Here is a 142,903-nt window from a genome sequence, read left to right as displayed (position 1 = left end):
AACTGCTACATGTGTCCCGGCTGATAGCATTACAATTCAAACGCTCCCTCTGCAGCCCGCAGCCTCATCACCTGAGGTCCCAGGAACGGTCTGTCTCCCATGCTCCAGCAACACTAACTTGCCAGGCTCTTGCTTCATATGGATATTGATTCGCCGTCTAATGCAGACCAACTGGCAAGACTCGAGAGAAAGCCATACACAAGGAAAGGAAAAGAAGACGATAGAGGAAAATAACATAAGAAAGAAGTCCGTGGTGGCAAACGTAGGATGTGGGTGTATGCGCAGATGTGGGCGTTGTTGTGACAAACGAAAAGTCAGGCCACTGGAAGATAAATACCATTGAAAACCTGCCTGGTCAGCCTTCCACCAAGAAGGACAGGATGGGGAAGGAGAGTAAGAAAAGAAACCTTTACAGAAGAGAAAGATGACCAACACGTTTCAGCCAGATCAAGGTTGACATCAACAGGGTTAAGTCATGTTGGAAATATATAACCAGAGTCTCTCTGTGCCACCCAGACTGGAATGCAGTGGAGTGATCTCAGCTCACTGCAACCTTCACCTCCCAGGTTCAAGCAGTTCTCCTGCCTCAGCCTCCTGAGTAGCTGGGATTACGCGCGCACCACCACACCTGGCAAATTTTTTTTTTTGTATTTTTATTTTTTTGAGTTGGAGTCTCTTTCTATTGCCCAGGCTGGAGTGCAGTGACACTATCTTGGCTCACTGCAACCTCCTCCTCCCGAGTTGAAGCGATTATCCTGCTTCAGTCTCCTGAGTAGCTGGGACTACAGGTACGTACAGCCAGCCACCACACCTGGCTAATTTTTGTATTTTTAGTAGAGATGGGGTTTCACCATGTTGTCCAGGCTGGTCTCCAACTCCTGGCCTCATGTGATCTGCCAGCCTCCCAAAGTGCCAAAATTACAGGCATGAGCCCCAGTGTCCAGCCTTTTTTTTTTTTTTTTTTTTTGAGACAATGTCTTGCTCTCTTGCCCAGGCTGGGGGTGCAGTGGAGTGGTGTGATCATGGCTTACTGCAGCCTCAACCTTCTGGGCTCAAACAATTCTTCCACCTCAGCCTCCCAAGTAGCTGGGAGTCTCACTCTGTCTCCTGGGCTGGAGTGCAGTGGTGCGCTCTTGGCACTGGGACAACAAGCGTGTGCCTCCATATCCAGCTATTTTTTTTATGTCTTTGTAGGGACAAGGTCATGTTGCCTGGACAGTTCTCAAACTCCTGGGTTCAAGTGATCCTCCTGCCTCAGCCTCCCAAAGTGCTGGAATTACAGGCATAAGCCAACGCACCTGGCCCTCAATTTATTTTCATTGCAATCTGTAACTAGGTGGTCCCTGACTCCAGTGGCCCCTCAACACTTAACCCCTCACCTCTCGTGCATCAATTTCCCCCACCGTCTGAAAACATGTGCCAGGCTTAACCATCTTGAAAAACGATGATTCCCGCCAGGTGCGGTAGCTCAGCCTGTAATCTCAGCACTTTGGGAGGCTAAGGTGAGTGGCTTGCCTGACTCTGCTCCCCTGTTCCCCGCGTTCTCCAGCCTTTGCCTACGCAAATGTGTCCGTCCCTTGACACATCTCCTACTCCAACTGCACGATCTCAGCTCACTGCAACCTCCGCCTCCTGGGTTCAAGCCATTCTCCTGCCTCAGCCTCCCAAGTAGCTGGGATTACAGGCACCCACCACCACGCCCAGCTAATTTTTGTATTTTTAGTAGAGACGGGGTTTCACCATGTTGGCCAGGCTAGTCTCGAACTCCTGACTTCATGATCTGCCCACCTCAGCCTCCCAAAATGCTGGGATTACAGGCCTGAGCCACTGCGCCCGGCCGTCCTCCCTGTTTTGATTCCCAGAAGGACCATCCGCCTCTGCCCCAGCCTCAGAGGCTTCATCCAGTTTCCCGATCCACTGTCAATGGCTCGCTTTTGTCTGAATTGTTCTTCAAAATGATTCCTCTGTTGTGTTCTTTACTTTCATTTCCATTCTTATCCAGCTGCTCATCTCTCACTAAATTACAGCAACATTAAAAAAAAGTATTGAAAAATAAAAAAGGTAGCCAGGTGAAGTGGCTCATGCCTGTAATCCCAGCACTTTGGGAGGCCGAGGCAGGCGGATCACGGGAGGTCAAGAGTCCAAGACCAGTCTGGTCAACATGTCGAAACCCCGTCTCTACTAAAAATACAAATATTAGCTGAGCGTGGTAGTGGGTGCCTGTAATCCCAGCTCCTTGGGAGGCCGAGGCAGGAGAATTGCTTAAACCCGGGAGGTAGAGGTTGCAGTGAGCCGAGATCACGCCACTGCACTCCAGCCTGGGCAACAAAAGCGAGACTCCATCTCAAAATAAATAAATAAATAAAATAAAATAAGGTGTTCCTGGCTAGGCACAGTGGCTCACACCTGTAATCCCAGCACTTTGGGAGGCTAAGGTGGGCAAATCACTTGAGGTCAGGAGTTCAAGACCAGCCTGGCCAACATGGTGAAACCCATCTCAAAAAAAAAAAAAAAAAAAGGTATTCCTGCACATGGCTCATGAAAGGGGAAAAAATGGAAACCACAGGACAGTTCCTGACTGACCTGGCTGAGCTCCAAGAGCTGCGAGCGTTAACCCGCACCCCACCCAAGTCTGCTCTGTCATTCGCCTGCCTCTTCCACACTTCCTCCAATGTCATTTTCACCAAACAACGCCTCAATTAGGAATGAATCAGGCTCCCCTACTGCCGCAATGGAGACACCCTGCTGGGGGCAAAGGACCCCAGAATCTGGACCCATTTTACCTTTCCTATAGTAGCTTTTACAATGAGTGGTTTGTAAAAGTCTAATATTCATCCCCCTCCTCTCCTCCCCCCGCCACCGCCCCCTGCAAAAGCCCTCACAGATTGGTTTTGGAGAATGTTTGAGACCCAAGCAACTCATTATTTGTGTAAGTGTAAATAAACCCAAAGAGTCAAACCTTTCTGCCTCTATTAAACATACTGTATTCACCTCAGTAACTTAATAGTCGCTGAAGGAAAGTTTCTCTTTACAGAGCATGCCAGCCACTAAATGAAGGAACAGTAGAATGAAAACATCACCATTTTGCAACCCGTGACGAATTAACAGAGTTGGGCAACAATTATTAACAGATGTTAGCATCACAAAAAGAGAGGATCTGACATTACGTAACTCTTCATCGAAGTTCACATTACCATTTATAAAGTAATGCCAAAAAAAGATCCAGCTGGAATCTGATCAAGACTCCAGACCCAATCACCCACTTACAGGAGATACGGAGGAAGGGAGCGCTTTAAACACCGCCCCTGTAAAAATGCCAGGTTTCCTCAACAAGTGAATTGCAAGAGAAAGAGAGAGAAACCCGTAGGTTAAAAGAGAACTAAGAGTCAGAAAGCAGATTAGTGGTTGCCAGGGGCTGGGGGGCAGGAGAGGGAAACGGGAGTGACGGCTCACGAATACAGAGATTTCATTCTGGGGTGATGAAAACGTTCTGGAATTAGATAGTGGGTGATGGTTGCAGAATCTTCTGAATATGCTAAACGTAAGTGCAGTGGCGTGATCTCACTGCAACGTCCACCTCCCGGGTTCAAGTCATTCTCCTGCCTCAGTCTCCTGAATAGCTGTGATTACAGTAGTTCAAGACCAACCTGGGTGACACGGTGAAACTGTTTCCACTGAAAACACAAAAATTAGCCAGGCATGGTGGCATGCACCTGTACCAGCTATTAGGGAGGTTGAGGCACAAGAATCACTTGAACCCAGGAGGCGGAGGTTGCAGTGAGCCGAGATCCCACCACTGCACTCCAGCTTGGGTGATAAAAGTAGACCAGACCGCAAACTAACAAGAAAAGGAAACATATTAGCCAGTTACGGTGGACGGATCTTATTTTGGATTCAAATTCAAAAGACAAGCTGGAAAAAACTTTTTTTTTTGAGACGGAGTCTCACTCCACATACATATTCTTTACACTTAGTTCAAATGCATTCTTGTTTGTTTAAGGACAATTTAGGTGGCAGTTTCTGTGCTTAGACAAGAGACTGGCAGAAGCTATGGGCACTCCCTCTGGCCTTTGCTGGCCAACTACTGCTCGAATAATGGATTTGTAGCAAGCTGGAGAGTTTATTTCATGCCACAGTCGGGGTGGCAGGGCACGGCTGATTCGAGGGGTCAGGATGAAGTGTGAAGGTGTTTTGGATACATTCTCTGCAGCACACAAGGAAGCCCTAGTGGGCTCAGCACAGGCTTGTGGAGTTGGACAGGCCTGGGTTTGATCCCAGCCCTGCCGTCTGTTTCTCAGCTGTGGAATCCTTCACGCTACATCCCAGAGTGTGGGATCACTGAATGGAGGTGTCTGTGAGACAATCATTATAAAAGTCAGTAATGTAGCCCCTCTACCATCAGAGAGGGATTGCAACAGATACGGGGGAACAGTGGGGTTAATTTTTTTTTTAAGACAGAGTCTCACTCTGTGGGTACAAAAATCATATGAGTTTTTGATGATGAGTATGGGAAGAAATATCCAACATTCCTCCCTAAATTCTGGGCCATTTTAAGAGCGAACTCCATACAGCCAGGACAGAGGAATGAAATATGTCCTCCAGTGGAGTTCCAAGGGGTGGGCACAGCACAGGCTGAGGAATGAGGACTGTGCTTCTGTGGGAAGGGAACTTAAGGGATTTGCAGGAAAATTCAGAGATTAGAGGATGCGGAGAGGCAGAGAAGTGCGGGCGTGCAGCTGCTCAGGGACGACTGGGATTGGACAGCAGAAAGGGGACAAGATGAAGTGTCCCTTTAACAGCCACCTGAGGAAGGGAGAGGGACTTGTCCCTACATCAGAGCCCAAGCAGCTGTGAGCAGCCTCATTCAGACCCCAGGCTCAGACTGAAAAACAATAGAGCAAATGGCTCTCCCAGGGGCCTGGGAATCCAAGGAGAGACTGTGCCAGGAGGGAACTCGCTGGGGTGTCTGGCTTATCATCACCCCGCACAGACAGGGAGCTGTCAGAGAAGACCTAAAACGATCAGAAACCAGCTAGAAGGTGGCTGGCTTTTCAGGATTTTCATGGCAATGCTCTGGCAACATTAAACAATCCCAACAAGAAAGTGCTCCTCCCCCAAAGCCTCTATTGGTCTAAATTCTAAAATGTTGCTGCAGTTGCTGGATTTCAGTAATATACACACATTTTAAGTCTTCCCTTTATTACGCATCACATGCTACATGAGAGCTAATTTGGAGAACTCTCAAACCAACACGTGCAGACTCAGTTAAGACATTTGTTTGAAGAGGGAGTTCCTTTAGGGTCCCCAGGAATCACATGACTAATAATAAACCAGCACTGGACATCTATAGACTACTTCATCCAACAACAGCAGAATGTACTTTCTTCTCAAGTTCACATGCAACATTCACCAAGATAGACCATATTCTGGGCCATAAAAGGCATGTTTATGCCTCAACAAATCTAAAAGAATAGAAATCATACAACATACGCTCTCAGACCACCATGTTATCAAACTAGGAATCAATAACAGAACAATATCTGGAAAATCCCCAAATTCTTGAGGATTAAACAATACACTTGTATTAGTCCATTCTCACACTGCTATAATGAACTTCTTGACCGGGTGCGGTGGCTCACGCCTGTAATCCCAGTACTTTGGGAGGCTGAGGCAGGTGGATTACCTGAGGTCAGGAGTTCAAGACCAACCTGGCCAACATGATGAAACACCATCTCTACTAAAAATACAAAAAAACTAGTTGGGCATGGTGGCAGGCACCTGTAATCTCAGGACTTATGGGGCTGAGGCTGGAGAATCGCTTGAACCTGGGAGGCAGAGGTTGCAGTGAGCAGAGACCGCGCCATTGCACTCCGGTTTCTTTAGGCAACAAGAGCGAAACTCCATCTCAAAAAAAAAAAAAAAAAAAAACCCTCCCGAAACTGAGTAATTTATAAAGGAAAGAGGTTTAATTGACTCACAGTTCTCATGGCTGAGGAGGCCTCAGGTAACTTATAATCATCGCGGAAGGAGAAGCAAGCACATTATTCACAAAACAGCCAGAGCAAGACCAGAGCAAGCAGGACAGGAACTAGCAAACACTTATAAAACCATCAGATCTCGTGAGAACTCACTCGCTATCACGAGAATAGTATGGGGGAAACCACTCCCCTGATTCAATTACCTCCCACCAGGTTCCTCCCTCAACACCTGGGGATTACAATTCAAGGCCGGGCACAGTGGCTCCCACCTGTATTCCCAGCACTTTGGAAGGGAAGGTGGGCGGACCACCTGAGATCAGGTGAGACCAGCCTGACTAACATGGTGAAACCCCGTCTCTACTAAAGATACAAAAAATTAGCTGGGCATGGTGGCACGTGCCTGTAATCCCAGCTACTCAGGAGGCTGAGGCAGGAGAATTGCCTGAACCCAGGAGGCGGAGGTTGCGGTGAGCCGAGATCGCGCCATTGCACTCCAGCCTGGGTAACAAGAGCGAAACTCCGTCTCAGAAAAAAAAAAAAAAAATACAAAAATTAGCTGGGCATGGTGGTGGGCGCATGTAATCCTAGCTACTGGGGAGCTGAGGCAGGAGAATTTGCTTGAACCTAGCAGAAGGAGGTTGTAGTGAGCAGATATTATACCATTGCACTTTAGCCTGGGCGACAAGAGAAAAAAAAAATTCAAGATGAAATTTGGGTGGGGACACAGCCAAACCATATCAACACTTCTTTTTTCTTTTTCTTTTTTTTTTTGGAAACAGTCTTGCTCTGTCGCCCAGGCTGGGAAACAGTGGAGTGATCTCGGATCACTGCAACCTCCACCTCCTGGGTTGGAGTGATTCTGGTGCCTCAGTCTTCCAGGCGCCACCATGTCCAGCTAATTTTTGTACATTTAGTAGAGATGGGGTTTTGCCATGTTGACCAGGCTAGTCTCGAACTCCTGATCTCAGGTGATCTGCCCATCTCAGTCTCCCAAAACGCCGGGATTACAGGTGTGAGCCACCATGCCCAGCCCATATTAATAAAAAATGAAAATACATCCCATTCATGGGGTGCAGCAAAAGGAATGTTTAGAGGAAAATTGATAGCATCAAATGCAGATATTAGAAAAGAAGAAAGATCTGTAGTCAACATTCTAGGTTCCCACCTCAGGAAACTAGAAAAAGAAAAGCAAATTAAATCCAAAGTAAGCAGAAGAAAAGAAATAAAATTAGAGCAGAAATCAATGAACTTAAAAACAGGAAATCAGTAGAGTAAAACAATGAAACCAAAAGCTGATTCTTTGAAAAGATCAGCCTCTGGCCAGGCTGCAAAGACAAAAAGAGAGAATATGCAAATCACTAATATCGGAAAGAGCAATGAAATGAAACAGACGGCATGGACAGGCTGAAATAGCCAACCACATTGAAGCCGAACAAAGTCACAGGACTGACCCTACCCAACCTCAAGATGGACTGTATAAAGCTACAGTAATCCAGACAGTGTGGTATTAGTGACAGAACAGATGAATGCAATAAAATAGGGAGTTCACAAACAGGCCCACATAAGTGTAGTCCACTGATGTTTCACAAGAGGCAATGGCAGCACAGTGGAGAACAGATCAACAAACGGTTATGGAACCACGGGATTTAAATTGAAAAGGATTTTTAATTTTTTTTTGAGAGAGAGAGAGTCTCACTCTGTCACTCAGTCTTGAGTGCAGTAGCACAGTCTCTGCTCTCAGCCTCCCAAGTAGCTGGCATTACAGGCATTTGCCAATGCACTCGTCTAATTTTTGTATTTTAGTAGAGATGGGGTTTCACCATGTTGGTCAGGCTGCTCTCAAACTCATGACTTCGGAAGATCCACCCACCTCAGCCTCCCAAAGTTCTGAGATTACAGACAGGAGCCAACAGGCCCGCCCAACATTTTTAATTTTAAAAACCAACTGAAGGTGGGGCGTGGTGGCTCACGCCTGTAATTCCAGGACTTTGGGAGGCCTAGGCTCATCTGAGGTCAGGAGTTTGAGATAAGCCTGGCCAAATGGTGAAATCTCATCTCTACTAAAAATACCCAAAATTAGCTGGGCGTGGTGGCATGCACCTGTAGAGCCAGCTATTCCGGAGGCTGAGGCGGGAGAATGGCTTGAACCCAGGAGGCGGAGGTTGTTGCAGTGAGCAGAGATTGTGCCATCGCACTCTAGCCTGGGCGGCACAGCGAGGAGATCCTGTCTTAAAAGAAGAAAGAAAGGAGGGAGGGGGAGAGAGAGAGAGGGAAGGAGGGAGGGAGGAAGGGGGAGAGAGAGGAGAGAGAGAGAGTGAAAAGAAAGAGAAAGGAAGAAGAAAGAAAAAGAAGAAAGAGAAAGAAGGGCGGGAGGGAGAGAAGGAAGGGAGAGAGTGAAAGAGAGAGAGAAAGGAAGAAACGAAGGAAGAAAGAAAAGGAAATTTAAGTGTGTTTAATGGAAAAGTGAAAACAGCCTTTACGCAGGGAACACCACAAGATGTAATATTTTTATTTGATAGGTGGAAAGTTCATTTCATAACGTGAAATCTTTTTCTAAATTTGAAAAAAAAATCTTTAAAATGGACATATCTTCTTTTTTAAACTGTTAGTTGCTTCTTTTAAAACTAATGAACTAATCGAAAAATACCAATGATCCTTACAAGGATTCCATGCGTTTTACTGAAAATAATTTTGTCGTAAGAGGATTGTTCACAATGACCCGCTCTGGGGGTCAAGGGGCCGGGCCCCTACTACTGAGCCTGGAAAGGCAAAGAGCCCCGAAGCTGCGCTCCCCGCTCTCCCCGCGCCCTTCGCGTCGGGTCTGGCCCCACCGGCAGCGCCTGGGATCCGCTGTGCGGCCCAGGGCGGGGGTCCTGGGCTGCCCCTGCTGAGAAGCCAGGCGCGCGTCCACCCCCCGGGCGTCTCTCCGAGGCTCTGTGCGCCTCATTCCTCCACGGCATCGCTTTTTAAAAGGACAATTGCTAATTATGTACTTTTAAATTTTAGCTTCCATGGACAAAATGTTTCCCTTTCTGTTTAGAGGGGGGTCCCTACCTCCTTCCAGAATAGCTCAAGGTGCCCAATGCACTTTGAAACAAAACCGCTTGATAACAGGGGCGCAGGACTATGGCGAAAACGCCAGGAAAGCTTCCTAAACAGCTCAAACAAAGCCAAACAAACCTTGGAAGGCTCGAGAAAAGCATCGTGGGTGACACCAGGATCTGGGACTTCATTTATTTATTTATTTTAAAAGAGGGTCGTTGGGAAGGAAAAGGGGGGGGATCCCGGGTAAGGGAAACGCGCGCTCCCTCCACGGGGAACCGAGGCGAGGAGAACCGCGCCAGCGCTGCGCGGGGGGAGTGGTGGGGGTCCGGGACCACCGAACGCCGGGGACTCCTGATTCGGGGGAGGGGGCCCACTGAATTCCGAAGGGTCCCCGATCGCCCTTCTGGGCTGTTTCTTCCTTCCTAAGAGGACGCGCCCCTCTCGCTCCAGACGCCCTGGCCCTGGAGACTGAGGCCCCGCCGTGTGCTCCGTTGGAGTCTTGATGGATGTCATTGATGGATGCGGCTGATGCTGTATTTCCATGCAAATCACCCACAATGCTTTGAGCAGGGTTGTCCGAGCTCCTTTAATGCCACTGAAGACAGAAAGACCTTTTTCTTACAAAGCCAATGTATTTAATAGTCTTATTTTTTAAACATATACTTTATATTTGGGGCGTATTTATATTTTTCTTTTTTAACGCTTGTGAATACTCACCATAACTATGAAAAAGATGGAACTTTTGAGGCTTATATATGCAGCAGCAGGCCCTATTATTCCGGCTGGTCCGAGTGCAGTGGTGTTTACAACTAATTGATCACAACCAGTTACAGATTTCTTTGTTCCTTCTCCACTCCCACTGCTTCACTTGACTAGCCTTTTGCTGCGAATTTGGAGTGGGGAAGCATTTTCTGTTCCCCTATGGAAAAGCCAAGTATTAGACCCTGCCTGAGGGTTTTATTAAACATATCACTACTTGCCAGTGAAGATGACTAGTGGACAGAGCACATTGAGTGTTTTTAGGAGCCTGTCATGGTCCATGTTGAAAAGGCAGGTCCCCTTGTTCTCTGAATTGTACCTTGAGAATAAGGAGAACCATAGCTTTAGGTGACCTAAGCAATGAACCATGTCTCACGCACCTCCTTACCCACGGTGTCAGACATGAATAAGAGGAATCCAGGAGAGGCCAAAGGTCTGCAGAGTGCAGTGGTAACAGAGCAAGTACTGCAAGTTCCAAAGTAACGTGTATAGCATGATTCTATTTCACACTACAAAGGAAAACACTTTGCACACCTGTGCATAAGCTTGTCTGTGTTAATACAGTATTACTAAGATCAAAGATGAAGGAAATCCCAAGCTGTCAACTTAGAAATGATGCAGACGTGATATATTATGGGATAGGGAAGCTGCTCACCTCGGATGCCATGGTTCACGGTATTGTCTGTAAGACCTGGGTCCACCAAGTTTTGCTTTTCTCATGAAACATAAAGATTTTGGTATTGGAAAATATGCCCTTTCTCTTCGCAAATGCTGCGCTTTGGCAAATCAAAATTATTTTGGTTTCAAACTACTGTGTGTGCAATGATAGTAGGATATAGTGTGCCATATTTGGGACATACTTATATAAAAAGCTATGTACACTATTGTTCAAATTTGACCAGGCTTCCTGTATTTCATCTGGCAACCATATCTTATTCAAATACGTCTTAGGAGAGAACTAATGCCAAATTCTTTTCTTCCTCAAGTTATCATATTACTCTGAGAGTTGCACTGGGCATTCGTTATCGCTTTGCAGGTATTATCTGGTTAGGAAGCTTCTGGATATAGGGTACATATGTCATCAAGACTAATAGAATTGTACAGTCCTATATTTGTGGAATGAAATCGCCTAAAGTCAGAGAAATTGACTCTGCTCTTGTGTTTGTTCATTTCGTAGTGTCCATATTAACAGTTATTTCACCATCAATTACACACTTTTTTTCTCTCTCTCGCTCTCCCTCCCTCCTAACTATCCATCCATCAGTCTTTTAGTTTTTAGCAATGTTTCCACTGATTGGAATAGTACAGCAATTGGTTTCATGGCTTTGTTGCCATTGTCTGGTTGCTGGTTTTTCTTTGCGGGGTAGCAGAGAGAATACTCTTGGGGAAGAAAGGTTATTCCGGCTCTGCAAGTAATGAACTCAGTGGCTGGTACTCAGCTGTTTATATGATCTCTCTCAGAACCTTGGTTTCTTCATTTGTAAAATGGTAATGTCTGTCAAACTAACCTAACTGGGTTGCAAAAAATATTAAATGAAATAAGTCATATGAAAATACCCTGTACCTTATAAAATACAAATGTATTCCTTTGCAAATACAAAATGGTGACGATGGCCAATAGACTGTTACTTTACTGCAGTATCATTTAATTGCCAATATTCCTGAGATACAGTGACAGTCCTGTGTTAATAGCTGGTGCAAGATCATAGCATCATCAGTTGGCTTGAACAATCACTGTAGTTAAGGCATGTCTATTACCAAAGAAGCAGCAAGCTAGCTGTACAGGAAAAGGCTCAGGACTTAGATTGAGAAGACTCACAGAGAGCCCTTGGTCTCTGTAAGTCTTGGCTTCCTGAGTGTAATGCTCCTAGTGACCCCTTTACCTCTCTTGTAGGATCGCCTTGAGACTGAAACAAGAAGATAAACATGGAAGCTCTTGGGAAACCCACGTGTCTTCACGGTGCCTTGAGTTACCTGCACCTATAAGAACAAACAAAGTATTCTTTTGTTATATATACATATTTTGTGGCAGTCACTGGACTGCAACACCACCACAATCTTATGAAACAGCACTTTGCCTCTGAGGCTGTTAGGAATTTATACTTCCATGTAGTGAAGTGGGAAAGACCAGTGAATGACCCTTTGTTTCTGATGAGGAGGCAGCTGCATGGCTTTCTTAAGGTTACACAAGAACCTAAGGGCTGAACCAGGATTGGAAAGTGGCTCTGTTGCCTCACGTGGCTGTCCCACAAAGTACTCTGCCCTCTTCCGCCTTCTTCTCTATATTCAAGCTCTTGGACTTGGTTTGTCTTCCTTCAAAATGCTTTCTCTCTGAGAATATTCACATCTCTGAGTTTCAAAACTTAACAGAAAGAGATAAAGCTAAAATAAAAATAAAAATAAAAAATTTAACAGGATTGTCAACTTTTAAATGTCTCTTTTGTCCATTGAATGTTGCATCATCAAATACCAGTCTTTCAACACTTAAAAATCCTGGCTGGGTGCGATGGCTCACGCCTGTAATCCTAGCACTTTGGGAGGCTGAGGTGGGAGGATCACTTGAGGTCAGGAGTTCAAGACCAGCCTGGCCAACATGGTGAAACCCCATTTCTACAAAAATAGAAAAATTAGCCAGGTGTGGTGGCATGAGCCTATAGTCCCAGCTACCCAGGAGACTAAGGCAAGAGAATCACTTGAACCCAGGAGCCGCAGTGACCCTAACCCTAACCCTAACCTAGGGAGTTGCAGTGACTCAAGATCACGCCACTGCACTCCAGTCCAGGTGACAGAGTGAGACTCTGTTTCAGAAAAGAAAAGAAAAAGCCCTATTCATCCTCATCCCATTTCCTGTCTTTGATCTCTTAGGACATACTAATACTATCTTCCCAATAATTGGTCCTTAGCATCTATTACTATTTCTTTGATTATAGTTTTCTTTTTGTCTGTGATGGGTTTTCCCAAATTTACTGTTTGTTTCTGGAAGAAAAGGATGGTATTTCCCTTGCTTTCTACCCCCCCGCCCTGGTATTCCATGCTCTTATCTCAACGATAGAAACACAATATTACTATTTGGTGATGCTGACATTTTAAAACTGAGATGATGAAAATAAGAAACAATGGAAAGCGGGAGGGTGGCAACCCTGTAAAAGACTAGTCAAGTGCAGTAGTGAGAAGGGGGGAAAGAGTAGAACAAGGAGTTCGATCTGTAACTGACTGTGAACAATCAATTGAGATAACTCACTACCTTCGGACCAGCCAAGAGCAGTGCACCCTGCTTGAGATATTTAAGGCCCCCAAATCTGTTCAGTTTTACCTTACAGTGATATTTTAGTTTCCATTTCTTGATGACTATATTTACAGTATAGATGATATACATCCTCTAAGAATTCTCCAGCACATCTATTTATCAATAGATGGAAAACATACTAAACAACAAGAATCAGCAGTGTTGCTAAGCATCCTGGGAAAGAGACATGCAAAATTAGCATCTCGTCATCAGGGCGTCTCTCTCCTCAGGTCCTGTTTGTCTTGAGTGATTAAGCCGCCACAAGGTCTGGGAGAGCCACCCAATCTGCAATGGCCTCCTTTATCTGTTTGCTGTGTGACCCTCAGGACAGCTCTGTGGGACCTGGAGGAAACTGTGAGTCCTACAGATAGTCTGTGCTTCCTGAGTCGGTAAATCCCAGCAAGCGCCACTATGTGGAGGCTGACACTTTCGCATCTCGTTGAGTCAGTTCCCTACAGAGATGCTTCCCCCATTGCCCAAGATCCCTGCCTCCTCCCTAAACCCCAACCGATAGAACAGAAACCACCACCCCAGGAACATGAAGGGGAAGCATCTGAAATGCCCAAAGATCTGGGATTGCTCCTGAGGACTTCAGAATCTGAAGGGACAAAAGGCAGAAGCAGGAAGTCCAAAGTAAAGACGACTAAGAAAAGGCGAGTGGAAAAGATTTCTGTGAAAGTGTCAGAGGCAAAGCGCTGAAAGACCTGAAACTCACGCCAAAAACAAAGAACAGCAAAAAGACAGCAGGGATGTGTCTGGAGCAACAAGGATCGGGCTGCTCCTGGGGCAGCAGAATTCACAGCTCTGTTTTACTCCTGATGAAGGATCTTCCTCCTGCAGCAACAAGTAGACCCTACAGTAAAGGTGCAGGCAAGGGGAGGGGAAAGGCAGCAGCTGCCCAATGAATTCACATCTTCAAGGCCTGAGAAAATGTGCACCTGGGTGCGCCAAGCCGATGGAAAAGCAGGATCATTGACAATGTTTGACTCCTCCTGGTACCTAGCACAGTACCTGGGACACAGCAGGTGCTATGTAAATGTGTTGAGTGAATGAATGAATTAATGCAATCGAGGAGAATGAAGAACCCCAGAAAACTAGACATGGTTAGATGTTGTCCTAATTTTCAAAAGCGGGGAAAACAAGGGAGAGTTTCATAAATGACACTCTCTATAACGATGTTGCTCTGTAGCAAAATTCTAGAATGGATTATTTTAAGAACGAGGCAGGTATACATTGGCAGCCAACTTGAAATTAATAAGAAAAAGTTGTGCACCAGAACAGCTTTATTTCTTTTTCTTTTTCCCAGACATTCAAAGGCCTCCACACATTGACTTCCGCCTTGCCTTCCACCACCAGCTCCAGGACACCTGAAGACCTCTTAAACCAGCGATTCCCTGAGCCTGTTCTGTGCTGGTTCCTCTAAGCTTGCTCTGGCCTCTCTCCAAGACTTGGTGATTTGGGCCTGATTATCTTTGACTTTTGTTATCTATAACTTACAATGTGTTTTGTGAGCAGTTTAATAAATAAGAAAGAAATGCTTGTTTTGGGGAGGGATTCAGAAAGTCACCAATACAAAGTTGTTGTTGTTTTTTTCTGAGACGGAATCTTGCTCTGTCGCCCAGGCTAGAGTGCAATGGCATGATCTCAGCTCACTGCAACCTCCACCTACCAGGTGCAAGCAATTCTCCTGCCTCAGCCTCCCAAGTAGCTGGGATTACAGGCACCCGCCAACACACCCAGCTAATTTTTGTATTTTTAGTACAGATGGGGTTTCACTGTGTTGGCCAGGCTGATCTTGAGCTCCTGATCTCGTGATCCACCCACGTTGGCCTCCCAAAGTGCTGGGATTACAAGCATGAGCCGCCACGCCCGGTCTGTTTTTGTTTTTAATTGCACAGCATGATTTTACTAAGTTGTTTATGCCTCTCATCTCTGTCTTTGCATGGGCTGGGGGTGATCTAGTCCAGTGAGTGGACTGGAAGTCCACTCAGCAGCCAGGCTCAGAGGCAGTGGATGGGGATTAGGGCCACTCTGGGAGAGGAGGTTTCTGGGGCTGTTTCCTGGCCAGATCCTGCCTCACCTGTTTCCAATGACCACATGAATGAAGACACCGAAGCTGACTAATCAGACTGACTGATGACACAACAGGTGTCATCACATGCGTGAGAATCCGGCAGGCACTAGAGGCGGACAGTGCGGGCTGCAGCCACATGATCTCGGCTTGAGTCCTAGTTTTCACCACCTACCAGCTAGCTATCGCTGTCGAGTCACTTACCTTGCTTGAGCCTCAGTTTCTCCATCTAGAAAATGGTCATGATCAAAGTATCTTACTGGGTGTTGGGAAGATTAAATGAGAAACCACGTAGAGTTTGCTGGCACATAAAAAATTCCTATAAATGTTAGCTCAAAAAAAGAAAAAAGCATTCTTCATAGAATAAAGATAATGATAAAAAAAAAAGAATGTTAGCTCTCCTTTTGCACGGCAAAAGGAACAGTCAGCAGAGTAAACAGACAACCCACAGAGTGGGAGAAAATCTTCACAATCTATATATCCGACAAAGGACTAATGTCCAGAATCTACAAGGAACTCAAATTAGCAAGAAAAAAACAATCCCATCAAAAAACTGAGCGAAGGATATGAATAGACAATTCTCAAAAGAAGAAATACAAACGGCCAACAAACATATGAAAAAATGCTCAACATCACTAATCATCAGGGAAATGCAAATCAAAACCACAATGCGATACCACCTTACTCCCGCCCATAATCAAAAAATCAAAAAATAATAGATGTTGTGTGGATGTGGTGAAAAGGGAACACTTCTATTTTTTTTTTTTTTTTTTTTTTTTGAGTCAGAGTCTCACTCTGTCACCCAGGCTGGAGTGCAATGGTGCCATCTCGGTTCACTGCAACCTCCACCTCCTGGGTTCAAGTGATTCTCCTGCCTCAGCCTCCAGAGTAGCTGAGATTACAGGCGCACGCCACCATGCCTGGCTAAGTTTTGTATTTTTTAGTAGAGACGGGGTTTTATCATGTTGGTCAGGCTGGTCTTGAACTCCTGACCCTGTGATCTGCCCACCTTGGCCTCCCAAAGTGCTGGGATTACAGGCACAAGCCACAACACCCAGAGAAAAGGGAACACTTCTACACTGCTGACGGGAATGTAAACTAACACAACCATTATGGAAAACATTGTGGAGATTCCTTAAAGAACTAAAAGTAGAACTACCATTTGATCCAGCTCCCACTACTGGGTATCTACCCAGAGGAAAAAAAGTCATTATATGAAAAAGATACCTGCACATACATGTTTACAGCAGCACAATTCACAATTGCAAAAACATGGAACCAGCCCAAATGCCCATTAATCAATGAGTGGATAAAGAAACTGTGGTGTATATATACACAGTGGATGCTACTCAGCCATAAAAACGAATTAACTAATGGCATTTGCAACAACCTGGATAGGACTGGAGACTGTTATTCTAAGTGAAGTAACTCAGGAATGGAAAATCAAACATTTTATGTTCTCACTCGTAAGTGGGAGCTAAGCTATGGGGATGCAAAGGCATAAGAATAATACAGTGGACTTCAGGAACTTGGAGGGGAAAGGGTAGGAAGGGTGTGAGGGTAAAAGGCTAAAAACTGAGGCCGGGCGCGGTGGCTCAAGCCTGTAATCCCAGCACTTTGGGAGGCCGAGGCGGGTGGATCACGAGGTCAAGAGATCGAGACCATCCTGGTCAACATGGTGAAACCCCGTCTCTACTAATACAAAAAATTAGCTGGGCACGGTGGCACGTGTCTGTAATCCCAGCTACTCAGGAGGCTGAGGCAGGAGAATTGCCTGAACCCAGGAGGCGGAGGTTGCGGTGAGCCGGGATCGCGCCATTGCACTCCAGCCTGGGTAACAAGAGTGAAACTCCGTCTCAAAAAAAAAAAAAAAAAAAAAAAAAAGGCTAAAAACTGGATTTAGTATATACAGCTCCAGTCTCCAGTGATGGGTGCACATCAAAATCTCACAAATCACCATTAAAGAACTTACTCATGTAACCAAATACCACCTGTTCCCCAAAAACCTATGGAAATGGAAGAGTAAAACAAATTAAAGCCTGGGCATGGTGGCTCATGCCTGTAATCCCAGTATTTTGGGAGGCAGGGGCAGGTGGATCACCTGAGGTCAGGGGTTCAAGACCAGCCTTGCCCAACATGGCAAAACCCCATCTCTACTAAAAATACAAAAATTAGTTAGGTGTGGTGGTGCACGCCCAACTAATTTTTGTAGTTTTAGTAGAGACCGGGTTTTTAGTAACTAATCCGAGCTACTCGGGAGGCTGAGGTAGGAAAATTGCTTGAACCTGGGAGGCAAAGATTGCAGTGGACCAAGATCATGCCACTGCATTCCAGCCTGGGAGACAGAGCCAAATTCCATTTCAACAACAACAAAAAAATGTAAAAAGAATGTTAGCTATCAGGGTTCAGAATCATTTTTCCTGGCTGAATGGACACAAGCTAACGAGAAACCAACAGACATAAACTAGAAAGGTAACAGACACAAATTATCAGAGCTGAAGTTTCCCTTTTTGGTTAAAACTGCAAACACCACCAATGACAAATCTGAGCAAGTTCCAGGTAAGAGAAGCCCATGCAGTAAAAATGCAAATACTTGTGTAGCTTCACGGAAGGCTGTCTGTACTCATTGGATGGAACCCAGGACCCAGGGTCAGTTTGGGGTCCCATATTTTAAAAAAGACATCAACAAAGGAAAGCCCGCTCAGAGCAAGGTGAGCAAGATGGTGACACACACTTCCTCCACGTGAGTGATTCTTGACTTTGCAAAAATGCTTTCAACTAACGGTTTGGTGGTTCCTCAAAAAGTTAAATACAGAATTACCATATGACTCGAAATTTCCACTCCTAGGTATATACCCCAAAGAGCAGAAAACATGTCCACACACAAGTCTGAGCACAGATGTTCACAGCAGCACGATTCACAACAGCCAAAATGTGGACACAACCCATGCGTCTGCTGATGCAAGAATGGATAAACTATGGTGGGACGCATGTATAATGGAATGTGATTCATCCATAAAAAGAAGGGATGGGCCGGGCGCGGTGGCTCACGCCTGTAATCCCAGCTCTTTGGGAGGCCGAGGCAGGTGGATCACGAGGTCAGGAGTTCGAGAGCAGCCTGGCCAATATGACGAAACCTCGTCTCTACTAAAAATACAAAAATTAGCTAGGTGTGGTGGTGTGTGTATGTAGTCCCAGCTACTCAGGCGGCTGAGACAGAAGAAATGTTTCAAGGTCCCAACCTTGGCATCGTGGGGCTGTGCCAGTGAAGCTCCTGGGGTGCCCACGGAAAGGGCCCCTGCGGGTCATGTAACTGACATGCCTCAGCACAGCCAGGCCCAGAGCACTCGTAGGGTGTGGGGCACGGGACTGGCACCACTCTGACCCTCCAGAGCACTCATAGGGTGTGGGCACGGGACTGGCACCACTCTGACCCTCCAGAGCACTCGTAGGGTGTGGGCACGGGACTGGCACCACTCTGACCCTCCAGAGAACTCGTAGGGTGTGGGCACGGGACTGGCACCACTCTGACCCTCCAGAGCACTCATAGTGTGTGGGCACGGGACTGGCACCACTCTGACCCTCCAGAGCACTAGTAGTGTGTGGGCACGGGACTGGCACCACTCTGACCCTCCGTGTGTGAGCTGCTCCTTGCCTCCTTGTCTGTTACTGCCGTGGATCAGGGGGAAATAAACAGGGGACAGAAAACAAAACCCAGGGAAATGATACTTAAAATTGTGCAAATAACCAAAACCTGGAGGGAAGTCACGGCTTTTCCTTCTGCCTCACGTGAACGTCCATCTGGAGAGTGAGCTGGAAATCGAGTGTCTCCCTGCTTGAGACCCTCCAGCCTTCATTATTATTTTTTTAATGTAAGTGCTAACCAACAGTAATCCAGCCTTTAAATTGTGAAAATAAAACTAAGTAACAATAGGCCAGTTGCAGTGGTTCATGCCTGTAATCCCAGCACTTTGGGAGGCTGAGGCAGGGGGATCACTTGAGGCCAGGAGTTCAAGACCAGCCTGACCAACATGGCAAAACCCCTGTCTATTACAAATACAAAAATTAGCCAGGCATGGTGGCTCACGCCTGTAGTCCTAGCTACTTGGGAGGCTGAGGCAGGAGAATCGTTTGAACCCAGGAGGCGGAGGTTGCAGTGAGCCGAGATCGTGCCACTGCCCTCCAGACTGGGCAACAGATGGAGACTCTGTCTTAAATAAATAAAACTAAGTGACAATTAAAAAAAAGGTGTCCCAGAGCTTCCAGGGTCCCATGGGGGAGCTGGGGTCCCTCTGACCTTCACACCCAGCTGGAAAGGGCCTGGGGTCTGAGCGGCCTGCTACAGCTGGGGCCTCACCAGGGTTGTGACGAAAGTATGCCCTGTGCAGTCAGACCTGCGGGACCGGTCCCTACTTGATCTGCTTCTCCTGGTCCAGGTCACCGCACAGGCTGGAGTGGTCTTCAGAGTGAAAATGGGCGCACTTGGGTGCTCCCTGCTCAGGCACCGAGATTGCAGCTCTTGGCCCCTGCGGGTCATGTAGCTGACACCCCTCAGCACAGCCAGGCCCGGAGCACTGGGTCTCACACCAGCACCCAAGAGATGCTGAAGCCCGTGGCCCCTCCCTCCCTGAGGACCTTGGTTGATGCCTCGGCTACTTTTTTTTAATCTCTCAAAATACAAAGGGTCTGCCCACGCGCTTTCCCCCGGGTCCCCTCAGCGTGCTGCCATCTGCCATTCTATGGGTTGCTGGGTGTGGGGATAGGCACTTTCACACTTCAGGGCGATTTCCCGGTGTTCCCGTGACTATAGAACCCACATTGTCTCAGGCAGCATTCACTAAGTCATAAAAACTGAAACTATAAAAAGATCCATCCTCAGCCTTCTCTGGAATTTGAATGGCCTTGGCCTGGCCTGACCGCCTCCTGTTCATGGCCGCAGTGTTTGGGTTTTCTCTTACAGATTTCATCCTTCTTTTCAAAAGAAGGAAATCTCTGTCCCCATCTCTGTCTTCCTTACAAGTAGAGCCTCGTAGGGTCAGAGAGAAGGCTCACAGGTACCAGCTAGGTCCCCTTTGACAGGGTCAAGAGACATTCCCCTCACCTCCAGCCTGGTCTGGGCCAGCCACCTTGCCTTGGTTGGGAAAGTTTTCTAGACAGCCTTTCTGAAGATCTAGGAATTCTTTACCTGAACTCCTATGGGATAAATGTGTACTGCAAACAGCCCCTCTGGAGAGCATGGGCCCCGCTTTACCTGGTTTGGTTTTCACCGAGAGGAGGGGATCTGGGAAAGAGGGGCTGAGGCGGTAGAGCTACTGTGGCCTGTGATCAGAGTGATTGTTTCAAGGCCACGAGTAGGGGCAGGAACCTGGCAGCCACAGGGTCACAGCATTTAGGCACCTGGGCTGGTGGCAGCAAAGGGAACAGGTGGAGTCTACACCTTGTGCTAACTCAGCATAGAGGCTTGAACTCTCAAGGCATCGAAATGGAACATACTCGGCAAGCAGCCAACCCCACGCAGTTTGGATTTTTAAATTATGTTTATTATTAGAGAGAGACTGGGGTCTGGCTATGTTGCCCATGATGGACTCAAACTCCTGGGCTCAAGTGATCCTCCTGTCTCACTCTGTCACCCAGGCTGGAGTGCAGTGACACAATCTCAGCTCACTGCAACCTCCGCCTTTTGGATTCAAGCAATTCTCATGCCTCAGCCTCCAGAGTAGCTGGGACTACAGGCGCATGCCACCATACCTGGCTAATTTTTGTATTTTTAGTAGAGATGGGGTTTCACCATGTTGGCCAGGCTGGTCTGAACTCCTGGTCTCAAGTGATCCGCCCGCCTCGGCCTCCCAAAGTGCTGGGATTAAAGGCATGAGCCTCCGCACCTGGCCAAACTCCCTCCTTTTAAGGAAACTCAGAATTGGAGAAGAGATGGCCTTGCCCAAAGCCAAAGAGCTGGCCAAGATACTTCCAAGTATTCAAAACTGCATGGGAGGTCAGGTGCGGTGGCTCACGCCTATAATCGCAGAGCTTGGGGAGGCTGAGGTGGGTAGATTATGTAAGGTCAGCAGTTCAAGACCAGCCTGGCCAACATGGCAAAACCCTGTCTCTACCAAAAATTAGCTGGGCATGGTGGTGTGCACCTGTAATCCCAGCTATTCAGAAAGCTAAGGCAGTAGAATCACTCGAATCTGGGAGACATGGGTTGCAGTGAGCCGAGATTGTGTCACTGCACTCCAGCCTGGGTGACAGAGTAAGACTCTAGCTCAAAAAAAAAAAAGTGGCCACCAAGCACGAGGTGTCGCAGGTCTCTATGGTTTCTATGGGGTATGCTACTAACAGGTCAGAGAATGGGAAGGCTTCTGAGCAGGACAGCTCCTCCGAGCACTGTGTCGAGACGACCCATGACACAAGCACTGCAGCCCAGGCAAGGAACCATTCTCGTGTTCCAGTGCAGTTGAGGCATTTATGCCGTGCACTCAGTAATCCAGCCAGACCACCCTATGCAGCCTCAACGGCAGCTCCAGGCTGGAATCTTCAGCTTTTCTAAGGGAACGCCTCCATTTTTAAACCTTTGTTACAATTGGGGCATCCTGTGTGCTGGTTTGTTTCTTGGGGTTATAATACTGTGAGGAAAAAAAAGTGGGACATTGACTTAGGTCAGACGTTTCTAACTAAATCCAGCCCTTAAGTGCCTTTCTTTGGCCCAGCCAGTGTTGATAAGACCATTTGAATTAGATCTGACACTGTAAAAAATTGGGTGATTTCACATAAAAATGCCTGGCTTTTCTTGAAAAACCAGAAGAGTTTTTCAAGGTTCACACCAGCAGGCTCAGATTCACACCAGCAACAAGTGCCTGGGGTCAAGCAGCTGCACCCACTTCAGGGGGACAGAGGACCTCAAGTGCACCCTGGTCGCCACCACTCCCCACTTACCTTGCCTGCCAGGTCCCTTGAACGCTGAAGTTTCAACCTCCGGACTCCAGCGAACGCAGATGTCCGTGAGTTCCAAGTAGGAGACTTTTGTAGCAGATTGGGGAGGGAGGATTCGAAGGCACATTTTCAATTCAACCTGACCTGAGCCTACACTTGCTGTTAATAGATTAGAAAAGCCAGAAAGAATAGACAGAAGGGAATGGGAAGAGTGGCTCACGTTTGTAATCTCAGCACTTTGGGAGGCCAAGGCGGGCAGATCACTTGAGCCCAGGTGTCTGAGACCAGCCTGGGCAACAGAGTGAGACCTCATCTCTACAAAAAAAAAAAACAAAAAAAACCGTAGCCAGGTGTGGTAGGGCATGCCTGTAGTACGGGCTACTTGGGAGGCTGAGTGGGAGGATTACCTGAGCCTGGGAGGCTGAGGCTGCAGTGAGCCGTGACTGTGCCACTGCACTCCAGCCAGGAGGAGAGAGAGACCCTATCTCAAAAAAATAAAAAATAAATAGAAGGACTCCTTTCCCATGATTCCTTCTCCAAGCTGCTTTCTTAAAAAAAAACCCTGCAGGCCCATGCCTGTAACCTCAGCACTTTGGGAGGCCAAGGCAGGCAGATTATTTGAAGTCCGGAGTTCAAGACCAGCCTAGTCAACATGGTGAAACCCATCTCTATTAAAAACACACAAAAAATTAGCCAGGCATGGTGGGGCATGCCTGTAATCCCAGCTACTCAGGAGGCTGAGGCAAGAGAATTGCTTGAACCTGGGAAATGGAAGTTGTAGTGAGTCGAGATCATGCCACAGCACTCCAGCCTGGGTAACAGAATGAGACTCTGTCTTAAAAAAAAAAAAATAGCCAGGTGTGATGGCTGACACCTGTAATCTCAGCACTTTGGGAGGCCCGAGGCAGGCGGATCACGAGGTCAAGAGATGGAGACCATCCTGGCCAACATGGTGAAACCCCGTCTCTACTAAAAATACAAAAATTAGCTGGGTGTGGTAGCGCACGCCTGTAGTCCCAGCTACTCCGGAGGCTGAGGCAGGAGAATTGCTTGAACCCAGGAGGTGGAGGTTGCAGTGAGCCAAGAACGTGCCACTGCACTCCAGCTTGGCAACAGCAAGACTGTCTCAAAAAAAAAACACAACCTTCTCAGTTTTGACTTTTGAACCAGAGGTTTTTTGTTCTCTCTCTTCCACTGTCCCTCTGTAACCTAAGATGGGAACACGATGAATTCAAGAGCTGTGCTCATCTTGCCTTGTGCGGAGCCGAGTGAAAAGGGTGTGGAGTGAGGGGAGGGGAAGCCCTGGTTTAGGCAAGAGAGCCCCTTCCCTGTCTGGCCCCTCAAGCCTGGGCTTCTCAAGAATCTACAGCTTTCCATTTATTCATTCAAAATGCATTCAGTTACTAAGTGCTGGCCCTGGGCAGCCTCCCAGTTTCACCTCTCACTACCTTTTTTCTTTTTTGGTGGGGACAGAGTCCTACTCTGTCATCCAGGTGGGATTGCAGTGACTTGATCTTGGCTTGCTGCAGCCTCTGCCTCCCGGGTTCCAGCGATTCTGTTTCAGCCTCCTGGGTAGCTGAGACTACAGGTGTCTGCCACCATGCCTGGCTAATGTTTGTATTTTTAGTAGAGACAGGGTTTTACCATGTTGGCCAGGCTGGTCTCGAACTATTGACCTGAGGTGATCCGCTTGCCTTGGCCTCCTAAAGGGCTGGGATTACAGGAGTGAGCCACCGTGCCCGGCCCCACCTCTCACTTTTGCTTTCCAAGCCTTCTGCAAGATTTAAAAATACTAAGAACTAAAAACTATACTGAATACTGAAAAAACACTAAATACACTCGTGTCACTTAATAACAGGAACATGTACTGAGAAATGCATTGTTAGGCGATTTCGGCATTGTGTGAACATCACACAGGCACCACCTGCCACACACCCTGGCTGTACAGTATAGTGTAATGCTCCTGCGCTACGCAAGCATTTGGGTATCTATGCACAGAAAACGTACAAGAATATGGTATCAAAGATTAAAACAGTATGTCTGTAAAGGGCACTTTCTATGAACGGAGCCTGTAGGACTGGAAGTTGTTCGGGGTGAGTCAGTGAGTGGTGAGTGAATGTGAAGGCCTGGGACTTTACCGTCCACTACTGTAGACTCTATAAACACTGCAAACTTAGGCCACACTAAATTCATTTGTATTTATTTTCTCTTTTTTGCCCATTCCAGTGGTGATAAATTCATTTTTAAAATATAGTAGCAGCCAGGTGCCGTGGCTCATGCCTGTAATCCTACCACTTTGGGAGGCCAAGGTGGGTGGATCACCTGAGGTCAGGAGTTCAAGACCAGCCTAGGCAACATGGTCAAACCCTGTCTCTACTAAAAATACAAAAATTAGTCAGGCATGGTGGCAGGCGCCTGTAATCCCAGCTACTTGGGAGGCGGAGGCAGGAGGATCGCTTGAACCTGGGAGGCAGAGGTTGCAATGAGCAGAGATCACGCCATCGCACTCCAGCCTGGGTGAGAGAGCGAGACTCTGACTCAAAAAAAAAAGATAAATAAAATAAAATATGGAAATTTTGCTATGTTATGAAGGTTACAACATCACTAAGTCAAAGGAATTTTTCAGCTCCACTATAATCTTATGGGACCACCGTCAGAAATGTGGTCCATCATTGACAGAAATGTATTACTCAGTGTATGAGTGTCCTCTTTATTTATTTAGGATGGAGTCTAGCTCTGTTGCCCAGGCTGGAGTGCAGTGGTGTGATCTTGGTTCATTGCAACCTCTGCCTCCCCGGTTCAAGCAATTCTCCTGCCTCAGCCTCCCAAGTAGCTGGGATTACAGGTGCCTGCCACCACATCCAGCTAATTTCTTTTGTATTTTTAGTAGAGACGGGGTTTTACCATGTCGGCCAGGCTGGTCTCGAATTCCTGACCTTATGATCCGTCTGCCTTGGCCTCCCAAAGTGCTGGGATTACAAGCGTGAGCCACTGCACCCAGCCGAGTGTACCTCTTTAATTCATTATAAAAGGAGTCAAAGCAGCATGTCCACTCAGGTTTGATCACTTTGCTGCACCTGGTAGGGTCTGACACCTGGTGGACTGGAGGGTCAGACTTGTCCGTGGGGCTCCCGGAGCCCTTGCTAGCTCACAGTCCTCACCCTAGGGCTGGTCCACCTTGAGGGATACCTTGGTACTTCCAAAGGCAGGTGTGTGTTCAGAAGACAGACAGCTGACAAGACTCAGCTCTCTTAGGAGAGCTGGTCATTAGGGAGCTCGTGAATCTGTGGGATGTGTGGTCAAAGCCAGGGACCCTGAAGTCAAAAGTCCTATCATCTCCTGGAGTGAGGCCCAGCCTGCCAGGGCCACAGGCTCTAAGAGGTTCTTCAACCAAGAACCCCATGGAAGTTTTGTTTGTTTGAGCTCCATTTTTTCCCAAGCCAAATGACTCACAAAATTCTACTTTAGTGGAGCGTGTATTAATTTCCTTCAGAAGGCTTGAACATGCTCTGGGAGCTGCTGGGGCCGTGAAGGACACCAGTTCTGAGTTCTGTTCCCACTTCCCAGTTTACCCACCCTGTGGCTCTGGGGGAAATTCTTTCATCTCTGACCTCTGGTTCCTTTTCTATGAGGCAGAGATAATATTACCTAGGCAGACAAGACCTGTCCTGCCTCCATCGCATTGTAAAAAAAAAAAAAAAAAAGATGGGATAGACATGTTTAAAAATGCAGCAACATTTTAAGTGGGTGATGAGTAAAATGTGTGTTATCCTAGCCCCTACTTTTGCAGATGCTGAAAAGTTTCATAAATGACAAAACCCTTCATTCAGAAACCTGGGCGTCTTATCTGTATTCCCAGGTCCACTCACCCACCCTCAGCATCTGATCAGCCTCAGAGCCCTGGAGATCCTGCCCCCTGATCCCTGAGACCCACTGGCTACCCACAATGCAGCCTGCCCTGGCTCCCTTGCTCCTGAGGGAGGTGCCACAGCAGTGAGTGTAGCCTGTGCCCACATCCCGGCTGTTTGCTCCTCAGCCCCACTCCACTCCTTTCTAGCTGTAAAATGAACACAAGAACCTACCTCACAGGTCGCTTAAATGGGACAATCTGGCAATGCTCAACACAGGGTCTGGCTTTTGCTAAAGGCGAGATAAATGTTAACTGCTACTCTTGTTATCAGTCTCAATCTCATCACGTCACCTCCCTGCTTAAAACCATCACTGATTCCCTACAAACTAAAATAAAGGTCAAGATCCTGAATCCAGGCCCCCCACACCTGGCCCTGCCACTCCTAACCTCAGCAACCCAGCCTCCCTGCACAGTGCTCCTGCCACTGGTGAAGGAGATGGAGGGTTCACCTCCCCCTCCTCCTCCCAGCTCCTGAGGTAGCCTCTCCAGGCCTGCACCTGGGACAGGGTTCCCTCTCTGGGCTCCCACGGCCCCGTACATACCTTCATTGTGGCACCGATTATGCTGGGCTCTCATCAGCCGACTCTTACCTAGGATAACACACACCCTTTCTCCTATCCCGTCTTTTGTAGGCAATATAGAGGGAGTTGACTCAGGACACTCCTGGGCTACCTGACCTCCAGAGGAAACATTTTGATTTCTGCCTCAGGGCCTTTGCACATGCTGGCCCCATGCCTGAAACATTTACTCCAGCTGTTTCCCAGACTTCAATATGCCTAGGACTCTCCTGGGATCTTCTTAAAGGTAGAGTAATTCAGTAGGACCGGGGCCCAGCCTGAGGCTCTACATTTCTGACAAACATCTGGGCGATACCAAAGCCGTGGGTCCCTGGGCACTCCTATTCTTTGCCCAGCTCAAGCCAACTCCTCCGGAGGGTCTTGGCTTGGCGTCACTTCAGAGAAGGGCTTCTCTGACACACAAAATGAGGCCACATTGCTGCTCCTCCCCACAGAGGGGCTGTCTTCCTCAGGGCCTTTGAACCTGTGGGAGCCACTGGGAGAGGAATCACTTTGTCCTCATGGCACAGCACTGAATGAATGGGTCTTCTGCTTCAGGAGGCAGTCCGAACCAGTGCCCCACCCCGGGTCACTCCTGAGCTTTCTGGCAGTGTTGAGGGAAGGGCCTTGAAGGGCCCTTATCCAGGACTGAGGGCCACCTGCTGTCCTGATGTGAGGGAGGGCATCGGGTGGTGAAGAGACTTTTCATCACACAGGGAACTCTGAGGACTCACAGAGCACGGCCCACCCACAACTCCCAGCCCCTCCTGGCCAGGGTTAATGTTACAGCGGATAACTGGGTAAGTCCACCAAGGCTGCCCCTTCCTGGGCGACCCAATGCTTCCTGCCCGTGCCAACCACACACACTCGTCATTGCTGCAAGAGCTGCCACCAGCACAAGGATTCCCTTGCCACTCTTCAGCCAAAATTAGAAGCAGCTGAGTGATGGGGGCGGTGTGGGGTGAGGATGACAATGGCTTATCTCGAACAAGCCCCTGTGATGAAACGAAACTCATGTCTCACTCAACTGCCCTGGAACCCTTATGGCACAGAACCACCTCTACACAAGGGCCGGTCCAGAGGAGCCCGCACCCCCACAGAAGTGCTCAGGAGAGACCTCTGAAGTCCTCAGTCTAGGTCAGGATGATGCCCACCCATCTGTGTCCTGCAGGATGTGGAGGCTACATGCCAGGCCTCTGCACGGCTTCAGCTACAACCTGCTCCTGTCCCACCTAAGGCTCCCAGCACAGAGCAGATGTTTTCTAAAACAGTTCTTAAGGTTCATTTTTAATAACGTTTTATTCCACTGCGACCAGCCTACTCTAGCTTTTCTGCCACCCTACAGTCTCCGCGTCTGAGTCCAGGGTCCTTTCTGATCCAGCACTGGGTGCTCTGAAGAGGTGGGGCTGCCACATGGGTGGCCTCTCCCTGGAGCTGAGCCCACTCTGGGGAACCCTGGACCTGGACCACGTCCCTTGGTTTGCAGGGAGACTGCCTGCCGACACCCAGCCTGAAAAGGCACCCCAGGCAGAGTGCTCAGTGCCAGCTCCCACTTCCTGCCGAAACAGGAAGAATCAGAAACACACACCAGAAGTCCAATCTTCTAGACTGATGATTCCTCAGACAACGAAAAACAAAGAGCAAAATCAACATGATTTGGCAAAGGGTTTTTAAACCTTAAATTAAAAAAGAAAACATTTTCACACAGAAGAATTATCTGCTTTGAGGAAATAGTAAAGAAATTAGAAGGTGTAAAAAAAAAATCAAACCCCAAATAATGATAAAAATAGATGTATCCTCTGTAAAAATCTGGACTAAACTATTGAGTCACTGATGGTTATTCAGTATTCAGAGCATGAGGTGAAATACCGAAGTATTTAAAAAAAAAGGAATCCGAGATACTGCCATTCACTGCCAGCCTCGGCGTGGGCGCCCTGACCACAGGCCACACAGGGCGTCTGCTTGCTCCCACCCTCTGCAGACCTCAGGCCTTCAAAGCTCTTCCTTGGTCCTGCCCAGTTTTGTGGCATGTTCTTCTATAAACTTGCTCAAGTGCTCCAGATCTCTGTCTCCACCCTCAAATTTAACTGGGTTCTTTTTGTCCCCACTGGGGGCGAAGTAGATGGTGGGGAAGCCCTCCACCTTGTAGCGGTCGCTGGGGACATCATTGGCGGTGGCGTCCATCTTGGCGATGACCAGGCCCTTCTGGCCCTTGTACTTCTTGCCCAGGCTGTTGTACACAGGCTCCAGCTGCTTGCAGTGCCCGCACCACGGTGCGTAGAACTCGATGAGGACGTCCTTCTTGGGGTCCATCACAATGGAGTCGAAGGTCTTTCCCACCACGACCTTAACGGGTCCCTTGTTGTTCTTGGGCACCGGCTGGGATTTGATGACTGGCTTCAGTTTCCCTGCCAAGGAAAGCAAGGCAGAGGAGGGGGCGTCAGTGCTGAAAAGGTCAAAGATTCTGGGGCCTCCTCTGGACCAGGCAGTGAGGCTGGTGTGGCCACCAGAGGGGCAAGTGACACAGAAGAGCCTTGTCTCCAAAAGCCCCATCCCAACAGGTTTATTTCTCTGGCGAGCTGCTATCCTCTACTCTCTCTGTCCCTGCAAAGAGCAGAGGGGCTGCAGGTGGCTCCAGCCCCAGCCTAAGGGGCCATCGGGTCCTGTCAGGGAGGCCATCATAAGAGTTGCTGCCCAGGGAACAGGAGGTCCTGTGAGCACTAGCACCGAGAGCCCAGGAGCCATGGTGGGGAAGTGCCAGGACAACCCACAGACATCACAACAGCATGGTGTGCCCACAGTGTGGCTGGTGCTGGGGACCTGGGGCCATGTGCTCAGCCAAGATCAACAGAGGCTCTGTTTAAAGCCGCAAAGCAAGGTGGCCGAAGGTGAAGAGACTTGAGTCAGGCTCCGAAGCCAGAAGGGGTGTTCAGCGCACCCAGACTTTGCCCTGTCTGGGCTCCATCTTCAGATGCCCCCTTCTGCACACCCCGGCCCTGGTCCCAAATTTTAGCATGCTGGTGCTGAGTGATGCTAGATAAGCCCTGAGGTGGACCCCAAATCTTTATTTCACTTTCAAAGGAAACACTGGAAGAACTGCCAAGAAAAAAAAAAAAATACTTGCAAATGTTCCTTCTTCTAAGCTGTTCTGGTGCCTTGGAGTTTGGGTCACACCCAACCCTTTTCTGGACAAGAAGCAAAGGGTCCCTCAGGGGTGGAAGGGGGCTTCTGGCTGACTTGTGGGAGCGTTGTGCCCATGGCCAGAGCACTAGATGCCCCACGGCCTGTCTGGATTGTGTGTGAGGGGCACAGCAGCTGAAGGGAGATCCCAGCCCCAGCCACAGTTCACCTTTTTTGAAAGCAGTGACGAACTCGCGAAGGGTGTCGGAGTCAAACTCCTCCGGCTCCATGGCAAACTTCTTCCCACTCTCATCGAGGATGGCAGCGTTGACGTCCTCCCCGCTCTCGCTGAGCCCCAGGTCCTTCACCTCCCCGGCATAGTCCTCCTCATCCGCAATGGCAAAGGTGTACTCAGGGAAGTCTTTAGCCACCTCTAGGACTTTGCTCCGCCAAAACTGAGTTGCTGAAAGGGATCAAGGGCCGTGAGCCAGGCAGCCACACAGAGCAAGTCCCAGCTCAGACTCCGAGGTCAGGCTTCAGGTGCTGTCGCTAATATTCTGACAATGCTCAAGCCCTGGATTTGCTTTGATCGGAGGGAAATGCGTTTCTGGAAAAGCCCCACTTGTAGCAGGTGGGCCACAGCTGCAAGCTCAACAGGCCCATGAGACCTGTGCCCAGGTGGCATGGCCACAGCTGCCTCAGGCCGGGGGCTGGTCTAGTCCCAGCTCTGCAGCCTCTGAACTCCTCCGGGTCTCAGCTACCCCAAGAGGGCTCTGGACTTGAATCTAAACTCCCCTCTTGCTAAAAAGGGAAACCACCAACCCACAAGGGCCCCAGGCTGGGATTTCTGAGTGAGCCATGTACATAGAGCCACACCTCCCTGAATGCTTCATCTCGCTTAAATGGACGAGTCCGTACCCGCCCCCCGGCAAGTCTTGGTGGGGGTCCCTCACCAGCTCTGTAATCAAAGCTGAAGTCCACGCTGTAGTAGACAACCACCAGGGGACGCCTGGTGTAGCGCTTAGCATCATTGGAGGCCTTGCGGTGGCCGACCAGGGGCAGGGCGTGCTTCAGAACGAAGTCCTTGATGGCCAAGTCCTCAGTGGAGCCCTGCTTCAAAGAGGGAACAGGTGAGGGGGCCACCATCTCCCCGCCCGCCACTGTACTTAGGTACAATGTTTGAGGGACTTCAGGCGAGTGGCTACTTTGAAGGGATCAGTCTCAGGAGGCAAAACACCCCAGGCATGACCCCATTCAAGCACACCCAGTAATTTCCTATTATCCTTCATGGCTCCTCCTTTCCCTCCAGTGGACCGTAGATGGCTTCTCGGGAAAAGGCAAATACCTTGGCCCTTTCTTTGAGGGTGTGGGCTTACTAATCCCAAAAAGAGACCACTCAAGGCAGGCCTGGCTCTTGGTGGACAGGAAGGGTTACCACAGACTAAGCTGTGTGGAACTTTCCACCTTTAGCTGGTACAATCTTCAGGACAGCCCTAGGAGGCCCATTTCACATATGACAAGGTGAAGTGAGGCCCAAGTTCACGCAGCTGGTAGGTGGTCCAGTCTTGAAAAATCACCCCTTAACCTGCACACTACAGCATAGCAGTGTTGCCTCGGGGAAAGAATTTGGAGTTGGACAAAGATGGCTGGCTGAGACCCTCCCTTCCTCCCTCTGGAGAGGGAGGCTGGGCCGCAGAGGGCTCTGCACAGTCTGGCCAGGCAGCTGTTCCTGGACAGGTTCAGCGATGCAGCTCATTCCAGCTGGACCGTGAAGCTTTCTGGGAGGGATGCTTTAGTGTCAGGTGAATCCAGCTCTGATTTCACACAGCACTGGTGACCAGCTGTGCACAGTGGCAGGTGCTGAGAGCACGAAGGCTCAGGTAGGCAGCAGGCTGTGCTCGTGCACACAGTGTCCCAAGGGCTCACACTTCACAAGGACTTGAGTCCCCCACAGACTGCCCTCCAGAGGTGGGCACAGCAGGGTCAGCCACCTGCCCAAGGCTGTACAGTCAGCCAGTCGTGGGTGGGCCCATGAGCCCAAGGGCTCCTGTGGGGATGGGGCACTCAGGGAGGGGGTCTTGTGTGGCACTAAAGAGTGGGAGGGCTCCGCTGGTGGGATGGGAGCAGAGGCACCCAAGGAGGCAGCAGAGACTGAGACAGGGCACGAGGCACAAAGAGGGCCTGGTGTGGCAGCAGTGGAGGGTGGAATGTTCTGGAAAGGTGGGAAAGGAGAGCCTGGGAGGCCATGCTAAGGCACAGATGATCCGACTATCTCCCAGGTGGCAGGAGGCCGTGGAGTCTTTAACCATGACACTGCGCTGCATGCACTTCACTCAGCAGGGAAATGCCAGAGGAACTGGGAGCAGCAGCAAAGTTCCCAACAGACAAGACCATGCAGATCTTTAAGCATCTACTGAAAGCCACAGATCCCTTTCCTGGAACATGCACTACCGCACAGAGCTGTGTCTGATTCTTGGGATCCATGGCCCCCCAAGCTCATCAGGACCCCTCTTTGGGCCCAGGATCTTATCTCTGGATGGAAGGAAGAGAAGCTGGGGGTGGGGTCGCAGCAGTCACTGTGAGTCTAGAGAAGAGAACTGCCCTAAGCCTCCAGTTGGCAGAGAAGCAGATGGGATGGACGCACAGACCCTGAGAAGGAGCGACAGGACTAAAGACTGAGAAAGGAGACAGAGGACGGGGGACTGAAAGATTCAGGTTGTGCTCTCCAAGGTACTGGCGTGTTCTGGTGCAGGGCCCCGGGACTCCTGTCCTGTCATGCCCCTTCCTCCAGGTCACATGAGAGCCCACAGCCCAAACAGCCAGGATCCTGACACTATGGGGCCAGTAGGACGGACCTGGAAAGGCCCTTGCACCCCAGTCTCAGCTCTGCTTCCCACCTGGAGCTGTGGGGTCCGGGCAGGGGTTGGGGAGGGTAGAGCTCACTTCTCTGCAGCCCAATCTCTGTTAAACAGAAGCTTCAGACTCAACATCTAGGATCCTTCCAAATCTGAGATCAATTCACTGAAGTGCGGGGCCCTGTCTAAAGCACTCAGGAGGCTGAACTGGCCCCAGGCTCCCCCTGGACTGAGAACTCCTACTGCCCCTATAGGGCTGAGTGTGTCACACTCTAGGAGGATGAAGTACAGGAGGACAGTAGTGGAAAGAAAAGGCAAACTCCACCACCAAGCTCAACAGCTCCCTCTGGTAAACAGAAAAAGCTGCCGTCCCTCTGTAGCCTCCGCAGCCTGCAGCCCGAGCGGCCCCAGCAAATGTGGCTTGGCCTCTACCAAGCACCATGTGCTGGCCCAGGCCAAACCCATGGTGGAACAGGTGCTGGAGGGAGACTGGTGATTGCCTGTCAGGAGGGACGAAGGTTGGCAGCAACTGTTCTGGCAAAACCAGGTGGAGCTCTGCCAGGCCCCAAGACCTGCCAGGTGTGCAGGAGCCCCAGCTCTGTCCCTCCAGCAAACTCAGACCAAAGGCCACCTGCAGAAAACCTGTGGGATGGGGAGAGGGCCCTGGAAAAGGAGTTCCAGACCCTGCAGACAGAGCGAAACCTCCACATTTGAAACCTCAGAGATGGCCCAAAGCAGAGTCCTCACGCCTGCTGGGTGCCTGAGGCTGGCATGGCAGAGGGCCCTGCTCACCTGGACGTCCATCACATGGCTCCGGGGCTCATACTTGGACTGGAATTTCTCAGGCTGCATTACAACCAACTGCCCCTGGGAGACTTTCAAGAACTTTGCTATTTCTGTGCTGAAAGTGTGGTGAAATTTGTAATCTTCTCTCAGGTTGTTAGCTGAAAAGTTAACAGAATGATAAGATGTTATTGTTTAAACTGCCTAAATATCTGAGATTTAATTTATTACCCACATCAGCCAAAGAAAATGTTCTGAAAATGACCACTGTAGGCCATGCTTGGTGGCTCACACCTGTAATCCCAGCACTTTGGGAGGCCCAGGTGGGTGGATCACCTGAGGCCAGGAGTTTGAGACTAGCCTGGCCAACATGGTGAAACCCTATCTCTACTAAAAATACAAAAATTAGCCAGGTGTGGTGACACAAGCCTGTAGTCCCAGCTACTTGGGAAGCTGAGGCATGAGAATTGCTTGAACTGGGGAGGCAGAGGTTGCAGTGAATCGAGATCACGCCACTGTCCTTTTAGCCTGGGTGATGAGCGAGACAGTCTCAAAGAAAAAAGAAAAAAGTCACCACCATAAATTGTGTGGACAATTCCTATAACTTAAACACTTAAAAGGACGTTTGTCTTTGGAAACCTGGTACAGATATAACGAAACCCAGGAGTTAGTTCATCTATACATTTGAGACAGGCTCTGTCACCTAAGCTGGTGTGCAGTGGCGTAATCTCCGCTCAGTGAAATCTTTGTCTCCCAGTTTCAAGCCAATTCTCCTTCCTGCCTCAGTCTTCTGAGCAGCTGGGACTATAGGCATATGCCACTATGCCCAACTATGTTTTCTATTTTTATAGAGACAGGGTTTCACCATGTTGGCCAGGCTGGTCTCGAATTCCTGACCTCAAGTGATCTGCCCGCCTTGGCCTCCTGAAGTGCTGGGATTACAGGCATGAGCCACTATGCTCAGCCAAGCCCAAGAGCCTAAGACCAGCCTGGGTAACAGGGTAAGACCCCATCTCTACAAAGAGAAAATATATTAAAAAAAGAAGAGGGTCGGCCAGGCGTGGTGGCTCACACCTGTAATCGAAGCACTTTGGAGGCTAAGGCAGGCAGATCACCTAAGGTCGGGAGTTCAAGACCAGCCTGACCAACATGGTGAAACCCTGTCTTTATATTAAAAAAGAAAAAAAAAAAAAGAAAAAAAAAAGAAGAGGGTCAGGTGCAGTGGCTCACACCTGTAATCCCAGCACTTTGGGAGGCCAAGGCGGGCGGCTCACAAGGTCAAGAGATCAAGATCATCCTGGCCAACGTGGTGAAACCCCGTCTCTACTAAAAATACAAACATTGGCTGGGCGTGGTGGTGTGCACCTGTAGTACCAGCTACTCGGGAGGCTGAGGCAGGATAACTGCTTCAACCCAGGAGGCGGAGGTTGCAGTGAGCTGAGATTGCACCACTGCACTCCAGCCTGGCGCCTGGTGACAGAGCAAGACTGTCTCAAAAAAAAAAAAAAGAGTTCACTGAAAAACAGGGCCAATTTGCCAGGACCTGCTGTCTACTGATGGCTATAAGCAGCACAGATTCTCTGGCAGGCAGAATGTTCTGGAGCCTGTGTGAGAAGCACACAGCCCTATATCCCTATGTTGAGTTTTCACGTCCAGCACTCTTTGTAGCGGTTTAAATTTCCCCTCCGTGGGTTGGTGGGCTGCTTGTTTGTGGGCTGGAGCTCCGAATGAAGTTCTTTAGCTAAAGATACTTTTACCTAAATCTGTGAAAACGCATGATGAAACCCCACGGTCTGAGGACACCTTACAACAGGGCTGGGCGAACTTTCTGAGAAGGACTAGAGAGTGAGTAGTTTCGGCTCGAAGGACCACGTTGTCTGTTGCAACTGCTTAACTCTGTTGCTGCAGGGCGAAAGCAGCTGGACAGGGTGTGAACAAATGAAGCTGTGTTCCAGTGAGATGTCACACACAAAGACAGGCCATGGCCGGACTGGGTGCATGGCCCACAGTGTCAACCCCTACCCTAGATCCTACAGATAAACACACCTTCAGTCTCTCCCCATTCTCCTCCCCAGGGCATCCAAACTCATCCTGGGCCGACTCTTGAGATTTAAACACTGGTGTCACTCTACCCTTGAAAGGCTCTTGGACTAGAGGTTTGTGACTCCCAATCGGGTTATAGGACACACATGGCAGAGATGGTAAACCATGTTTTTGGGAAGGCAGGGGATGGAGGAACAGCCTGGATAAGCTTGTGGCTTTCAGAGTCAGGTGGACTTAGATCCAAATCATAATTCTGTGACCTACTAACTGTGTAGCTTTAGGCTTGTTAGTTATTAACCTTCCGAGCTGCAGGTACTTCTCTATAACAGGAGCATTAAAATCCACTAAGGCCACATGGGCTGGGTGCTGTGGTTCATGTCTGTAATTCACCCACTTGAGCCCAGGAGTATAAGACCAGCTTGGGCAACGTGGCAAAACCTCGTCACTATAAAAAATAAAAAATTAGCTGGATGTAGTGGCACTCACCTGTAGTTCCAGCTACTTGGGAGGTGGGAGAATCACCTGAGCTGAGCCTGGAGAGGTCAAGGCTGCAGTGAGCTGAGATCACGCCACTGTAGTACAGCCTGGGCAACTGGAGTGAGAGCCTGGTCTCAAAATAAATAATGCCCCATCTATCTAAGATGGCGCCTGTTCTAAGCCTCCAGGTTTCCCCGGGATTTATAGTCAGTTGGCTTCAGGCAGAGACAGACTCGCACCAAGAACTTCACTTCCCGCCCCCCAGAATCACAGACCCTTTCATCCCACCAGCCAGCCTCTCTGCTCCAGCCCTGCCAGCCTGTCTGTGAACACCTGTGTCCCTGGGGCTATCCCCTCTCTCAGGGCCCAAAGACCTTTTTCATAAGCAGACAGGCATAGCAGGCCCAGTGACTCTTGCCCCATCTGTAGCCCTAAACCTGCCCATGCCAAATCACAGACCCTGACTCTCTGACTCCTTGGAATGCGGTGCCAGGCCTGCCAGACTCACTGCACTGGAACCTGCATTTTAACAAATTCCGCAGGGATTTGTATGCACATCAATGCGAGTTAACTTGCAGTCAGACTTGGGGCTGGAGACTCCCCTGCTGCCCATAACCCTGAGTGGGTTGGGGTTTCCTTCTGCAAGTTTCTTCCTGACGAGTTACGAGTGAATAACAAGGCCACCTAATTAACAGACGAAGGGAACTTAGCTCTACTGGTTTTATACAACATTAATCTGCATTTGACATATGCACAGTTGTAATTGTACAGCACCAGATTAGCACTAAATGGCAAGCTGTGCATTTGAAAGATTATAATCAGTACTTAACACAGAAAGTCAAGCTGGTTTTGGTGGAGGGGGAGAGGGTGGCACTCAGAAGACATTGATACAGATGGTGAGGACCCTGAGTACACCTGTCCCCAGGCATCAGGAGCCAGACCTAGGCTGATGATGGATGTCAGGATTGGGCCCCTACCCTCGCAGAACGCTACTGCTGACAGCTGTTCGTAGTGATTTTACTCCTCAGGCTAGCAAGACTAGCATTTATTACGTACTTAGCATTATCAGGCACGTTGCTAAGCATTTCATCTGCATTATCTCGATTTAATAACCTCTCGGAAAGACCACCACCTTGGGCAAGAGACCACCAGGCTAACAGAGTCATTGCCCGTGGTCACAGTGATAATAACTGGAAGAGCCAGGACTTGAAAGCCAGTCTGATTCAGAAACCTGTACTTCACAGCCTGAAGACCTTCCCTCTGGCAGAAGGGCTCGGGCTGTGGAAGGCAGACATGGAGCTGGGACCAGTCTGACTGTGCCCCTCCCCTGCACCGAGGCCAGGAGGGCCACAGGGGACTCATCTCCAGCTCCAGCTCCAGCCCCAGCACCAACCCCAGAATGGGAAGCTTATTCCCACAGGTAGCTCATCAAACTACCCCCTAAACGATGTCCCAGGAGATTTCTACAAAACCAGGCGACAACCGACGGCCCAGGGCATGCACATTTTGTTCAGCCCAAAGGACCACAACTCACCAGCATCCTGGTACTGCTGATAGGCTGGGTCACTCTCCCCCTTAAAGGCCCCAATGATGATGACGTCGTCTCCATCCTTCAGGAACTCCTGGACCTGCTTCAGGGTCAGAATCTCCTTGGAGGGAGGGCCAGACTGCTCAATCATGTAGTCAACGATTCCTGGGAGCGGGGCACACGCCTGAGCAGGGACCCTCAGAACTGCTCACCTCCCACAGCCCACACCTGCTAGCTCCCAGCACCTTCCAGAACAGCTTCCTGCCAGGGACCTTCCCTTCCCCACTGTGGTGGGAGAGAAGTGAGTGGCCATACCGTATTTTTCTCGTGGGCCATTGTAGTCAAAAGGCCTTCCTTTGCGGAAAATTTTCAGGGTGGGATAGCCAGAGACATCGAACCTCTTGGCCAGGTCTGTTTCTGCGGTGGCGTCGACCTTTGCCAGGGGAATTGGAGGAGAATGCTTGCTGAGCTCCTTGGCGGCCTTCTCATATTCAGGGGCAAGTTTCTTGCAGTGTCCACACCTTCCAAGAGGAAACTGGTTTGTCAAGGGCTCATTCTAGTGTGGACTCACTTTCTAGCTAAGTGAGCTGCAGAAACCCATCCTGTGCTCCCCAGTCACCTGGCCACACCCAGTAAACCTCCGAATGCCTCCTAGACCCTTAGGTCCTCAGGCCCTCCTGCAAGACAGACACAGGCTTCATCCCATGGCATTCACACTGGGGGCAGGGCATGCATACACACACGCACAGGACACGCTCAGACAGGATGTTAGTAACTGTGACACAGGGGAATACATGGGAAAGACCAAGAGAGACAGGGTGTTAAGGAAGACGACTTGGTTGGGGAGTTGGGAGCCAGCAAGGATATGTCACAGATGGCTTCAGAGAGGGAGGAGCAGTAGAACTGGGGTCCAAGGGAAAGCAAGGAATTAGCCAAGAGCCCACAGAAGGTGGGGTGAGGGGAGTGTTGGCAGGTCCAGGTAACAGGAACAGAGTCATGGAGAACAGAAGACCGTCACAGACCCTCACTGACACAGACCACCCAGGGAGGAGATGAGGGAGAGTCCCCTGGAGTCGGGACTGCGTCACACAGCCCATCGCCCACAAGAACTAGCCAGGCGCAGTGGCTAACACCTGTAATCCCAGCACTTGGGGAGGCCAAGGTGGGCAGATCACCTGAGGTTTTAAGTTTGAAACCACACTGGTCAACATGGCAAAACCCCCGTCTCTACTGAAAATATAAAAATTAGCCAGACATGGTAGCAGGCACCTGTAATCCCAGCTACTCAGGAGGCTGAGACAGGAGAATTGCTTGAACACAGGAGGCAGAGGTTGCAATGAGCTGAGATCACACCACTGCACTCCAACTGGGTGACAGAGCAAGACTCCATCTCAAAAAAAAAAAAAAAAATTACACCCAACTGGGGTCTGACACACACTGTCTTATCAAAGTCTTTAGGACACCCAAATGAATTAAAGGGTGCATCCTGCAACTTCAAAACCATTTGCTGGCTGGCACTGGCTCATTCCTGTAATCCCAGTGCTTCCAGAAGCTGAGGCAGGAGGGTGACTTGAGACCAAGAGTTCAAGACCAGCCGGGGCAACATAACGAGATCTCATCTCTCTAAAAATATTTTTTAAATTAGCTAGCCATGGTGGCACGCATCTGTGGTCCCAGCTACTAGGGAGGCTGAGGCAGGACAATCATTTGAGCCCAGGCTGTAGTGAACTATGATGGTGCCACTGTACTCCATCCCAGGTGACAAAGCAAGGCCTTATCTCAAAAAATCTCAGAAAACAAAACAAAAAAACGAACAACCTCTCACAACACACACACACACAAAACACATCAAAAGACCAAAAAACTGTTTGTGAATAAATGGTAATCATCCTCCGAGGCATCATAAACCAGATCAGGGAACTCGCAGTACATGCTGAGCGTGTGCTGTGCAGCAATCTGGCTCCTGAGCAAGCCACAAAGCAGCCCGCCAGTAAGACGTGCAGCTGCCACTCTCCCTCTCACACATCAGGCCAGGGCCCCATGTGTAGCAAAACAAGGACCTGTATCTCCCAGCATCACAGGGGGGTTTGGAGGATGCCCCGTGTGTCCCAGACGCTTCCTTCCTTCTCTTCCAGCCCATTTCCTTCTCTAACCACCCATCTGTCTTCTCTTTTCATCTGTACACCCAACAACTCCCAAGTTTCTGCCGCAGAATCCTTAACTTCAGGTTTGGGCTTATCCAGGCATTGCTGGAACAAGGATATCCTGGTCCTAAACCTGACCCCACTGTGCAGAAAGTGACCCACCCCCTGGCCTGTTCATCAGCCATGGCCCCCACCTGCTGGTTCTAGGCCCAACAGCTTCCTCTCCTACTGGCTCTCCTGGGACTCACTACAGAACACACCCACCTGAGGCAGTTCTTGTTGGACTAATGGTTAGACATACCAGGACTGCTCAGGAATTAGAACCATAGGTGACCCACCACAAAGTCACCAAGATAAACAGTACACTGGGCCGTCTCTTGGGAAGGCAGATGGTCTCTCCTGGAGCTAGGCTCCCCTCTCCCTCAAACTGTCTTTCTTCCGCTCTACTCTGAGTGCTCCCGGCTTATCCACACACACCCAGTCATGCCTCCCTTCCCTCCCCTCCCCTCCTTACGAAGCAGCCACCTCAGTTCCCCAAGTTGGGCAGCTCAGACCAGCCGCTGTACTCGCTCCCACTCCAGCCACCTTTCTTTCTGCCATCTTCTTTCCTTTGGGTCCCTTCTCCACCCCCAAGAATGAACTACTTGGCAGCTCCTTCCACATCCACTCCCCCAACAGTTCCCTTACAGCTACGCTTCTTCCAGAAGACCTGGCGCCTCAAACCTGGTCTGCAACTCACGCCCACCTTGCTCCTCTGCTGTTCCTGCCTCATGGGCAGGGGCCTGCTGTCTGCGCCTGCCACCCCACACCTAGTGCCCAGAAGGGTACCGAATACAGGAAGGGCCTGACATCACCTTACCATGGGGCATAAAACTCCACCAGAATGATATCTGCATCGTTCACAACTTCATCGAAGTTCTCTTTGGTCAACACAAGCGTAACTTCTGGTGGAGGCGTCCAGTCGGGCTGGGAGACCTCTCTGACCTTGGCAACAATTTCTGAAAGAAACCAAACAAGACTGAGCACACAAGGCCCGAAATGGCAGGCGCTTCACCTCCCTCCAGAAGCAGATAGGGAGGGGGAAAAAAAGCAAGTGTCGGGGCCCACAAGAACAGATGTCCAATTTCCTAAAACCCGGCCGCATCTCTGCAGTTTTGGGGATACAGTTGAGAGACAGAAAATTTGCTGTTTCCCAACATTGTCCATCGCATCTCCACAGCCTGCAGACCTCGCCAGATGGCCTAAGACTTACCGATGATCAAGACTTCCTTTACCACCATGATTACATATGCCTATGGATACAATTGTGGGCATCTCCTTAACACATACAAAATGTATACATCTTTAGTCATTCACATCTAATGTTACTATATTACATACCTTGTAAGATGTGTGCAAAAAAAAGAAAAAAAAAAGGAAAAGTTAAAAGAGGAGCAGTAGCTCCCACTGCTCAGGCTGCAGTGGCATTACCTGAGAAGGCTTTTTAAAAATGCTCATCTGTGACCTCATCTTCCCAGAAATGAATTCCAGGATTGGAACAATATATTCATACAAAAAATGTGCCAAGCAGTTCTTAGGACCAGTGGCTGCAAACTGTCGCTCTTTTTCCCCACTGTAGAATCTACCAAGAAGCCAAATCTAAAACCACTTCTGCAAAGCTGCAGTCTTCAAACTGAAACATGACAAGCACCTCCTCTGTGCATTCACAGCATGAAGTGTCTGGCCCCTGCCCCTAGCCCACACTCAGGGGTTCTGAGCCAGTTAACACGTAGGAGGCCCATTTACCAAAACATAGTATACACTGCTCTAAAGGTTCCAAAATGGCCATGTCTCTCACAGTCACACGTTGGCCACAGACATCCAAACACATATGCCTATCTACTTTGCAACAACAGAAGTACTCAACTTTCAGGCCAGGAGTGGTGGCTCATGTCTGTAATCCCAGCACTTTGGGAGGCTGAGATGGGTGGGTCATGGGTGGCCAAGAGTTCAAGACCAGCCTGGCCAACACGGTAAAACCCCGCCTCTACTAAAAATACAAAAGCCAGGCATGGTGGCATGCACTTATAATCCCAGCTACTCAGGAGGCTGAGGCAGAAGAATTGCTTGAACCCAGGAGGCGGAGGCTGCAATGAGCCAAAACTGCACCACTGTACTCCATTCTGAGGCACAGAGCAAGACTCCGTCTTAAAAAAAAAAAAACGCTCACACATACACACATGCTTTTAAGTATACAAAATATCTCTGAACAACACAGAAGAAACCTGTTACACTAGTACCTTCTTAGAGGGGAGCTAGATCACCCAGGTTCAGGGAAGAAAGACTATTCATTAGTCTACCTCTTTGAATTACCAAGTATATAAACATATTACCTAGTCAACAAATAAAATATAACACTAAATATCAACGCAAGTGACTCCATTTTCTTTGTGTACCTCACAATCCACTGCTTAAAGGAGCAGAGGAGAGCTTCTCACACCACCTCGGAGATGTGATCTCAGACCACATCCAACTGACACCATGCTCTACAGATGAGAAGCCGAGGCCTGGCAAGGGGATGGCACTCGTCCAGAACACAGGCCTATCTTAGAAAGACCAGAAGTGTATTGAATGTTCTTTCCTCTACTCCACACTGGGAAGGGAAAAATGCAGCCTCATCTTTTTTTTTTTTTTGTGCCAGTGACTAAGAGAGATATGCCCTTGCTAAAGGATATCATGATTTTATTGGTTCATTTACTTAATAAAATTTATGTGTGGCTAATGTGAGCCAGGCAGGGATCCACCCCTGGATGTGGCTCTCTGCACCTGTGGTTCTCAGCACATGGGTTTGAGCTGGTAGCAATGGTGAGCCCTGCATGCCTGTAAGAAACGCAGATTATCTGGCCTGACTTGTGCTGTATCTGGGCTGAAATGTACTGAATCAGAAAATCTGGGACTGGGGCCCAGCAATCTGAACAAGCCCTCCAGGTGACTGATGCTTGCTAAACATTAAGAATCACTGCTCTAGACCGCAACCAAGAACCCTGGCCTCTGATGTCATTTCCTAACAGCTCTTGTTTTTTAGTTATTTATTTTTTTGAGATGGAGTAGTGCTCTGTCACCAAGCTGGAGTGCAGTGGTGCGATCTCAGCTCACTACAACCTCTGCCTCCCGGGTTCAAGCAATTCCCATGCCTCAACCTCCAAAGTAGCTGGGACTACAAGTGAGTGCCACCATGCCTGGCTAGCTTTTTGTATTTTAGTAGAGATGGGGTTTCACCATGTTGGCCAGGATGGTCTCGATCTCCTGACCTCGTGATCCACCTACCTCGGCCTCCCAAAGTGCTGGGATTACAGGCATGAGCCACCGCACCCCGCCTTTATTTATTTTGTGAGACAGAGTCTCACTCTGTTACCCAGGCTGGAGTGCAATAGCATAATCTCAGCTCACCGCAACCTCCACCTCCCAGGTTCAAGCACTTCTCCTGCCTCTGCTTCCCAAGTAGCTGGGATTACACACATGAGCCACCACACCCAGCTAATTTTTGTATTTTTAGAGACAGGGTTTCACTATGTTAGTCAGGCTGGTCTTGAACTCCTGACCGCAAGTGATCCAGCCACCTTGGCCTCCCAAAGTGCTGGGATTACAGGTGTGAGCCACCGTGTCTGGCCCATTTCTTAACACCCCTGACCAAATCTTGAGTTGCAGAGTCTGAAATGTAAAGATGCCTTTTGCTGCCCCAAGAACAAGCAAACATTCCAGAGGGCTAGGGCTCCTAAGAAAGTCAGTCCCTGGTACCCTCAACTTTTCTTCCTCTATTACCCAAATTCCCATTCCCTGCACTTTCTGTTCCTGGGGGAAGGAGTTCTTCCTCCACCAGCTCAGGTACCAGCTCACCTTCCTGGGTCCTGGAGCCCTCGTAGTCTACAGCCTGCCCCTTCTTAAGGATCTTGATGGTGGGATAGCCACTCACATCAAACCTGCTGGCCAGCATAGACGCCGAGGTTGCATCGATCTTAGCAACAGGAATGGGAGGATCATTATCCTTTAATGTGTTGGCAATTTTTTCATATTCTGGAGCAAACTGCTTGCAATGTCCACACCTAACAATCAGATTAGGGAGAGGAAAAACATTAAGTGTACCTATGGAGAGTTAAATCCAATGATACAGACTGCTAGGGTTTGAATGTGGTCTGTCCACACCACAATGTTGAAATCTGATCCCCAATGTGGTAGTGTTGGGAGGTGGGACCTAGTGGGAAGGGTTTAGGTCATAAGGGTGGATCCCTCATGAATAGGTAAATGCACTTTCAGGAATGTAGCTTAAAAGAGCTTGGCATGGCCCGGCACGGTGGCTCATGTCTGTAATTCTAGCACTTTGGGAGGCTGAGGCAGGTGGATCATCTGAAGTCAGGAGTTTGAGACCAGCCTGGCCAACATGGTGAAACCCTGTCTCTACTAAAAATATAAAAAATTAGCTGGGTGTAGGAGTGGGCGTCTGTAATCCCAGCTACTTGGGAGGCTGAGGCGCAGGAGAATCGCTTGTACCTGGAGGCGGAGGTTGCCAAAGACAAGAGTGTTGCCCACGCTCCAGCCTGGGCAACAAGAGCAAATCTCAAAAAAAAAGGGAGCAAGCTTGGCTTCCTCCTCACCATGTGATCTCTGTACGTGCCCACTCTCCTTCCACTTACTGCCAGGAGTGGAACCAGCATGAGGCCCTCACCAGAAGCTGAGCAGATGCTGGCACCATGCTCTTATACTTCCCAGCTGGCAGAACCGTGACTGAAATAAATCTCTTTTCTTATAAATCACCCAGTCTCAGGTACTCTGTTACAGCAACACAAAATGGACCAAAACACAAAAATGAGAACTTTTAGAAATATCTGCAGTTAAGAGAGACACAACAAAACATAAAGATGTTCAAAGTCAAACAGGTCTAGGTTTAAATTCCAGCTCTGCCCTAGGCAAATGCTTTCAACATCTAAACCTCAGTCTTTGGCTGGCACCATGCCTCACGCCTATAATCTCAACACTTTGGGAGGCTGAGGTGGGCAGATCACTTGAGCCTAGGAGTTTCAGATCAGCCTGGTCAACATGGAGAAACTCCATCTTTACAAAAAATACTTTGGGAGGCTGAGGCAGGCAGATCACTTGAGGCCAAGAGGTCAAGACCAGCCTGGCCAACATGCTGAAACTCTGTCTCTACTAAAAATACAAAAAGTAACTGGGCGTGGTGGCAGGCACCTGTAATCCAGCTACTCGGGAGGCTGAGGCATGAGAATCGCTTGAACCCAGGAGGTGGAGGTTGTGATCAGAAATCATGCCATTGTACTCTAGCCTGGGTAAAAGAGTGAAATTGTCTCAAAAAAAGGTTTTTTTTAAATTTCTCAGTTTTATCTTCAAATATGGTAAATATTGATAAACATGACCCACATAAAGCTCTTCGAGGTCCTCAGTTTTTAAGAGTGTTAAAGGATCTCTGAACCAAAAAGGATGAAATCTGATAATTTATGGAAAGAGGAATAATCTCATAGATATGTTAAAAGGATTACTTAGATTTTTTGGGGGAACAAAAATCTTGCTCTGTCGCCCAGGCTGGAGTACAGTCGCATGATTTCAGCCAGTTGCAACCTCCGCCTCCCAGGTTCAAGCAATTCTCCTGCCTTGGCCTCCCGAGTAGCTGGGACTACAGGTGTGCACCACCATACCTGACTAATTTTTGTATTTTTAGTAGAGACGGGGTTTCACCATGTTGGCCAGGCTAGTCTCAAACTCCTGGTCTCAAGTGATCTGCCTGCCTTGGCCTCCCAAAGTGCTGCGATTACAGGCATGAACCACCACACCCGGCCTATCTAGATGTTTTATAAAAAACACTTGTGCTATGCTTGACCCTCAGGCACTGGACAAAAGTGAGTATATTCTGACTATTTGGTCTCAGAAGTGAAACAGGGAGAGCAGGAGACAGAAAAGCAAAGCAGGAGTCATGAGATACAGAACAGCAGAGGAGAGCTAAGGGAGGAGAGGAACATGAGAGCTCTAATGGATTGTACCAGGAGGGGTAATGACAGCAAAAGAAGTGAGGATGCCTGACTGGTCCCCCACAGGGCCTGTTGTGTAGTAAAAACGCCACCACACAGGCCAACAGCCTGCGCTTGGAGCAGCTGCCTGAGCACCAGCCATTGACGGAAGAGGAAGGAGGGTGGCCTGAGACAGGTTGGGGCAGAATCTGTAACAAGGACGTGTCTGTTACCAACAGAGGGCTCTGTGTGATTGCTGCTTGTTAAATGCCCGTCCCCCAGCTGTGACCATCAGAGGATGTATTCATCTTTAACCCACTGGACTGAGACAAGAGGACAATGCCTTCCATGAGGGCTGGCTCACCGGTCGTTCAACGCAAAGTGGTAGAACGACTGAGCTCCCAGCATTCCTATAGCTAGAGTGCAAGTTCCTGCACCCAGACACTGCCACCCCCCGGGGTTTGGATGACCTGGTGACGGGCTGAGTGCACGGAGCACAGCGCTTGTCCACCTGCAGGAATTAGAATGCGGTCCTTACCACGGAGCATAGAACTCCAGCAGCACCGTGTCTTTGTCAGCTACAAAATTATCAAAGTTTGCATCATTTAGGACCAAGACTCCATTTTCTTCCTTAACTTCCAAGTCGTCATCTTCCTCCTCCTCATCATCCTCCTCTTCCTCCTCTTCATCCTCAATGGCATTTTCTTTGTTAGAAGAATCTGAGTGGAAAATGCCCAGACTGGTTAGAAATCTGGTGGTGGCTCTCCTTAAAACTTTCCTAAAACCCATACGCTTTGGAATGTGTCATGAGTCTTAGGAGGTCCCTGGGGCGCCCACCACGTGACTGGCTGGTGACATCAGGCCTCCCTCATGCCAGCAATTCTAAGTTTGCCACTTAAAATTTCATTCAGAGGGAGGTCATAGCTAAATAGTATTTGAAAACCACAGCTTTAGAATATAAAGTCCAAATGTCCCAGCAGAAGTTGGAGGGCAGGACAGGTTACCCTTCCAGAGTCAGGGCCCCCTGCCTTGCTCTGCAAACCTTGCCCTGAGCCCAGAGAGTCTCAGCATTGGCCACCTCCTCCCTACTCCCCTGTACCACCCTCTACAATCTTCCCAGGCCTCAGTCCTGTAGCTCGGGCTCCACTCTCTACATCCCACACTCTGAGTTTCAGGGGCACTGCATTTCACCATCCCCCCAGCTTGTCTCTGTTCAAGATTATTGCTCGCTGATGTGCCTCCTCCTCCTCACCCTGTATGCTTTCCACACGCAGGGCCTCAGGAATACCTCCCATGAACAAATTACCTGCTTGGCCCCAAAAGACTACAAACAGGAAATGAGTACTCAATCTTGACTCTTCATTGCAGAGGACGGAATACTAATTCCATTTCTGAAAGGGGGTGGCATTTTACCTCATACCCATAAAAAACAGCCTTTGGGATTTTATAATCCTTGAGGGCTCAAGGGTGAAGGGGAAGAGGGTGAGGAATCACATTTAACTTATAAAGGCACCTCTGAGTAATCTCCGGGGCAGAAGTTATTTTGGGATGACAAACATAGAAACTGATGAGGCCAACATGTATCAAAAATTATACCTTTGTTTGGAAGCTAAGTTTTCTTCCTAGAATGTGAGAAATTGTGTATATTTACTTGTTTGAGGTTCAATTTAATTTTTTTTTTTTTTTTTGCCAAACCACAGATACAAAGAAGATGGAAATGCTGTTTTTATTAACCAGGTTCTCTGGCTACTATCATACCAGTAAACAGAACTGGGCACAGTAAGCATGGTAATTTCATTAACGCTGAAGCCAGAATGTTTCCAGGGGCCAATTACTCTTTTCTGGAGATGTGTCCCAGGAGGTAAATCAACACTGCTAGTTATTGTTTGGGCCTGTGGGTGAGGTCAGGGCCTGAAACCTGCTCCCGGGATCCCTGAACTCCTGGGGCTCATCAACTCTGATGAAGGAACCCTGCGTGGACTCTGTGGCTACTTGGACTGGAGGCAGCCTGCACCCGCCCCACATGGCCGTGCTGCCCTCTGCTCCTCCAGCCCACTCCTTGGGTCTGCGTGGGGCAGGGGGAGGGGGGCAGCTTTGCTCATCACTGTCAACATTTACCAATCTGTAAACATACAAAAACGCCAACAAGAAAGCCCACCAGCACATCAGTCACCCCCGCTCGGCCCTTTTCCTTTTAAGCATCCCACAGCTTTTCCTGACTTGCACATTCCTGTTCCAACTTCAGGCCTAAGCTCCTCCTTTGTCGGGGGAGGGAGAAACAGCTCTAAAATGCCAAAAGCAAACCCACCAATCTGAGATGAGCCTCTGCCTGCCACCTCTCCCTCCACAGCAGGAACTCCCGAGGCAGTGTTAGAAGTGCAGGTGGCAGAGGAAGCCAGCCTGGGCGCAGGCCCACCTCCCACTCTGGGGTCTCAGGATTGTGTGTGTCTGACGGCACAGGCAGGGGCCAGGCTGGCATCTCCCAAAGGAGGAGAGGGCAACCCAATGTTCCGAAGGTTTGCTGGTCTCCCTTTTCAGATCATTCTAGACCCCTAAGAGGGAGAAAAAAGAAAAGAACCTCTGCTCTGGGCTATTTGGAAAATCTTGCCCACCACTTATTTACCTGTGTCTTTGAAAGAACCACGTGAGGATAAACATCTTGCTCTGATGTCATTAACTAAGACTAAGCCCAAATATTAGGTTGGCACAAAAGTAATTGGGATTTTTGCCATTTTTAAAAAAATGTTTTTTAAACAGCTTGTTTTTTCACACTCACATCAGACCCAAGCCCCTTCTACTTCTGACTGGCAGCACACACTATCTGCCCCCATCCTTGTGAATTAGAGGCTGCCAGCGGTCTCTGCCCTAGGCAAAGGGATCCCGCCTACAGCAGTCCTGTGAGGAAAGGGCTGAGAACTAGGCTGACCTGTGAGACCCTAGTCACAGTGGCCTTCCAAAAGGCACCTCACTTGAGAGTCCATCCAAAATGACCTGGGGACTTGATGCCGAGATGTTCTGCAGTTTCTCTGCTCCAGTCAGGGCCAGTAGGCACCATGCTGTGTTCACACGGGCCCCTGGCTGGCAGTTAGGTAGGGCTTTGGGGCCATCCGTATCCACTCTCACTACCTAGCTGCTCTGCCCAGTAAGAGTCAAAGTTACTTGCAAACAGAGGGGAAGACTGGAGGAAGGTCAGAAATAAAGCACTGGGGAACTTAATCTACTCTTCCAGCTGGGAATCACAGCTAGGAGAGGAAGGGAAACTCAATAATTGGCTCAGTGCACAGCTCTGTAGTGAAGAGGCCTAAAACATGACCACATAGGCAACTCCTTTCCAGATGTGCTCTTACCTATGGTCAGCCTCAAGTAGGCTCTCAACACTACTGAGTGATAGAGTTCTCATGATTAAGTGGGAGCTGACTAGCCACCATGGGACACAGCATTCCTAAGAGGCAACTTATTTCTTGACCCTTTTAAAAAATGAATTTTGGCCAGTTGCGATGGATTATACCTGTAATCCCAGCACTTTGGGAGGCCAAGGCAGGCAGATCACCTGAGGTCAGGAATCTGAGACCAGCCTGGCTCACGTGGCAAAACCCCATCTCTACTAAAAATACAAAAATTAGCTGGGCGTGGTGGCACGTGCCTGTAATCCTAGCTACACAGGAGGCTGAGGAGGGAGAATCACCTGAACCCAGGAGGCAGAGGTCACAGAGAGCCAAGATCACACCACTATACTCCAGCCTGGGCAACAGAGTGAGACTCTGTCTTACCAAAAAAAAAAAAAAAAAGAAAAGAAAAGAATTCCATTACCTTTCTAAAGGATAAACAAAATGATAGAACATTCTCTATGTAATTAAGAATTCTGAACTGCATGGCCCCTACCTTTCCATCCCTCCCCAGCTAACAGACAAGCCCAGGATTGATTCCTCTGCAATTTGGGAAGGTGCTGGCTCTAGACACCGATCTACCAGAAACCCACACATCCCTGCAAGCAAAACACTCCACATTCTAGTGGGAAACACTTTTCACTGGGCTTCATTTTTAAAGGTGGATATTCTAGGATAGAAAACATATCCAGAACCTTTCAGCACCTTCTGAAAAGGTGCAGCCTTCCTCAGCATGAGACAAATGAACTCCCACATTCATCTCCACATTGCTCAGTCCATGCTAAGGTCCCTCCTGAAATGTGGGACCCTAATCTAAGCAGGTTGCTGCAGTCCCTGTCCACTCCCACAGGGCACACCTGATCACAACACTGGGTCCCTGCCCAGATGCAGGCAGCTCCTTTCAGGATGTCCTCACTCTCCATCCTCAGCTGATCACTCTCTTATCTCCACCAGAGAAGTGCCTGAGACAGCTTCCTAAACTACCATCCAGCCAATATTGAAGAGTTTCTACTAAACACAGAAACAAGAACTGTGTTGTGAGCTATGGTATCATTACAGCTGATATTTATTATATGCACCAGGCATCGTGCTGGGCTCTTAAAGACGCCACTTCACCCCATAAGGCAGATTGTATTACAGGTCACATTACACTTTGCAGATGAAGAAATTGAGATGCAGGGAACTTCAGTCACCTGTCCAAGGATCACAAAGCTACTTAGCGGAGGGTCCTGACCACTTAACTGCTATGCTATATTGTCACATTAGATTTTCTTCTCAATACACCCAAAGTTTTTGGTGGAATCATTTAGATTTTCCATTTTATGGCTCTGAAAATAATTATGTCTCAGGAATGAAAAGAGGAGGGAAGTTTAACAGTTCCTTAGCATGAAACACAGGTGAATTTCCACTTACTTTTAAATCTAAACAAACCAATCCCACAAAAAAGCAGACAACAAACAGGATCAGAATATTTTCCTTTCCTATTTTAGCAGGAAGGATGTGTAGAGCACGGGCACCTTCTAACCTGAGACACAGAAAGCCATGCAACCTGAGGCTTAAGCCATCAGGACTTACGGTGTATTTAGTAACCGTGTTGGGGGAAGGATGGCATTTGGGTGCCTAGACACCACTGAGCTGCTTGAATTTAAAATGTAACAGAAGCAAAAAGGAAACAAACAAAAAGCCTCAAGACTTGAAACATTTGAGGGGTGGGGTAGTGCAGCCCTGAAATAAATCTGTTGGACAGGTAATCTGTGACTCTAGGCTTTGACAATAAGGGCCGAGGCACATCCTCGGGGATGAGAAGCGGTCAAGGTAAGCCCACACCGTGGCTCACGCCTGTAATCCCAAACACTGGGAAGTTAAGGCGGGAGGACTGCTTCAAATAAGTTCGAAACCAACCTGGGAAACATAGCGAGACCCTATCTCTACTCAAAAAAAAAAAAAAAAAAAAAACCAATTAGCCAGTCCATAGCTTGGTGCTTTCAAAAACAAACAACAACAACAACAACAAAATTAGCCAGGCGTGGTGAGCACCTGCGGTCCAAGCTCCTTGGGAGGCTGGGGCAGGAGGAGCCTATGCGCCCAGAAGTTTGAGGCTGCAGTGAGCCAAGATTATGACACTGCACTCCAACCTGGGCAACAGTGGCAAGACCTTGTCTCCAAAAAAATAAAAATAAAAAAAATAAATAAACGGAGCTAGAAGCCCCAGAAGGCCTGCCCTTGGCCATGATGACCTTTGGGATTCCTAGGCTCACCCCAGGAGCAACTGCTTCCCAGGGACTCTACTGTGTTAGTGACCTCTGACCCAAAGGATAAACTTGCTGGTCCTAATAGCTCCTAAAGCGACTCTCCTAGGCCTCTCAAAAATCCCCCCAAAACAGAATCACTGGATCGAAACCCTTAAGACACTGCTATCGTACTTTTTCGCTATGTTCCAAAAAGCACCTTCCACCCACACTGGTCCTCAAACTTCACTGTGACTCCCGAGGTTAATTCTGCCTGTGTCTCAATGGAGAACTGACTTCAAACGCAGATTCCGGGGCCCACACCTGCATTCTGCTTCAGTGTATTTTGGGTATCTGTATTTAAATAAGCACTCAGGTGATTTGGGTAAAGGTCTCAAGACACAAATTTTAAGCTGCCCCGCTATCTGGTTCCTTTTAGCAGGTGTTTTTCTCGCCGAGTATGGGTTTTCACTTCCTTTCCTATTTGGGCAAAGATTCTCTTTGAATCAGTGACCCACACAGAAGTTACTCAATGTGTTTGAAAGGGTATAAAGTTCACAATTTCCCTACACACTAATATTAGAAAAGAGTGTATATTTATATTGGAACAAACTGAGTAGGTTAAAAAGCTAGTGATTAAAAGTCTGGGCAGAGAGAGAAGGTTAAGACCAGTACCGGGATACTATTCTCTAAGAATGAGGACCTTTTCTTAACTAGTACTTCCTAATCTTCAGAGGTCTCTTATGGTTGCAGTTAGCTGATTTCGAAGAAAAATGCAGGAACCATGACCAGTAGCTGTTATTATTCCGCTGGAGTGCGCGCTTCATAAGCAGGGACCACACTCACCATCTTTTTCTCCCAAAACCCCGTGCAGGGACTGGCACAAAGTAAACAAAAGGCGCAAACCAAGCCATCCCTTTCTCCCTCGAACCAGCGTCTTTGGATTAATCATTTTCAAATCTGCAGACCACATTTTAAGAAGTAAAATGCTTGCTGCTCCAAAGAACTCGCGCTTGGTTCTTCACGCCCTCGCCCCTTCTCTACAGTGGCTCCCTGTCCCTTCCCACTCCCTGGGCGTGTTCGCTTGGAGACTCAGCCTGAACCTGAGGAAAATCAGCAAATTAGGGCCAAGGAGCCAGCTGCAAAAAAGGCGCTTTGCAGCCCTCTCCAAGCCTCGGGTGACAGGGGGCTTCCAGGGAGTCGGAGCCCAAGCAGCCTTCCTCCCGGGAGCCCCAAAGCGATCCAGCCAGTGCCACCACCCCCGCCCCTTCAACTCCGCCAAGTTTGCCCCTGGCTCGGCGCCCGTCGCTAGTTCTGGGGCGGACGGCGCGGAAGCCCGCCAGCCGGGGTCGCAGCGCCCGAGCCCCCGCACAGCTCTGCAGTCCCCGCAAGGACAGCCAGCCCCACGGCGCGCTCGTGCTCACCTTCGTCCGGGCCATCGGCGCCCGCAACGACCAGCAGCTGCGCCAGCGCCAGGAGCAGCAGAAGCAGGCAGACTTTCCGGGGCCTCATGGTAACGGAGGCGGAGCGCGGCCTCCTAGCGTCCGCGGCCGCTGCGCGCTCCGGGAGCTCCGGGTCTGGCCAACCGCCCCTCGCTCCCGAGCGACGCTGGAGGGCCGGAAAAACCCACGGGAAGTCGGCCCCGGCAAAGGGCGGGGGGCGGAGGAAAACGCGGGCCGGCCAATCCCAGTGCGACGCCGGCGCGGACCGCGTGCGCCTCAGTCGCGTCGAGTCAGCTCCGCGGCTCTAGGCCCTCCTCCGTTCTGCGCGCAGCCCTCGACTGCGCGTTTAAAACTCCGAGCCCTAACATGAGGTGCCCCCTTCTGATTGGCTGCGCCACGACCACCAATCAGCGGCTGCCACTCGGTTTGCCCGGAGCGCACAGGCCGAGAGAAGGAGCGGGGGAGAACAAAGGCGGCGGGCCGGGCACCGCGGGGGCGGGACCTGAATACGCCTCGGGGTGCGATTGGCTATCTGTGCCGGGGGCGGGGCAGGAGAGGCGGAGCCTGGGAAATGTGAAGCGAGGCGGGGCTCGGCTAGGCTCGGCGTCCTGCGGTGGAGCTGGGCAGGAAGAACACGTGTCGGTACCGGAGCGGTGGGGAGTGGGGCGGTCCTAGCAACCCGCCGCGGCTGTGGGAGGCTGGAGACCAACGCGGGCGGAAAAGCATGAGCCTGTCTGTTGGTGGGAAGAGGGCAGAACGGGGCTTCCAAGTCGGCTACATGTTCTTGGGCTTCTTAATTTCTTTTTCTGCTCGAGCAAATAAAAGTTTGCATTTCCCTCCGGATTACTGAGCTAGAGAGCGGGGGAAAGCATGCAGTAAAGTGAATCCAGACTAGAATTTGGGGAAGCCTCCCTCCAAGATTTCATCTCGGAGAAACAAGCCATCAGATTCTTGTCTCAACTTTGCTTCGTCTTATTTGGTACTGTAGTGATTTTCTGCAAAAGAAAATATCAGATAGGCAATCTAGTGGTTTACACAGATCTGAATATAAGCTTGAGGTTTTCCCTCTTGACCATTTTGAAGAAGAAAACTAGGTTAAGATGATGATTTTTGTATGTCAGGAAAGAAGCCTGTAATGTGTATTAAGTTTGAGACTTTTTTTTTTAACACCTGAGAGTTTTAGAAGGTAAATGGGGGGAAAAAAGAAAAAGAATAGAAACTCGAGTTCAGGAGTATTTTCTCGTGTGTGCAGATTATTACGTGGGGAAGAAAAAAATGGGTAACTCACAGACCTTAGCAATTAAAATATTTAATTTAATAATTTCTTTCTTTTTTTTTTTTTTTTGAGACGGAGTTTCGCTCTTGTTTACCCAGGGTGGAGTGCAATGGCGCGATCTCGGCTCACCGCAACCTCCGCTTCCTGGGTTCAAGCAATTCTCCTGCCTCAGCCTCCCGAGTAGCTGGGACTACAGGCGTGCGCCACCATGCCCAGCTAATTTTTGTATTTTTAGTAGAGACAGGGTTTCACCATGTTGACCAGGATGGTCTCGATCTCTTGACCTCGTGATCCACCCGTCTCGGCCTCCCAAAGTGCTGGGATTACAGGCATGAGTGAGCCACCACGCCCGGCCAATTTAATAATTTCTTGTTGAACGCCTATTAATCTGATGGTTCATGGTCAATTTTTTAGGACAGAACATTATGCAACTAACTCTACACTACACACTGATAGAGTACTGTGAATGTCGGCTATGAGACAGTTCAATATCATATTTTATTTTTTGTTTTGTTTTATTTTTTGAGACAAGAGTCTTGCTCTGTCGCCCAGGCTGGAGTGCAGTGGCGCCATCTCCGCTCACCGCAACCTCCCCCTCCCTGGTTCAAGTGATTTTCCTCCCTCAGTCTCCCCAGTAGCTGGGACTACAGGCGCCCCGCCACCACTCCCGGCTAATTTTTGTATTTTTAGCAACTAAAGGGTCTGGTGCGGTGGCTCATGCCTGTAATCCCAGCACTTTGGTAGGCCAAAGCGGGAGATCATGAGGTCAGGAGATGGAGACCATCCTGGCCAACATGGTGAAACCCTGTCTCTACTAAAAATATAAAAATTAGCAGAGTGTCGTGGCACGTGCCTGTAATTAAAAAAAAAAGCCATATTCTTCAAAAAGACAGATAAGTCCGAGTTCTCATCTTCTTTTTTCTTATGACTCTTAAACTGAGAGGAATAAGGACCCCATTTGCGCAGTTGTGGGACAAATACAATTTCACTGGCCCTTTGTTGATACAAAGATGGGAAGAAAACACTTAAAGTGCTGTCTATATATGTATATAAACACACATATATCTTAAAGAAACTAAAGTAACTGTTCTTTTTAAAAGCATTTAGGGCAGGGTGTGGCAGCTCACGCCTGTAATCCCAGCACTTTGCTAGGTCAAGGAGGTGGGTGGATCCCCTGATGTCGGGAGTTCAAGATCAGCCTGACCAACATGGTGAAAACCCATCTCTACTAAAAATACAAAATTAGCCAGGTATGGTGGCACATGCCTGTAATCTCAGCTACTTGGGAGGCTGAGGCAGGAGAATTGCTTGAACCCAGGAGGCAGACGTTGCGGTGAGCCTGAGATTGTGCCATTGTGCCAAGATCATGCCATTGTACTCCAGCCTGGGCAACAAGAAAAAAAAAAAGAAAGAATTTAGGGCCTGGCCTGGAGCCTGTAATCCCAGCCTTTAGGAGGCCGATGTGGGAGGATCACTTGAGGCCAGGAGTTCAAGACCAGGCTGAACAACAAAGTGACATCAACCTCACCCTCCATCCTACATCAACTCTATCTCTACAAAAAGAAAACTTACAAAAATTAGCCTTGCATGGTGGCACACATCTGTGGCCTAAGACAATAAGATCTCTTGAGCTCGGGAGTTTGAGGATGCAGTTAGCTCTATGATTGCACCACTGCACACCAGCCTCAGTGTGGATGACAGCTGGTATTTCGTTTTTTTTTTAAGACAAGGTCAGACTCTGCCACCCAGGCTGGAGAGCAGTGGCACGATCTCAGCTCACTGCAACCTCCTGGGCTCAAGCCATCCTCCCACTTCAGCCTCCTGAGTAGCAGGGACTACAGGCAGCATGCACCACCATGCCTGAAATCCCATCTTAAAAAAAAAAAAAGCTTGATAGTCCTTGATATTTTAATATTGAATAATTTTTACAGTCCCTTTTTCAAACTACAGAAGTATTTAGGTGAATTACATTAAATTGTCATCACGTAGTGGCTTTGGCAGCAATTTATTAAAAAGAAAAAAGTAAATGGAACAATGCAGAGAAGATTAGCATGGCTCCTGTGCAAGGATGACACACAAATTTGTGAAGTGTTTCATATTTTAAAATGAATAAATAAAAAATAAATTGTCATCAAAGCTGATTTCATTGCTATTGTACAAAAAGCCCTAAAGAAAGATATATAGTCTTTTTTCTATTTTTGAGACGGAGTCTCTGTCATCGAGGCTGGAGTGCAGTGGCATGATCTCAGCTCACTGAAACCTGCACCTCCTGGGTTCAAGTGATTCTCCTGCCTCAGCCTCCTGAGTAGCTGGGATTACAGGCATGCACCACCACGCCCAGCTAATTTTTGTATTTTTAGTAGTGATGGGGATTCACCATGTTGGCCAGGCTGATCTGGAACTCCTGACCTCAAGTGATCCGCCCACCTCAGCCTCCCAAAGTGCTGGGATTACAGGCGTAAGCTGCTGTGCATGGAAAAAAAGGCTGATGTCCTCCCACAAATCAGACTTCTGTATACTGCTAAATTCAGGAGAAAAACTATTTCTATACAATGAGGACAGGAAAAGAAATCATATCAGAGTTCAAACTTGTCTAATATAAGATTAAACAATGAATACATGACATATTAAGTCCTAGTTTAGGACATTATCATTTTATTTAGAAATCCGGAGAATCATTTATGTGGCTCAGGCCAAAATAAACTAAAGTAAAAAAAAAATTCTTTTTTTCTTTTTGCTATAGAGTCTTGCCCTGTTACCCAGGCTGGAGTGCAGTGGCACTATCTTAGTTCGCTGCAACCTCTGCCTTCCAGGTTCAAGCAATTTTTGTGCCTCAGCTTCCCGAGTAGCTGGAACCACAGGCATGCACCACCATACCCGGCTAATTTTTATATTTTTAGTAGAGACAGGGTTTTGTCATGTTGACCAGGCTGGTCTTGAACTCCTGACCTCAAGTGATCTGCCTGCCTCAGCCCCGCAAAGTACTGGGATTACAGGCATGAGCCACTGCACCTGACCTAAAATACAATATTTTATTATTATTTATTTATTTATTTATTTTTAGACACAATCTCACTCTGTCACCCAGGCTGGAGTCCAGTGGCGTGATCTCAGCTCACTGCAACCTTTGCCTCCTGGGTTCAAGCGATTCTTCTGCCTCAGCCTCCCAAGTAGCTGGGATTACAGGTGCACATCACCGCACCAGGCTAACTTTTGTAATTTCAGTAGAAACAGGTTTTCACCATGTTGGCCAGGCTGGTCTCCAACTACTGACCTTAGGTGATCCACTCACATCGGCCTCCCAAAGTGCTGGGATTACAGGCATAAGCCATTACACCTGACCTCATAAAATACAATATTTAAAAATTTTCATGTGTCTTAGATATTTTTTTAATCCACTTGAAAGAGTCTTTAAAAATCCCATGAAATCAGTGACTAAACCTGTGTCTCTTACTCTCAGACAAGGGGAGATAACCATGTACTCTCAAAGGTTATTCTTTCCCAAGGTATAATTAGAAATTTATTGATGTGTATAAATACCTTAGTGTATTTACTTTCTGGGAAATGAAGGCAGAAACAAAACCAATATAATGCATTGCAGGCTCTTCTTTTATGATGTGACCTACTTCACCACATTACCAAATGTTTTTACTTCTCAGAAATCAGTCTTAGATGCCCCAAATGTTAGAGAACAAACACAAAACAAAAACACAACCCATCTCTTCTAAATGGTGGACAGAATTTTTGCCAGGATACTGGAGCAATTTTGAAAGCCTGAATAGTTGAACCCTTTTTTCCGTAGATATTAATTCCCAACCTATTTGAAATGGAAAAGTTCATGGATTAAACTAAGAAAATGGCCAGGTGCGGTGGCTCACACCAGTAATCCCAGTACTTTCAGAGGCCGAGGCGGGTGGATCACCTGAAGTCAGGAGTTCAAGACCAGTGTGGCCAACATGGTGAAACCCCATCTCTACTAATAATACAAAAAAATTAGCCAGGCGCCGTGGTGCATGCCTGTAATCCCAACTACTCGGGAGGCTGAAGCAGGTGAATCGCTTGAACCTGGGAGGCAGAGGTTGCAGAGAGCCGATATTGTGCCATTGTACTCCAGCCTGGGCAACAAGAGCGAAACTCTGTCTCAAAAAACAAAAAAACAACCAGAAAACCCTAAGAAAATAAGTGCACAGCCATAAAAAAGAACAAAATCATGCCCTTTGCAGCACTATGAATACAGTTGGAGGGCATCATCCTAAGTGAACTTCTGCAGAAACAGAAAACCAAATACTGTATGTTTTCATTTGTAAGTGGTAAACATTTGGTACACGTGGACACAAAAATGGCAGTGGTAAATACAGGGGATTCCAAAAGGGGGAGGCAATTAAGGGGCCAAGGGTTGAAAAAGTACCTTACTAGGTACTATGTTCTCTACTCAGGTGACAGGATCATTATAAGCTGAAACCTCAGCATCACGTGACCTACTCATGTGACCTGCACATGTGCCCCCTCAATCTAAAATTAACCAAAAAGAAAAGAAGTATACAAACCTAGCCGGGAGCAGTGGCTCACGCCTGTAATCCCAGGACTTTCAGAGGCCGAGGCGGGTAGATCACAAGGTCAGGAGTTCAAGATCAGCCTGACCAACATGGTGAAACCACATCGCTACTAAAAATACAAAAATTACCCAGGCATAGTGGTGCACACCTGTAATCCCAGATACTGAGGAGGCTGAGGCAGGAGAATCACTTGAACCTAGGTGGTGGAGGTTGCAGTGAGCTGAGATTGTGCCACTGCACTCCAGCCTGAGCAATAGAGTGAGATTTGATCTAAAAAAAAAAAAAGTATACCAACCTAAATTGGTATCACCCCTGCTCACTATAACAAAGTGCTCCTAACACTGTGCCTGGCAAAATTGACAAGACACCAAATTTGATTTGAGAAGACATACATAGAGGTGCAGTTTGCTTTTTCTAAAAGCTTAGTCAAGGGCCGGGCACAGTGGCTCATGCCTGTAATCCCAGCAATTTGGGAGGCTGAGGTGGGTGGGTCACCTAAGGTCCAGCATGGCCAACGTGGTGAAACCCTATCTCTACTAAAAATACAAAAAATCAGTGGGACGTGGTGGTGCATGCCTGTAATCCCAGCTCCTCAAGAGACTGAGGCAGGAGAATCACTGGTACCAGGGAGGCAGAGGTTGCAGTGAGCCGAGATTACGCCATTGCACTCCAGCCTGGATGACAGAGCAAGGCTCCTTCTAAAAACAAACTTGGTCTGAAAGTGTTACCAAAACACCAGGGATTTGGTCTAGGTCCTGCTGCTCGCCACACAGAAGCCAGTCATTGAGACAACCAGTATTGCCAAGGAAGAAGGCTTTAATCAGGCGCTGCAGCTGAGGAGATGAGCGCTCAGTCTCAAATCCATCTCCCTGATTGACTAAAACAAGGGATGTATATAGCAGGGAAAAAATGTAACAATGCATAAGATAAAAGGAGCTATGGAGGGGAAGGAGGCATCCAGTGGGTGATCTGGTGAGTTTCAGTTCTTCCATACTTCCTGAAGGTCCTTTTCTGAGGAAGGAGCTCAGATAAAACAAAAACAAGTTTCAAGCTTTAAGGGCAGAAAGGTCAATTTTTATGTTTATCTAAAAGCAACTGTCTGTGGGACTATTGGGCCAGTTTCAAAAGCATATCTCTCCCCCTTGTGCTAGACCAGTCATCACCAGCCTGTTCACCTGCTTGGCATGGGATCATCCTCACCTCCATGTGTTACCCTCACTTCAAAATGTCTGCCCTCACTTTCCTTCAATGGCCTACCCAAGTTCCATCTTATTCCCAAAGACTTACCCAGTTATTCCAGCCCACGTGAAACTATTTCATGCTTGGCATTTCATTATTTTCTTTTTTTTTTTTTTTTTTCCCCAGAGAGAGAGTCTCACTCTGTTGCCCAGGCTGGAGTGCAGGGGCACAATCTCAGCTCACTGCAACCTCCACCTCCCAGGTTCAAGCGATTCTGCTGCCTCAGCCTCCCAAGTAGCAGAGATTACAGGCATGCCACCATGACCAGCTAATCTTTTTTATTTTTTTTATTTTTAGTCGAGACAGGTTTCACCCTGATGGCCAGGCTGGTCTTGAACTCCTGACCTCAAATGATCCACGCACCTTGGCCTCCCAAAGTGCTGGGATTACAGGCGTGAGTCACTGCGCCCAGCCTCATTATTTGCTATTGTAATTGGTCCTTATTTGATGTACACTTGTCTTCTCCTGCAAACAGTTTTGGAATACTGAGTTTTGAAATACTGAGTTTTGAAATACTGTGTTGCCATTTTCTTATACCTGAATTAAAGCATCCCCCCAAAATTCATGTCCTTCTCAGAACCTCAGACTGTGACCTTATTTGGAAACGGTCATTGCACATGTAATAAATAAACATGAGGTTGTATTGGAGTAGAGTGGGTCCCTAATCCAATCTCAGTGGTATCTTTATACGAAGAGACACAGAGACATACAGAGGGAAGATGGCCATGTGGTGACATCGCAGGGATTGGAGTGATGCAGCTACAAGCGGAAGAACACCAAGAATTGTCGGCAATTGGGCCAGGCAAAGTGGCTCACACTTCTAATCCTTTAGGGGACTGTTAAAAAATAAAAACAAAAATAATTAGCTAGGCCAGGCGCAGTGGCTCATACCTGTAACCCAAGCATTCTGAGAGGCTGAAGTGGGCAGATTGCCTGAGCTCAGGAGTTTGAGACCAGCCTGAGCAATATGGTGAAACCCCAACTCTACTAAAATACAAAAAATTAGCCAAGTGTAGTGGTGTGCGCCTATAATCCCAGCTACTCAGGAGGCTGAGGTGGGAGAATTGCTTGAACCCGGGAGGCAGAGGTTGCAGTGAGCTGAGAGATCACACCATTGCACTCCAGCCTGGGCAACAGAGTGAGACTCCATCTAAGAATAAAAAAAAGAAAACCCAGGTGTGGTGGCACACACCTGTAGTCCCAGCTATTTGGGAGACTGAGGGAAGAGGATCACTTGGGCCCAGGACATTGAAGCTAGAGCAAGCCATGATTGTGCCACTGTATTTCAGCTTGGGTGACAAAATGAGAACTGTCTCTTAAAAAAAAAAAAAAAAAAAAGAATGAAAAAGAAAATAAAAAGGAAAAGAGAATTGCTGGCAACCACCAGAGGCTAAAAGAGAGGACTAGGGGGCTGAGCGCGGTGGCTCACGCCTGTAATCCCAGCACTTTGGGAGGCCGAGGCGGGTGGATCACGAGGTCGAGAGATCGAGACCATCCTGGTCAATATGATGAAACCCCGTCTCTACTAAAAATATAAAAAAATTAGCTGGGCATGGTGGTGCGTGCCTGTAATCCCAGCTACTCAGGAGGCTGAGGCAGGAGAATTGCCTGAACCCAGGAGGTGGAGGTTGCGGTGAGCCGAGATCGCGCCATTGCACTCCAGCCTGGGTAACAAGAGCGAAACTCCGTCTCAAAAAAAAAAAAAAAAAAAAAGTTATCAAGAAGGGGAAAAAGCAACTTCCTTAGTGGAAAAGTCTGACAGACACTAACGTAAGTGATCAAAGTGAACATTGCCAGTATTGATACAAATTGGAGTCGTGTGCCACCTGCTGAGATGAACAGAACACACAATCACTTCTTGGACATCCCCCTGAAGAAATGACCCTGAACCTACTCATGAAGACAGACATACCAGACACACTCAAATTAAGGGGCATTTGACAAAATAACCGTTGTGTAGTCCTGAAGAGCAGCAAGGCCATGGAAGTCAAGAACAGGATGAATCTGTTCTAGACTGAAAGAGACTAGAGAGAAAGGACAGCTGAACACAGCAGGCGACTCTAAACTGGCTCTTTTTGCCAAAAGGACATTATTGGAACGACCGTCAAAACTTGAAGCGGCCCTAAGGATTGGCGGTATCATTCCAGTTTCCTGGTTTGGATGGTTATGGTATCATTTTGATGGTATCGTTCCAGTTTCCTGATTTTGATGGTGTATTGTGGTTATGTAGGAGAATGTCCTTGTTTGGCGGGTAATGGGAACTGAGGCAATTTACTCTCAAATGGCTGAGAATAAAAGTTCTCTGCATTGAATTGAGAGGACAGTATAAAGACAGATGGGAATTATTTTACTAAGTGCAATCATGCTGCTCATACTATTCTTTTCTTTCTTTTTTTTTTTTTTTGGTGTTGGGGACGCAGTCTCACTCTGTCACCCAGACTGGAGTGCAGTGATACAATCTTGGCTCACTGCAACCTCCACCTCCTGGGTTCAAGCGATTCTCCTGCCTCAGCCTCCTGAGTAGGTGAGACTAAAGGCACATACCATCACGCCGACTAATTTTTGTATTTTTAGTAGAAACAGGGTTTCACCATGTTGGTCAGGCTGGTCTTGAACTCCTGGCCTCATGATCCGCCCACCTCAGCCTCCCAAAGTGCTCGGATTACAGGCCTGAGCTACTGCACCCAGCCTCTTTTTTTTTTTTTTTTTAAATAGTCTCACTATGTTGCCCAGGTTGGTCTCGAACTCCTGGCTTCAAGTGATCCTCCCGCTCGACCTCCCAAAGTGCTGTGATTACAGGCATGAGTCACCACTCCCGACCATAATTCTTAATAAAATCATTAATTTAAATTTTACCTGAAGAAAGTTAAATGGAAATGAAATGTGAAGAAATTGCTGAAGTTTAGAAACAGCCCCTCTTAGCAAAGCCATATTTCTCCCTTCTTTGTTTACAAACTGACCAGTTTCAGGATAAGGCTGTCTCTTTTTTCTAGGTATTTGCTGAGGGCTGAAAGAAGCAAGCTGTTAATACCTGAACTTTTTTCCTACCAAGTCCCCAGTGCTTCATCTTAGTCTGTATGTGGTCACTCACGTCTTGAGAAACAGCAGATGATCACTCCCACCTAACAAAGGCAGTCAACTTCCAGGACGGTCCTCACTTCCCTCCCTCCGCCCCACTCTATGCGGCCAGTTCCATAGTTTAGTATCTGTTACTTGCAACCCCCCATTTAGCTAACAATTTCTGTGTCAATTAGGACTCTTTATTTTGTAAGAGAAAATTCAACTCCAAAGTGTCCTAAACAAAAAGGAAATTGTATTAGTTTTTGTAACCGGCATCCCGGCATAGTGTAAATTCAGGCGTAGCTTAATCCAGGGCTCCAATGATGGGAACAGGAGCTTTCCTTGTCTCAGTTCTGCTTCCATGGTGTTGGGTCAGCAGTTCTTATGGCTATTTCCTTCCTCTTTCTTATCCAGCAGGAAAGAGGCTGTTTTCCCCTCATCAGTCTTTCTCACTGAATAAGGAAGTTCTAATGTAATTTTTCTTTCTTTTTGAGATGGAGTCTGGCTGGGTCACTGAGGCTGGAATGCAGTGGCATGATCTTGGCTCGCTACAACCTCCACCCCCCAAGTTCAAGCAATTCTCCTGCCCCAGCCTCCCGAGTAACTGGGATTACAGGCGTGGGTCACCACGCCTGGCTAATTTTTTTATATTTTTGGTAGAGACAGGATTTTGCCATGTTGGCCAAGCTGGTCTCGAACTCCTGACCTCAGGTGATCCACCACCTCAGGCTTCCAAAATGCTGGGATTACCGGCATGAGCCACCGCACCTGGCCTAAAGTAATTTTTAAATAGTAAAATTACAGGTAGTTTTCTCTTCTTCCTGCAGGAAAACTCAGAGTGGCAGAAGAGGATAATTTTCTGTAGAGTTACTTTCTTTCACCACTATGTGGATGCCTCATTGAATCACTGCTGAATCTTCAGTGCAAAAGTGACTTTAAAATGAAAGATGTGTGAGTTTAACAGTCGTCAAATGGGTAGGTTAGTGATATTCAAAAAGGTAAAAGAAAGAATAGAGACATTTTGAAGTTTCCCAGAGTTTCTCATACCTGATAGAGCAAAGTGAGATTCCGATGACTAAGGTTAGGAGGGAACTTACAGCAAGCACCTCTCACCAAGCTCTGCCCCGTCCTAACCAGGCCATGGCCTCCAGAACTTTGATTGTATTTCTGTTCCATTATTTTTTCATATCCAATTCTGCTCTTGGACAGCTTCCTTTCCCACTATTCTCAGTGTCTGTACAAAACCTTTACCACATTACTTAATTCCCTACTCCCACTGCTTACCACCTTCATCCACAGCAGATATTTCACTTCCAGAGGCAAAAGGGACATGAGCTTCTCTGCCTTCTGCAGCAGTGGTGGGGGCAGCCTCCACGATGGCATGTGGAGTGGACTTACTGCCTCCCCACTCACACGCAGGATACCAAGGAAATTATGAGCTATGACTTTTGAGATTAAGTTTTTTTTTTTTTTTTTTTTTTTTTGAGACGGAGTTTCGCTCTTGTTACCCAGGCTGGAGTGCAATGGCGCTATCGCGGCTCACTGCAACCTCCGCCTCCTGGGTTCAGGCAATTCTCCTGCCTCAGCCTCCTGAGTAGCTGGGATTACAGGCACGTGCCACCATGCCCAGCTAATTTTTTGTATTTTTAGTAGAGACAGGGTTTCACCATGTTGACCAGGATGGTCTCGATCTCTTGACCTCATGATCCACCCGCCTCGGCCTCCCAAAGTGCTGGGATTACAGACTTGAGCCACCGCACCCAGTTTTTAAAAGATGATGGCCTCCATAGCCAGCAAGCTCTCTTGTTCTTTCCAGCACTTGCTCTCCATCTCTCTGTCTCTCTCTCCTCAGTGGAAGCCAGCGGCCATGCTGTGAAGCAGCTCTATGGAGAGGCCCATGCGGGAGGGACTGAGGCCTGCCACCAGCCACAGGAGAGAGCATGGGGGTGGAGCCTTCCTTCAGTCAAACCTTCAGATGAGACTTCAGCTCCAGCCAGCAGCTTCTCAAACCTCATGAGAAGCTTTACGCCAGAGGTACTTGGTTAAGCTGTGCCTGCATTCCTGTCCTACAGAAACTGTCCATCATAAATGCTTGCTGGTTTAACCCACTAAGTACTGGGGTAATGTTTTACACAATAATAGGTAATAGGTAGTTTGTCAATACTTAGCTCCAAAGGAAGGTCAGGTCCTTATTCCTTTTCAAAAACAGCCCTTAGGCCAGGCGCAGTGGTTCACGCCTGTAATTTCAGCACTCAGGGAGGCCGAGGCAGGTGGATCACAAGTTCAAGAGATTGAGACCATCCTGGGCAACATGGTGAAACCCCGTCTCTACTAAAAATATAAAAATTAGCTGGGCATGGTGGCACGTGCCTATAGTCCTAGCTACTCAGGATGCTGGGGCAGGAGACTCACTTGAACCTGGGAGGTGGAGGTTGCAGTGAGCCGAGATTGCACCACTGCACTCCAGCCTGGTGACAGAGTGAAACTCTGTCTTAAAAAAAAAAAAAAAAGAGCCTTGGCCCCATCCTCTGGATCCATCCCCTGTTTGCTTCACAAATTATTTCCTCTCTTTAATATTTCCCTTCTCCTAGTTCATTTCCTTAAGCCAATATCATGCCTCTACATTCTTAAAAATCCTTACTTTGGATTCTTCTTTCACTTTGTAAGGTTTCTTCTTTATAAGGTTTTTTCCTCCCTTAACCATCAAACCTGAAAGAAGGCCAGCTGCAGTGGCTCATACCTGTAATCCCAGCATTTTGGGAGACTGAGGCAGGTGGATCACTTGAGGCTATGAGTTCAAGACCAGGCTGGCCAACATGGTGAAACCCCATCTCCACTAAAAGTACAAAAATCAGCAGGGCATGATGGAACATCCCTGTAGTCCCAGCTACTCAGGAGGCTGAGGTGGGAGGATTGCTTGAACCTGGGAGGTGGAGGTAGCAGTGAGCCGAGATTGTGCCATTGCACTCCAGCCCAGGCAACAGAGTGAGACTCCCTCTCAAAAACAACAGCAAACCTGAAAGAATAGTTGCCCACGTAACAGGCTGGGCTTCCTCTACTGCCTCATCTCCCACACTTACTGCACTTGGTTTCTACTCCCTATGAACCCTGGAATCTCAGAGGCTGCCAATGATGCCATCTCTCTCTCTCTTTTTTTTCTGAGACAGGATCTCGCTCTGTCACTGAGGCTGGAGTATAGTGGTACAATCATAGCCCACAGCAGCCTCGAATTCCTGGGCTCAAGGTATCCTCCTGCATTGGCCTTCTAAAGCACTGGGATTACCAGCATGTGCCACTGTGCCTGGCCAACCAATAACATCTCTCATCACCACTTATAAAGTTCTCTTCCTGTGCTCTATTCCAGGATGAGGACTGTCTGACTGGGACTTACCTCACTGATTGCCCCCTGGCTGGTTAGGCAAGTAGCCACATTCACCGAAGTGTCACATCCTGACCTCTTTGCAACAATTCTCTACTCCAGGGGTGTCCAATCTTTTGGCTTCCCTGGGCCACATTGGAAGAACTATCTTGGGCCACACATAAAATACACTAACATTAACGACAGCTGATGTGATGGTTAATACTGAGTGTCAACTTGATTGGATTGAAAGATACAAATTATTTATCCTGACTGTCTGTGATGGTGCTGCCAAAGGATATTAACATTTGAGTCAGTGGGCTGGGAAGGCAGACCCACCCTTCATCTGGGTGAGGACCATCTAATCAGCTGCTGGCGCAGCTAGAATATAAGCAGGCAGAAAAATGTGAAGAGGAAGACTGGCCTAGACTCCCAGCCTACATCTTTCTCCCAGGATGTGTCCTGCCCTCGAACATCAGAATCCAGGTTCTTCAGTTTTGGAACTCAGACTCTCTCTCCTTGCTCCTCAGCCTGCAGATCGCCTATTGTGGGACCTTGTGATTGTGAGTTAATACTTAATAAACTCACCTTTATATATAAATATATATTCCATTAGTTCTGTCCTCTAGAGAACCCTAATACAAATTTTGGTACCAAGAGTGGTTCTAGAAGAACAGAATATTAAGGATGGATTTCTTTTGTTGGTTTTGGGGTTTCTGGAGTTGGCTGCTTAGTATGATTAGACCCAAAAACGCTAAGGACTCTACTTCTAATAGTTTGGAGAACACTGATAGTCCGTGGCATTAACTGTTTAGAGTTATGCAAAATAAACGCATTTGATGCTCCTGATTGATTGCTCGTGAGAGGCAGGAGTTTAGTGACGCTGTACATAATACCTTTCACCAAATGTAGAAAACCAATGAACATAATGAAGCTGGTTGGTTGCTCCTAAATTCAGTTGACAAAGTGATGGAAGAAAATGATGAACTCAGGGATTCTGTCTCCTGGCTTCAGAAGCAGATACTGAGCCTCAAATCTGCTAAGATTGCCCTGAGTGAGATTCTTATCTCCTATAGAGAAAGAGCTAAAATTGTGAGAGAAAAAAAACAGACATAAGATCTCTTATCATGCAAGTGGCTGCTGCAATGAAAGGTGCATGCACAGCCTGGCCAGGTGTCTACTGTCAAAGTGAGGGCATTCATTGGAAAAGAATGGGACCCTGCAACATGGAATGCGGATGTGTGGGAGGACCCCGATGAAGCTGGGGACACTGAGTTTGTAAACTCTGATGAACCTTTTTTGTCAGAAGGAACAGCTTCCCCATCCCCAGTAGTGGCAACATCCCCTCCCCGACCCATGCTGCTGTCAGCCTTACCACCTTTGTCTGAGGAAATAAAACCTGTGCTGCCTGAGACAACAGTGATGGCCTCACCTGAGGCAACTGCCAGGCAAAATCATGTTGATTCTCCTCAGAAGCCACCCCAACACCCCTGTTTGCTTCTAGACCTATAACTAAAGTCCCAGTGGGTGCCTAGAGGTAAGGTTGAGAGTGTGACCCATGAGGACGTGCACTACATTAGAAAAGAACTGCTTGAGTTTTCTTGCCGGGTGCAGTGGCTCACGCCTGTAATCCCAGCACTTTGAGAGGCTGAGGCTGGTGGAGTACGAGGTCAAGAGATCAAGATCATCATGTCCAACATGGTAAACCCCGTCTCTACTAAAAATACAAAAATTAGCTGGGCATGGTGGTGCACGCCTGTAATCCCAGCTACGTGGGAGGCTGAGGCAGGAGAATCGCTTGAACCCAAGAGGCAGAGGTTGCAGTGAGCTGAGATCGCGCCACTGCACTCCAGCCTGGGCGACAGAACAAGACCCTGTCTCAAAAAAAAAAAAAAGGTGGAAGGAACATAGAGTTGGATCAGGCTTAATTTATTGATTTGGGCCTACTAAATAGGGAATCTGCATTTAACGTTACAGCTCAGGGAGTTAAAAAAAGTATTTGCTTGATTAGCTGAAATATGGATGAAAAGATGGCCCACTGTGAGTGAGCTATAAATATCTGATCTCCCTTGGTTTAATGTAAAGTAAGGGATCCAAAGGCTTAGGGAGATTGGGATGGTGGAGTGTATTAATCACTTTAGACCTACTCATCCCAGCTGGGAAGGTCCGGAATATATACCCTTGAACAATGCCTTGCAAATTAGATTTGTGAGGGCAGCACCTGCATCTTTGAAGAGTCCAGTAATTGCTCTTCTCTGTATGTCAGATATAACAGTGGGAACTACAGTCACTCAACTACAAAATTTAAATACGATGGGAGTAATTGGACCCCGAGGTGGCAGGGGCCAAGGGGCAGCACTCAACCATCAAAGGCAAACAGTTGTGAGCCACCAGGACCAGCCATACTTTTTTAAGCCATTGGAAAAAAAAAAGTCAAAAGAAGGGCCAGGCACAGTGGTTCATACCTGTAATCCCAGCACTCTGGGAGGCCAAGACAGGCAGATCACTTGAGGTCAGGAGTTTGAGACCAGCCTGGCCAACATGGCAAACCCCATCTCTATACTAAAAATTAAAAAAAAAATTAGCCAGGCGTGGTGGACGGTACCTGTAATCTCAGCTGCTCGGAAGCCTGAGGCAAGAGAATCACTTGAACTCAGGAATTGGAGGTTGAAGTGAGCCAAGATTTCACCACTGCACTCCAGCCTGGATGACAGAGTGAGACTCCATCTCAAAAAAAGGAAAAAAAAGCTGTCATAATCCCAGCTACTTGGGAGGCGGAGGCACAAGAATTGCTTGAACCCGGGAGATGGAGGCTGCAGTGAGCTGAGATCAAGCCATTGCACTCCAACCTGGAGAGCAAGACTCTGTCTCAAAAAAAAAAAAAAAATCAAAAGAAGGATAATGTTTCACAGCATGTAAAAATGATATGTAATTCAAGTTTCAGAATTCATAAGTAAATTTCTATTGGCACACAGCCACTCTCACTTTTTAATGTCTAGTCTATGCTGCTTTCATATTACAATTGCAGACTTGAGAAGTTGCAGCAGAAATAGCCTCTTATCTAGCCATTTTCTTCCAATTTCTCTAGATTCATTGAACCTACATCATGTGATCAGTTAACTTTCCAATATACAGATCATACCCTTCTCTTCTTTAAAGCCTCTGTGGCAGCCTAATGCCTTTAGGATGCAGGCCAAATCCAACGTAGCATTCAAGGCTGTCCATGAGCTGGCCTAACACAGGTTATTTCCTGCTACTTTTCCCCAAAGAACCCTATGATCTAGCCAGAAAAGATGACAGGCCAGTCTTGAACACACTCCATTGTCGCCACCCCTTGTCTTTTCTCAAACCCTCTTGAAATGCCCTCTCCCATTTCCTTAACCTAGGAAAACTTTTTTTTTTTTTTTTTAAATCATTTAAGGCCCAGAACAACTGACTTTTCTTTAGTGAAACCTACACAGGAAGAATTAATTGCTCTGTCCTTTGTATAAGAAATTCACCTTACTTCCCAAAGAGAATTCCACAGAATTCCAGTTCTAAAGGGTGTGACTACCAAACATTATTTGTAAAAAAAGGTTCTTGGCCAGGAGCTGTGGTTCACTCCTGTAATCCTAGCACTTTGGGAAGCCGAGGTGGGCAGATCTCCTAAGGTCAGGAGTTCCAGACTAGCCTGACCAACATGTGAAACCCCATCTCTCCTAAAAATATAAAATTAGCCAGGTGTGGTGGCCGGTGCCTGCTATCCCAGCTACTCAGGAAGCTGAGTAATTAAAAGCAAATGCCAGGCCAAGTGTTGTGGTTCACCCCTGTAATCCCAGCACTTTGGGAGGCTGAGTGAGGCAGGTGGATCACTTAAGGTCAGGAGTTCAAAACCAGCATGGCCAATATGGTGAAAACCCATCTTTACTAAAACCACAAAAATTAGGTTGGGCGCAGTGGTTCACACCTATAATCCTAGCACTTTGGGAGGCCGAAGTGGGCAAATCCTGAGGTCAGGAGTTCGAGACCAGCCTGGCCAACATGGTGAAACCCATCTCTACTAAAAATGCAAAAATTAGCTGGGCATGGTAGTGCGTGCCTGTAATCCCAGCTACTCAGGAGGTTGAGACAGGAGAATCACTTGAACCTGCGAGGCGGCGGTTGCAGTGAGCCGAGATCGCACCAGTGCACTCCAGCCTGGGTGACAGAGCGAGACTGTCTTAAATATAAAGAAAATGGAAGTGCCTAATATTGCAATTTAGCATTGTACTTTCACATGTGCCCCTTATGGGAATCCTTTCCTTTTCTCACCCGTAATTTCCTCTTCTTGTTCCCAATCTGCACCTCACCCAGCAGAGTCTCCAGCCACAAGCTGAGCTTAGGGAAGCAGATCCTCTCAGAAAGCTCTGGACTGAGCAAAGTCAGCGGGGTGCGTGCGGGACACCTCCACTGATTAATTCATTGATTCCACAGCATGCGAACACCGGGGCCCCACACTCGATGGGAAACTAAGATGAAAAGTCGCAGTCTCAGGACCGCAGAGCCGAGGGCTGTGTTTTCTTCACCGCCCTTCGTCCAGGCCCCAGGGCACGAGCTGGCAGAAGGTTCCCCGGCCAGGGCTTCCCCGCAGATTTCACTCGGTCAAGGCAGCCCCGAGGAGGCGCCTCCTCCGGGCGGAAACCGCCCGACTCCGCTTACTCCTCGGGGGCCAACCGACCGCCCCGCACTGCCCCGGCCCCAGCACCTGCAGCCCCAACAGCCGCAGATTCTGCGAGCCCGAGCCCTCCCGCGACTGCCCGACGAGGATCTGAGACCCGGAGTCTGAGCTCCGGTCTCGCGCAGGAAAAGCAGGTGTGGTCCCCCTAGGCGGTGCCTGCGCCCTTCAGCCGCACCCCGACCCCGCGCGACCCGAGGATCCCGCTCTGTGGCGGCCGTTGCCCTGGGGACACGCAGGGCACGCTGAGAACGCTGCCTTTCCTGCTCCTGGACACAGCTCCGGCTGGGATCCCACAGCGCCGCCTGCTGGCGGGAGGCGCCCCTGCGGCGCTGTGCATTCTGGGCTCCCTGGATCTCTGAATGTGAACTGGAGCTGCTCCAGGCTCTCCTGAGCGCTGACCCCCTCCTCCTTTGGGGTTACACGAGACTGCATCTGAAATTGATCGGTATGTAAATTAGGGACTTGCGGATTTGGAGCATGTGTAACGTCGCCATTTTCTGTCTCAATTTTTGCTACTTCAAACCACCTGTCTTCAAAATGAAAGTGTATTATTAAATAAAATAATTGGAGGCCGTTGGTTCGAGCTCAGCTCCAGCACTAGGGTCCAACAGACCACACCAAAATGGAGTTACTCAGGCAAAAGTGCCGCATCACCAAGGCAAACGGAGATGTTTATCTGACCAAACAGGCCAGCATGATAAGGAAGACCCCTCTGCTTTAACGTTTAGAAGAAAAGTAACTTTGAAACAACCAACCCACTTTTAGTTTTCTGTTTCTGCTTCCCCCAAGCTTTTTCTGTCTATAAAACCAACCGCCGGAAGGGCGCAGTGGCTCACGCCTGCAATCCCAGCACTTTGGGAGGCCGAGGCGGGCGGATCACGAGGTCAGGAGTTCCAGACCAGCCTGGGCACCACGGTGACACCTGTCTCTACTAAAAATACAAAAAATTAGCCGGGCGTGGTGGCGCGCGCCTATAATCCCTGTTATTCAGGAGACCGAGGTAGGAGAATCGCTTGAACTCCGGGAGGCGGAGGTTGCAGTGAGCCGAGATCGCGCCACTGGACTCCAGCCTGTGGGTGCAGAGTGAGACTTTAAAAAATGGCAAAGTATGACATTCCGGGGGCACATGTCACTGGAAAGAGTAAAAAAGCCTCAGATGGGCATGCACGTAACTCTCTAAACACACTGTGTGTGCCCAAAGGGTAAGGAAAGCACTGCGTATGCGGGAAGCCCACCATAAGGGAAGAAGCATGGGAAAGGGGGGATCCTATACAGTCCTAGGATCAAGGTTAAAGACCCCCTTTTTTGCTGTCTCCTCCTCTCTCTCGGACCTTCAGGCACCTGCTTGGGTCTCTTCCAAGTGAATTTTCCTTTCTTTCCTGTTCTAAAGCCTTTTAAAATAAACTTCCACTCCTGCTCTGAAACTTGCCTCGGTTTCTTTTTCTGCTTTCTGCCCCTCAGTCAAATTATTTCTTCTGAGGAGGCAAGGACTGAAGTTGCTATGAACCCATACAGATATGCCACCGCTTGGATCTTTTCCACCACTAACAACAAGATTGTAACTGTCCAGAGGAATTCCTTACCTCCCAACTAAACTTTCACAAAGAAAGCCAGTGACTACCAGTCAGTCTACTTCTGTGCTTTTCTTGGTTCTTATCCCCAAGGTCTCTTTGTAACTGGTGGCCATTTCCTTATTCTTTTTTTTTTTTTTTTTCTCACTCTGTTGCCCAGGCTGGAGTGCAGCGGAGTGATCTTGGCTGACTGCAACCTCTACCTCCTGGGTTCAAGCAATTCTCCTGCCTCAGCCTCCTGAGTAGCTGGGACTATAAGCGCATGCTACCACGCCTGGCTAATTTTTTTTGTATTTTAGTAGAGACAGGGTTTCACCATATTGGTCAGGCTGGTCTTGAGCTCTTGGACTCAAGTGATCTGCCTGCCAAAGGAGGCTGAGGCAGGAGAATTGCTTGAACCCGGGAGGCAAAGGTTGCAGTGAGCTGAGATTACACCATTGCACTCCAGCCTGGGCAACAAGTGAAACTACATATATATATATATAATCTTACTGTGTGAGGGCTTCCGTGAAATCTGCTTTGAGCCTCTGAAGTACATGTCCTTGGCTTGAACCAGGTGGTCTTGGAGGGTGTGGTGAGAAGAGATAAGATTCAGGATACATTTGAAGGTAGAGCTGTCAGGATTTGTTGATGGATTAAGTGAGAGTTTTGAGAGAAAAAGAGAAATACCTAGATTTTTGACTTGAGAAACTAGAAGATGGAGTTTCTATTCACTGAGATGGGAAGTGATTCAAACAGGAGGCAGGAAAATACTAGGTAGAAGACTGTGGTCTCTGGTGAGGGCCCCACCCTTAAGTCTCAACCCACCGCCCAAAGTGAGAACTTTACATCCCCATTTTCCCACTTGAATGTTGCTTTTTCAAAAACCACCCTGGGTCACCCTGCCCCCATCCTTTACCCATGAAAACCCCAGGTTCCACTTGCAGCAGAGTGGCGAAGAAGGAGAGAAGAGAAGAAACAGCTTGACTTCAGAGTAATGACTTGACAGCAGCACCTCAGAGAAGAGTTTGGTGGGGGACTATGGAACTCCAGGGGAAGACCACCTTCCCACTCCATCCCCTTTCCAGCTCTCCATCCCACTGAGAGTCACTTTTATTTATTAATTTTTTTTTTTTTTTTGAGAAGGAGTTTCGCTCTTGTTACCCAGGCTGGAGTGCAATGGTGCGATCTCGGCTCACTGCAACCTCTGCCTCCTGGGTTCAGGCAATTCTCCTGCCTCAGCCTCCCGAGTAGCTGGTATTACAGGCACGCGCCACCATGCCCAGCTAATTTTTTGTATTTTTAGTAGAGATGGGGTTTCACCATGTTGACCAGGATGGTCTCGATCTCTTGACCTCGTGATCCACCCGCCTCGGCCTCCCAAAGTGCTGGGATTACAGGCGTGAGCCACTGCGCCCGGCTATTTATTAATTTTTTTTAGACAGAGTCTCGCTCTGTTGCCAGACTGGAGTGCATTGGCAAGATCTCAGCTTACTGCAACCTCCACCTCCTGGGTTCAAGCCATTCTCCTGCCTCAGCCTGCTAAGTAGCTTGGACTACAGGCACATAACACCATGCCCAGCTAATTTTTGTATTTTTAGTAGAGACAGGGTTTCACCATGTTGGCCAGGATGGTCTTGGTCTCTTGACCTCGTGATTTGCCCGCCTCGACCTCCCAAAGTGCTGGGATCACAGGTGTGAGCCACCACACCCAGCCTGAGCCACTTTCATTGCCAATAAAATCCCCCGCATTTATCATCTTCAATTCGTTTGCGCCACCTGATACCGAACAAGAGCTCGGGATATAAAGGGCTGTCGCACTGAGCTGTTAAACACTTAAGCTGTCCTGCGGCAAAGCTAAAAGGGTATACCATCACACATGCTCTCTGGGCCTCCAGGGGTCACAGGTATCCCCCACTAGATGCTGCCATGGGGCTGCACAGAGCTCTACTCCTGCTGGGGCCCAGAAGCAAGAGTTTCTTGTCCCAGCCCCTACCCCCACTCACCTACATGCCTCCCCTCCTGCGAGGGGTTGAGAGCTCTGAGCTGACTAGATAAGCCACATCCTTCATGAGTCCTGCAGAGGGGTCAGGAAATTTTTCTTGTTTCAAAAGGAACAGGCTAGGGGAGGAAAATCAGGAGTTTGGTTTTGGAAATGTTGGAAATGTTGAATTTGAAATGTCTACTAAATATTCAAGTGGACACAATGAGAAACTATCTTTTTATTCTTTCAAAACACCAAACAGGCATAATTTTTCCTTTAGAAATAGTTGCTTTTCCCTCAACAGCTTGTTTGGTTCACATGTTTGGTGAGTGCATCTGAGGCAGGAGAATAGGGTCCAGAGACAAGGAACTTAAGGCCAATTTGTGCTGACTTCCCAACGTCTGGGGGCAGGAAATCCAGGGCCAATTCATGTTGGCATCCCAAAGTTGGATCAAAAGGAAAACACCTGGGTCTGGGGGCAGGGAACCTAAGGCCAATCAATGCAAACTTCCTAAAGCTAGACCAAAGGGAATCCCCCATCTCCCCACCCTGAGTAGCAAAGGAGCAAAGGCTACTTTCCCTGCAACCCTCCCCTTTCCCCCACGGCGCAGGTGGAAAAGGAGAGTGCCTTGGACTTATCTGCATAGGGTGCCAATTCACCTCAACCTTTAATTAGCCACAGACCAAATCATTCATCCAAATAAGGGGTAGCCAATAAGAACCTCAAACGGACTACTTAAAGCCCAGAAAACTTTGTAATGGGGCCCTTGAGCCGCTTGCGCAGGCCCACTCCCCTCCCTGCGGAGCACTTTCTCACTTCAATAAATTCCTGCTTTTGCCAGCCGGGGTGCAGTGGTTCATGCCTGTCATCCCAGCACTTTGGGAGGCCAAGGCGGGTGGATCATGAGGTCAGGAGTTCAAGACCAGCCTGACCAAGATGGTGAAAGCTGTCTCTACTAAAAATACAGGGCATGGTGGCAGGCGCTGGTAATCCCAGCTACTCAGGAGGCTGAGGCAGGAGACTCACTTGAACCCAGGGGCGTACGTTGCAATGAGCCGAGATCGCACCACTTCACTCCAGCCTCGGCAACAGAGTGAGACTCCGTCTCAAAAAACAAAAAATTCCTGTTTTCACTGCTTCATTCCTCAGTTTCATCCCTCTGCTACTTTGTTGGTGCATTTTGTTGAATTCTTTGTTCAAAACACCAAGGACCTGGACAACTGGTAGTCAAGGCCCTCCACTGTAACACATTCTTTTCTGTCAATTCTCCCAGGCAGTCCCGAGCAGGGTACCACTGCACTGGTTTCCCCTGGAGCTGTTCTCTTAGAGCAGGGTCACAGTTTAAAAATCCCTCTTTTTTTCCGTTACAGAGATTGGTTTGTTCCCTTTTTTTTCCCCCTGAGACGGAGTCTCACTCTGTCACCCAGACTGGAGTGCAGTGGCGCCATCTCAGCTCACTGCAACTTCCACCTCCCAGGTTTAAGTGATTCTCCTGCCTCAGCCTTCTGAGTAGCTGGGATTACAGGCGTCCACTACTGTGCCAGGTTATTTTTTGTATTTTTAGTAGAGATGGGGTTTTGCCATGTTGGCCAGGCTGGTCTCAAACCCCTGACCTCATGTGATCCCCCCCGCCTCAGGCTCCCAAAGTGCTGAGATTATAAGCGTGAGCCACCGCGCCATCCTAATTTGTTCCCATTTCATTTTAAAACTTCTGAGGACAAATTGCCCTTTGTCAATTATACCTAAAACATCCTGAATTTTTAGCTATTTGACTTAATAACTCCAAACTGCTCATTTTAGGTCGATCCTTACCTCATTATCTCAGGCCAGCGCCTCATAAGTCTCTTCGGGGTGAGAGGAGCCCAGCCACAAGGCCAGGTGTAGCTAATGTAGCCATTGTCCTCTTTTTGCTGACTGTCGGCATCTCCAAGGAGACAGTCAATGGGCTGCCTTTCTAGAAGTTTCTTTCCCGGGGGCCTCCCTTGCCTGCTCATGCCTGGCCACCTGCCTATTCTAACAAAACTGTCTTGGTTAAAAACTGAGGTGATGAATTATCTTCAATTTGAAAGAAGTATCCATTTTGTCCCTAAAGAATCCTTTTGCCCATAAAATCGTAAAGGGTTCCATTAATTCTTTAATTGCTTTTTTTCCTTATTTAAAAAAAGAAGCCCTTTTATTTATCTTTTGATCTCTTCCAAGGTGCTGCTAGGACTCTGCCCTGGCCTGTGTGATTTTTACACTGAATACTTGCTTTTCTCTGTTTTCTTCCCCTTGTAGTCTTCTTTCATATTTTGAAAACTGTCCTTTTTTCCCCTTCTGCAACGAACTAACTCATTTACGTAACTGGGCTGGTTCTGTTTAAATGCTTGTTATTTCTTTTATTATTTTTTCTTTCTTTCTTTTTCTTTTTTTTTTCTTTAAATGCAGTCTTGCTCTATCACCCAGGCTGGAGTGCAATGGTATGATCTAGGCTCACTGCAACCTCTGCCTCCCAATTCAAGCAATTACTCATGCGTCAGCCTCCCGAGTAGCTAGGATTACAAGCACCCACCACCATGCCCAGGTAATTTTTGTACTTTCAGTGGAGATGGGGTTTTGCCAGGTTGGCCAGGGTGGTCTCAAACTCCTGACCTCAAGTGATATGTTGCCTCAGCCTCCCAAAGTGCTGGGATTACAGGTGTCAGCCACCATGCCTGGCCGTGCTTCCTCTTTCTTTTTTTTTGAGACAGAGTCTTGCTTTTGTAGCCCAGGCTGGAATGCAATGGCACAATCTCCGCTCACTGCAACCTCTGTCTCTTGGGTTCAAGCACTTCTCCTGCCTCAGCCTCCCGAGTAGCATGCGCAACTATGCCTGGCTAATTTTGTATTTTAGTAGAGAGAGGGTTTCACAATGTTGGCTTGGCTGGTCTCGAACTCCTGACCTCAAGTGATCTGCCTGCCTTGAGCTCCAAAAGTGCTGAGATTACAGGCTTGAGCCCCTGCCCCTGGCAATTTCAGGAAGCTGAGGCAGGAGGATCGCTTGAGGCCAGGAGTTCAAGACCAGACTGGGCAGCAAAGTAAGACCTCATCTCTACAAAAAACACAAAAATTAGCTGGTGTGATGGCATGAGTAGTCCCAGCTACTTGGGTGGTTGAGACAGAAGAATCACTTGATTGAACTTGGGAGGTAGAGGTTGCAGTGAGGTATGATCATGGCACTGTATTCTAGACTGGGTAACAGAAACCCTGTCTCTTAAAAAAAAAAATTAAAGGAATTTATAAAGTATTCTATATCTTTATATATTATTTATTTAGATATATATTCTATAATTTTTTTGAGATGAAATCTCACTCTGTTGCCCAGGCTGGAGTATAGTGGTACAATCCCAGCTCACTGCAACCTCCACCTCCTGGGTTCAAGTGATTCTCCTGACTCAGCCTCCTGAGTAGCTGAGACTACAGGTGCGCACCACCACACCTGGCTAATTTTTGTACTTTTTGGTAGAGATGGTGTTTTAGCATGTTAGCTAGGCTGGTCTCAAACTCCTGACCTCAAGTGATCCTCCTGCCTTGACCTCCCAAAGTAATGGGATTACAGGTGTGAACCACTACGCCAGGCTATATCCTATAAATTCTAAAGAGAATGGAAAGGAATTGCCAGCCTTCCTTTGGGATACTAAATTTGTTTTTTGTTTTTCTTTGAGACAGTGTCATCCATGCTGGAGTGTAGTGGCACCATCACAGCTCACTACAGCCTCGACCTCCCCAGGCTCAGGCCATCCTCCCACCTAAGCTTCCCAAGTAGCTGGGACTACAGGTGTGTCCCACCATGCCTGGCTAATTTTTGTATTTTTTACTAGAGACAGAGTTTTCCATGTTGCCCAGGCTGGTCTCAAACTCCTTGGCTCAAGTGATCCTCCTGCCTCCACCTCCCAAATTGCTGGGATTATAGGCATGAGCCACTGTGCCTGTCCTAAATGTACTTTTATAATAATTACTTTTTAAAATGTCAGAACGTCCTTATAATTAGACAGGTATGTTTTTATATAAATGTGCAAAGGTAATCACATCCTGTCTGGATTTCTGTGTGTGCACTTTTTCTTAAAAATTTTAACAATTACATATAACCTCATAGAACTTGTTTTTGTTTGCAGATGCCTCCTTTTTCATAAAATTATGTCTTTGTTTTATAATAATGCTGTCTTTGCTAATTTTTCTGAATGTGCTTTAAAAATTTATCTTCTATTTCCTGAATTACATGATTTTCCCAGAATATATTTTCTTTTCTTTTCTTTTTTTTTTTTTTTTGAAACGGAGTTTCGCTCTTGTTACCCAGGCTGGAGTGCAATGGCGCAATCTTGGCTCACCGCAACCTCTGCCTCCTGGGTTCAGGCAATTCTCCTGCCAGCCTCCTGAGTAGCTGGGATTACAGGCACACGCCACCATGCCCAGCTAATTTTTTGTATTTTTAGTAGAGACGGGGTTTCACCATGTTGACCAGGATGGTCTCGATCTCTTGACCTCGTGATCCACCCACCTCGGCCTCCCAAAGTGCTGGGATTACAGGCGTGAGCCACTGCGCCCGGCCCAGAATACATTTTCTTATCTTAATCTTTCCTTTTTGAGACAGGGTCTCACTGTCACCCAGGCAGGAGCGTAGTGCCATGATCACGGCTCCCTGCAGCCTTGACCTCCTGGATTACTCAAAGGATCCACCCACCTCAGCCTCCCCGAGTAGCTAGGACCATGGGCAGTGCCACCATGCCTGGCTCATTTAATTATTTTGTAGAGACCAGGTTTCACCATGTTGCCCAGGCTGGTCTTAAATTCCTGAGCTCAAGCAATTCTCCAGCCTCAGCCTCCCAAAGTGTTGGGATTACTGGCATGAACCACTGTGCCCAGCTGCTCCTTCTCTTTCATATAAAACTTTTTCCTTAAATATTTGATAAGCTTTGCCTACTATTCATATTTAAGAATGCAGCAACAGACAATTAGGATTTCTGTGCAATTCACCATATAATTCTTTTATTGCAGAATATCTGGCCCAGTATTTCTCTGTCCAAAATATCGGACAGAAAATTGGTTGTGATATATTGTTTTATAGTAATGTCTATTACAGTTTACCCATAATTCCATTCTTCAGAATTTCAGGTCACCTTTTTATTTTATTATTTTTTTTAAAGACGGGGTTTCACCATGTTGGTCAGGCTGGTGTTGAACTCCTGACCTCAGGTGATCCGCTCACCTTGACCTCCAATGTGCTTGGATTACAGGCGTTAGCCACCACACCCAACATTTTTTTTTTTTTTTTGAGACAGAGTCTTGCTCTATCACCCAGCCCTCTCAGGTTCAAGAGATTCTCCTGCCTCAGCCTCCCCAGTAGCTGGGATTACAGGCATGCACCACCAGGCCCGGCTAATTTTTTTTATTTGTAGTAGAGACAGGGTTTTACTGTTGGCCAGGCCAGGCTAGTTGTGAACTCTGACCTCAGATGATATGCCGGCCTCAGCCTCTCAAAGTGCTGGGATTACAGGCGTGAGCCACAGCGCCCAGCCAGGTCAGCCATCTTTTACATGAAACATGAACCCTCTGAAAATCAGTAATTCTTTGTACAGAGTACAACTCTGTTCCTAGAATATATACCATGAACACCCCACATTCACCTAATGTCACAAACAAGGCAGCCTTCACTTTTTCCTTCAAGTTGGACTTGTGTCATGTCTTTCTTTTGTTTTTTCTTTTGACATCATGTTTATTTTTAACTCTCCACACTAAATGGCTGTAATGCTTCTGATTATTTTGTCATAACTCAGCTTTTAGTCCTCTGATTAAAGTAGCTCTCTTCTTCAAGTAGCATCTCTTAACTTCCAAATCTGTATCTCCTGCTCCAAACTCCAATCTAAGTTCTGATTTTGTACTTCTTAGGGCTTCTAGGCTTATGTCTCTTCAAATGAAGTTAGCCAAATTTTGCTGAAATTATCAGCTTTTCCTTAGGGGGAATGAGGCATAATCCCTACGGAAGCAGTTAAGAAACTTCAGCATTCAAATAAACAAACTAAGACTCAGGACAATTCATTTAATTGCTACCAGTTTACAAATAAATGAAAGAAAACCAAATCCAGTAGCATTCGAGGCCTGCAACAAAATTCACTGGATTTAACCCACAGTTTAAGATCACACTCTGAAAAAAAAAAAAAAAAGTAGAATAACATTTAATAGCCACCCCTCCTTTCAGCTTGAGAAAGGTACTGTAGGGGTTTCCTTCTGTCTTAATTCAAGCTGGTATTTTATAGTGGGCTTAGCATTCGGGCAAAAATTGCCACCGAAGATGGCAGGAAAAATAAAGATCTCTTTTGATCACTGGATAGGAAACATAAGGCTTGGCGCAGTGGCTCACGCCTCTAATCCCAGCACTCTGGGAGGCTGAGGTGGATCACAAGGTCAGGAGTTCAAGACCAGCCTGAACAACATGGTGAAACCCCATCTCTACTAAAAATACAAAAAATTAGCCGGATGTGGTGGCAGGCATCTGTAATCCCAGCTACTTGGGAGGCTGAGGAAGGAGAATTGCTTGAACCTGGGAGGAGTTGCAGTGAGCTGAGATCGTGGCACTGCACTCCAGCTTGGGTGACAGAGCAAGACTGACTCAAAACAAAACAAAAAACAAAAAACAAGAAATTGGTGATTTTCTGAAAAGACAATCCTTTGTGGTTCTTCATATTCCTAACTTGTATTACACTCTCGCTCAAAGGACACCTGCTCCTACAATCCATCTTCCAGCGGGTCTGGCTACTGTTGCTGTGGATTTCCCGGCAATACCCATCCTGCTCAACGCTTTAGCTGTCCCACTCTGTCTCAACTCCAATCGGCCTCTATCATTGCAAACAGTTGGCTGAGCCTTTTCTTAATATCCAGATCATCTGGAGCAGGACAGGATTTTGCGTGTACTCTGGTATGTTCTGCAAGCTTAGATTTATAAATGAAGCCCTTCCCACAGTCGCCACAGGCAAAGGGCCTCTCGGGCCTGTGGATGCGCTGGTGCCTCAGCATGTGTCCCCTTTCCCGGAAGTTCTTGTCACACTCAGGACAGTGGAAAGGCCTCTCCCCTGTGTGCAGGCCCTGATGACTGAGCAGCTGCGCCTTCAGGCGGAAACTCTTGTCACACTTGGGACATTGAAAAGGCTTCTCTCCTGTGTGCGTCCTGATGTGCTCAATGAGCTTTGAGTGTTTCACGAAGCCCTTACCGCACTCACAGGAGAACGGCATCTCCCCGCTGTGCTGCAGCTGGTGGGCCTTCATGTCGGCCTTCACGCGATAGCGCTTGCCGCACTCCGGACACTGGAAGGGCCTCTCTCCCGTGTGCAGGCGCTGGTGGCTGAGCAACTGTCCCTTAAGGCGGAAGCTCCTGTCGCACTCCGGGCACTGGAAGGGCCTCTCCCCGCTGTGCACGCGCAAGTGCTCCGTGAGCTTGGACTGTCTGGTGAAGCCCTTGCCGCACTCCCCGCACGAGAACGGCCTCTCCTTGCTGTGCGTGTGCTGGTGGGCCTTCAGGATGCCCTTCAGGCGGAAGCGCTTGTCGCACTCCGGGCACTGGAAGGGCCTCTCCCCGCTGTGCACCCTCAGGTGCTCGCGGAGCTTGCACTGGTGGGTGAAGCCTCTGCCGCACTGGCTGCAGGAGAACGGCCTCTCCCCGCTATGCCGCAGCCGGTGGGCTCTCAGCATGCTCTCCAGGCGGAAGCTCAGCCCACATTCTGGGCACTGAAAGGGCTTCTCGTCCGTATGCAGCCGCTGGTGCCGCAGCAGCTGTCCCCTCTGACGGAAGTTCCTGCCACACTTGGCACACCAGAAAGGCTTCTCCCCGCTGTGGACTCGAATGTGCTCCGCGAGTTTACACTGCTTGGCGAAGCCCTTGCCACACTTCCTGCAGGAGAACGGTCTCTCCCCACTGTGCGCGTGCTGGTGGACCTGCAGCAGGTGGCGCAGGCGGAAGCGCCGGGGGCAGTGCGGGCACTGGAAGGGTTTTTCTCCTGTGTGCGCCCTGCAGTGGTTGGCGAGCCTGGTGCTCGTAGGGGAACGCTCGCCACATGCTGGGCAGGAACAGGGCCCCTCCACGCCGTGCTGCAGGGCCTCCGTGTCCCCCTCCTGGTGGCCACTCTCTTCCCTGGGCAGGCGCAAGCCTGGCTTCTGTCCTGAGTGCATACTGCTGGAGGCCCCGCCGCCTTCTCCCCAGGAGGCCAGCCCCTCCTGGCTGTGCTGGCACCGGCAGGCCTGCGTGCTGTCTACCGGGAGGGAGAGCTTGCTACACGGGGTGCACTGGGCAGGCTTCTGCCGGAGGCAGTGGCTGGGATAGGCCCGCTCCCATCGTAAGCACATTTCACTGTCAGAGCTCTGGAAGGGGCCCCTACCCGTGTGTGCCGCCTGATGGCGCAGCAGACATGGCTTCCGGCGGAAGCTCTTACCGCACGTGCCACACCGGAAGTGCTTCTGTGCCCAAAGGCAGCTCCGCAGCAGCTGTGTCTCTGCCCGCCTGTTGAGTTTCTTCCAGGCCCTAGGTAGCCGGTCCTTCGAGTGGCCCCTCTGGTGCATTACTAAATGGTTGTTCTCCCAACAGCTTTCCCTGCAGACAGGACAAGGGTGCTGGGTGCTCTCCCAGGCAGGGACGTCCCGCAAACCAGGGAGATCCAGATTTCTGGGACCTGGGATTCCTTCTTTTTGGGCCGATTCACTGGGACCACGGGCCAGTGGTGGAGAAACCCTAGCATCATGTCTCTGTGGGCTCCCAAGGGTGATGCCTTGGTCAGGCCTGAAGGAAACCGCTTCCCTTTCTCCTAAAAGGGATCCAAAGGAACACTGGCTCTCAAGAGGATCTAATTGGAAATGGCTTTTAGTTTTTTCTGAATTCACAGCCTGCTGGCTTCCTGCAATTGAAAACAGAAATTCAGTCGGTATTCCTGTCTGCTGCACAACTAACGATTCTCACAGTCAAGTGATCCACAAGAGTGTCTTGTGGAAGCCTGGGAACCCAGCTTCCACTGAGCTACCCAACCATACAGTGTGGTCTGTCTTATGGCCAAAGTGAGTTTGGGTGAGTCTGCTGAAACTAAACTGAACAGACATATCTTTTGATAATACTGAAAAATGGAAAATATAGGTTGCAAACGGAGAGTGTAAGCTCTGGAATCAAACTGCCTGCTTTTGAATCCTATCTGTCCACTGTATAACCTTTGTCAGGCTAATCTCTTTTGGCTTCAGCTCGTTCTGTAAAAACATGAAAACAAAAGTACGTAAGACGGCTGTGAGAATTAAATGAGCTAACGTGCATGAGGTGCTTGGCATGGTGGCTGGCATAGTGCATGCACTCTGTAAGTGCTGACTGCTGTCATGACTTCAGGAACATCAGATGTATCCCATTTTGATGTACAGACACACCCGGAGTCCTGAGCTGAGGATGGCAGTAAGTTCCTATCAGAGCCCTGACTAATACCACAGTTACATGTGATCCTTGAGCCATTCTATCTCTAAGACCTGGCAGCAAGGGTTGGTCCTATTTCACCCTCCCTAACCCCATTTCTGCCAATGTTTCAAGGTTTCTTGGAAATAATAACAGGTGGTAGAAAGTTAAGTAATTTGTGGGGAAAAACCTTCACTTTCGAACGAAGCAGATAAAAACTAAAACTGACAAGATTTCTTGAAACAATGCTCCCATTTGACTTTTTCATTCTGTACTTTAAAACTGATTTAAGGCCGGGCGCGGTGGCTCAAGCCTGTAATCCCAGCACTTTGGGAGGCCGAGGCGGGTGGATCACGAGGTCAAGAGATCGAGACCATCCTGGTCAACATGGTGAAACCCCGTCTCTACTAATACAAAAAATTAGCTGGGCACGGTGGCGCGTGCCTGTAATCCCAGCTACTCAGGAGGCTGAGGCAGGAGAATTGCCTGAACCCAGGAGGCGGAGGTTGCAGTGAGCCGAGATCGCGCCATTGCACTCCAGCCTGGGTATCAAGAGCGAAACTCCGTCTCAAAAAAAAGAAAAAAAAAACTGATTTAAGAATCCAAAAATCTCGGACTCTCTCATCATGACAAGAAATCAAAGAGAAGAGTTAAGATTGAAGTATTCAAGTAGACAACAATTCTCTAATTCAAGTAGATAACTAATTCTCTAGTTAGGAAGGAAGCCACATTAGTCACAAAAATCTGGATAACCATGGGCCAGGCATGTGACTCACACCTATATTCCCAGCACTTTGGAAGGCTGAAGTGGGAGGACTGCTTGAGATCAGGAGTTCGAGACTGCAGTGAGCTATGGTCATGCCACTGTGCTCCAGCCTGGGTGACAGCGATATCCTGTGTCTTAAAAAAAAATCTGGATAACCAGTTTCTGCTGAGTTCTTACTATATATCAGTGCTCTCTCTCTTTACATACACACACACACACACACACATATATATATATATGTATTTTTTTTTTTGAGACTGAGTCTTGCTCCATCACCCAGGCTGGAGTGCAGTGGCATAATCTCAGCTCACTGCAAGCTCTACCTCCCAGGTTTAGGTAATTCTCCTGCCTCAGCCTCCTCAGTAGCTGGGATTACAGGTGCCCGCCACCACGGCTGGCTAATTTTTTTGTATTGATAGTAGAGAATGGGTTTCGCCATGTTGTCCAGGCTAGTCTAGAACTTCTGACTTCAAATGGTCCACCTGCCTTGGCATCTGAAAGTGCTGGGATTACAGGCTTGAGCCACCACACCTGGCCTAACACCATGTATATTACCAAGTCAATCCTATAACATGGGTACTTTCATTTTATAGATGAGGCATTGAAATACTGAAAGGTTCAATAACTTGCCCAAAGTCACCAAGAAAAAGCAAGATCCAGAGATAGGCTCCAGAACCCACATTCCTAACCATGATGCTTCACTGCATTTATCTAGAATATAAGAATCATCAAACCTCAGCTTGCCCAAACAGGATGACAAGATCAGAGAAGGGGAACAAATCTAAACACCATGTCTTAAGGTCAGGGCCCTGATTTCTTAATACTCACCCCAAAACAGCTGTTCCTCAAAACCTGTCTCTAAATGCAAATCAACAGAGGAACAAATTATGTTTCCTGATTTCTGTGATTCTCTCCAGTTCCTGAAGGGCTCTTCCCCCTGTTCAATCCAGGATATTAGTTCTGGTTTTGGAAGTCCATCATCTGCACAGAGAAGTCAGACAGGGTAGTTTAACTTCCTGAATTTAAAGCACACTAAGTTTCTCAATTTCTCAACATTCACTCCTGGGACAAAGTATGAGAACACATGTCAAAAAACAAAAAAACAGGTTTACACAAAGATGAGAAAACTGCCTACACATCCTAACAGTGCTTCCTTAGTCTGTCTGGGCATGTCAGAGCAATTGTGTTTTAATTTTGTCATGGGCCCCATACATCTAGCAATGCTCTATTTTGTCCAAAAACAAAATGGCTAATGCTTATATATATTATATATAATGTTTATATGTATTATATATATAAATTATATATATATATTTATATTTATTGTATATATATATTTTTGAGACTGGGTCTCTCTCCAGTTGCCAAGGCTGGAGTGCAGTGGTGCCAACATGGCTCACTGCAGCCTCGACTTCCTGGGTGCAGATGATTCGTCAACTTCAGCCTCTTGAAGAGTTGGGACTACAGGCATGCACCACCAGGCCAAGCTAATTTTTGCATTTTTAGTGGAGACAGGTTTCACCATGTTGCCCAGGCTGGTTTCAAATTCCTGTGCTCAAGCAATCTGCCTGCCTCAGCTTCTCAGAGTGCTAGGATTACAGGCATGAGCTACTGCACCCAGCCTTCAATATTCTTATAGTGATTTAATAAGAGCCAAATCATAGGGGTCCAATTTTAAAGCAAGTTGGTTATGGCAAAAATGTGGTAAAAAGGGTTTTTTAAAATAATGCTTTCAGTTATTATTATTATTATTTTAGATAGGGTCTCACTCTATCTCCCAGGCTGGAGTGCAGTGGCATCACAGCTTACTGCAGCCTCAACTTTCTGGGCTCCAGTGATCTACCCATCTCAGCCTTCTGAGTAGCTGGGACTACAGGCAAGAGCCACCACACCAGCTAATTTTTTTTTTATTAGTTTTTGAGATGGGGCTCTCACTGTGTTGCCCAGGCTAGCCTCAAACTCCTGGGCTCAAGTAGTCCTACCACCTTGGCCTCTCAAAGTACTGCAGTTCAGTGTGAGCCACCGCACTTGGCCAGTAGTTTGATTTATTAAAAGTATTTCTAGCACATGGAAAAGGAGAAAAATATACAAAAATCTGGATGCCATCTAATTCTGTCAAATCCTACCACGCTGACACACTTCAGGTTTTTTGTTTTTTTGTTTTTGATAGGGTTTTGCTGTGTCTCCCAGGCTGAAGTGCAGTGGTACAATCACAGCTCACTGCAGCCTCGACCTCCTGAGCTCAAGCAATCCTCCTACCTCAGCCTCCTGATAGCTGGGACTACAGGCAGGAGTCCCCATGCTCAGCTAATTTTTGAATTTTTTGTAGAGACAGGGTCTCCCTAGATTGTCCAGGCTGGTCCTGGGATAAAGATATCCTCCTTCCTCGGCCTCTCAAAGTGCTGGGATTATAGGCATGAGCCACCACACCCAGCCTACTTCATGTTTTTTAAAGATATGAGACTTTACACAGTTTAAGCCCCCGTATATCCCTCTCCATAGGTAGGCACTACCCTGAATCTGGTGTATATTATTCCTATGTATGTTCTTATTTCAAAATATATACATAAAAATGTATAAAATATTGCTGGGTTTAAACTTTATATAGACCATGCCACATCTTACTGCAACTTGCTATTCTCTCCTCAAATTATATTTTCAAAATGTCTCCATTTTGGAACACTTGGCTTCATTTGATAGTCTTTGATTATATGAATATATCACAGTCTGTCTTTTTCTTCTGTTCCCTGGCATGCCTCTATGAATACACACATAAGCACTGACAGTTCTTGGAGTGAATTGCTGTATCATAGGATAAGTACGTCTTCAATTTTACTGTATGTTACCAAATTGCTCTCCAAAGTGGCTGTGCTGACCGACAATCTCAACAGAGTAGGAATGCTCACTTTGCTTCACATCTTGACAATACACGATGCTATCAGATGTTTTTCTATCTCGAACATAGTACCGCATAATAAGGCTTGCTATCTGATAGGACAATCACCTTCCATCTTGTTCCATAAGACTGTCATTATTCTTGACTTGGTTCTCCCATGTTCTTTAGGATCAGCTTATCAAATTCCATGAAAAGCTCTATTGGGATTCTGACTGAACTTGCTTTGAATCTACAGATTGATTTGGGGAGAGAATTCACAGAAGGCAGAAAGGTCCATGTAACTGACTGTTAGATTAAGAAGATGGGGGTTCTCCTAGCTAGCCACAGTGGCTCACGACTGTAATCCCAGCACTTGGGGAGGCCAAGGCAGGTGGATCACTTGACCACAGGAATTTGAAACCAGCCTGGGCAACATGGCAAAACCCTGTTTCTACCAAAAATACAAAAAATGAGGCAGGCATGGTTGTGTGCACCTGTGGTTCCAGCTACTCGGGAGGCTGAGGTGGGAGGATCTCTTGAGCCCGGGAGGTGGAGGTTGCAGTGAGCTGGGATCACACTGCTGCACTCCAGGCTGGGTGACACTGGGTGACAGTGAAACCCCATCTCAAAAAAAAAAAAAAAAGATGATAATGATGATGGATAATCATAGGGATATGATGAAAGCATGAAAAAAAGTTGTGGCCTAACACTGAAAACAGTGAAACAAGTTAAAATGTAGCATAATTTTGTCTTTTTCTTTTTTTTTTTGAGACAGAGCCTCACTGTCACCCAGTCTTGTGCAGTGGCACAATACTGGTTCACTGTAGCTTCCACCTTCTGGGTTCAAGCGATTTTCCTCCCTCAGCCTCCCAGGTATCTGGGATTACACACATGCACCACCATGCCCAGCTAATTTTTGTATTTTTAGTAGAGACAGGGTTTCACCATGTTGGCCAGGCTGGTGTCAAACTCCTGACCTCAAGTGATCCACCCACCTCAGCCTCCCAGAGTGCTGGGATTACAGGCGTTAGCCACCACAGCTGGCCAAAATGTAGCATAATTTTGAACAACTGATAAGAATGACAAAAAGGGAATCCATTTGATCTTGATGCTTGGAACATTCTCAACAGGTTGGCACAGGGTTAATGACACAGAATTATATTTATGTCTCTATAGATTCATTTACTGCAACTGATTCTTCAGTAACAATGAAAATAATGTAATGTTTTCAGTTAGATGTTTTTGAAACAATCCATAGATACAGCCTGTAAAACTTAACTATGGTAACAGAACAGAATATAAATATTAGAAACTGCAATATAAGGAAGTATGGCTGTCATGAACTGGCAGAAGAGATGAAGGGAAGAACTAGAGAACTAATTATCTTTATATACTGAAGGAGTCAAGAGATGAAATTGATGGAACACAAGCTAGAATCTTTTTTTTTCCCTTTTTTCTTTTTAAGAGACAGGGTCTCGCTATGTTGCCCAGGCTGGAGTGCAGTGGCAATTCACAGGTGCGATCCCGCTACTGATCAGCACAGGAGTTTTGACCTGCTCCATTTCCGACCTGGGCCGGTTCACCCCTCCTTAGGCAACCTGGTGGTCCCCCGCTCCAGCTCCCGGGAGGTCACCATATTGATTCTGAACTTAGTGCGGACACCCGATCAGCATAGCGAACTACAGTCCAGAACTCCTGGGCTCAAGCGATCCTCCCACCTCAGCCTTCCGAGTAGCTGGGACTACAGGCACGTGCCACCACGCCCGGCACAAGCTAGAATCTTAAACATATTATTGGCCGGGCACGGTGGCTCAAGCCTGTAATCCCAGCACTTTGGGAGGCTGAGGCGGGTGGATCACGAGGTCGAGAGATCGAGACCATCCTGGTCAACATGGTGAAACCCCGTCTCTACTAAAAATACAAAAAATTAGCTGGGCATGGTGGTGCATGCCTGTAATCCCAGCTACTCAGGAGGCTGAGGCAGGAGAATTGCCTGAACCCAGGAGGCAGAGGTTGCGGTGAGCCGAGATCGTGCCATTGCACTCCAGCCTGGGTAACAAGAGCGAAACTCCGTCTCAAAAAAAAAAAAAAAAAAAAGAGCAAAACTCCGTCTCAAAAAAAAAACATATTATTTTAAATTATAAAGCTGACCAACAGAGGCACAGAAAACTATCAAAAACTGGGGAGCAGAAGACAGAAGAGTGTATAAGTGAGCTAATGCCTCATTTTTCAAAGTAATTAATTAATGCTTTCTAAACTCAATAAATCAAGATAGTTAGCATAAGCATATTTAGATTGGAGGAAGCCACTTTAAAAACAAACAAAAATGGTTAAAAGTGATTGCCTTCAGGTAGTTAACTGAATGTGGAGGTAAGAATGAAGCAGGAGACTCTCTGATCTTTCACTTGATGCTTCTCTGAACAGACTGATTTTTTAAAAATTATATTTGATAAATAAAAAGAAATATAAAAACCAAATAAGCAAAAAGAACATCCAATATCATAACCAGGCAGAGAGAGCTACTCTTAAAACACTTCCTTGTACAGCCTTCCAAAACAGGTTTTCTGAAGTATTTAGACCCCACTGTAAAAGTTGTGAGGTAGGGATATCCCAGGTTAAAGATATACAGGGCACTTCAAGAATGTGCGCTAGGTGTGCTCCTATGTGGACGATCATGGCATCCTGACAGTGTCATGACTAAAGGCCCCTCATATATAATATTTAGTCACCCCATCACCTTACACTGCTCAAATATTCTCAAGCAACAACGTCTACCCTTGAGTAAGGATTAACAGTGTTGACAAAAGTATTAACAAAAGATTACAGAGTAAAAATATCCTTCTGAGAAATCTTGCTACCCAAGAAACAGGAGCAGCAAGTGACTGTGACCCCTTACAGGATCCAGTTCCATGCCCTACCCACAAAGGTGAACAGGCCTTACCTAGAGAAATGAGAGTCTCATAATTGCTTCTCATCACACGCTTGTAAAGCTCCTTCTGCCATGCCTGTAGATCCTGCCATTCTTGCTCCGAGAAATAAATGGCAACATCCTCAAAAGTCAGAGGTAGCTGAAATTGTAGACATAAGACATATGCATTCGTGATTGCTTCAGAACGACTCCAGCTCCTTCTCCTTGTTAATTTAAAAGACTTCTGCCGTGGACAACTGTTTTTCGTTGTTCAGCAGCTTCTTCCTGGAAAACTACTCCTTCCCAAACTCCAATCACATCGTTCTGCTGCTAACCACTACACGCCCCCCTCCACGTTTCATTATGTTTGTTCAAAGTATATGTACATATGTAAAGTATGGAATTTTTTTTACAAAAATGGGAACAAATCACTTTGTAGCTTCATTCACTTAATATGTCACAGATCTCTTTCTAGGTCAGTAATATATATTGAGGCAAACTTATTTGTTTGGTAAAGTTGCATTAATATTCCATGATTAGATATACCCCACTGATGGGACACGCATTGTTTGTTTCACTTATAAAATACAGTGTTCTCACGTGCTTCCTATCTATCAATGCTTTTACTTCTGCAGGTTAAGTCTAAAAAGGAGAACTACTAGCTGGGCACGGTGGCTCATGCCTGTAATTCCAGCACTTTGGGAGGCCGAGACAGGTGGATCACAAGGTCAGGAGATCAAGACCATCCTGGCCAACATGGTGAAACTCTGTTTCTACTAAAAATGCAAAAATTAGCTGGGCGTGGTGGCAGACACCTGTAATCCCAGCTATTTGGGAGGCTGAGGCAGGAGAATCGCTTGAACTGGGAGGCAGAGGTTGCAGTGAGCCGAGATCGTGCCACTGCACACCAGCCTGGGAGACAGAGTGAGACTCGGTCTCAAAAAAAAAAAAAAAGAACTACTAAATCAAAGAGTATACACATCTTCAATTTTAATAGATAACATTAGATTGTCATCCAAAAATAATCCAGCACATTTACCCTTGCTATTAACATGAGACTTCTTGTTTTTTTACACCTTTGACAGCACAAAATGTTCTTAAACTTTATTTTTTGCCAATGTGGGGCGGCAAATTGTATTTCAGTGTTTTAATTTACATTAATATGTGAGGCTGGAAATCCTAGCCAGAGCAATCAGGCAAGAGAAAACCCTAAACACTCCTCCAAAAGGACTCTCTTAGATTTGACAAATGAATTCAGGAAAGTCTCAGGTTATAAAAAAAAAAAGTATATAAATTAGTAGCATTTCTATACACCAATGACGACCAAGCTGAGAAATCGAGAACTCAGTACCTTTTACAATGGCTGGAAAAACAATAAAATACCTAGGCATACACTTGATGTGCTTTGGCTGTGTGTCCCCACCCAAATCTCCTATTGAATTGTCATCCCCAGGATTAGAGGAGGGCCCTGGTGGGAGGCAACTCAATCATGGGGGGCGGACTTCCCTCTTGCTGTTCTCAGGATAGTGAGTTCTTATGAGATCTGCTTGCTTAAAAGTGTAGCACTTCCCCCTTCACTCTCTCTCTCTCTCCGGCTCCAGCCACGTGAAGACTGTACCTGCTTCCCCTTCGCCTTCTGCCATGATTGTAAGTTTCCCGAGGCCTCCCCAAGAAGCAGAAGACTAAAGAGTTACCAGCAATTGGTTTTGAATTTTATTGCTTTTCTAAAAACTGCATTAGAAAAAATGCAACACACACAAATTTGTTAGTATTGTTTAATATTTATGTTTATTATAGTTGACTTAGATTAATGGACACTTCCTGAGGTTCATAAGTAGGAGTATGTAAATTATGTATTTTAGTTTAAAATACTCTAATTACATAAGCATACATCCCACTTTTTATTGAACTGCAACTGTTATTGCTGTATGTCCTTATTTTCTATGGGTATTAATCTTGTTTCAACTTTATTTTTTATTTTTGAGATGGAGTCTGGCTCTGTCGCCAGGCTGGAGTGCAGTGGTCGGATCTCGGCTGGGCTCACTGCAACCTCCAACTCCTTGGTGCAAGCTATTCTCCTTCCTCAGCCTCCCGAATAGCTAGGATTACAGGCATGTGTCACCACACCCAGCTAATTTTTCTATTTTTAGTAGAGACAGCGTTTCACCATGTTGGTCAGGATGGTCTCGGTCTCCTGACCTCGTGATCTGCCCACCTCAGCCTCCCAAAGTGCTGGAATTACAAGCGTGAGTCACCATGCCCAGCCTAATTTTTATTTTTATTTACTTTTATTTTGAGACAGTCTCACTCTGTTGCCAAGGCTGAAGTGCAGTGGTGTGATCTTAACTCACTGCATCCTCCACTTCCCAATTCTCCTGCCTCAGCCTCCTAAGTAGCTGGGACTACCTGTGTGCACCACCACCCATTTTTTTTTTTTTTTTTTTAAGTAGAGACGGGGTTTCGCCCTGTTGGCCAGACTGGTCTCCAACTCCTGGCCTTGAGTTATCCATCCACCTCGGACTCCCAAAGTGCTTAGATTACAGATGTGAGCCACCATGCTCAGCCTCTTTATCTTTTATTTAATTTTTTTTTTTTTGAGATGGAGTTTTTCTGTTTTGCCCAGACTGAAGCAGCACAGTGTTGGCTCACTGCAACCTCCTTCTGCCGGGTTCAAGCAACTCTCCTGCCTCAGCCTCCCGAGTAACTGGGATTATAGGTACCCACCACCATGCCCAGCTAATTTTTGTATTTTTAGTAGAGATAGGATTTCACATTGGCCAGGCTGGTCTCAAACTCCTGACCTCAGGAGATCCACTTGCCTTGGCCTCCCAAAGTGCTAGGATTACAGGGTGAGCCACCAAGTCCGGCCAAAAAAAATTTTTTTTTTTTTTTAATTTTAGGTTCAGGAGTACATGTGCAGGTTTGCTATATAGGCAAATTACGTGCTGTGGGGGTTTGGTGTGCAGATTGTTTCATCACCCAGGTAATAAGCATAGAACTGATAAGTAATTTTTCAGTCCTCATCCTCCTCCCAACCTCCACCTTCAAGTAGGCCCCATTGTTATTCCCTGCTTTGTATCCATATATTCTCAGTGTTTAGCACCCCCTTATGAGAACATGTGGTACTATTTTTCCTGCATTACTTCACTTAGGATAATGGCCCCCAGCTCCATCCGTCTTTCTGCAAAGGATACGATTTTCTTTGATGGCTGCATAGCATTCCATGGTACATATGTACACTTTCTTTATCCAGTCTACCATTGATGGGCATTTAGGTTGATTCCACATCTTTGCTATTGTGAATAGTGCTGCAATGAACATATGCATACATGTGTCTTTATGCAGAACAATTTATATTCCTTTGGGTATATATTCCTTTGGGTATAATGGGATTGCAGGGTCAAATGGCAATTTATATTCCTTTGGGTATAATGGGATTGCAGGGTCAAATGGCAATTATGGCCAGTTGCAGTGGCTCATGCCTGTAATCCCAGCACTTTGGGCAGCCAAGGCAGGCAGATCACCTGAGGTCAGGAGTTTGAGACCAGCCTGGCCAACATGGCAAAACCCCGTCTCTACTAAAAATTCAAAAATTAGCCGGGTGTGGTGACGGGCACCTGTAATCCCAGCTATTTGGGAGGCTGAGGCAAAAGAATTGCTCAAACCCAGGAGGCAGAGGTTGCAGTGAGCCGAGATGCACCACTGCACTCCAGCCTGGATGATAGAGTGAGACTCCATCTCAAAAAAAAAAAAAAAAAAAAAAAGTTAATTCTGCTTTGAGTTAAGAAATCACCAAACTGCTTTCCACAAAGGCTGAACTAATTTTCATTCCTACCAGCAGTGTATAAGTGTTCTCTTTTCTCTGTAACCTTGCCAGCATCTGGTTTTTTGTTGTTTTTTCCTTAAACATTTTAATAGTACCCATTCTGATTGATATGAGATGGTACCTCATTGTGGCTTTGTCATTTTGGTTTTGATTTGTATTTCTCAAATGGCTAGTGATGCCGAGCATTTTTTCATATGCTTGTTGGCCATGTGTATGTCTTCTTTTGAGAGGTGTCTGTTCATGTCCTTTGCCCACTTTTTAATCAGTTGTTTTTTGCTTGTAAATTTAAGTTCCATGTAGATTCTAGGTATTTGACCTTTGTCAGATGCATGGTTTGCAGATATCCCATTCTGTAGGGTCTGTTTACTCTGCTGATAGCTTCTTTTGCTGTGTAGAAGCTCATTAGTTTAATTAGGTCCCATGTGTCAATTTTGTTTTCATTGCAATTGCTTTTGGAGTCTTCATCACAAAATCTTTGCCAGGGCCTATGTCCAGAATGCTATTTCCTACATTATCTTCCAGGGTTTGTATAGTTTTAAGGTTTTACATTTAAGTCTTTAATCTATGTTGACTTGATTTTTGTATATGGTATAAGGAATGGGCACAGTGTCAGTATTCTGCATATGGCTAGCCAGTTATCTCAGCACCATTTGTTAAATAGGGAGTCCTTTTCCCACTGCTTTTGTTGACTTTGTAGAAGATCAGATGACTGTAGGTGTGTGGCATTATTTCTGGACTCTCTATTCTGTTCCATTGGTCTATATGTCTGTTTTTGTACCAGTACCATGCTGTTTTGGTTACTGTAGCCTTGTAGTATAGTTTGAAATTGGGTAGTGTGATGTCTCCAGCTTTGTTCATTTTGCCTAGGACTGCCTTCGCTATTTGGGCTCTTTTTTTGGTTACATATGAATTTTATTTTATTTTTTACATATGAATTTTTAAAGTTTTTTCAGCCAGACACTAGCTCACACCTGCAATCCCAGTAATTTGGGAGGCCAAGGTAGATTAATTGCTTGAGCCCAGGAGTTTGAGCCCAATCTGGGCAACAGAGCTAACCTCATCTCTACCAAAATAATAACAAAATCCAGAAAAATTAGCAGGGTATGGTGGCACATGCCTGTAGTCCTAGCTACTTGAGAGGTTGAGGTGGGAGAACTGCTTGGGTCTGGGAGGCAGAGGTTGCAGCATGCCTCTACACTCCAGCCTGGGCGGCACAGCAAAACCCTGCCTCAAAAATAGACAAACAACAGCTGGACACAGTGGTTCACACCTGTAATCCCAGCACTTTGGGAGACCAAGGTGGGCAGATCACCTGAGGTCAGAAGTTTGAGACCAGCCTGGCCAACATAGAGAAACCCCATCTCTGCTAAAAATACAAAAATTGTTGGGCATGGTGGCACATGCCTTTAATCCCAGTTACTCAGGAGGCTGAGGCAGGAGAACTGCTTGAACCCAGGAGGCAGAGGTTGCAGTGGGCCAAGACTGCACCACTGCACTCCAGCCTGGGCAACAAGAACAAAGCTCCATCAAAAAAAAAAAAGAGAAAGAAAGAAAAGAAGGAAGGAAGGAAGGAAGGAAAGAGAGAAGAGAGAGAGAGAGAAAGAAAAGAAAAAGAAAGAAAGAAAGAGAGAGAGAGACAACATAGTTTTTTTCCTAATTGTCATTGGTAGTTTGAGAGGAATGGCAATTAATCTGGAAACTGCTTTGGGCAGTATGGCCATTTTAACAATATTGATTCTTCTTATCCATGAGCATGAAGTATTTTTCTCTTTCTTTGTGTTATCTCTGATTTCTTTGAATAGTGTTTTGTAATTCTTGTTGTAAAGATCTTTCACCTCCTTGGTTAGCTGTATTCCTAGGCATTTTAGTCTTTTTGTGTCTATTGTGATTGGGACTGCATTCTTGATTTGGCTTTCAGCTTGGATGTTGTTGTATTGTAATGCTACTGATTTTTGTACACTGATTTTGTATTTTCAGACTTTGCTGAAGTTGTTTATCAGATCAAGGAGCGTCTGGGCACACCATGGGGTTTTTCTACATATAGAATCATACAGTCTGCAAAAAGGGATAGTTTGACTTCCTCTATTTCTATTTGGATGCCTTTTATTTCTTTCTCTTGCTGGACTACTCTTGCTAGGACTTCCCATCTTTTTGTTATATTCACTGTGAAATTTAGAGTTGAGTTTTAAAACTCGAATGATTCCTCTATATTTGTTTTAGTGTGTTTAGTATTGCTATAAAGGAACACCAAGGTGGGGTAAATTTTAAAGTAAAGAGGTTTATTTGGGTCACAGGTCTGCAGGCTGTACAAGAAGCACAGCACCAGTGAAGGTCTCAGATTGCTTCTGTTCATGGTGGAAGGTGAAGGGGGCCGGGCCTAGTGGTGGCTCACACCTATAATCCCAGCACTATGGGAGGCCAAGGTGGGTAGATCACCTGAGGTCAGGAGTTCAAGACTAGCCTGGCCAACATGGTAAAATCCTGTCTCTACTAAAAATACAAAAATTAGTCAGGCGTGGTGGCAGGGGCCTGTAATCCCAGCTACTCAGGAGGCTGAGGCAGGAGAATCACTTGAACCCAGGAGGTAGAGGCTGCAGTGAGCCGAGATCATGCCATTGCATTCCAGCCTGGGCGAAAAAGCAAGACTCCATCTCAAACAAAACAAAACAAAACAAAACAAAATGAGCTGGCATGTGCAGAGATCATCATACGGTAAGAGGAAGCAAGACAGGGAGACCAAGGGGTGGATGTGTCAGGCGCTTTTTAACCAGCTCCCTCAGGAACTAACAGAGGATAGCACCAAGACATTCATGAAGGATCCACCCCCCGTGACCTAAACACCTCCCATTAGGGCCCACTTTCAACACTGCAGATCCAATTTTGACATGAGGTTTGGGGACAAATATCCAAACTGCAGATGTAGCAACACTTAAATCAAATTCATTATTTTAAGTTTAATGAAATACAGTCATTTCTGCTATAATGCTTGTTTTGAAATGTGAATTTGTTTCAACATAATTGCTGTATTAGGAGACAATATATTACAAAATTTTGCATTTGCTCATGTGCAATTCTGTCTATAAGAAACACTAGATTAGTGGTTCTCAATCAGAACAATTTTGTCCCCTGGAGACATTTTTTACTGTTATAATGCGGGGGCGGCCTACTGGCATCTAGTGAGGAGCAGCTAAGAATACTGGTAAACATCCTACAATGCACAGGACAGCCCTCAAAACAGAAAATTATCCAGCACAGGATGTTAGTAGTGGCAAGGGTGAGAAACTTTGTGAACTATGTGAACAAACAGAACTGAGCTGCCTAGATAGAAATAAAATGCACACATGCAACACACTTCAAACATCAGATTACCCTGTGTTATGACCCCTGCTTATCCACCTCTGGGGTCACAACTTTCCATCTCATTCAGATAACCTTCCTTTCACCACTTCACAATAGCTCACAAATTGCAAAGTTTGTTATACCCACTTCCACAAGCACATTTCAGGTAGTTTTTTTAGGGTTTTTTTTTTTTTTTTTTTTTTTTGAGATGGGGGTCTCACTCTGTTGCCCCGGCCAGAGTGCAGTGGTGCCAATACAGCTCGCCATAACTTTGATCTCCTGGGCTCAAGTGATTCTCTTGCCTTAGCCTCCCGAGTAGCTGAGACCACAGGGATATGCCAGCCTGGCTAATTTTCTGTAGAGAGGGGTCTCACCATGTTGCTTAGGGTATTTTTGTTGTTTTTGTGTGTGTGTGTGTGACTGAGTCTCGCTCTGTCACCCAGGCTGGAGTGCAGTGGTGCGATCTCAGCTCACTGTAACCTCTGCCTCCGAGGTTAAGTGATTCTCCTGCCTCAGCATCCCAAGCAGCTGGGATTACAAGTGCCCGTCACCATGCTAGGCTATTTTTTGTATTTTTAGTAGAGACAGGGTTTCACCATGTTTGCCAGGCTGGTCTTGAACTCCAGATCTCAGGTAATTTGCCCGCCTTGGCCTCCCAAAGTGTTGGGATTACAGGCGTGTGCCACCGCCAAGGCTTATTGCAGACAGTTTTTAAGGCAATTAAGATTAGTTATTAATCATCAAAGTGCATAAAACTGCTTTTAGGTTCTAATTCTTTCTTGTTAACACTTCACAGATGAAAGTTTGAGTACTGCTTGCCTAACATTTCTCCCAACAAGCTCTGTGGTTTTTACTGCACAATTTTGCATAGTACTGTGATTTTCAGAAATGCATATGCTGTATTATTGCAGAACTGAATGTATGTTTAAACTTCTGTGCTAAAGAACCCATTCTCGCCGGGCGCGGTGGCTCACGCCTGTAATCCCAGCACTTTGGGAGGCTGAGGCAGGTGGATCACGAGGTCAAGAGATCGAGACCATCCTGGTCAACATGGTGAAACCCCGTCTCTACTAAAAATATAAAAAAATTAGCTGGGCATGGTGGCGCGTGCCTGTAATCCCAGCTACTCAGGAGGCTGAGGCAGGAGAATTGCTTGAACCCAGGAGGCGGAGGTTGCGGTGAGCCGAGATCGCGCCATTGCACTCCAGCCTGGGTAACAAGAGCAAAACTCCATCTTAAAAAAAAGAAAAAAAAAAGAACCCATTCTCTCCTCTTCTCTGATTAAAATTCCTTACTCTTAAAATGCTTTTAAAATTTTTTTTACAAGTTTAAAGATCCAGAAAGTTACAGAGAAAACTATAACAGCATCCTAGTAGTCACTACTGATTTAACAAGTTTAACATTTTCCTTCAGAGTTCCTTTTAATGAAATAGAATGTAACAGATGAAACTCAAGCTCCTGTGGTTTCTCTCTTCAATCACTTTCTGATATTGTCACATTCTCCTTCCTTTGTAAAGGCAAACATTATGATTAGTATGCGAGCTTTTCACTTCATTTTAATATATATATGTATCGATAAATCACATCACTTTGTATCTTTTATACATACTTTATTATACTGCAACTTGTATTCTTCCCTCAAAATCAACATTTTGAGATCTGTCCCTGTTGATTATATATAGAGCTAATTTATGTTAATTTTCTATAGTGTTCCACTGTCTGAATGTTACAAGTTTGTTTGTTTTTGAGACAGAGTCTCGCTGTGTCACCCAGGCTGGAGTGCAGTGGCACAATCGCGGCTCACTGCAACCTCCACTTCCTGGCTTCAAGCAGTTCTCCTGTCTCAGCCTTCCAAGTAGCTGGGACTAGAGGTTCATGCAGCCACACCTGGCTAAATATTTTTGTATTTTAGTAGAGACAGGGTTTCACCCTATTAGTCACCTTGGTCTCAAACTCCTGGCCTCAGGTGATCTGCCTGCCTTGGCCTCTCAAAGTGCTGGGATTACAGGCATAAGCCACTGTGCCTGGCCTAACTGTCACCAGTTTTAAATCCATTCTTTTATTCATTAATCATTTCTTTTCAGGTGTATAATTTCACTGTTTATATCCTTTCCATACACTCACACACACAAACACACATTTTATATATATATATACACACACACACACACATATATACACATATATATATATATATATATATATGAGCAAAACTTTGCCTCCAAAAAATAACTATATATATAGGCTGGAGTACAATGGCTTGATCTCGGCTCACTGCAACCTCTGTCTCCCCAGTTCAAGCGAGTCTTCTGCCTGAGCCTCTCAGGTAGCTCAAATTATAGGAGCCTGACACCATGCTTGGCTACTTTTTGTATTTTTAGTAGAGATGGGGTTTCACCATGTTGGCCAGGCTGTCGAACTCCTGACCTCAGGTGGTCCACCCATCTAGGCCTCCCAAAGCGCTAGGATTACAGGCGTGAGCCACCGTGCCCGGCCCTATCTCCACATTTGTATTGGGTTACTTATTCTTTCATTTGTTGTATTTCCTTATATAACTTACATATTGATTATTGACTATACAATTAAATACTTTGTCCTTGATTGTGGCTTACTATTAAATTTTGTTTATGCTATCTCATATAGAAGTTTTCAATTTTAAAGCAAATATAACAATATTTTCTTAGGTCTCTTTACTTTTTGAGTCTTAAATTCTTTTCTATACTGAGATCACAGATGCTATTGCCTGAACGTCTCAAGTTCTTTTATGTTTAGATTTTTAATTCATCTAGCATATATTTTTTTTAATGGTATAGCAATTTATGTTTTTTTTTTTTTTAACTCCTCAAATGGAAAAGTCAGTGGTCCGAAGTCGGCTTTTGAGGTCTGTGTATTAGCTTCCTAGGACTGCTGTATCTAAGTACCACAAACTGGGTGGCTTAACATAATAAAAATGTGTTCTCTCATAATTTTGTTGACCAGAGTCTGAAATCAAGGTGCCAGCAAGGCCAGGTTCTCTCTGAAAAGCTCTAAGCCCTAGAGTCTATGAAAGAATCGGACCCATATCTTCCCCTTAGCACATTAATATGCTTATGTATGTATGCATGTACTCTTTTCTTTTCGTTTCCTTTTTTTTTTTTTTTTTTTTGAGACAGAGTTTCGCTCTTGTTACCCAGGCTGGAGTGCAATGGCGCGATCTTGGCTCACCGCAACCTCCACCTCCTGGGTTCAAGCAATTCTCCTGCCTCAGCCTCCCAAGCAGCTGGGACTATAGGCGTGCGCCACTATGCCCGGCTAATTTTTTTTTTTTTTTTTTTGAGACGGAGTTTCGCTCTTATTACCCAGGCTGGAGTGCAATGGCGCGATCTCGGCTCACCGCAACCTCTGCCTCCTGGGTTCAGGCAATTCTCCTGCCTCAGCTGGAGAATTGAGTAGCTGGGATTACAGGCACGCTCCACCGTGCCCAGCTAATTTTTTGTATTTTTAGTAGAGACGGGGTTTCACCATGTTGACCAGGATGGTCTCAATCTCTTGACCTCGTGATCCACCTGCCTCGGCCTCCCAAAGTGCTGGGATTACAGGCGTGAGCCACCGCTCCCGGCTAATTTTTGTATTTTTAGTAGAGACAGGGTTTCACCATGCTGACCAGGATGGTCTCGATCTCTTGACCTCGTGATCCACCCGCCTCGGCCTCCCAAAGTGCTGGGATTATAAGCGTGAGCCAACGTGTCTGGCCTTCTTTTTCTTTTCTTTCTTTTGAGATGGAATCTTACTCTGTTGCCCAGGCTGGAGTGCAATAGCATAATCTCGGCTCACTGAAACCTCCGCCTCGCAGGTTCAAGCGATCCTCCTGCCTCTGCCCCTCTAATAGCTGGGATTACAGGTACGCACCATCATGCCTGGCTAATTTTCGTATTTTTAGTAGAGACAGGGTTTTGCCATATTGGCCAGTCTGGTCTCCAACTCCTGACCTCAGGTGATTCACCAGCCTCCGCATCCCAAAGCGCTGGGATTTCAGGAGTGAACCACCACCCCTGGCCACTCATTCATTCATTCATTTATTTATTTATTCTGAGACGGAGTCTCACTCTTGTTGTCCAGGCTGGAATGCAATGGGGCGATCTCGGCTCACTGCAACCTCCACCTCCCGGGTTCAAGCGATTCTCCTGCCTCAGCCTCCCAAATAGCTGGGATTACAGGCGTGAGCTGCCACGCCCAGCTAATTTTTGTATTTTTAGTAGACTCGGGGGTTTCGCCATTTTGGCCAGGCTTGTCTCGAACTCCTGACCTCAAGTGATCCACCCGCCCCAGCCTCCCAAAGTGCTGGGATTACAGGCTTGAGCCACCACACCCGGCCTAATTCATTTAATAATCAGCAAAAATCCTCAAAAGAAAAGTTTACAAGATATAAATACCCTCTAAACCTCGATTTTAAGAAACCACTAACTTAAATTTTTGTATCCTCTTCTACTCCTTCTAATGTATCATCTCACACTCAACACAAACCACGTTAGAAAATACATTCTGACACTGAAGCCCCCGTCAAACACCATTTCAACCACTCGGAATCTAAAATCTTTTGGAACAGTTGTTCTGACTTCGATGACTACGATGTAAAACTGGTTAACGGGTAACATCCACTTCTGGCCTCAGAGCTTTTATCCTTTCCGCCGTCTGCCAGCCTCGCCCAGGCTCCTCCCCGTTCCTAGGTCGGCCTCGGTCCACGCTCGGCATTGTCAGGGGTTTGGTTACAGACAAGCCGCGGGAGCGGAGACCACCAGCTCCCCGCAGGGCCCGGACTCCACACCCCCAAACGAAGCGGCCTGCAGACTCCGTCCTACCCGTGCACCGCGGCCGCGCACGGGGACCCCAGGACACGGGCTAGCCCGGAACCCGAGGACCCACCCCGACCCCGAAACCGGGCGTCCACACAGGCCAGCCCGCTTACCCGAGGCGGCTCCGTCATGGCCCCCGCGGTCCCGCCCGGTCCCGGCAATGCTGACCGTCCCCGGCAGCTCCGCGGGAACCAGCCCCACTGCGCACAGACTCCCCTTCCACTCCGTCCCAACCTGACTCCCAGGGACAGCCCGTGTGGCCCCCAATCGAAGCGCCGGCCAGGCGCGGTGCATGCTGGGACTCGGCGCCGGGTCGCGGCGGCCGCTCCGCCTCACAGCGCCCCCTGCGGGCGGGAGGAGCGCCGCCGCCCAGGGGTCGGGACTCAGAGGAGGGGTCTCCGGGCGCCCTCCGTGCCGGCCGCGGCATTCCGGTCTTTGAGGGACCCTTGGACTCCTGGGATCTACATCGAGGGAGGCAGCCGCAGACGAGTTGAGGGACCTTACGGATGGGGAAACGGAGGCACGTGGAGATGGAGAGAGCAGGGACAGGGAGACGCGCTCCACAGAAGCCCAGACTGAGAGGCAGCGAGAGGGGAGCGTCCGGTGCGGTCCCTCCCAAAGCCGCCCCCGAGTCAGGGATGAGCTCGAGGGCTTCGTCTGTGAGGGGGTCCCGGGAATCCAGCGAGGCCGGGCAGGGGGCGGGAGGCGCGCGCTGCCCGCGGTGGCCCGGGCTGTCCGTCCCGCCGGGGACTTGGAGGCCCTGGGGTCCCCAGGCTTGTCCCGTCGGTACGCGGAGGTGGGGTCCGCCCACCACGCCCGGTCCCCGTGGGTCCAGGGCCCTTCTGGGCTCCCCGGGCCGCCACGCTCCCTCCTTGGCAGAGAACGGCCTCGAGCAGAGACCCCGTGGGGAGGCCACCCCAGCTTCAGGGCCGCCTGCGGGACTCAGGGTCTCAGGGTGGCCCAGGGACGCGGGCCGGGCACCCCCGGCCCTGGCGGGAAAGAGAGACAGAGCGGGAGAAGACAGAGGAGGCCATGACACAGGGCGTGAGAAACACGGGGACGCAACAGGGGAGAGGTGGGAAGACGCAGAAGGAGAAACCAGGGAGAGACAGAAAGGAGAGAGAGGGCGAGGAAGGGGCTGGCGATTGTGCACAGAAAATCAACCTCGCATTCTGTCCTGGTCATGTCTTAGGTGTCAGGCTAAAGTAACAAATGAAAAGTGTGCAGTTAGGAGAGGGTGTCCATGAGAAATAAAATAGTCCCCGAATAGGCTAAGGAGCGTGTGCACATCTGTGTTTGCCACTGAATCAAGACGTGTACATGCACCTTACTGTTGAACATTTTTTACTTTTACAAATGTTATACGGTACAATTGTTTTCTTACGCATAGTGCTCTGAACTTTTAACTATGAACTTAAAAAAAAATACTTTTAAGGTATATAGAAGTATAACTTCTGGCCGAGTGCGGTGGCTCATGCCTGTAATCCCAGCACTTTGGGAAGCCAAGGCAGGCGGATCACCTGAGGTCGGGAGTTGGAGACCACCCTGACTAACATGGAGAAATCCCATCTCTATTAAAAATACAAAATTAGCCGGGCATGTTGGCACATGCCTGTAATCCCAGCTATTTGGGAGTCTGAGGCAGGAGAAATGCTTGAATAGGCAGGTGGAGGTTGCAGTGAGCTGAGATCGCAGCATTGCACTCCAGCCTGGGCAACAAGAGTGAAACTCTGTACCCCCGCCCCCCAAAAAATAAATATACTTCTATACTACTACATAGAACTCCAAATTTTAACATATGTATAAACATGTAACTGACATCATAATCAGACTGTTGTAGAACCTCAAAATCAGGCTTGTGTACCTCGGGCAGCTGAGGCCAAACACTGAGACACCAGTGCTTGGAGATAGAGGCAAGGTTTAATGATTCAGCCAAAGTAAGAAGGCAGCAGAGCAAATCTCTAAAATCCGTCTTAACAAAAAAACAGAGAGTTTTAATGGGGCTAGAGAGTAAGGGAAGGGAGTTTCAGGGAACCAAGGGGAAAAGTCTGTGTTTCTTCAGTCTGATAACACCTTGAACAACCAGACTTCTGGGCTCAGTGGCTGGCCTCAATGACCTTGAAGGCATTAATTCCCCCTGCAACAATTTTTCATGACCCTGAAGTTATCTTCTCCTCCTTGACAATGAAACAGTGCATCAGCAGTATACAATTATATTGTGAGAACAAGAAATATTGAGCAAAAAGTGAGTGGTTAAAACATGCAAACAAGCAAGGGCCTGATCAGAATTTTCATTATTTCAGTCCTTAAGAACTGCAGGATGCTGAAGTCTCAAGGGGACTGGTTACAAGGCTATTGGAAGTTTTATCACCCTCTAAAATGCCTTGTAATATCTTTCTTTAAATTTTTCTAGAGATAGGGTCTTACTATGTTGCCCAGGCTGGTCTCAAAATCCTGGCCTCAAGCGATCCTCTGCCTGGGCCTCCCAACGTGCTCAGGTTATATGTGAGCGCCACCGTGCCCAATAAGCTTGTAATGTCTTTGGACTCACCTCCCTTCCTACATCTGTAACCCTTAGCAAGAGCTGATTTATTTCTGTCTCTATAGTTTTACCTTTCAAGAATGTCACATAAATGAAATTATACAATATATAACCTTTTGAGATTTCTAAAAGGTTACAACATACAACAGTATACCTTTGAGATTCATCCACATTGTTATCTGTATCAATGTTATCGAGGAACACTGGGTGTAGTGGCTCTCACCTGTAGGTCCCTCAAGGGATCCTGAGGTGGGAGGACCTCTTGAGCTCAGGAGTTCAAGGCCAGCCTGGGCATTATAGCCAGACTCCTTTCTCTAAAAAGAAAACAAAAGTCAGGAACCGTGGCCCATGCCTGTAATCCCAGCACTTTGGAAGGTGGATTCGGGCAGATCACTTGAGGTCAGGAGTTTGACACCAGCCTGGCCAACATGGCAACACCATCTCTACTAAAAATACAAAAATTAGCCAGGTGTGGTGGCACCTGCCTGAAGTCCCAGCTGCTTGTGAGGCCGAGGCAGGAGAATTGCTTGACCTTGGGAGGCAGAGGTTGTAGTGAGTGGAAATCACACCACTGCACTCCAGCCTGAGTGACAGAGCAAGACTTTGTCTGAAAAGAAAGGAAAAAAATGCATTAGTACTATGTATGTATTGTAGTTTGTATAGCTACCATCCATCAAAGGACATTTGAGTTGCTCCAAATTTTAGCAATTATGGAGGGAGCTGCTGGAAACATTCATGTACATGTTTTTGGGTGAAAAGAGGTTTTCATTTGTCTAGAATAAATACGTAAGAGTAGGATTTTTGGTCATTCAGTAAGTACATGTTTATAAGAAACAAAACATTACAAACCATTTTCTTTTCTTTTTTTTTTTTTTAGACGAAGACTTGCTCTGTTGCCAGGCTGGAGTGCAGTGGTGCCATCTTGGCTCACTGCAACCTCTGCCTCCTGGGTTCAAGCGATTCTCCTGTCCATCTTGGCCTCCCAAAGTGCTGGGATTACAGGCTTGAGCCACTGCTCCCGGCCTTGGCTGATTTTCATAAAGGTACCCTCCCCTCACCATTATATTAAATGTAGAAATTGAAACTTACAGAGCTCTAATATCTTGCCAAAGGCTAGAGCCAGAGTCCGTTATATTTTGTGGGTCTTATTACAAGCCCTGTGCTTTTTGGACTATGACATGGAACTGCCCCTTCTCTTGTTGCCCAGGCTGCAGTGCAATGGCATGATCTCGGCTCACTGCAACCTCTGCCTCCTGGGTTCAAGGGATTCTCCTGCCTCAGCCTCCTGAGTAGCTGGGATTACAGGTGCTCACCCCCACATCCAGCTAATTTCTGTATTTTTAGTAGAAAGAGGGTTTGCTATGTTAGTCAAGCTAGTCTTGAACTCCTGACCTCAGGTGATCCAATCGCCTCAACCTCCCAAAGTGCTGGGATTACACACATGAGCCACCACACCCAGCCAAGGTAAGTATGGTTCTTCGAGAATTGACGTAACACTGTCGAAAATGCAGAGGGGTTAGATAAATAGCACTGCTTATTACTCATAATGTGGATCTTTAGGTGATTTAAGTCAATTCAGAAGGAAGTAACACGTGGGTAATCATTTTAACAAACGAGATTGTGGAAGACATTTATTTTTAGCAAGAAACAGATGCTCTCTCATCACCTGAGAGAAAATTAAAATCCACTATGAGAAAAAATTGAAGGCTTTAATGCAAATTTCAGTAAAGTGGCCTGGATGGAAAAGCTGTCTGAGGAGTATGAAGGAATGCTCCTGCCTGTAACGCTTCGTCACTCAGGCCGTAGTTTCTGAATTTAATGAAGGGATTATTACTACGCTCTTGGATGACACCGAAGAGACCTGTTGGATTAGCAGATCAGTAGAAAATGTTTCCTTCACAACTGGGAGGTTTTTCCTATGAGGATTATTGAAGGGTGATGTCTCTTTGACTGTCTTTGCCTGGATTATTTGGAACTCTTGTCAAGGAGCCATCCGGTTCTGCAGACCACACATATGTCCAGTATGTCTGCAGCCAGTATTCTGTGATTTATTTTATTTTTTTTGAGACAGAATCTTGCTCTGTCACCCAGGCTGGAGTGCAGTGTTGTGAGGATGGCTCACTGCAGTCTCTGCCTCCTGGGCTCAAGCGATCCTCCTACCTCAACCTCCCAAAGTAGCTGGGACCACAAGTATGCACCACTATGCCTGGCTGACTTTTATATTTTTTGTAGAGATGGAGTCTCGCAACGTTGCCCAGGCTGGTCTCAAACTCCTGGGCTCAAGTGATCCTCCCGCCTGTGCCTCCCAAAGTGCTGGGATTACAGGCAGGAGCCACTGTGCCCAACTTACCCTATGAATCCTTTCACCTGCCTCCACTCGAGGCCAACAGGGCTGCTGGCACCACCTGAAAGCTGTAATTTCGGGACTGCCGTGTGGCCTGACCTAGAGGCTGGAGGACTTCTCCTTGGCATGCACTGCCATGTGGGTCTTGAGGGCCCCCACATACGTGAAGCTCCTTCCACACTCATCACAAGAAAAAGGCCTCTCCCCACTGTGAAGGCACAGATGGGCCTTCAGGCTTCTCTTCTGGAGGAAGCCTTTGCCACACTCAGGGCACTGGAAGGGCCTCTCTCCACTGTGCGTGTACAAGTGGACCTTCAAGCTGCCCCTGACGCAGTAGCTCTTGTCACACTCCGGACACTGAAAGGGCTTCTCCCCGCTGTGGACTCGAGTGTGTTCTGTGAGCCGGTACTGCTGAGTGAAACTTTTGCCGCACATCACACAAGAGAACGGCTTTTGGCCACTGTGCTGCAGCAGGTGGCTTTTCAGATTTCCCTTGAGGCGGAAAGTCTTCTGGCATTCAGGACACTGGAAGGGCTTCTCTCCGCTGTGCAGCCTCAGGTGCTCGGTGAGCTGAGACTGATGCGTGTAGGTCTTGCCACACTCAGCGCACACGAAGGGCTTCTCGTCCCTGTGCATCCGCTGGTGGAACTTCATGGAGGCCTTCCAGGAGAAGCTCTTGTCACACTCGGGACACTGAAAGGGCTCCTCGCCACTGTGAAGCCTCGTGTGCTCCCTGAGATGCGAGCGCCGGCGGAAACCGCGGCCGCACTCAGCACAGGAAAACTGCTTCTCCGTGGTGTGGACCTTCAGGTGCTGCATGAGCCGCGACTGCTGAGAAAAGGTCTTTTTGCACTCGCCGCAGGGAAACTCCTTCTGCCTGTCGTGGACTCTGGCGTGGCAGGCGAGCTTGGAGGGTCGCGTGAAGCGCTTGCCGCACTCGGCGCAGGGAAAGGGCTTCTGCTCGCTGTGCAGGCGCTGGTGGGCGCGCATGGCGTTCCTCCAGAAGAAGCCCCGGCTGCACTCCGGGCACTGGAACGGCCTCTTCCCGCTGTGCTGCAGCCCGTGGGCCTTCAGGCTTCTCTTGAGGCGGAAACTTTTGTTACACTCGGGACACGAAAACGGCTTCTCTCCCGTGTGAACTCGGATGTGCTCGTCGAGCTTAATCTTGTAGATGAATTTCCTGCCACACTGATCACAAGAAAACGGCTTCTCCTCGCTGTGCGTCCTCTGGTGGGTCTTCAAGGCCGCCTTCCGGGAGAAGCTCCGGCCACACTCGGGACAGTGGAAGGGCTTCTTCCCGCTGTGCTGGGACAGATGGACCTTCATGCCCCTCTTCAGGCGGAAGCGCCGGTCACACTGCGGGCACTGGAAGGGCTTCTCGCCGCTGTGCAGCCGCAGGTGCTCCGTGAGCTCGCACTGCTGCACGAAGGCCCGGCCGCACTCCCCACAGCCGAACGGCCGCTCCCCGCGGTGCAGGCAAAGGTGCTTCTTCAGGTTGGCCCTGTACCGGAAGGTCTTGTCGCACTCCGAGCATGGGTAGGGCCGCTGGCCGGTGTGAACAACCTGGTGAGTGACGAGGCTGCCCTTCAGGAAGTAGCTCTTCTCACACTCGCTGCACTGGAACCGCTTCTTCGGACACAGGAGCCTCTGCGGCCGCCTGAGTTCAGTCTTCCCTCTGGGCGTGCTTTTGTGCTTTGGATATCTGTAGGGCTGGTGCTTGGAGTGGCTCCGTTTGTGCTTTAGCAAGTCCCTCTTTACCTGGAAGACTTTCCTACAGACATAGCAGGAATAGCATCTTGGCCTAGTGGGAATTTCTAAGTGGCTTGCGGTCTCCCGAGGCTTATGCCACGGATATTTCTGATCTGGATCAGATGCTGTGATGCTGACTTTTTTATTTACAATCTCTGTTTCTTGGAGACTTGGAGACTGGAAGCTGGCTCTTTGAGCTGATAAAATCTTTCTCTCCCTCCCTGGTAAGGCAGCACACAAGTCCTGTTTTTGAGGACCATTTAAATGGCAATCCTCTTCTTTTGTCCCCAGAGTGCCTCGATCATCTGGAGAGGAAAGAAGTATCACTCTCATCAGTGATATGTCTACTCTATAATTGGGCTCAAGGACTATCTTTAAAAAATTTGTTTTTCTTTTCTTTTATTTATTTATTTGTTTTGCAACAGAGTCTCGCTCTGTTGCCCAGGCTGGAGTGCAGTAGTGTGATCTCAGCTCACTGCAACCTCTGCTTCCCAGGTTCACGTGATTCTCCTGCCTTAGCCTCCTGAGTAGCTGGAATTACAAGTGTGTGCCGCCACATCCAGCTAAGTTTTATATTTTTAGTAGAGACAGGGTTTCACCATGTTGGTCAGGCCGGTCTTGAACGCCTGACCTCAGGTGATCTGCCCCCCTCCACCTCCCAAAGTGCTGGGATTATAGGCATGAGCCACCATGCTCAGCCATTCAAGGACTGTCTTCATGTCACTAACAAAGTAGGAAAGGGAAGGCCAGGCGCAGTGGCTCACGCCTGTAATCCCAGCACTTTGGGAGGTGAAGGTGGGCAGATCAACTTGAGGCCAGAGGTTCAAGATGAACCTGGCCAGCATGGTGAAAACCCGTCTCTACTAAATATACAAAAAATTAGCTGGGTGTGGTGGTGCACACCTATAGTCCCCGCTACTCGGGAGGCTGAGGCAGGAGAATTGCTTGAACCCGGCAGGTGGAAGTTGCAGTGAGCCAAGATCATTTCATTGCACTCCAGCCTGGGCTACAGAGCAAGAAAGACTTTGTCTCAAAAAAAAAAAAAAAAAAGTAGAAAAGGGAATCCCATTGATCTCGATGACTGTGAATCTGCCTCCTGCAGGTGAATCATATTTAACTTTTATATTCCTTTTACCATGTGTTAAGAAATAACTTAGCATGAAAAAAAATTGCAAGCAAATACATCTTGTGAACTATAAATTGCCCTCAGAGGGTAAACAGAAGTTGGAGACAGTCAAAATGAGTTACTCTGATAATCTGACTATACCATTAAATCTGTGAAATAAATGGCAAATATTAAAGGAGGAAGGCTTAAGGCCATATTCTTGTCTCCTTTCTAACAGAGATTTCAGGAAAGATTTTCTGGAATAAATGCTAATAGAAGCATTTTTCTCAGGAATATAAAAATGACAGTTGACTGAATTCACAAAGAACACTGCAGAAATTTTTTCCTTTTCCAAGTAATGCTGCATTATAAGAAAGATACATTTATATAGCATAATCACTACTGTTCCCAAAGTAAAAGTCATGATGACAGGAAATAGAGGGACCTGAGTTACATTTTTACCCACTAGATCTAGAAACGACCACTGCAGACATTCACTTAAGCCATTATATTTCAGAACTGCTTTTCCTCCAAAGTCTTGTTGAACTGGATAATGGAACTCTCCCCCTTTATTTTATTTTATTTTTTGAGATAGGTCTCACTATGTTGTCCAGGCTAGAGTGCAGTGGCATGATCACATCTCACTGCAGCCTTGACCTCTAGGGCTCAAGTGATCCTCCAACCTTAGCCCCTATCACCAAGTAGCTGGGACCACAAGCACACATCATCACACCTGGCTAACTTTTTTATTTTTTGTAGAGATGGGGTCTTGCTATGTTGCCCAGGCTAGTCTCAAACTCCTGGCTTCAAGTGATCCTCCTGCCTCAGCCTCACAAATTGCTGGGATTATAGGCATGAGCCATTGCACCTGAGCAAACTCTCCTTTTTAAATCTCTTAACCTGGGAGCAAACCTAAGTGACACTGCCCCCAGAGGACAATCATTGTGGTCTGTGGTCCCCTTAAGGATAACACAGGTGATGTTTCCAACACGATCATCATTTCCAACATGATTTAGTAAGTTAACACTAATAGCTTTTGCCTAGATTGTGACAAAAGCATATTTACCTTGAGTCCCCTTTCTCATCATTGGAAGTTAAATCTTCCTAAAAATATGCTTTTACTATTTAATCCAGGCAGTGGAGCAGCTGTGATTATTGGCTGAGCACCACCTTGTACTAAGTGAAAAACATTTATTTTTAGGGATAGCTGCCAAAGTTGTTAACTCTTTGGTATTCAAAAATCTTTCCGGCCGGGCACATTGGCTCATACCTGTAATCTCAGCACTTTGGGATGCTGAGGCGGGTGGATCACAAGATCAGGAGTTTGAGACCAGTCTGGCCAACATGGTGAAACCCCCATCTCTACTAAAAAAAAATACAAAAATTGGCTGGGCATGGTGGCTCACACCTGTAATCCCAGCACTTTGGGAGGCCGAGGCAGGTGGATCACGAGGTCAGGATATCGAGATCATTCTGGCCAACATGGTGAAACCTTGTCTCTACTAAAACACAAAAAATTAGCTGGGCATGGTGGCATGTGCCTCTAGTCCCAGCTACTTGGGAGGCTGAGGCAGGGGAATCGCTTGAACCCGGGAGGCAGAGATTGCAATGAGCTGAGATTGCCACTGCACTCCAGCCTAGCGACAGAGCAATAGCAAGACTCCATCTCAAAAAAAAAAAAAAAAAAAAAAATTAGCTGGGTGTGGTGGCGCACTTGTAATCCCAGCTACTGGGGAGGCTGAGGCAGGAGAATTGCTTGCAGCCGGGAGGAGGAGGTTGCTCTGAGCTGAGATCGCACCACTGCACTCCAGCCTGGGCAAGACTCCTTCTCAAAAAAAAAAAAAAAAAATCTTTCTGGCCTGGTATGGTGGCCTATAACTGAATCCCAGCACTTTGGGAGGCTGGGATACAAAAAATTAACTGGGCATGGTGGCAAGCTCGTGTAATCCCAGCTGCCTGGGAGGCTGAGGCAGGAGGATCTCTTGAATCAGGAGGCAGAGCTTGCAGTGAGCCGAGATTGCATCATTGCACTCCAGCCTGGGCGACAGAGCAAGACTCCTTTTCAAGAACAACAACAACAACCAAAATCTTTCCAAGCTCCTCCCATTCTATAGGATGAAGTCAAAGTTTCCACCTTGGCATTCCTGGCCTCAGGTAATCTGACACCAGTTTGTTTCTCCTCCCATATCCCACTATGTTCCAAAAGTACCATTCAGCTACAGGCAGGTTGATGTCTTCTCTGTTTTCTTTTTTTTTTTTGAGATGGAGTCTCAAAAACACCTCCCCCTCCCAGGTTCAAGCGATTCTCCTGCCTTACCCTCCCGAGTAGCTGGAGCTACAGATGTGTGCCATGATGCCCAGCTAATTTTTGTATTTTTAGTAGAGATGTGGTTTTACCATGTTGGCCAGGATGGTCTCAGTCTCTTGACCTCATAATCCACCTGCCTCGGCCTCCAAAGTGCTGGGATTACAGGCGTGAGCCACTGCGCCCGGCCTAGTCTTCTCTGTTTTCTAAACATAATGGATTTGTTCCTACTTCTGAGTGTCAGGTCATGTATGACCCCTACTGATTCTTCTTTCTCTAACCAAATCTGCCCATTTTTTGCTATTTATATCCTAATTCCTCTTAGAGTCGTCCTGGGATATTGCTGTCTCTCTTCCACTCCTTCTCCTCTAAATCCCTGTAGCATGGAATCAGGGATTACTTACTATTTTATTAACTCATATGCAATCTTATTTTATAGTTGACTAATTCAACTATGTCTAGTTCAATATAATTGGCTAACTTAATTGCCAAGTCAGTAAGATGATCAACATCTAGGGTGTAACAATTGTTTTATTTATATATGTATACATATACATACATTATATAAAGTTTTTCGCCCTCACCTAAGTAATATAAATGTACTCCTGTGACTGTGGTAGGCACTCAATATTGGTTAGATGAATGAATGAATAGACAGTGGCAATAAAATGAAACCCTTGGGAATTCTTTCTTTATTTACTTTTTTTTTTTTTGAGACAGAGTCTCACTCTGTCGTCCAGCCTGGAGCACAATGGCACAATCTTGGCTCACTGAAACATCCACCTCCAGGGCTCAAGCAATTCTCCTGCCTCAGGCTCCTGAGTAGCTGGGATTACAGGTGCCTGCCACCACACACAACTAATTTTTGTATCTTCAGTAGAAATGGTATTTCACAATGTTGGCCAGGCTGGTCTCAAACTCCTGACCTCCTATGATCCATCCTCCTCAGCCTCCCAAAAGTGCTGTGATTACAGGCATGAGCTACCATGCCTGACCAGGGAATTCTTTCATCCTCTTGATGGAGCTTGGACACACTCCCTGGGTTCAAAGTCTCCTTCTTCAGAGGATACCTTGACTCCCAAGGACTTAGAAAAGCATTCACACACTATAAAAAGTGACATATTCCCTTATGTTACAAGGAATGCAAAAGGAATTCCTTCAAAAGGAGTTGCAAAAACCCAATTTTAAAGTTCTGTACAATAAAAAAATAATTTGTATAAGATTAGAGGATTTTTCATTTCTGTATTTTCGAGTAGACATGATAGTGTGACAGGGAGGTGGTTTTTCCTCTCAGGGTTTTAACAAATGGATCCCTTGCTTGCTCTTTTTTTTTTTTTTTTTTTTTTTTTTTTTGAGACAGAGTTTCGCTCTTGTTACCCAGGCTGGAGTGCAATGGCACGATCTCGGCTCACCGCAACCTCCGCCTCCTGGGTTCAGGCAATTCTCCTGCCTCAGCCTCCTGAGTAGCTGGGATTACAGGCATGCGCCACCATGCCCAGCTAATTTTTTGTATTTTTAATAGAGACGAGGTTTCACCATGTTGACCAGGATGGTCTCGATCTCTTGACCTCGTGATCCACCCGCCTCGGCCTCCCAAAGTGCTGGGATTACAGGCGTGAGCCACCGCACCCAGCCCTGCTTGCTCTTTTTTTTTTTTTTTTTTTTTTTTTTTGAGACGGAGTTTCGCTCTTGTTACCCAGGCTGGAGTGCAATGGCGCGATCTCGGCTCACCGTAACCTCCGCCTCCTGGGTTCAGGCAATTCTCCTGCCTCAGCCTCCTGAGTAGCTGGGATTACAGGCACGCACCACCATGCCCAGCTAATTTTTTGTATTTTTAGTAGAGACGGGGTTTCACCATGTTGACCAGGATGGTCTCGATCTCTTGACCTCGTGATCCACCTGCCTCGGCCTCCCAAAGTGCTGGGATTACAGGCTTGAGCCACCGCGCCCGGCTGCTTGCTCTTTTTTTTTGAGACAGAGTCTTACTCTGTCATCCAGGCTGGAGTGCAGTGGTGTAATCTCGACTCACTGCAAACTCCGACTTCTGGGTTTGAGCTATTCTCTTGCCTCAGCCTCCCAAGTAGCTGGGATTATAGGCATATGCCAACACCCCTGGCTAATTTTTGTATTTTTCGTAAAAACAGGGTTTTGCCATGTTGGCCAGGCTAGTTTGGATCTCCTGACCTCAGGTGATCTACCCACCTCAGCCCCCCAAAGTGCTGGGATTACAGGCGTGAGCCACCATGCCCGGCCACTTTTGCTACCCTCTTGAGTAAAGAAAATTAACATTCTCCATCAAAATAATGTTTCTTATTGACTAGCTCTAGCCAGGTATCCAAAAAGAAATATTCAGGAAACAAGGCTAGAAAAATTAAATAATTCATGACCTTAAATCCATCTTACTCACCAAAACATGGCAACTTTTCAGTATTCTTCATGTCCAACTGTTCATCAGTAGGAGGGCCAGTTGTCCTTTTTGTTTTATGTAAGCATCCTTGATCGCTGATTAATAGCATTCTCCCTTGTTCCATCCATGTGATTAAATCTGGCTTGGAAAAAGCATACCCTGCAAATAGAGTTCACACAGACTTTGAGTTTACTGAATACTTTTTTTTTTTTGAGACAGAGTTTTGCTCTTCTTACCCAGGCTGGAGTGCAATGGCACGATCTCGGCTCACTGTAACCTCTGCCTCCTGGGTTCAAGCGATTCTCCAGCCTCAGCCTCCTGAATAGCTGGGATTACAGGCATGTGCCACCACACCCGGCTAATTTCGTATTTTTAGTAGAGACGGGTTTCTCCAAGTTGGTCAGGCTGGTCTCAAACTCCTGACCTCAGGTGATCCACGTGCCTTGACCTCCTAAAGTACTGGGATTACAGGCGTGAGCCATCGTACCCAGCCAATACTTAAATAAAAATAATTTTTTTGGCTGGTTACGGTGGCTCATGCCTGTAATCCCAGCACTTTGGGAAGCCGAGGTGGGCGGATCTCTTGAGGTCAGGAGTTAGAGACCAGCCTGGCCAACATGGCAAACTCTGTCTCTACTAAAAATACAAAAATTAGCTGGGCATGGTGGTGCATACCTATAATCCTAGCTACTGGGGAGGCTGAAGTGTGAGAATTGCTTGAACCTGGGAGACAGAGGTTGCAGTGAGCAGAGATTGCACCACTGCACTCCAGCCTAGGCAACAGACTGAGACTTTGTCTCTCTCTCTATATATACACTTTTTAATTATCATCATTATTATTTTATTTTATTATTTTTTTGAGACAGAGTCTCACTCTGTCACCCATGTTGGAGTGCAGTGGCACAGTCTTGGCTCATTGCAACCTCTGCCTCCCAGAGATCAAGTGATCCACCCACCTCACCTCCTGAGTAACTGGGACTATAGGCATTCACCACCATACCCTGCTAATTTTGTATTTTTATAGTGTTTTGCCATGTTACCCAGGCTGGTCTGAAACTCCTGGGCACAAGCAGTCTGCCTGCCTCAGCCTCCCAAAGTGCTGGGATTACAGGTACCCAGCCAAAATTATTATTTTTTAAATTTTGATTTCCTCTCTCTCTTTCTCTCTTTTTTTTTTTTTTTTTCTTGAGACGAAGTCTTGCTCTGTTGCCCAGGCTGGAATGCAGTGGCATGATCTCAGCTCACTGTGACCTCCACCTCCCATGTGGAGCCATTCTACTGCCTCAGCCTCCTGAGTAACTGGGATTACAGGTGCACGCCAACGCACCTGGCTAATTTTTGTATTTTTAGTAGACAGGGTTTCACCATGTTGGCCAGGCTGGTCTCAAACTCTTGACCTCAGGTGATCTACCCACCTCAGCCTCCCAAAGTGCTGGGATTATAGGCATGAGCCACCATGCCCAGCCTCTCTCTCTCTCTCTCTTTTACCATTATCCACAATAAAAGTCATTTCATAGTTGACTTTGATTCCTAGAGACGTGAGATCTAAATTAAGTCAGTCAAAAAATGAAAACTGCTGAAATTACATGAATGATGGCTGGGTGTGGTGGCTCATGCCTGTAATCCCAGCATTTTGGGAGGCTGAGGTGGGTGGATCACCTGAGGCTGGGAGTTTGAGACCAGCCTGACAAACATAGAGAAACTGCATCTCTACTGAAAATACAAAATTACCCAGGCATGCAGGTGCATGCCTGTAATTCCAACTACTTGGAAGGCTGAGGCAGGAGAATTGCTTGAACCCGGGAGGTGGAGGTTGAAGTGAGCCGAGATTGCGCCATTGCACTCCAGCCTGGGCAACAAGAGTGAAACTCAGTCTATAAAAAAATAAAAAAGAGGGCTGGGCACGGTGGCTCATGCCTGTAATCCCAGCACTTTGGGAGGCCGAGGTGGGTGGATCACGAGGTCAAGAGATCGAGACCATCCTGGTCAACATGGTGAAACCCCGTCTCTACTAAAAATACAAAAAATTAGCTGGGCATGGTGGTGCGTGCCTGTAATCCCAGCTACTCAGGAGGCTGAGGCAGGAGAATTGCCTGAACCCAGGAGGCGGAGGTTGCAGTGAGCCGAGATCGCACCATTGCACTCCAGCCTGGGTAACAAGCGAAACTCCGTCTCAAAAAAAAAAAAAAAAGAAATTACATGAATGACAATCAAAGACAGCCTTACCAAGACTGTTTAGTTTAGGCCAGGCTCAGTAGCTTATGCCTGTATTCCTAGAACTTTGGGAGGCTGAGGTGAAAGGACTGTTTGAGCCCAGGAGTTCAAAACCAGCCTGGGCAACATAGGGAGACCCCATCTCTACAAAAATGTTAAAAATTAGCTAGGTGTGGTGGCGTATGCCTGTGGTCCCAGCTACTCAGCAGGCAGAGTTGGGAGGATTACTTGAGCCCAGGAGTTCGATCAAGGTAGCAGTGAGCCATGATCATGCCACTACACACTCCAGCCTAGGTAGGTGGTAGAGTGAGACTCTGTCTCAAAAAAAAAAAAAAAAAAAGACTGACCGGGCTCAGTGGCTCACACCTGTAATCCCAGCACCACTTTGGGAGGCCGAGGTGGGTGGATCACAAGGTCAGAAGATCGAGACCATCCTGGCCAACATTGTGAAACCCCATCTCTACTAAAAAATACAAAAATTAGCTGGGAGTGGTGGTGTGCGCCTGTAGTCCCAGCTACTTGGGAGGCTGAGGCAGGAGAATTGCTTGAACCCAAGAGGCAGAGGTTGCAGTGAACCGAGATTGCGCCACTGCACTCCAGGCTGGTGCCTGGCAACAGAGTGAGACTCTGTCTCAAAAAAAAAAAAAGACTGTTCAGTTTAAATATTCTCTGCAGTATTTCACAAAATTTTTTGAGACAGTCTCACTCTGTCGCCCATACGAGAGTGCAGTGGTGCAATCTCAGTTCACTGTAACCTCTGCCTCCTAGGTTCTAGGGATTCTCTGGTCTCAGCTTCCCAAGTAGCTGGGATTACAGGTGCATACCACACCTGGCTAATTTTTGTATTTTTACTAGAGACAAGGTTTGCTGTATTGGCCAGGCCGGTCTTGAACTCCTGACCTGGTGATCCGCCCACCTCGGCCTCCCAAAGTGTTGGGATGTTGGGATTACAAGCGTGAGCCACAACGCCCTGCCCCTTTTTTTTTTTTTCTTTTTTTGAGATGGAGTCTGACTCTGTTGCCCAGGCTGGAGTGCAGTGGTGCAATCTCAGCTCACTGCAACCTCCGCCTCCTGGGTTCAAATGATTCTCCTTCCTCAACTTCCTGAGTAGCTGGGATTATAGGTGCCTGCCACCATGCCCGGCTAATTTTTTGTCTTTTTAGTAGAGACAGGGTTTCACCATGTTAGCTAGGCTGGTCTCAAATGCCTGACCTCATAATACACCCGTCTCAGTCTCCCAAAGTGCTGGGATTATAGGCATGAGCCACTGTGCCCGGCCCAATATTTCACAAAATTAAAGGAAGCAGAGAAGTTAGGGATGATGAGGATTTTAAAAAGTGATCATTATGAGAACAATGTGAGTAAAAAAAGAAAGAAAGAAAAAATTTACAGCGAGTTAAGGAGGCTACTTCAATCACTATACTTTCTGATACATGGCTCACATCCAAGGAACTATTAAGATATCAAATTTCTTTTTTTCTTTTCTTTTCTTTTTTTTTTTTGAGATGGAGTCTTAGTCACCCATGCTGGAGTGCAGTGTCACGATCTCGGCTCACTGCAACCTCCAACTCCCATGTTCAAGCAATCCTCCTACCTCAGCCTCTTGAGTAGCTAGGATTACAGGCATGGGCCACCACGCCCAGCTAATTTTTTTTTTTTTTTTTGTATTTTTAGTAGGGATGGGGTTTTACTATATTGGCTAGGCTGGTCTCAAATTCTTGACCTCAAGTGATCTGTCTGCCTCAACCTCCCAAAGTATTGGGATTACAGGTGTGAGCCACTGTGCCTGGCAAATATCGAAGTACCAACATTTTTGATCAGTGAAGTAATAGAAACAGGAGGTTGTCAAATGACAGTGATGAAGAGGTAGAGAGTAATGCAGTCTAGTGGTGTAAGCCTAAAAGAAGGGTTTTCATAAATCAGTAAAGGGTCTTTGGAGCAGGCAGCAGGAAGCCTCTTCCTCTATGATCCTTTGGTGCTGTCAGCTATGGCTCAGCCCTCAGAGCAAGGCTTCTCCAAGGGAAGTGGGTACCGCCAGCATTAGCAGGACCTCACGTAATTGTGAAAAATGTAGATCCCTGGGCCTGCGCCCAAACCTGCTGAATCCTAAGCTCTGGGGCTGGGATCTGGATGTTCTCTACAGAAAATCATTGGCAGGTAATACCATTTAAATTTTTTTTTTTTTTTGAGACTGAGTTTCGCTCTTGTTACTCAGGCTGGAGTGCAATGGCGTGATCTCGGCTCACTGCAACCTCCGCCTCCTGGGTTCAGGCAATTCTCCTGCCTCAGCCTCCTGAGTAGCTGGGATTACAGGCACATGCTACCATGCCCAGCTAATTTTTTGTATTTTTAGTAGAGACGGGGTTTCACCATGTTGACCAGGATGGTCTCGATCTCTTGACCTCGTGATCCACCCTCCTCAGCCTCCCAAAGTGCTGGGATTACAGGCGTGAGCCACCGCGCCCGGCATACCATTTAATTTTTAAAATTTGGAAAAATCAGACTGAATTCTCCAAGTTCTAGAGCACTAATTGTGGTACCTCAAAACAACACTGGATCAGCACACGGCTCTCATCTGTCCCACCCTGCTGGCTGCTGGGCCTCAGTCTCCTCAGGTTAGTCTCTAAATGCCGAGGTGTCCCTGAGCTCTTTCTGTTCTATCTATACATTCTCCCTAGATGATCCCAAACCAGCCCCATAGTTTAAAATACCATCCTTATAACGTCCTTCAATTCTGTAAATCCAGTCCTGACCTTAACTTAGAATTCCAGTTTCACATACTTTATGTTCATGGAAATGTCTATGAGCATCTCAGATGTAATGTGGCCCAAATGTGCGACCTCCTGACTCTTCCTCCTGTTAGTGAACAAAGCCACTTGCCATCAGGATGCTCAAACCAAAAATCCAGGAGTTGATTCTTTTTACCTTTTTACTCCACATCCAATCCATCAGCAAAATCTGGGATTCTGCCCCCCAGAATCTGTCTAGAGACCACCTTCTTCTCTCTGTCTTAATTACTAACTACCTGGTTCAGCTGCCATAAAATCGCACCAGAACAGTCAACGCTCTTGGCTAGTCTCGCCTTTCATTGCTATCCACTGTGATTCATTCTCCACGTAGCAACCCAAGTAACCATTTAAAAAGTAAATCTGGCCAGGCATGGTGGCTCACTCCTGTAATCCCAGGACTTTGGGAGGCCGAGGCAGGTGGATCGCCTGAAGTCAGGAGTTCGAGACCAGCCTGGCCAATACAGTGAAATCCCCATCTCTAATAAAAATACAAAAAATTTGCTGGGCATGGTGGCAGGCGCCCGTAATTCCAGCTATTCAGGAGGCTGAGGCAGGAGACTCACTTGAACCGGGAGGCAGAGGTTGCAGTGAGCCAAGATCACGCATTGTACTCCAGCCTGGGCAACAAAAGTGAGACTCCATCTCAAAAAAAAAAAAAAAAAAAAAGGGAAATCACTCCCTTCTGTTTAAATCCCCCCATCATCTTCCCCTTGTGCTGAGAATAAAAGCCAACTCCTTATCTTGTCCTGTGGGGCCCTTCCTGCCTTGGCATCACTTTCTCACCAGCCCTCTGTGCGTGTCCTACCACGGGCTCAGTGTGGGTCCCAACAAACTGAGCCCATGCATTCCTGCCCTGGGGCCTTTGCCCTAGTTTTTCTCTGCTTAGAATTCTCTTCCCCCTAATTTCACATGGTCGACTCTTGTCATTCATATCTCACACAGTAAATTATAAATACCCCAAACAGGGAATGACTTCTTCAGGCTAGACTGAGATCACTTATTACATTAATACCAGTAGAAATGGTTTTCATGATACAAGAATGTGTCAGAGTAAGCCAGATAAGCAGAAAGTTACAATTTCCCTAAATTTCTCTTTAATCTTTTTTTTCTTTTTTTTTTTTTTTTGAGACATTTGCTCTTGTCGCCCAGGCTAAGATCCATGGTGTGATCTTGGCTCACTGCAACCTCCACCTCCCAGGTTCAAGTGATTCTCCTGTGTAGCTGGGATTACAGGCACCCACCACCATATCCAGCTCAATTTTTTATTTTTAGTAGAGATGAGGTTTCACCATGTTGGCCAGGCTGGTCTCAAACTCCTGAACTCAGGTGATCTGCCTGCCTCAACCTCCCAAAGTCCAGGGATCACAGGCATAAGCCACCAGACCCAGCCGGAATCACTTATTATATTGATACCAGCAGAAATTTATTTATTGATACAAAAATATATCACACATTTAGTGATACAAAAATGTGTCAGATGGAGCCGGATAGGTAGCAAGTTATAATTTCCCCTAGTTTTTCTGTAATCTTTTTAATCTACTCCTTGAGTATGTCCCTGGAGTTACCTAAGGGTCCGATCCCACTGCTCTGTCCTCCCTTCTCTACCCAGGCACCTTTTCTTGCCTGTTATATTCACACTGTGCACTATGTTGTGTCCCAGCTTATTTTCAATCCTGTACCCTCCTCATGAAAGCCATAGTTCCTGTGAAGATGAGAAATTCATCTTATTTAGGCAACACAATAAGGAGGCACAAAAGTATTAAAGAAATAAAAGAATATACTTTTTTAAAAGAGAGGGGCAATTAGATTACTTAGTAATTCTAACTGTGGGAGAAATGGGGGAGGGTTAAGGTGGGAGACAGAGAATTCAGAATATTAATAATACTAAAGGCACAGATACCACTGGATAAAAAGGAATTTAATATTCCCAGGCTATGATAGGTAGGGAAGGAGGCATTAGGAAGGCAGCTATGCTCACCACTACACCACCAATGCGGCTGGAAGGAGACATCAGGAAGGAGACATTAGGGCACGGTATCATATTCAACCAGCCCATGACTCATACAGGGAAGGAAGCCTGGTACTGCTAGGCTGGTTCCCCAAAAGTGATTCCTTAGAAGCCCATCTTACCCAGGGAATCAAGGGTCTCGTAATTGGTCTTCATCTCTTGCTTATACATTTGCTTCTGCCACTTCTCCAGGATCTCCCACTCTTGTTCCGAAAAATATAAGGCAACGTCATCAAATGTCACAGTCACCTGGAATCACAAATAGCATATACATACATTTTTACTTTAAGGCCGCCTTGTTTTTTAATGTCCATTACTTTATTGAGATACAGAAAGAAAACATGTTAATTATCACTGGATGGTACCTATATAATAAACAACAAAGGGGTCACAAATGTCCATTGGAGCCAAGTAAAATGAATGAATGATTGCTCATGCCTGTAATCCCAGCACTTTGGGAGGCCAAGGTGAGTGGATCATCTGAGGCCAGGAGTTTGAGAGACCAGCCTGGCCAACATGGCAAACTTCGTCTCTACTAAAAATACAAAAATTAGCTGGGTGTGGTGATACATGCTTGTAGTCCCAGCTACTCAGGAGGCTGAGGCAGGAGAATCACTTGAACCCAGAAGGCAGAGGTTGCAGGGAGCCAAGATCATGCCACTGCACTCCAGCCTGGGTTACAGAGTGAGACTCCATCTCAAAAATAATAAACTAGAATGAATGAATAGCAGGCCTTTGAGCACAAAGATCATCTAAAGAGGGATGCTTTACTTAGCAGCAACCAATTACTGCTGTGGAAGACTGGATCCAGTTTTGCTGGATGGGTAAGTTTTTGAAAATGTTTTACTTTGAAATAATTATAGATTCACAAGGTGTTGCAAAAATAACACAGAAGACTTCTATGTAAGTCGGCCTATAGTCCCAGCTACTTGGGAGGCTGAGGCGGGAGGACTGCTTAAGTTCAGGAGTTCCAAACGAGCCTGGATTCTTTTTTTCTTTGAGACAGAGTTTCACTCTTGTTGCCCAGGCTGGAGTGCAATGGCACAATCTCCGCTCACCACACAACTTCCACCTCCTCGGTTCAAGCAATTCTCCTGCCTCAACCTCCTGAGTAGCTGGGATTATAGGCATGCGCCACCACTCCCAGCTAATTGTGTATTTTTAGTAGAGATGGGGTTTCTCCATGTTGGTCAGGCTTGTCTCGAACAGGTGATCCACCCACCTCAGCCTCCTAAAGTGCTGGGATTACAGGCATGAGCCACCGTGCCCAGCCTTTTTTTTTTTTTTTTTTTTTTGAGACAGAGTCTTGCTCTGTCACCCAGGCTGGAGTGCAGTGGCACAATCTCGGCTCACTGCAACCTCCAACTCCCAGGTTCAAGTGATTCTCCTGCCCTAGTCTCCCAAGTAGCTGGGATTACAGGTGCCCGCCACCATGCCTGGCTAATTTTTGTATTTTTAGTAGAGATGGGGTTTCACCATGTTGGCCAAGCTGGTCGCAAACTCCTGACCTCAAGTGCTTGGCCTCCCAAAGTGCTGGGATTACAGGCATGAGCCACTATACCCAGTCAGCTCACATTTTTGAAATTCTTTTTTTTTTTTGAGACAGTCTTGCTCTTGTCCCCCAGGCTGGAGTACACCCCTAAGCTGGAGTGCAATGACGCAATCTTGGCTCACTGCAAACTCCGCCTCCCGGGTTCAAATGATTCTCCTGCCTCAGCCTCCTGAGTAGCTGGGATTATAGGCACCTGCCACCACATCCGCTAACTTTTGTATTTTTAGTAGAGACGGGGTTTCACCATGTTGGCCATGCTGGTTTTCAACTCCTGACCTCAGATGATCAACCCCAAAGTGCTGGGATTACAGGCGTGAGCCACCATGCCTGGCTGAAAAATTAATTTTAAAAAGGTTCCATGTACCCTTCACCCAGTTTACCCAAAATGTCGTATTATACATTATAGTACAATATCAAAACAAGGAAACTGACATTGGTATGATGTGTGTGTATAATTCTGTTATTTCATCACATATAGTGACTCATGTAAGCACCACTGCAATCAGAAAACAAAACTACAGTCAGCCCTTGTATTTGCAGGTTCCACATCCGTAAGTTTGACCAACCTTTGATCAAAAGTACTTTAAAAATAAAAGCCGGGTATGGTAATGCCAGCACTTTGGGAAGCTAAGTTGGGAAGACTGCTTGAGCTCAAGCTTGAGAAAAGCCCGGGCAACATAGCAAGACCGTCTCTATTAAAAAATAAAAAAAGGCAGAGCGTGGTGGCTTACACCTGTAATCCCAGCACTTCGGGAGGCTAAGGCAGGTGGATCACGAGGTCAGGAGATGGAGATCATCCTGGCCAACATGGTGAAACCTCGTCTCTAGTAAAATACAAAAAATTAGCTGGGTGTAGTGGTACGTGCCTGTAGTCCCAGCTACTGGGGAGGCTGAGGCAGGGGAACTGCTTGAACCTGGGAGGCAGAGGTTGCAGTGCGCCAAGATTGCACCATTGCACTCCAGCCTGGCGACAGAGCAAGACTCTGTCTCAAAAACAACAATAAATTAAAAAGATAGATTAATTAAAAAGTAAAAATTTAATATATTTCAAAATGCAAGAAAAGATACTATAAATTTTTTAAAATCCAGCATAACTGTTTACATAGCATTTATATTGTATTAGGTATTGTAAGTAATTGAGAGATGATTTATGTACAAGAATATGTGCACAGGGTATACGCAAAGTTTGCCATTTTGTATAAGGGACTTGTGTATCCATGGATTTTGGTATCTGTGAGGGATCCTGGAACCGATCCCTTGTGGATACTGAGAAACAACTGCATCCCATCACCACAAAGAGCTCCCTTGTTCCGACCCTTCATAATCACACCCACAAATCCGTTATCCATCACAATTCTGTCATTTCAAGAATGCTGGCTGTGTGTGGTGGCTCATGCCTTTAATCCCAGCATTTTGGGAGACTGAGGCAGGCAGATCACCTGGGGCAGAAGTTTGAGACCAGCCTGGCCAACATGGTGAAACCCCATCTCTGCTAAAAATACAAAAATTAGGTGGGCATGGTGGCATATGCCTGTAGTCTCAGCTACTTGGGAGGCCGAGGCAAGAGAACTGTTTGAACCTGGAAGGTGTAGGTTGCAGTGAGCCATGATCATGCCACTCCACTCCAGCCTGGGTGACAGGGTGAGACTCTGTCTCAAAAAAAAAAGAAAAAAAGAACGTTATATAAATGGAATCATATGGCATGTGACCTTCTGAAATTGACTTTTTTCTCTCAGCATAATGTCCTGGAGATTCATCCAAGTTGTCATGTTTACCAGTATAATCATATGCCACATGATGCTTCAGTAACAGACCACATATACAACAGTGGTCCTATAAGATTATAATATTGCTGGGCTGGGCGCAGTGGCTCATGCCTGTAATCCCAGCACTTTGGGAGGCCGAGGCAGGTGGATCATTTGAGGTCAGGAGTTTGAGACCAGCCTGGCCAACATGGTGAAACTCTGTCTCTACTAAAAATACAAAAATTAGCCAGGCGTGGTGGTGCACACCTGTAATCCCAGCTATTCAGGAGGCTGAGAATCGCTTGAACCCAGGAGGCAGAGGCTGCTGTGAACTGAGATTGCACCACTGCACTCCAGCCTGGGTGACAGAATGAGACTCTGTCTCAAAAAAAAAAAAAATTATAATATTGCATTTTTACTGTACTTTTATATTTAGATACACAAATACTTACCATTGTGTTACAACTGCCTGCAGTATTCAGGGCAGTAACATGCTGTCCAAGTTTGTAGCCTAGGAGAAATAAGCTATACCGTATAACCTAATTGTGTAGTAAGCTATAACATCTAGGTTTTTGGAAGTACACAGTGATGTTTGCACAACCACAGAATTGCCTAACAATGTGTTTCTCAGAATGTATCCTTGTCATTAAGCAATGACTGTATTTCATCCTTTTTATTGCCGAGTAGTATTCCACAGTATGAGTATACCAGTTTGATTAACCATTCGCCTACTGAGAAAAATTTTGGTTTTAACTTTTTGGCTATTACCAAAAGAGCTGTTATAGACAATCATGTACAGGATTTTGGGTGGGCATGTTTTTATTTTTCTGGAATAAACGCCCAAGACAACTGCTGTGTCATATGATGAGTATATGTTTAGTTTTTAAAGAAAATGCGAAACTATATTCCAGAGTTGCTGAGCCATTTTACATTTACATTCCTCTTTTTTTTTCTTTTTTTTTTTTTTTTTTTAAGATGGGGTTTCACCATGATGGCCAGGCTGGTCTTGAACTCCTGACCTCAGGTGATCCACCCACCTCGGCCTCCCAAAGTGCTAGGATTACAGTCGTGAGGCACCACGCCCGGCCTTTTTTTGTTTTTTTGAGACAGAGTCTCGCTCTGTTGCCCAGGCTGGAGTGCAGTGGTGCAATCTCAGCCCACAACCTCCGCCTCCTGGGTTCAAGTGATTCTCCTGCCTCAGCCTCCTGAGTAGCTGGGACTACAGGCACGTGCCATCAGGCCTGGCTAATTTTTGTATTTCTAGTAGAGATGGAGTTTCACTATGTTGGCCAGGCTGGTCTTGAACTCCTGACCTCATGATCCGCCAGCATCGGCTTCCCAAAGTGCTGGCATTACAGGTGTAAGCCACTGCACCCAGCTGCCATTTTAAATTCCTACCAGCAATCTGTAAGACAGCATTTCTTAGCACCCTCCTCAGCATTTGGCAATGTCACTACTTTTTATTTTAACTGTTCTAATAGGTGTATAGTGACCTCTAACTGTGGCTTTAATTTGGTTTTCCTAATTGGTAATGATGTTGAACTCTTTTTATGTGTTTTTTCCCATGCATATATTCTCTTTGGTGAAATGTCACTTTATATCTTCTGCCCATTTTCTAATTGGATTTTTTAACTGTCCAGGGGAGACTCATTTTTTTTTTAAATAAATATGGTGCCTTCCTATGTTGCACAGGCTAATCTGAAACTCCTGGGCTCAAGCAATCCTCTGGCCTCAGGTCCCGAAAGTGCTGGGATTATAGGTGTGAGCCACCTTGCTTGACTGAGCTCTTTATGTAGTCTAGACAGGAGTCTTTTGTCAGATATGTGGTTTGCAAATATTTTCCCCCATTCTGTATCTTTTTGCCCTCTTAACAGGATCCTTCAAAAAGCAAGTTTTAAATTTCGATGATGTCCAATTTATCATTTTCCCTTTATTGATTGTGCTTGTGGCGCCACATCTAGGAACTTCCTACCACGCCCTAGGTCTCAAAAATTTTCTCTAGTGTCATCTTCTACAGGTTTTATAGCTTTATAATAATTTACATTGAGATGTGTCATTTTCTTTTCTTTTTTTTTTTTTGGAGATGGAGTCTCACTCTGTCACCCAGGCTGGAGTGCAATGGTGCAATCTTGGCTCACTACTACAACCTTCACCTCCCAGGTTCAAGTGATTCTCTTGCCTCTGCCTCCCGAGTAGCTGGGATTACAGGCATGTGCCACCACACCCAGTAAATTTTTGTATTTTTAGTAGAGATGGTGTTTCACTATGTTGGCGAGGCTGGTCTTGAACTCCTGACCTCAGGTGATCCACCCACCTCGGCCTCCCAAAGGATTACAGGCGGGAGCCAGTGTGCCACACCTGGAATGTGTCATTTTCTTTAAGAGAAACTGGAAACATACATCATTTTATGTAAACTCATGCTGGCAACTAAAATTCACAATTTTAACAATGGGTGTTTCAAACAAAATGTCTGCAAGCCACCACTGGCTCATGGACCATTAATCTACACCCTCTAGTATGAACTGAACTAACTGGGGCTGCTCTTCCTGGGTGTTCACGGACAGATCCACTACAGCGATAGGGAAGGAACAGAACATGTATAACTTCTGAAAATTCCATTTTCACTCCTTTCAGATTCTGTGCTATAAATGTAGATGAGAGCCTACAAGCACTGAACACTTCGAAAGATGGCTAAGGCTCTTCCCAAGTGTATAGTAGAAAATGTTGGTCAGAAGCACTAAAGTAAATTCTCTCAATAAGGAAATCTAGGAGACCTGACATTTGACACTTGGGATTTTGGAGAGAAAAATTTCAGAGCTAGAATTCTATTATCAAAACTATCAGAGCCTTGAAAGCTGAAGTATCAGCTATTATGACAAACAAGTTCAAACTTGCTATTATTTTTGTTTATTTATTTTTTGAGGTGGAGTCTCGCTCTGTCGCCCAGGCTAGAGTGCAGTGGCACAATCTTGGCTCACTGCAACCTCCACCTCCCCGGTTCAAGATCTCTCTCCTGTCTCAGCCTCCTGAGTAGTTAGGATTACAGGTGCCCACTACCACGCCCGGCTAATTTTTCTATTTTTAGGTAGAGATGGGGTTTCACTATGTTGGCCAGGCTGGTCTGGAACTTCTGACCTCAGCTGATCAGCCCCCCTTGGCCTCTCAAAGTGCTGGGATTACAGGCATGAGCCACCGCGCCTGGCCTTACTGTTATTTTTACAATGCAATTTAAACCAAATTCCTTTACAGTTTCCTTGTACTTCACCCATGTGTTTTTTGTTTGTTTGTTTTTTTGAGATGGAGTTTCACTCTTTTTGTCCAGTCTGGAATGCAATGGCACGATCTCAGCTCACCGCAACCTCTGCCTCTTGGGTTCAAGCAATTCTCCTGCCTCAGCCTCCCAAGTAGCAGAGATTACAAGTATGTGCCACCTCGCCTGGCTAATTTTGTATTTTTAGTAGAGACAGGGTTTCTCAATGTTGGTCAGGCTGGTCTTGAACTCCAAACCTAAGGTGATCCATCCACCTTGGCCTCCCAAAGTGCTGGGATTACAGGTGTGAGGCACTGTGCCAGGCCATCCATGTGTTTTCTACCTATAAAATTCCCATTTGGGACCATATTCACAATTAGCACTAAACTGTTACAGTGGAAAAGAAAATCAAGAAAACGATTTCTCCTTGCCTATCCCAAATAATACATTAGCCAAGAAACTGTTAGCATATTTTCTATGAACTGAAATGTACAGCCAAAGAAGAGCTACCACAAACTTTCATAGAACAGAGAGGAATATTCCAGGAGGTTCCCAATCATTTAAAGAGAAAAGAAAAAAAGAAAGTCTGGCTGTAGAAATACAGCTTGAAGAAATCAGAAAACAATCTGTACTAGCCAGCGGAAGCTGGAGAAAACGGGTGGGAGGCAAAAGGGAAGAATGAAATGCAAACAGGGAGAATTACATTAGTAAGATTGTAAAATTTCATTGGGGGCACAAGAAAACTTGCACATTTAAGCAAGTTATACTTAACTGAATTTAACAGGGTTTCCTGGATTAAGCCTCAGGATATGCCTTTCAAATTCTAAAACCGCTCAAATTTTTCATTACAATACTAGAGCATTTACGGTAAATTCGATTTACGCTAATCACCCAACTCATTTTGTTTTCTGTTCTTTCCTAGAAGGAGCAGTCTCCAATTTCTCATTCCAGTTTTCTTCTCCTAACTTTTTCTCATCTGCTCATACAGATGTGCTTCTCTGAGGCTACAGCAGGAGAGCACGGGCTTCAGAGAGACCCCGAGGTTCAGAACCCCGACACTGAAGGCGGGGACAGCATTGGTGACCCGAGCCAACAACAGGCCGAGGCACAGATCTTTCCCACCCGGATTCTTTCTCCCAAACCAATTTTTATTTATTTATTAAAGAGACGGGCTCTGGCTGTTGCCCAGGCTGGAGGGCAGTGGCTATTCACAGGCGCGTTCCCACTAACGATCAGCACGGGAGTTTTGCCCTGCTCGGTTTTCGAGCTGGGCCACTTCCCCCTCCCTGGGGAATCCGGTGGTCCCGGCTCCCGGGAGGTCACCACACATATGCGAAACTCGGAGCCACCGCGCGATGGGCACAGCGCATATACAGCGCAGAGCTCCGGGGCTCAAGCACTGCTCCCGCTTCAGCCTTCGGAGTGGCCCGGGCCACAGAAGCGCGCTGCCAAGCCCGGCGTCAATTCCAGAACAGCACACGCACCAAGACTGCGCCTCCTCCAGCCTGGCTCGGAGCTCAGTCCGTGGGCCACTGCCAACCCCAGGCCGGGCCCCCGCCGCCCCACTCCCTGGACGCAGATCCCACTCCAGCCGCGACAGGGACCCGAGTTTCGACAGAGCCTGCATCCTCTACCGGCCCCTCTTACCGAAGCCGGCTCGGCCATGGCGGTTCCGCACGAACCGGCCCCGCCTGGCACGGCCTCCCCTCCGCTCCGCCCCAACCCGACTCCCAGGCACTGCCTGGGTGCCCCCAAACGCAGCGGCGGCCGGGCGCGGTGCATGCTGGGACTCGGCGCCCGACCTCGGCGACCTCTCCGCCCCACAGCGCCCCCTGCGGGCTGGAGGAGCGGCGCCGCCCGGGGATCGGTCCTCAGAGGAGGGGCCCGGGCTCGCTCTGCGCAGGCCGCAGCACGCCGATCTTTGTGGGACCCTCGGACTGCCAGGATCTGCATGGCAGGGAGGCGGTCGGAGACGACTGAAGGAGCTGACGGGAGGGGAAATGGCAGAGCAGGTGGACATGGAGAGAGCAGGGACTGGGAGACAATAGGGGCCGGGACAGGAAGATGCGCTCCACAGAAGCCCAGACTGAGAGGCAGCGAGAGGGGAGCGTCCGGTGCGGTCCCTCCCAAAGCCGCCCCCGAGTCAGGGATGAGCTCGAGGGCTTCGTCTGTGAGGGGGTCCCGGGAATCCAGCGAGGCCGGGCAGGGGGCGGGAGGCGCGCGGTGGCCCGGGCTGTCCGTCCTGCTGGGGACTTGGAGGCCCTGGGGTCCCCAGGCTTGTCCCGTCGGGGACGCGGAAGTGGGGTCCGCCCACCACGCCCGGTCCCCGTGGGTCCAGGGCCTTTCTGGGCTCCCCGGGCCGCCACGCTTCCTCCTTGGCGGAGAACGGCCTCGGGCAGAGACCCCTTGGGGGGGCCACCCCAGCTTCAGGGCCGCCTGCGGGACTCAGGGTCTCAGGGTGGCCCAGGGATGCGGGCCGGGCACCCCCGGCCCTGGCGGGAAAGAGAGACAGAGCGGGAGAAGACAGAGGAGGCCATGACACAGGGCGTGAGAAACACAGGGACGCAACAGGGGAGAGGTGGGAAGACGCAGGAGAAACCAGGGAGAGACAGAAAGGAGAGAGGGCGAGGAAGGGGCTGGCGATTGTGCGCAGAAAATCAACCTCGCATTCTGTCCTGGTCATGTCTGGATACATGTAGTAATCACTATAACCAGGACACAGAAGAGTTCTATCCCTCCCTGAAACTCCCTGTGCGGCCATTCTTTTCCGTGCTTTCATTGCTTTATAGTTACTCCCTCCCACACCTGTGTTAGATGTAGTGAACCCCAAGTTTCTCTTCAAAGAATCAGTGTGTCAGTATGCTCAGCTCTCTTATTCTTTAATTCTCCATTTTAAAGTTTAACTTCCTTGTATTTTCAGTAAACAACCTTTCCACCAGTTCTAGTCAGTAGTTCACATCTGTTCCCCCAGTTTCCTGCTCCATCCTCACTCATTGGGTCACCGGCTTTGACCCCTAGTTACCTGCTCTGACCTGCCCATAACTCTCCTTCCTGCCAAACTACCCACCCTGCCACTCCTGCTCGTTCCCCTGCTCCCTTTAAAATAGCCAATTGGAATGAGACTAAATGGTGCTAACCCTAGCCAATAGGGGTAGACACAGCAGTTTATATTCGAGTGCTACTTCTTTTGCAGCACCGAAAATTTTCCATGTAACACTTAGACCCCTGCCAAGGACTGATCTGCTCTTGGGACATAGTTTTCTCTTTTTAGGAATGGCATATAAATGGAATCATACAGTAACCTTTGGTGACTGGCTCCTCAAAAGTATAATGCTGGCTGGGTGCAGTGGCTCACACCTGTAATCCCAACACTTTGGGAGGCCAAGGCAGGTGGATAACCTGAGGTTGGCAGTTCGAGACCAGCCTGACCAACATGGAGAAATCCTGTCTCTGCTAAAAATACAAAATTAGCAGGGCATGGTGGCACATGACTGTAATCCCAGCTACTTGGGATGCTGAGGCAGGAGAATCACTTGAACCCAGGAGGTGGAGGTTTTGGTGAGCAGAGATTGCACCACTGCACTCCAGCCTGGCCAACAAGAGCAAGACTCCATCTCAAAAAAAAAAAAAAAAAAGTGTAATGCTTTTGTGATGCATCCATGTTGATGAAGAGTCAAACTCTGTAAAATATTTAGAGGTTTATTCTGAGCCAAATAGGAGTGAGGAAGGCCCAGGTACTGTCTGAGGTCCTAAGAACATGTATCCAAGGTGGTTGGGTTACAGCTTGGTTTTACATGTTTTGGGAAAACTTAAGACATCAATTAATACATGTAATGTATGCACTGGTTCTGTCAGGAAAGATGAGACAACTCCAAGAGGTGCTTACAGGTCATAGGCTGATTCAAAGATTTTCTGATTGGCAATTGGTTATCTGAAGACCAGGTTTATGGAAAGTACTGTCTGGGTTAAGGTAAGTGTTGTGGAGACCAAGGTTCTTAGGATGTCTCATAGTGACTGCTCTTAGATGGCAAAAATTTCCTATTTAGTCCTTTAAAACGTGCTAGATTATCTGGCTGGGTGCAGTAGCTCACATCTATACTCCCAGCATTTTGGGAGGCTGAGGCAGTAGGATTGCCTGAGATCGAGAGTTCAAAACCGGCCTGGGCAACATGGCTAAACTCCGTCTCTACAAAAAATACAAAAATTAGCCAGGGCCAGGCGCAGTGGTTCATGCCTGTAATCCCAGCACTTTGGGAGGCCGAGGTGGGCAGATCACCTGAGTCTGGGAGAGAGACCAGCCTGACCAACATGGAGAAACCCCATCTTTACTAAAATGCAAAATTAGCCAGGCATGGTAGCGCATGCCTGTAATTCCAGCTACTTGGGAGGATGAGGCAGGAGAATTGCTTAAACCCAGGAGGCGGAGGTTGTGGTGAGCCAAGATCTTGCCATTGCGCTGCAGCCTGGGCAAAAAGACTGAAACTCTGTCTCAAAAGAAAAAAAAAATAAAAAAAAATTAGCCAGCACAGTGACAAAGGCCTTAATCCAAGCTATTCAGGAGGCTGAGGTGGGAGGATCACTTGAGCCTGGGAGGCGAAGGTTGCAGTGAGACCAGATTGTGCTATGACACTACAGCCTGGATGACAGAAGAAGACAGAGGGAGACTTTGTCTCAAAAATATATGTATTTTTAATGTATTTTTTTGTTGGGAGAAGGTCTTGATATATATGTCATAGAGTATATGTTGTTTGCTGAGAGGTGATGGCAAGGAATACCAAGCCATCCCCAGGCAGAAAACTGCTAGAAGAGTAGGCAATGTGTACCAGTCATGCACTAGTTAAACCAGTTCCCAAAACACAGGATATATGACCTTGTCCCCATTGCTGACTCGCAAAGAGTGCTTTCTAGCTTATTTCTATTTTAGTAGTGAACAGGCACTATTTGCTTGTTTAGTCTATTTTTATCCTATGAAGAAACACTGAGCACTTGCTTATTAAAAATAATCACTTGTTCACAAAGAATAAATACATGGGTCAGAGTCTGCTCTGGGCTTTCAGCTGGGAAATGCTGTCAGTCCCCTGACGTCCCACTCTAATCCCACTTTTGCGCTCTATCTTTGTTTCTGTTTCTTAATTCCTTCAGTGCTGCCTGAGTTGAGGTCTCTACAACCAAGCTGGTCTTGGCAATTTTTTATGTAAATATATAGTATATAGGGCAAAGAAGCATATTTGGGGATAAAATATTTTGATTTCTTTCTTTGTCATGCAATGTTATGCCACAGAGAGGTTGGAAACTAAGCCAATATATCGGGTTAAATAAAACCTTTCTGGTGAGATTTTACGGTTTGTAGTACATGACTCCCTAGGCCCCTTAGTTAGAAATTTGGACAAGAATGGAGGAAAGGTCACAATTTAGTTGATATCCACATCATTGTGTGTGACAGCAGTTTATTTTATTTATTTAGTTTTTACTTTTATTTTTTTGACACAGAGTCTTGCTCTGTTGCCCAGGCTAGAGTGCAGTGGCTCAATCTCAGCTCACTGAAACCAAGTGATTCTCCTATCTCAGCCTCTCAACTAGCTGGGACTACAGGCACATGCCACTACCCCCAGCTAATTTTTTTTTTTTTGAGACAGAGTCTCCCTCTGTCACCCCAGCTAAAGTGCAGTGGGGTGATCTCTGCTCACTCAACCTCCACCTCCTGGGTTCAAGCGATTCTTCTGCCTCAGTTGCTCAAGTAGCTGGGACTATACAGGCACGTGGCACCATACCAGGCTAATTTCTGTATTTTTAGTAGAGACAGGGTTTCACCATATTGTCCAGGCTGGTCTCCAACTCCTGACTTTGTAATACGCCCACCTCAGCCTCTCAAAGTGCTGGGATTACAGGCGTGAGCCACTGTGCCCTGCCCTAATTTTTATATTTTCAGTAGAGAAGGAGTTTCACCACATTGGTAAGGCTGGTCTTGAACTCCTGGACTCAGGTGACCCACTTGCCTCGGCCTCCCAAAGTTCTGGGATTAAAGGCATGAGCCACTGTGCCTAACCTACAACAGTTTATTTTAGTTGCTGATGGTATTCCATGATATGAATCCATTGAAGATTATTTGTATTTTTTTCCTGTTTCATTTATTTTTTATTTTTTATTTTTATTTGTTTGTTTGTTTTTAGATGAAGTCTTGCTCTGGTGCCCAGTGCTCAGGCTAGAGTGCAGTGGCACTTTCCTGGCTCCCTGCAACCTCCGCCTCCTGGGTTCAAATAATTCCCCTGCCTCAGCCTCCCAAGTAGCTGGGATTATAGGTGCACACCACCCCACCTGGCTAATTTTTGTGTTTTTAGTAGAGAGGGGGTTTCACCGTGTTGGCCAGGCTGGTCTCAAACTCCTAACTTCAAGTGATCCACCTGCCTCGACCTCCCAAAGTGCTGCAACTACTGTGCCTGGCCTTTCCCAAGTTTTAGAATTCTGAATAGAACTGCTAGAAATGTTTGCATACAAGTTTCTGTGTGAACATAAATTTTTGTTTCTTTAAGGTAGATACCCAGGAGTAGGACTGTTGAGTCATGGTAAATATGTATATTTATATATATATTTTTTTGGCCGGGCGCGGTGTCTCACGCCTGTAATCCCAGCACTTTGGGAGGCCGAGGCGGGTGGATCACGAGGTCAAGAGATCAAGACCATCCTGGTCAACATGGTGAAACCCCGTCTCTACTAAAAATACAAAAAATTAGCTGGGCATGGTGGCGCATGCCTGTAATCCGAGCTACTCAGGAGGCTGAGGCAGGAGAATTGCCTGAACTCAGGAGGCGGAGGTTGCGGTGAGCCGAGATCGCACCATTGCACTCCAGCCTGGGTATCAAGAGTGAAACTCCATCTCAAAAAAAAAAATATATATATATATATATTTTTGGAGGGGGGATGGAGTCTGGCTCTGTCACAAGGCTGGGGTGCAGTGGCATGATCTTGGCTCACTATAACCTCTGCCTTTCGGGTTCAAGAGATTCTCCTGCCTCAGGCTCCCAAGTAGCCTCCCAGGTGCCGACCACCACGCCCAGCTAATTTTTATATGTTTAGTACAGACAGGGTTTCACCATGTTGGCTAGGATGGTCTGTAACTCTTGATCTGTTCATCTGCCCACCTAGGCCTCCCAAAGTGCAGGGATTACAGGTGTGAGCCACTGTGCACAGCTGTACATTTAATTTTACAAGGAACCAGCAAACCATTTTTAAGAGTAACTATTATGTGTTCTTCTTGTGAAGGTATGAGAGTTTGGTTGGCCCACATCCTTTATTTGGTATTTTTAGCACTTATTTTTTTTTTAACTGCATTTTAGGTTTGGGGGGGTATTTTTAGCATTTTAAGGAACTTTTGACATTCTGATCAATGGTGTTGTTATTGAAACACTAGGGTATTTGTCTAGGGGCTGCTCTTTTTGGCTGAGTAAGTCAATTATGGAGACAACAAGTATTGCCAAGGAAGAAGGCTTTAATTGGGTGTTATTGCTGAGGAGATGGGGAGATCAGTCTCAAATCCATCTCTCTGACAGACTAAAATGAGCAGGTTATATTGCTGGGAAGAAATGTAACCATATTCAGAAAAACAGGAATTGGTGAGGGGGTAAGGAAAAGGGGTTGGTCAACAGAAAGCAGGTGGTGGGTTAGGCAATCATGATGGGTAGGGGTCTGACTTTCGTTGTCCAAAGAAGTAATCTTGTGAGTTTCAACTTCTTAAAGCTATCTGGGAGGCCTGATGGTTGGTTTCCTGAGAAAGGAACTCAGATAAGACAAATGTAACTCTCTCAAGTTTTAAGATTAGGAGGATTCATTGCTGTGTTTATTCAAAGAAACCATAAACATCAGCTCTATAGGCAAATTGGGTCTGTTTCAGTATAGGGGCATCTCAGTGTAGTTTTTATTTGCATTTCTCTAGTTGCTAATAATACCAAAATTTGTTTTATGTGCAAATTGCCAACTTTTAGTAAAGTTTTTGTTCTTGTTCCTTGCCCATTTTTAAATTGCATTTTTTTCAGGTTGATAAATATGGACTTTTTATTAAGGAAAGATTTTATTATGGGCAATTCTTTTAGTATATGCAGAACAATATAATAAGCCACATCCATAATCCAGCTTTGGAAACACTTGAAAATATATGTTTTATTTAGAATTTCTATTGAACTTGAAGTAGGCAGGAGAGTTTCCTGTTTTAGCTTAGTCTACTATCTTAGTGGAAAATTCTTTGCTTTTGGCACTTTTAAAGATTTAAACACTTTTAACAGTTTTAGACATTTTAAATACGTTCACATCTTCTTTAACAGCTATGCAGCAAACCAATTTATCACAATTTATTCATCCCATCCCCTGCTAGATATTTTGTTTATAGTCTGTTGCTATTGCAAATATTGCTTTTGATGAATATTACATTTGCAAACATATTTATAGAATACATTCCTAGAAAATAATAGCTGGATTAAAAGGTCTACTTATTTATAATTGATATACTACTAAGTTGCTCAGAAGAGGTTACCTCAATTTATATCTCCACTGACTTCCTTACATCCTCTTTTATTTTTTTCTTTTGAGATGGAGTTTTGCTCTTGTTACCCAGGCTGGAGTGCAATGGAATGATCTTGGCTCACTGCTACCTCTGCCTCTTGGGTTCAAGCAATTCTCCTGCCTCAGCCTCCCGAGTAGCGGGATTATAGGCACCTGTTACCATACTCAACTAATTTTTTGTATTTTTAGTAGAGACAGGGTTTCATCATGTTGGCCAGGCTGGTCTTGAACTCCTGACCTCAGGTAATGCGCCCCCTTCAGCCTCCCAAAGTTCTGAGTTTATAAGCATGAGCCACAGTGCCTGGCCTTTTATTTATTTATTTATTTATTTGAGACAGAGTCTCACTGTGTTGCCCAGGCTGGAATGCACTAGTTAGATCTCAGCTCACTGCAACCTCCACCTCCTGGGTTCAAGCAATTCTCTTGCCTCAGACTCCTGAGTAGCTGGGACTACAGGCACATGCCACTATGCTCAGCTAATTTTTGTATTTTTAGTAGAAAGGGTTTTATAATGTTGGCCAGGCTGGCCTTGAACTCCTGACCTCAGGTGATCCACCCACCTCGGCCTCCCAAAGTGTTAGGATTGCAGGTGTGAGCCACAGTGCCCTGGCTTTTTTTTTTTTTTTTTTTTTTGAGACAAAAAGTCTTGCTGTGTTTCCCAGGCTGGTGTGCCATGGTGTGATCTCTGCTTACTGTAGCCTCTGCCTCTCAGGTTCAAGTGATTCTTGTACCTCAACTTCCCAACTAGCTGGGATTATAGTCATGTACCACCATGCCCAGCTAATTTTTATATTTTTAATAGTGATGGGGTTTCACCATGTTGGCAAGGCTTGTCTTGAACTCCTGTCCTCAAGTTGTTATAGGAGAGGGGTCCTGATCCAGAACCCAAGAGAGGGTTCTTGGATCTTGTACAAGAAAGAATTTGGGGTAGGTCCAGAGAGTAAAGTGAAAGCAAGTTTATTAAGAAAAGAAAGGAATAAAGAATGGCTACTTCATAGACAGAGCATCCCCAAGGGCTGCTGGTTGCCCATTTTTATGGTTATTTCTTGATTATATGCTAAACAAAGGGTGAATTATTCATGCCTCCCCCACCCCAGCCCCCACTTTTTTTTAGAGATGGTGTTTTGCTCTTGTTTGCCCAGGCTGGAGTGCAGTTGTGCTACCTTGGCTCACTGCAACCTCTGCCTCCAGGGTTCAAGTGATTCTCCTACCTCAGCCTCCTGAGTAGCTGGGATTACAGGCACCCACCACCACACCCGGCTAACTTCTGTATTTTTAGTAGAGATGGCGTTTCACCACATTGGCTAGGCTGGTCTTTAACTCCTGGGCTCAAGTGAACTGCCCACCCTAGCCTCCCGAAATGCTGGGATTATAGGCGTGAGCCACTGTGCCAGGCCATCAGCATGGTCTTTATGACTTGTATGTTGTGCCAACTTCCTATCTCATCCTGTGACTTAGAATACCTTAACATCCAGGAATGCAGCCCAGTAGGTCTCAGCCTCATTTTACCCAGCCCTTATTCAAGATGGAGTTGCTCTGGTTCAAAGACCTCTGACAAAGTGATCTGCCTACCTCAGATTTTCAAAGTTCTGGGATTACAGGCATGAGGCACTGCACCTGGCGTTTTTGGTTATTTTTGTGTTTTGTGGGAAGTAAAATTTCCTCTTCAAAGTTTCCTTTCTTGTTAAAGAATAAATCATAAGTGTGCTAATAACTCTTTGTTAAGCCCCATCCTATGTAGCTGTTAAACATGCCATGCTTACAGGCACATAGTATATTCTATGCCCTTGTACTTTAACCAAGCTATCTGTGCGGGATGTGCTCACAGGCAGGTTGCAGCTCACAGCCTATGCCCCTTACCTGTTTAGAAAAATTTTAAGTTATTAGCCAATTGGGTTTTAATTTAGATTGTAAGGTCTGGCTCCAACCAATGGAGATCAGACGCAGCAGTAAGGACAAACCCAAATGTGTAAAGGATAAATATGTCTGCTTTTCCTTTGTTTATTGTACTCTCTTGGCAAAATGGCTAGTGAGGTTACCCTTCCTGTAGTCCAGAAAGTAAAAAATTGCTTGCTAAGAAATCCTTTGTCAGGCCAGGTGTGGTGGCTCACACCTGTAATCCCAGCACTTTGGGAGGCTGAGGCAGGCAGATCACCTGAGGTCAGGAGTTCAAGACCAGCTTGACCAACATGAAGAAACCCCGTCTCTACTAAAAATACAAAATTAGCTGGGCATGGTGGTGCATGCCTGTAACCTCCAAGCTACTTGGGAGGCTGAGGCAGGAGAATCGTTTGAACCTGGGAGGTGGAGGTGGCAGTGAGATTGCACCATTGCACTCCAGCCTGGGCAACAAGAGCGAAACTCCATCACAAAAAAAAAAATTCCTGAAATCCTTTGTCTTGGTGCTAATTTTTCTTTGTGGCACTGAGCATCTGTTTCCAACATGTTTTTTTAATGTATATATTTTTTTCTTTTTCGTGACCTTCAGATTGTTTTGTTTTTGTTTTTTTTGATATGAGGTCTCATTCTGTTGGCCAGGCTGGAGTGCAGTGGTGTGGTCATAGCTCACTGCAGGCTCCACCCACTGGGCTCAAGATCCTCTTGCCTCAGCCTTCTGAAGTGTTGGGACTACAGGTGTGAGCCCTGGCATCCCACCCATTATATTCTTAATGATCTTTCTGTACAACTTAAAGTTTCTTTTTTCAACTCTGAGTTAGTACTTCTAAACATGTATTAACTAGACTTCAGGTAATAGGTAAAAGAGTAATGCATGCCTACCTGCCTGCCTGACTGCCTGCCTGCCTGCCTGCCTGACTGACTGACTGACTGACTTCCTTCTTTCCTTCCTTCCTTCCTTCCTTCCTTCCTTCCTTCCTTCCTTCCTTCCTTCCTTCCTTCCTCTTTCTCTCTTTCTCTCTTTCTTTTTCTTTCGAGATGGAGTCTCACTTAGTTGCAGACTGGTTTTTTTCCTTCAGCAGTTTTATTTTTATTTTTTTGGACTGAGTCTGCCTCTGTCGCCCAGGCTGGAGTTCAGTGGCATGATCTCGGCTCACTGCAGCCTCTGCCTTCCTGGTTTAAGCAATTCTCATGCCTCAGCTTCCCAAGTAGCTGGGACTACAGGAATGCACCACCACACCCAGCTAATTTTTGAATTTTTTTGTAGAGAAGGGGTTTCACCATGTTGGCCAGGTTTGTCTGGAATTCCTGGCCTCAAGTGACCTGCCCAGCTCGGCCTCCCAAAATGCTGGGATTACCACCCGACCTCATTTATTGTGTTAAAGACTCTTAGAGATAATGCTGATTGCAATAAACACATTAACGAAGCCTAGTTTAAGAAGGCATGCATTTGAAAGTGGGTTGTTTTCTGTTTTTTTTTTTCTTTTTTTTTTTTAAAGAAAAGGAGGAAGAAAAAAGAGAAAGAGAGAGAGAGAATGGGGAGGTGGAAAAAGGAAGAGAAAGAGGGAGAGAGAATGGGAGTATTGCTTTCTTGCCCAGGCTAGAACGCAATTTAGTAATGGTTATTAAAAACCTCTTTTATGCCGGGCGCGGTGGCTCACGCCTGTAATCCCAGCACTTTGGGAGGCCGAGGCGGGTGGATCACGAGGTCAAGAGATCGAGACCATCCTGGTCAACATGGTGAAACCCCGTCTCTACTAAAAATACAAAAAAATTATCTGGGCGTGGTGGCGCGTGCCTGTAATCCCAGCTACTCAGGAGGCTGAGGCAGGAGAATTGCCTGAACCCAGGAGGCGGAGGTTGCAGTGAGCCGAAATCGCGCCATTGCACTCCAGCCTGGGTAACAAGAGCAAAACTCCATCTCGGAAAAAACAAAAACAAAAACAAAAAAACCTCTTTTATAACGATGATTATACTTAATGATGTAATCAGGAAGGAATAAGGGAAGAAGATAACAAATAAACAGCCAACCAATATTTCATTTAAACCTATGAAATGCTATGCGATTACTGAGGAGTGATTTACTTCCAATTATATAGTCACTTTTCTAATAGGTGTGAGGTGGTAATGTATGTTTTGTGTATTTGAAGTGGAGAGTTCTATAAATGTTTATTAAGTTTACTTGTTCCGGATCTGAGTTCAAGTCCTGGATGTCCTTGTTAATTTTCTATCTCGTTGATCTATAGAATCGTTAGCTCTTCTTGTTACATTGATCCTTTTACCATTATGTAATATCCTTCTTTGCCTCTTTTGATCTTTGTTGCTTTAAAGTCTACTTTATCAGAGGCGAGAAGTGCATCTCCTGCTTTTTGTTTATTAGTTTATTTTTACTCTCTGTTTGGTTGGTAAATCTTCCTCCTTCTCTCTGAGTCTTTGTGTATTGTTGCATGTAAGATGGGTCTGGATGCAGCATACCAATGGGTTTTGGCTTTTTATCCAATTAAAATATATATAAGTTTAATACTGGCGTTTGATGCTAGCTGGCTGTTTTGCCCATTAGTTGATGTAAATTTTTCATTATGTTAATGTTCTTTGCTTTTTGATATATTTTTGGAAAGGCTGATATTGGTTGTTCCTTTATATGTATAGTGCTTCTTTCAGAAGCTCTTGTAAAGCAGGCCTGGTGGTGGTGAACTCTCTAAGTACTTGTTTGTTCGCAAAAGATTTAATTTTTCCTTCGCTCATAAAGCTTAGTTTGGCTGGATATGAAATTCTGGGTTGAAAGTTCTTTTCTTTAAGGATGTTAAATATTGATCCCCACTCTTTTCTGGCTTGTAGGGTTTCTGCTGAGAGATCTGCTGTAAGTCTGATAGGTTTCCCTTTATGGGTAACCTGACCTTTCTCTCTGGCTGCCCTTAGTATTTTCTCCTTCATTTCAACCCTAATAAATCTGGCGATTATGTGCCTTGGGGTTGGTCTTCTTGAAGAATATCTTTGTGGTGTTCTCTGTATTACCTGGAGTTGAATATTACCCTTCCTTGCCAGGTTGTTTTCTTATTGTTCAGTTTTGACAGTTTTTTTTTTTTTTTGAGACGGAGTTTCGCTCTTGTTACCCAGGCTGGAGTGCAATGGCGCGATCTCGGCTCACCGCAACCTCCGCCTCCTGGGTTCAGGCAATTCTCCTGCCTCAGCCTCCTGAGTAGCTGGGACTACAGGCATGCACCACCATGCCCAGCTAATTTTTGTATTTTTAGTAGAGACGGGGTTTCACCATGTTGACCAGGATGGTCTCGATCTCTTGACCTCATGATCCACCAGCCTCGGCCTCCCAAAGTGCTGGGATTACAGGCTTGAGCCACCGTGCCCGGCCTTTTTTTTTTTTTTTGAGACTGAATCTCGCTCTGTCACCCAGGCTGGAGTGCAGTGGCGAGATCTCCACTCACCCCAACCTCCACCTCCTGGGTTCAAGGGATTCTCCTGCCTCAGCCTCCCAAGTAGCTGGGACTACAGGTGCACACCACGATGCCCAGCTAATTTTTTGTATTTTTAGTAGAGATGGTGTTTCACCGTGTTAGCCAGGATGGTCTCTATCTCCTGACCTTGTGATCTGCCCATCTCAACCTCCCAAAGTGCTGGGATTACAGGTGTGAGCCACTGTGCCCAGTCTGATTTCCCCAAGTTATTAATTCTAAATATTTATTTCTTTTAGGAAACATACTTAAAAACTTTCCTGATTCATATTCCCAAAGTGCTGGGATTACAGGTGTGAGCCACTGTGCCCAATTCCCCAAGATATTAATTCTAAATATTTATTTCTTTTAGGAAACATACTAAAAACTTTCCTGATTCATATTCTCCTGTGCACAAAAAAGGTTAATTACATATTAAATATGCTGCAATAATAAAATATTAAAAAGTCTTATATTACCAGATATATACAGTATCTGGTATATAAAATACTGTGATCCCAGTGCTTTTGGAGGCCAAGGTGGGAGGATCACCTGAGGTCAGGAGTTCAAGACCAGCCTGGTCTAGATGGTGAAAACCCCATCTCTACTAAAAATACAAAAATTAGCCAGGCGTGGTGGCAGGTGCCTGAAATCTCAGCTACTCAGGAGGCTGAAGCAGAGAATTGCTTGATATATACAGTATCTGGTATATAAGACATTTGGATATGAAGAATCAAGCTCAATTTTTTTCTTTGACCAGG

The 142,903-nt window shown here is 47.0% G+C and overlaps 3 protein-coding genes and 1 pseudogene across 4 annotated transcripts; 1 reads left to right on the top strand and 3 right to left on the bottom strand.

Annotated features, from left to right (window-relative positions):
• Nucleotides 1–27,816: 27,816 nt before the first annotated feature.
• On the bottom strand, nucleotides 27,817–52,705 carry PDIA4 (protein disulfide isomerase family A member 4). 2 transcript variants are annotated; one of them, XM_064372427.1, is made up of 10 exons: nucleotides 52,521–52,639; nucleotides 46,021–46,201; nucleotides 43,363–43,568; nucleotides 40,346–40,484; nucleotides 37,741–37,877; nucleotides 37,349–37,507; nucleotides 33,304–33,455; nucleotides 30,610–30,766; nucleotides 29,886–30,119; nucleotides 27,817–28,944 (listed from the first exon to the last, which is right to left on the bottom strand). In XM_064372427.1, exons 1-10 carry the CDS (start codon nucleotides 52,606–52,608, stop codon nucleotides 28,529–28,531), a joined length of 1,869 nt encoding a protein of 622 aa, XP_064228497.1. In that variant the 5' UTR covers nucleotides 52,609–52,639; the 3' UTR covers nucleotides 27,817–28,528. The 2 variants fall into 2 exon arrangements, with proteins under 2 accessions (XP_064228497.1, XP_064228494.1); XM_064372424.1 differs by having other exon boundaries at nucleotides 28,131–28,944; nucleotides 37,658–37,863; nucleotides 52,521–52,705.
• Nucleotides 52,706–55,818: 3,113 nt separating this feature from the next.
• On the top strand, nucleotides 55,819–55,917 carry LOC135274293 (U6 spliceosomal RNA; annotated as a pseudogene).
• A 24,382-nt stretch (nucleotides 55,918–80,299) lies between these two features.
• ZNF786 (zinc finger protein 786) lies at nucleotides 80,300–102,415 on the bottom strand. Its single transcript, XM_012444009.3, has 4 exons — nucleotides 102,348–102,415; nucleotides 90,271–90,397; nucleotides 85,283–85,435; nucleotides 80,300–83,155 (listed from the first exon to the last, which is right to left on the bottom strand). Exons 1-4 carry the CDS (start codon nucleotides 102,363–102,365, stop codon nucleotides 81,093–81,095), a joined length of 2,361 nt encoding a protein of 786 aa, XP_012299432.3. The 5' UTR covers nucleotides 102,366–102,415; the 3' UTR covers nucleotides 80,300–81,092.
• A 3,721-nt stretch (nucleotides 102,416–106,136) lies between these two features.
• ZNF425 (zinc finger protein 425) lies at nucleotides 106,137–130,019 on the bottom strand. The gene is made up of 4 exons (XM_021665253.2): nucleotides 129,892–130,019; nucleotides 121,820–121,946; nucleotides 114,687–114,845; nucleotides 106,137–109,174 (listed from the first exon to the last, which is right to left on the bottom strand). Exons 1-4 carry the CDS (start codon nucleotides 129,907–129,909, stop codon nucleotides 107,220–107,222), a joined length of 2,259 nt encoding a protein of 752 aa, XP_021520928.2. The 5' UTR covers nucleotides 129,910–130,019; the 3' UTR covers nucleotides 106,137–107,219.
• Nucleotides 130,020–142,903: the final 12,884 nt, after the last annotated feature.

This window comes from Aotus nancymaae, unplaced genomic scaffold, assembly GCF_030222135.1.
Source record: "Aotus nancymaae isolate 86718 unplaced genomic scaffold, 86718_ANA_hifiasm-v0.15.2.pri h1tg000002l, whole genome shotgun sequence".
Classification (NCBI taxonomy): domain Eukaryota; kingdom Metazoa; phylum Chordata; class Mammalia; order Primates; family Aotidae; genus Aotus; species Aotus nancymaae.
This window is presented reverse-complemented; position numbering and strand designations above follow the sequence as displayed.

Bases quoted from the DNA above. Each gene is read 5' to 3' on its own strand.
- PDIA4 (XM_064372424.1), bottom strand. From the start codon at position 52,608: ATGAGGCCCCGGAAAGTCTGCCTGCTTCTGCTGCTCCTGGCGCTGGCG. The intron at 37,864-40,345 runs GTAAGGTGATGT...TCCTCTTGGAAG, and splicing joins GTGGAGTTTTATGCCCCATG to GTGTGGACACTGCAAGAAAC. The intron at 37,508-37,657 runs GTATGGCCACTC...CCCCGCTCCCAG, and splicing joins TGGCCCACGAGAAAAATACG to GAATCGTTGACTACATGATT.
- ZNF786 (XM_012444009.3), bottom strand. The intron at 85,436-90,270 runs GTAAGGCCTGTT...TTCTCTGTGCAG, and splicing joins TGAGACTCTCATTTCTCTAG to ATGATGGACTTCCAAAACCA. The intron at 83,156-85,282 runs GTGAGTATTAAG...TTTCAATTGCAG, and splicing joins TGAGGAACAGCTGTTTTGGG to GAAGCCAGCAGGCTGTGAAT.
- ZNF425 (XM_021665253.2), bottom strand. The intron at 114,846-121,819 runs GTAAGATGGGCT...CTCTATTTGCAG, and splicing joins CGAGACCCTTGATTCCCTGG to GGTATGCTTTTTCCAAGCCA. The intron at 109,175-114,686 runs GTGAGTAAGATG...TTTCCTCTCCAG, and splicing joins TGAAAAGTTGCCATGTTTTG to ATGATCGAGGCACTCTGGGG.